Consider the following 144,179-nt stretch of genomic DNA (forward strand, 5'->3'; position numbering starts at 1 on the left):
TTGCAATTTTATGATTTCCCCCAGCACACCCTGGAACATATAGAGGGCAGAACAACAGCTGCTAATCACACCACTCCCTTGACTGGTGACACTGAGTTTAACATTTAGCACCTTCAGGTGGCTGGAGGAATGAAGGTGGGGTGCAATATATGGGACGGGGAGGAGTCTCACTTTCACCCCAAAACTTGAGTAAAACGCTGAACTTCTTCAGGCAACGAAACAACCTTGAACTGAGAAAGTGGAATGAAGCAGTCTTATGCTAAGGAAACTTCACACTTAAAAATAACACTGTGTCTGTCCTTAGTATTTGTACTTGAAAGACATTCCCTAAATTTTCCATTTGTAATGCTTAGTGACTAAGAATTTGCCAGTTTTGCCATTTCCCTGCACTTTCCTTAACTAGGAAAGAAACCACAAATTTCCAAGGGCAGTCAATAAGGTCATTCAGGAAAAATAGTCTGCACCTTGTCAGAATGGACACACCCTGGTGAAACATCTTTATTTTTAGTAAGTTTCAATAAAACCCTACACATTGAACAAAACAAAATGAAATATAGGCCTGGAGTCTCTAAATTACAACCGGTCCAGTCGTGACTCCTAGTTCATTAGTAGGTTTCCCTCAGAGAAGGAATGCACAAATAGTCGTCACATCTAGTCATAGGGGCTGCTTAGTCAGTGTAAATAGGGCTGTGCAGCTCTAAGATGCCTATCTTAGATCAGATTATTGGGTCCGATAATCTACATACAAAATATTTAGTCCCATCCTACTCTCCTCCTGGAAGTGACTTGGTTTCTTTCTAAAAATTCAGCTTGGGTAGACATGTTTCCCCTGCAAACACATGCAAATTTTCACATCTCTTAGAGAAGAATTCCAGAGAACTTTATGGCCAACACTGCCAGGAGGAAGAAAAGTTTTCTAAGCTTCTCCATTTTGGTGAGGGGCTAAGTAAAGATGGTGGACACTATGCCCTCCCCAGGGTCCCAGTGATAAGAAACTCTAAGAGATGGAAGGATCAGTGTGGAAGGAGGCATGAAGCACGGGTTAGGAGGGAAAGAAGCTAGGGTCTCTCCTATAGGATGATCCGAGGCGATTTGTCCCACGTGTTCTACCCGGTTTCTGTCATGGAAAGCCCAGACCATAGTATGAATTGTGGCCCCCTCGTCGGTTCTCAGTTTCAGCCTTCCTTCTGTCCCCAAATCCTGCGATGAATCATCATCATCAGTAGCATTTATTGAGCCCCTTCTGTGTGCAAAGCTCCAGGCTCTTGAGAACATAGAAGACAGGTACAAGGCCCACTGTTCCTGCTCATAACTGAGCAAGGAGTCACCTTTGAAGCAGTGTGGTCTAATGGAAAGAGCACAGGCCTGGAAATCAGAGGATCGGAGTTACAATCCCAGCTCTGCCACTTACCCAGCTCTGCTGGGTGGCCTCGGGCAAGTCATTTAACTTCTTGTTGACTCAGTTTCCTTATCTGAAAAATGGGGATTAAATACCTGTTCTCCCTCTTCCTTAGACTGTGGGCCCCAGTCTACCCCAGTGCTTAAGATAGTGCTTGGCACATAGTAAACACTTAACAAATGCCACCGTTTATTATTATTATTATTATTTGTGCTGTTGTTGTTACTAATGATGATGATGATGGCATTTATTAAGAATTTACTATGTGCAAAGCGCTGTTCCAAGCACTGGGGAGGTTACAAGGCGATCAGGTTGTCCCATGGGGGGCTCACAGTCTTAATCCCCATTTTACAGATGAGGTCACTGAGGCACAGAGAAGTTAAGTGACTTGTCCAAAGTCACACAGCTGACAGTTGGCAGAGCCAGGATTTGAATCCCTGATGTCTGACTCCAAAGCCCGGGCTCTTTCCACTGAGTCACGCTGCTTCTCACACTACCTGTGAGCCCCTGTTGCGTAGGGATGTTCTCTATATGTTGCCGATTTGAACTTCCCAAGTGCTTAGTACAGTGCTCTGCACACAGTAAGTGCTCAATAAATATGATTGAATGAATGAATTAATGCAGCTCCAAATAAGGAGGGCAAAGTCTTTTCAGAAGAGTAATGGTATTTATTAAGTGCCTACTATGTGGGAAATACTATGCTCAGCAAAGGAAGAGATATAATCAGATTGGACCCAATCCTGCCCTACAGTGGGGCCCTAAGAAGGAGATGGGAGAGGAGATTTTTTTCCCCACTTTACAGATGAAGAAACTGAGGCATGGAGAAGTTAAGTGACTTGCCCAAGATCATACAGCAGGCAAGTGGCGGAGCTGGGACTAGACTTCAGATCTCCTAGCTCACAGGCCTGTTCACTTTCTACTAGACCGCCCTGCCTCCCTAACTGAATGAGGAAGACAACGAAACATAAATTGCAACACGTACATTAAATTGCCAAACACAAGAGTAAAAGCAAAAGAGGATCATTAAACAATCTAAAAAGATACTGATCTGAGTACAAAAGTGGAGAGGTGTGACCTGATGTGAGCCCGTTGTTGGGTAGGGACCGTCTCTATATACTTCCCAAGTGCTTAGTACAGTGCTCTGCACACAGTAAGCACTCAATAAATACAATTGAATAAATGAATGACTCAGGAAGGTGAGGGGTTAGTCACAGATCTCTGTGGGAGTCTGTGTGTCATTCCTTTATGTTACAGTAGATTAGCCAAAGCACTACAAAGCCTCCAGGAAGCTGGAAGGAAGGTGTCTACCTACTCGACTGAACTCTCTTAAGTGCTTATTACAGTGCTCTGCACACAGTAAATGCTCAGTAAAGCCTACTGATCAATCGACTGAATGATCTCTTCCCTTCGCAGAACCTTCCACTGGATTCACAGGTCCGTTCCCCGCCCACCACCCCCACATCAAGCAAAAACTTACCATTCTCTTCAAGGCTCTCTGACAACTCACTCCAACCTACATATTCGCTCTCCTCACCCATTACTCCCCACCTCGCTCGCTCTCTTCCTTTCTCCAAAGCTCCTGTCTCTCCTGACTCTGCCACCTCCAACCCCTTAATCACTCTGCTGCCCAGATCAGTTTTCTTCAAAAACATTTTAGACCATGTTTCCTCACTCCTTGAGAAACTCCAGTGGTTGCCTATCCACCTCCTCATCGAACAAAAACTTCTCACCGTTGGCTTTAAAGCTTCCAATCACCTTGCCCTCTCCTACCTCACCTCGCTAATCTCCTATACAAACCAGCCAGCACACTTCGTTCATTCATTCATTCATTCATTCATTCAATCGTATTTATTGAGCGCTTACTGTGTGCAGAGCACTGTACTAAGTGCTTGGGAAGTACAAGTTGGTAACATACAGAGATGGGCCCTACTCAGTAGCAGGCTCACAGTCTAGAAGGGGGAGACAGACAACAAAACAACACATATTAACAAAATAAAATAAACAGAATAGTAAATATGTACAAGTAAAATAGAGTAATTAATCGGTATAAACATATATACAGGTGCTGTGGGGAGGGGAAGGAGGTAAGGTGGGGGGATTGGGAGGGGGAGGAGGAGGAGAGGAAGAAGAGAGCTCAGTCTGGGCAGGCCTCCTGGAGGAGGTGAGCTCTCAGTAGGGCTTTGAAGGGAGGAAGAGAGCTAGGTTGGCGGATGTGCGGAGGGAGGCCATTCCAGGCCAGGGGGAGGACCTGGGCAGGGGGGTCGACGGTGGGATGGGCGAGACCAAGGCACAGTGAGGAGGTGAGTGGCAGAGGAGTGGAGGGTGCGGGCTGGGCTGGAGAAGGAAAAAAGGAAGGTGAGGTAGTAGGGGGCGAGGTGATGGACAGCCTTGAAGCCGAGAGTGAGGAGTTTTTGCCTGATGCATAGATTGATTGGTAGCCACTGGAGATTTTTGAGGAGGGGAGTAACATGACCAGAGCATTTCTGCACAAAGATGATCCTCTAATGCCAACCTTGTCACTGTACTTCGAACTCATTTATCATCGCTGACCCCTTGCCCATATCCTACCTCTAGCCTGGAAAGCCCTCCTTTCCTCAAATTCGACAATCACTCTCCCCACCTTCTAAGCCTTATTGAAGGCACATCTCCTCCAAGAGGCCTTCCCTAAACCTTCCATTCCTCTTCTCTTACTCCCCTCTGGGTCACCCTGAATTTCTCCCTTTATTCATCCCCCCTCCCAGCCCCACAGCACTTACGCACGTATCTGCAATTTCTTTATATTAAAATCTGTTCCCCTCCCCTCCCCTGCAGACTGTAAGCTCATTTTGGGCAGCAAATATGTGTTCATTGTCTTACTGCACTCTCCCAAGTGCTTAGTACAGTGCTCTGCATGTTTTGTTTTGTTGTCTGTCTCCCCCTTCTAGATGGTGATCCCGTTGTTGAGTAGGGACCGTCCCTATATGTTGCCAAACTTGTACTTCCCAAGTACTTAATACAGTGCTCTACACACAGTAAGTGCTCAATGAATATGATTGAAGCAATGAATGAATGCACACAGTAGGTGCTTAATAAATGATTGAATGAATGAATGCCTACCCCAGTTTGGTATTCCCTCCCACCCCAAATCTAACAGACTGCAGACCTCTCCATAGAGCCATCCTGTAATTTTATCTCCCCCAACAAGCCTTCCCAGATTCATTCCCAGCCTCTCAAATCATATAAACCCACAAGCCGCTTCTGTCACGTGTCTACTCACTCACTCCATCTTCAGTATTTACATATATTTTTGTCTTTCCTTATGCCGTCGAGTCATCTCTGACCCAGAAAGACACAAGGACAAATCTCACTGAGAACGCCCCGACTCCATCTGCAATCATTCTGGGAGTGTATCCGTAGAGTTTTCTTGGTAAAAATGCGGAAGTAGTTCACCACTGCCTCCTTCCACCCGGTAAACTCGAGCCTCCTCCCTCGACTCCCGTCCATGCCGCTGCTGCCCAGCACAGGTGAATTTTGACTTGTAGCAGATTGTCTTCCACTCGCTTGCCACTGGTTAAGCTAGGAATGGAATGGGTAGGCCTCTGCCTGACTCTTCCTCCTGCAGTCGAGACACGTAAAGTATTGGAAACTCTTCAGGTGCAACCCTGAGAGGGGATTTACATATATATTTTATATATATAATAATAATAATGATGGCATTTATTAAGCTCTTACTATGTGCACAGCACTGTTCTAAGCACTGATATATAATATAGATTCAGTTGTACATTCAATTATTCACTTTGATTACTCTTTTTAAAAGATATGTATGATCTCCCCATTAAAGTGTAAATTCATTATAATAATAATGGTGGTTTGCTAGTGCTGCATTGATTAAATACTTGGATCAGATCATTAAAAAAAACACCCCTCACACATAAGAGAATCCCCAATTAAACTAAAATTCAAGTAAATTGAATTAAAATTTAGAGGTGCAGGATGAATTCCATTAAAGTGAGCCCCACATTTCAATGGACCTCATTTCTTCAGGGACCCAGTTAGTAACACGTCAGTCTTGTCTTATGCCATCAAGTTGTCTTCAACTCATAGCAATGCCATGGACACATCTCTCCCACAGTGCCCCACCTTCATCTGTAATCTTTCTGGTAGTGTATCCATAGAGTTTTCTTGGTAAAAATACAGAAGTGGTTTACCACTGCCTCCTTCCACACGCTAAACTCGAGTCTCTGCCCCCGATTCTCTCCCGTGCCGCTGCTGCCCAGCACGGGTGAGTTTTGACTTGTAGCAGATTGCCTTCCACTCGCTAGCCACTGCCCAAGCTAGGAATGGAGTGGCTAGGCCTCTGCTTGACTCTCCCTCCCATTGTCGAGACTGGTAGAGGACTGGAAACTCTCCAGGTGCCACCCTGAGAGGGGAACATGTAATTAAACATAATTTAGATTCTACTCTCGAAAGTTTAGTCATTCATTCATTCAATCGTATTTATTGAGCACTTACTGTGTGCAGAGCACCGTACTAAGTGCTTGGGAAGTACAAATTGGCAACATATAGAGACGGTCCCTACCCAACAACGGGCTCACAGTCTAGAAAGTTTATCGTACATTCATTCATTCAATCATATTTATTGAACGCTTACTGTGTGCAGAGCACTGTACTAAGCGGGAAGTACAGGTCAGCAACATCTAGAGACGTCCCTACCGAACAATGAGCTTGCAAAGCATCTGACTGTATGCATCAGTAACTCCTCCAGCTGCTTCTGCTTGGGAGATAAATGAATATATAAATAAATAAGTGGTATTTATTTACCACTTACTTTGTGCAGAACACTATACTAAGCACTTGGGGGAATCAGTACAAAAGAGATGGTAGACACAAGGACTTTATAGTCTAGAGGTGGGGACAGACATTAAAATACAGATTTAGGAAATAGGAGAGTACAAGATAGGTATATAAGGGCTCCGTGGGTCCTAGAGTAGGGTGACAATCAAGTGTTTTAATAATAATAATAATGGCATTTATTAAGCACTTACTATGTGCAAAGCACTGTTCTAAGTGCTGGGGAGGTTACAAGGTGATCAGGTTGTCCCACGTGGGGCTCACAGTCCATCCCCATTTTACAGAAGAGGGAACTGAGGCACAGAGAAGTGAAGTGACTTGCCCAAAGTCACACAGCTGACAATTGGCAGAGCTGGGATTTGAACCCATGACCTCTGACTCCAAAGTCCGGGCTCTTTCCACTGAGCCACGCTGCTTCTCGTTGGATCTCTGCTAATGGCTAGAGATCCAAGTGCATAGGTGATGCCAAAGTGGGGGTGAATAGGGGATACGAGGGCTTAATCAGGAAAGGCCTCTTGGAAGAGATACGATTTTAAGATAGCTTTGAAGGTGGAGAGAGTGGTAATCTGCCGGATATGAAATGGGAGGAAGTTCCAGGCCAGAGGAAAGATGCGGGCAAGGGGCCAACAGTGGGGTAGACCAACGCAGGATGCAGAGAGTAGGTACATTCTGGCATGAGAGAAGTATAGTGTGAGAACTGGGTTGTAGTAGATGAGTGAGGTAAGGTAGAAAGTACAGTGCTCTGCACACAGTAAGCGCTCAATAAATACGATTGATGAAAGGGAGAATTGATTGAGTGGAGAGCAGATTGATTGATCCATCCCCTGACACGGCACGGAAGAGCCTTTAGAGGAGCACTCAGACTGATGCTGTTCAGGTGGCACTCGATGTCGGCGCTGCTGCCGTGGCTCAGGAAGTTGGCCAACAGAGAGGGAGGGAAGGGACAAGAAAGGTGACACTTATCCTAGGAAACTGAGGAGACAGTGATCTCAGTTCCACTGCCAACCCCTTCCAGGCCAGGAACCACGGACCTGCAGAGACCTGCCATGATTCTGCTAGTTCTGAGGAAGCCAAATCTCTGACCCTTTCATTCACTCATTCGTTCATGCAATCCTATTTATTGAGCGCTTACTGAGTGCCAAGCAGTTGGGAGAGTACAATAACAGACACATTCCCTGCCCACCAGAGCTCACAGTCTAGAGGGGGAGAAAGACATTAATATACATACATAAATAAATTACAGATATATACATATGTGTATGGGACTGGGAGGGAGAATGAATGAAGGGAGCAACTCAGGGTGATGCAGAAAGGAGTGGGAGAAGAGGAAAGGAGAGAGAAGAGGAGAGGAGGGTTTAGTTAGGGAAGGCTTCTTGGAGGTGTGCCTTCAACAAGACTTTGAAGTGGAGGACAGCAATTATCTTTCTGATATGAGGAGGGAGGGTTTTCCAGGCCAAAGGTAGGACGTGGGCAAGAGGTCGGCGGCGAATTGGATAAGATCAAGGTACAGTGAGAAGGTTAGAATTAGAGGAACAAAGTACGTGGGCTGGGTTGTAGTAGCAGAATGGTGAGGTTGGAGGGGGCAAGGTGATTGAGTGCTTTAAAGCCAATTTCGAGGAGTTTTTGTTTAATATGGAGGCGGATGGGCAACCACTGGAGTTTCTTGAGGAGTGGGGAAACATGGTCTGAACATTTTTGAAGGAAAATGATCCAGGCAGCACAGTGGAGTACGGACTGGAGTGGGGAGAGACAGAAGGCTGGGAGGTCAGCAAGGAGGCTGATGCGGTAATCCAGACGGGATAGGTTGAAGTGATTGTATTAACATGGTAGCAGTTTGGATGGAGACGAAAGGGTGGATTTTAGTGATATTGTGAAGGTGGGACCGCCTTAGGCCAAGGGCATGGCCATTCTTAGAACTATCTACTCACAGTAAAATCAGTGATCCTGGGAGTCAGAGTATTCTGAGTTCTAATCCTCTTGTCTGCTGTGTGACCTTAGGCAAGTCACTTAATTCCTCTGTGCCTCAGTTACCTCATCTGTAAAACGGGGATTAAGACTGACAGCTCTGTGTGGGATGTGTAGTGTGTCTAACCTGATTAGCTTGATACATTACCCCATAAATGATCCCAGCGCTTTAAACACGCTTGACGCATAGTACGTGCTTAACAAACGCCATCATTACTACTGCTATTATTAGTGTTCAACACACAGTAAGCCCTCACTAAATACCATTGATTGGTTGATTACTACAGTACTGTAATTGATTTTCAAGCCCTATTCATTGCCTTTAGTGAATTCCCAACTCATCTTCCTTAAGAAAAGGAAAGACTAGAAGTCCAGAGTTTTCAGGCTGCCAAATAAGTGGTTTCAAGAGATTTAAGTTTTGAAGAATGAAGGACCGTAATCTGTTTTACAGTTCTCATTTTTTCTGACCAAACAATATTAGCGATAACAAGCTCAGTTTCTGCACGTTTGTGCAGAAAGACTATAGCCCTGGAATTATCCCTTCCTTCTCCTGCCTGCCCAATATTCTGTTCCAAAGACTTGAATCCTTTCCAAAGCTGCCTCTGAAGCCAAAGGGCAGGAAAAGCCTTCCTCCCCATGGCCAAGATGGGGGTAAAATACCTCTGTTTCTTCAGCGGTGTTCAAGATCAGAGTCTACTCACAGAAGGTTGCAGCGTGATGGTGATTCCTCAGGAAACACGCGTCTTCTGTTGTCCATACGATCTCAACCATTTAGCACACCACTTCAAATTCTGTAGGCCTTTAGTAAATGCCATTAAGTTGGGAGCTCCAAGAGTTAATTTCTCAGTTGGTTCTATCAAGCAAATCCAACTCTGCCCAACAAATTTCACTAGACTGCAAGCTCCTCGAGGGTAGGGATTGTGTCTACTACCTCTATTATACTCTTCCAAATGCTTAGAACACAGCTCGGTGCACAGTAAATGATCAATTAATCAATCAATAGTACTTATTGAGCTCATACTGTGTGCAGGGTGCTTGGAAGAACCTTAGCATTGGTAGACACGTTCCTAGGCACGATCCCTCCCTGCAACGAGCTTCCACGCCTCTCACCTCTCTCCCTCTTTTCTTCCTCCCCTTTCCACCTCCTTCCTCTACCTTTCATACAAAACAATGTTTTGGTTTTACAGACTTGTTGCCTGTTGCATTATTAACGTCATCACCTCTTCTCCAAGAGGTCTTCCCCCATTAGGCCCTCTTTTCCCCAGCTCACACTCCCTTCTGCACTCAGTTCTGTGACCTGTGAACACTGGACATCATCATCATCATCATCATCATCAATCGTATTTATTGAGCGCTTACTGTGTGCAGAGCACTGTACTAAGCGCTTGGGACATTCGTCCCACCCACAACTCCACAGCACTTACGTACATATCTTTAGATTACCTTTAAATGATGAGAAGCAGCGTGGCTCAGTGGAAAGAGCACGGGCTTTGGAGTCAGAGGTCATGAGTTCAAATCCCGGCTCTGCCAGTTGTCAGCTGTGTGACTTTGGGCAAGTCACTTAACTTCTCTATGCCTCAGTTACTTCATCTGGAAAATGGGGATGAAGACTGTGAGCCCCACATGGGACAACCTGATCACCTTGTAACCTCCCCAGCGCTTAGAACGGTGCTTTGCACATAGTAAGCGCTTAATAAATGCCATTATTATTATTATTCATTTAAATCATTAATTTATTCATATTGTCTTTCTCCCCCTCTAGATGGTAAGCTCGTAATGGGCAGAAAAACCATCTGCTAATTCTGTTGTACTGTACTCTCCCAAGCACTTAGTATGGTGCTCTGCATATAGTAAGCCCTCAATAAATGCCATTGATATATTGATTGTTGCCAGCATACCCAGTTTTCATATAATGCTAGGGTTGTATTCTGGCCAAACATCACTTGAAGGAAAACCTGTACTGTAGTACTCATCCATTCCAACGAAGCACATAAGGTTGTTTCTTTTCACACCACAACGTGCCACATCCAGTTTCGCCTCCCGGCAGAATTGAGCCAGTCGCTTTTGCTTCCTCCTGCTGGACAGCCAGTAAGATAGTGGCATTCATTCAATGGTATTTATTGAGCGCTCACTGTGTGCAGGGCACTGTGCTAAGTGCTTGGGAAGTACAAGTTGGCAACATATAGGCGGTCCCTACCCAACAACGGGCTCGCAGTCTAGAATGGGGAGACAGACAACAAAACAAAACATGTGGACAGGTGCCAAGTCGTCAAAACAAATAGAATTAAAACTAAATGCACATCGTTAACAAAATAAGTAGAATAGTAAATGTGTACAAGTAAAATAGAGTAATAAATCTGTACAAACATATATACATCATCATCATCATCATCATCATCAATCGCATTTATTGAGCGCTTACTATGTGCAGAGCACTGTACTAAGCGCTTGGGAAGTACAAATTGGCAACATATAGAGACAGTCCCTACCCAACAGTGGGCTCACAGTCTAAAAGGGGGAGACAGAGAACAAAACCAAACATACTAACAAAATAAAATAAATAGAATAGATATGTACAAGTAAAATAAATAAATAGAGTAATAAATATGTACAAACATATATACATATATACAGGTGCTGTGGGGAAGGGAAGGAGGTAAGATGGGGGGAAAGGAGAGGGGGACGAGGGGGAGAGGAAGGAAGGGGCTCAGTCTGGGAAGGCCTCCTGGAGGAGGTGAGCTCTCAGCAGGGCCTTGAAGGGAGGAAGAGAGCTAGCTTGGCGGGTGGGCAGAGGGAGGGCGTTCCAGGCCTGGGGGATGACGTGGGCCGGGGGTCGATGGCGGGACAGGCAAGAGCGAGGTACGGTGAGGAGATCGTGGATCCTCCAGCGGTGGAGGAGCGGAGGGTGCGGACTGGGCTGTAGAAGGAGAGAAGGGAGGTGAGGTAGGAGGGGGCAAGGTGATGGACGGCCTTGAAGCCCAGGGTGAGGAGTTTCTGCCTGATGCGCAGATTGATTGGTAGCCACTGGAGATTTTTGAGGAGGGGAGTGATATGCCCAGAGCGTTTCTGGACAAAGATAATCCGGGCAGCAGCATGAAGTATGGATTGAAGTGGAGAGAGACACGAGGATGGGAGATCAGAGAGAAGGCTGATGCAGTAGTCCAGACGGGATAGGATGAGAGCCTGAATGAGCAGGGTAGCAGTTGGGATGGAGAGGAAAGAGCGGATCTTGGCAATGTTGTGGAGCTGAAACCGGCAGGTTTTGGTCACAGCTTGGATGTGAGGGGTGAACGAGAGAGCGGAGTCGAGGATGACACCAAGGTTGCGGGCTTGTGAGACGGGAAGGATGGTAGTGCCGTCAACAGAGATGGGAAAGTCAGGGAGAGGGCAAGGTTTGGGAGGGAAGACAAGGAGCTCAGTCTTCGACATGTTGAGCTTTAGGTGGCGGGCGGACATCCAGATGGAGATGTCCTGAAGGCAGGAGGAGATGCGAGCCTGGAGGGAGGGGGAGAGAGCAGGGGCAGAGATGTAGATCTGGGTGTCATCAGCGTAGAGATGATAGGTGAAGCCGTGGGAGCGAATGAGGTCACCAAGGGAGTGAGTGTAGATTGAGAACAGAAGGGGACCAAGCACTGAACCTTGGGGAACCCCCACAGTAAGAGGATGGGAGGGGGAGGAGGGTGCTTTGGGGAGGGGGAGGAGAGGAAAAAGGGGGCCCAGTCTGGGAAGGCCTCTTGAAGGAGGTGAGCTCTAAGTAGGGCTTTGAAAGGAGGAAGAGAGCTAGCTTGGCGGATGTGCGGAGGGAGGGCATTCCAGGCCAGGGGGAGGACGTGGGCCGGCGGTCGATGGCGGGACAGGCGAGAACGAGGTACAGTGAGGAGGTTAGCAGTAGAGGAATGGAGGGTGCTGTCTGGGGCAGGAGAGTAGACCTCTGGGTCACCACGTAGAGGGCTCTATTGTGGCTTCTGTGGAATCGCTCTCACTGCGTAATTACCACCATCTAAAATTTAACAAGCTCACACCCCAACAGGTGCTGAACCCATTGTGGAAAAATAAACAAGCATCCTCAAGCACCGACGTTAGAGCGGTATCCTTCCTGTACTATCAGATGCCACCTTCACTCTTACCACGATTTTATTGTTTTGGAAGGTTCTTATTGTTGGTTTTGTTTTTTTAATGGTATTTGTTTAGCACTTACTCTGTACCAGGCACTGTGCAAAGCATTGGAGGAGAAAGAAGTTAATCAGGTTGGACACAATCCATATCCTACATGGGGTTTACAGTCTTAATCAATCAATCCTATTTATTGAGTGCTTCCTATGTGCACAGCACTGTACAAGCGCTTGGGAAGTACAAGATGGCAACATATAGAGACAGTCCCTACCCAACAGTGGGCTTACAGTCTAAAACCCCATTTTACAGATGAGGGAACTGAGGCACAGAGAGGTGATTTGCCCAAGGTCACACAGCAGACCTGTGGAGGAGCTGGGATTAATAATAATAATGATGGCATTTATTAAGCGCTACTATGTGCAAAGCACTGTTCTAAGCATTGGGAAGTTTACACACAGCAGACCTGTGGAGCAGCCAGGATTAATAATAATAATGATGGCATTTATTAAGCGCTTACTATGTGCAAAGCACTGTTCTAAGCGCTGGGTAGGTTACAAGGTGATCAGGTTGTCCCACGGGAGGCTCACAGTCTTAATCCTCATTTTACAGATGTGGGAACTGAGGCACAGAGAAGTGAAGTGACATGCTCAAAGTCACACAGCTGACAATTGGCTGAGTCGGAATTTGAACCCATGACCCCTGACTCCAAAGCCCGGGCTCATTCCACTGAGCCACGCTGCGGAAAGAGCCAGGGCTTTGGAGTCAGAGGTCATGGGTTCAAATTCCGGCTCCGCCAAATGTCAGCTGTGTGACAACTTCTCTGGGCCTCAGTTACTTCATCTGTTTGTACTTCCCAAGTGCTTAGTACAGTGCTCTGCACATAGTAAGCGCTCAATAAATATGATTGATTGATTGATTGATCTGTAAAATGGAGACAAAGATTGTGAGCCCCCGGTGGGACAACCTGATCACCTTGTTACCTCCCCAGCGCTTAGAACAGTGCTTTGCACATAGTAAGCGCTTAATAAATGTGATTATTATTATTATTATTATTCTCTAGGACCTAGGTCTTCTGACTCCCAGGGCCCTTCTCTTTCCATTATACTACACTACTCCTCTAAATTCCTTAAAATCGCCTTTCACAGGGGACTCTGTTGTAGATTAAAAAGCAGGACACTGAGTGAGCCAACCCCAAATAATAATGACGGTATTTGTTAAGCGCTTACTATATGCCAAGCACTGTTCTAAGCACTGGAGTTGATACATGGTAATCAGGTTGTCCCATGTGGGGCTCACTGTCTTAATCCCCATTTTCCAGATGAGGTAACTGAGGCCCAGAGAAGTGAAGTGACTTGCGCAAAGTCACACAGCTGACAAGTGGCGGAGCCACTTTTAGAACCCAAGACCTCTGACACCCAGGACCGGGCTCTTTCCACTGAGCTACGCTGCTTCACTGATGAAGATTCATTTTAGACTTCCTCTTCGCACAACAGTAATACTTAAGGTAAAATAGGGCTTTCTTCCCTATTTATAAAAAAACAGGGCTTACCAACTGTGTTATAGTGTAGTCTCCCAAGTGGTTAGCACAGTGCTCTGCACAGAGTAACTGCTCAATATAAACAACTGATTGATTGAAAGATCCATTACCTGTACTCACTGGCTGAGACACATTCAGATCCTGCTCAATATAAAATCAATCGTATTTATTGAGCGCTTACTATGTGCACAGCACTGTACTAAGCGCTTGGGAAGTACAAATTGGCAACATATAGAGACAGTCCCTACCCAACAGTGGGCTCACAACTCATTGATTGAAAGATCCATTACCTGTACTCACCGGCTGAGAGACATTCAGATCCTGCTCAATATAAACAATTCATTGATTGAAAGATCCATTACCTGTACTCACCAGCCGAGACACATTCAGATCACCAAATACAACACAGTAAGCGCCCAATAAATACGATTGAATGAAAGGAACTTGTCACGGGCTCCCCACTACCCCCAAGTTTATTTCCCCCTAATCAATTGAATTAGGCTAAAACACACCTGTGCTGGGCAGCAGCAGCACGGGAGAGTTTACTGTGTGGAAGAAACTACTTTCATTTAATCGTATTTATTGAGCGCTTACTGTGCGCAGAGCACTGTACTAAGCGCTTGGGAAGTACAAGTTGGCAACATATAGAGACGGTCCCTACCCAACAGTGGGCTCACCAACTACTTCCATAGTTTTACCAAGAAAACTCCACGGATACACTACGAGAACGATTGCAGATGGAGATAAGGGCGTTCAGGACCGTCTCTATATGTTGCCAACTTGTACTTCCCAAGGGCTTAGTACAGTGCTCTGCACACAGTAAGCGCTCAATAAATACGATTGAATGAATGAATGAATGAATGAATGGGAGAGATGTGTCCATGGAGTTGCTATGGGTTAGAGATGACAACAGCATAAAGCAAGATAAGACAAGTATCTGGATAAGCGGCTTTCCATGGCAATAAAGCAGCACGGCACAGTGGAAAGAGCACTGGCCTGGGACTCAGAGGACCTGGGTTCTAATTCCACCTTCACCACGGACCTGCTGGGTGACCTTGGACAAGTCACTTCACTTTTCTGTGCCTCAGTTAACTCATCTGTAGAGTCGGCATTGAGACTGCCAGTTCCGTGGGGGACCTGGACTGTGGCCAACCTGATTAGCATCTATTTATCCCAGTGCTTATTACAGTGTCTGGCACATGGTAAGCACTTACATACCATAAACAAAAGAAAAGCAGATTTTGAAAGATGGTAGGGGGGTGAGGCAAAGTGCCCATAAATCAAAGTGGAGAGGTGACTGAAGCACCGCTCAGATAACTCCCCTCTTTGGGTCGCACCCGGAGAGTTTCCAGTCCTCTACCAGTCTTGGCTATGGGAGGGAGAGTCAAGCAAAGGCCTACCCATTCCATTCCTAGCTTGGCCAGTGGCTAGTGAGTGGAAGGCAATCTGCTACAAGTCAAAACTCACCCGTACTGGGCAGCAGTAGCAGCATGGGAGAGAGTCGAGAGCGGAGACACATTTATTGTGCAGGGAGTTAATGGTAAACCAGTTCCTTATTTTTTTCCAAGAAAACACTATGGATACACTTCCCAAACGATTGCAGCTGGAGGTGGGGCATTCTGGGGGAGATGTGACCATGGCGTCGCTATGGGTCGGAGACGATTCAACAGCATAAGACAAGTTCAGATAACTTCAGAGAGCTTAATTTCATTTCTCCCTCCCCTTCCCTGTGACTTCCTCCTCCGCCCCGTCCTCTTCCCCTTTTCCCCAAGATTTGAGCTTTTCTTGGGAGAACTGACCAGGGGGAATCGGATGGGAGAACACATTCAATATGTAACAACAAAATCCGTGGGAATTTCAAAGGGGTTTCAACAGGCGTTCAATAAATACGATTGAATATACCCCCATGTTGATTTGGACCTAGTGTCTTTCTTCCTAAGGAATTAGGGCCTAGAGTACAAAGTATTTCATAAATTAAATCATAAAGACAAGTCTTTATTGGGAGATAGTTTGTATTAGATTTCCAGGCTGGCTTGAAAACATTCAAAGGTCACTGACTTGATCTAACCCATTTCAACTATTAAAAACCTCGCTGCCAAGTTGTTAGGCACCAACATCTCCATGAACTTTACCACTCTCTCTAAACTAGGAAAAACAATCAGGAAAAAACAGCAGGGAACATCATACACAGACACACAAACACACACATGTGGGCACAGTGCAAATCCCTAAGTTCACTTTAGACAGTGAGATTCTACCTCCATGGGCATGGGCTGCTGAAAAAGACAGCAGTTGGTAGGCAATCCAATCTGTTCTTTATAGTGTTAGGGGGTAAAGGTTGTCCCCTGTTTATGGCGCCTGTGCCATTTTTGATTCTACTTCTTGGTTTTGCCATTTCACCAGGGTTCCCTGTTCTAAGAGGCCTTCCCTCCCGGGCTCCACCCTCCTGAGGGCTAGACCATCAGGCCCTAACATAGGCTGCTGTTCTTTCTCAGAAGTCAAAGTACACTGCTTTGCTATCTGTCCTCCTTGCCCAAAGGCATCCCCCCCAGCCCACAACAGCAGTATTGATGCATTCCCCTGTTTTTGCTTAAGTGGGGTCAAAAGATCAAAGTCTCTGTGGGGGAACAGCACAGATTTGTGGGGGGGGATTTGGGGGGGGAGAGAAAGCAGGTGAGGAGGAGGAGGTCAGATGGAGTGATTTCAGAGTTGGTGAGGGTGGAGATTGTGTAGTGGCTAGAGATGAAATTGAGTGTGTCTCCAAGTTAGTGAGTGGGTGAGGTGGAGCAGGAGAGGTCGGTGGAGTTGAGCGATAGAAGACAGGTGGCAGAAGGGCCATCAGGGACATCTGTGTGGACATCGAAGTCCCCAAGGATCAATGTAGGCATGGAGACAGAGGAGTGTGAGAAAGGGATTAAATGGTCAAAGAAGTTAAGTGAGACCTAGGGGATGGTAGATGAGAGCTACTAGAATCCAGAGTGGGTGGAAGAGGCAGATTAAATGGGCTTCGAAGAAAGGGAAGGACAGGGGTAGGGGAGGTGAAATGGTGCGAAGGCGGCACTGGGGAACCTACTTTCCCAGTGAGTCTGGGGGAGTGGGAGAAGAGATCCCTTCTAGAGAGAGCAAGGGAGACCCGTGGATGGGGAGGGGTGGGTGGAAGAGGGGAGGACTGAGAAGGGCTGACTGGAGAAGGGGGATTGAAGGGTCACAGGTGGGCTCAGTGAAGCTGTAAATGAGGTAAAAGACAACAATATCTACTTAATCCAGCGATACCCTGAGGAGTTGGTTGAATTGTTCTTGGGTGTGAAGAATCCACTGGGACTGGGTTGGTGGGAATGCAGGGAGCAGTTGATAGGTGAAGATGTACAGATCTGGGCTTTTGTTACCTGGGGGTTAGGTAACCACACCCTGTTCTGAGTTTTCCCCTGAGGGGAAAGGGGGAAGATGAAGAAATGAGATGTCCACTTCTCTGCCGCAGCGGATGGGGAAGGAGATGTTTTGGAGTCCAGGCAGGTGCTAGGCAGTAGTTTCCGATGGCTGATGAACCGGTCCAGCTCAGGCCACTTGGTATCCTTGGGCAAGTCTCAGCAGACTGGTAGTAATGCTTAGAGAATAAACCAAGACTACATATTCTCCCAAGTGTTTAATAATAATAATGATGGTATTTGTTAAGCGCTTACTATGTGCCAAGCACCGTTCTAAGTGCTGGGGTAGATACAAGGTAATCAGGTTGTCCCACGTAGCGCTCAGTTTTAATCCCCATTGTAAAGATGAGGTAACTGAGGCACAGAGAAGTTGTGACTTTCCTAAAGTCACACAGCTGGTAAGTGGCAGAGCCAGGAATAGAATCCATGACCTCTGACTTCCAAGCCTGTGCTCTTTCCACTAAGCCACGCTGCTTCTCTGAGTATACAGTGTTCTGCATAGTAAGTGCTCAGTAAATACCACTGATTGATTACACATATGCACCTACTGAAAGCTCATTGTGGGTAGGGAATGTGCCTGTTTATTACTGTATTGTACTCTCCCAAGTGCTTAGTACAGTGCTCTGCACACAGTAAGTGCTCAATAAATGTGACTGAATGACTGTTGAGCACGAGAAGCAACGTGACCTAGTGGATAGAGCATGGGCCTGAGTCGGAAGGACCTGAGCTCTAACCCCGGGCCTTCCCCTTGTCTGCTGTGTGACCCTGAAGCAAGTCACTTCACTTCTCTGTGCCTCAGTTACCTCATTTGTAAACTAGGGATTAATACTGTGAGCCCCATGTGGAACATGGGCTGTGTCCAACCTGACTGCTGGTATCGAGCCCGATGCTTAGTACATTTAAGCACAGAGTAAGCGCTAACCATATACTGGAAAAAGAAAGAGGGAAGCCTGCCTTGGAGGAAAGAACCCAGCTAGAGTGACTGACATTCATTCATTCAATCGTATTGAGTGCTTACTGTGTGCAAAGCACTGTATTAAGCGCTTGGGAAGTACAAGTTGGCAACATATAGAGACGGTCCCTACTCATCAACAGGCTCACAGCCTAGAAGACACACCTCTCAGGGTCGCACCTGGAGAATTTCCAGTATTCTACCGGTCTCGACTATGGGAGGGAGAGTCAAGCAGAGGCATAACCATTCCATTCCTACCTTGGGCATTGGCTAGTGAGTAAAAGGCAATCTGCTACAGTCAAAACTCACCTGTGCTGGGCAGTAGCGGCATGGAAAAGGGTAGAAGGCGGAGACTCAGGTTAACTGCGTGGAAGGAGGCAGTGGTAAACCACTTCCGTATTTTTACCCCAAGAAAACTCTATGAATACACTACCAGAACAATTGCAGGTGGAGGTGGGACGTTCATTCATTCAGTCGTATTTACTGAGTGCTTACTGTGTGCACAGCACTGTACTAAGTGCTTGGAAAGTACAATTCGGAAACAATTCTGGCATTCTGGGAGAGATGTGCCCATGGTGTCGCTATGGGTCGAACACAACTCAACAGCATAAGACAACAACAACAACAAAAGAGTGACTTGCTGTGGGAGCACTGTGAGATATATCACTGCACCAGATCAGAGGCAATCAATCAGTTGTATTTATTGAGCACTTACTGTGTGTTTTGGGTAAACCTAAGGAATGCTCCTAGCCCCCCTTGGGCCTTTTCTCTTTTTCTCTCTCACACTTATAAAGAGACATCACCTTATCATCTTAAAATAATGACAAATATAAACACCCACCCATGCTTCTGGGTCTCATTTCAATAGTTTTATAGTACTTCCATAATAGAGTACTAAAACTATCCAAAGTTTTTGTGTACTACCCCAAGCACTTGGTAGAGTGCGAAGACCCATCTCCTTTAAGAGGCCTTCCCTGACTGAACCCTCATTTTTCTTCTCCCACTCCCTTCTGCGTCACCCTTGCACTTGGATTTGCTTACTTTATTCATCCCTCCCTCACCCCTATAGCATTTCTGTACATATCAGTACATGAATGTCTGTCTCCCTTCTAGACTGCAAGCTTGTTGTGGGCAAGGACTGTCTACCACGTCTGATAAACTGTACCCTCCAAAGCACTTTGTACAGTGCTCTGAACACAGTAAGCACTCGATAAATAATAATAATAATGGTGGTATTTATGCACCTACTATGTGCCCAGCACTTTTCCACGGAAACTGCGCTCTCAAAGGTCACCAATGACCTCCTGCTTGCCAAATCCAACGGCTCATACTCTGTCCTAATCCTCCTCGACCTCTCAGCTGCCTTTGACACTGTGGACCACCCCCTTCTCCTCCACACGTTATCTGACCTTGGCTTCACAGACTCCGTCCTCTCCTGGTTCTCCTCTTATCTCTCTGGTCGTTCTTTCTCAGTCTCTTTTGCAGGCTCCTCCTCCCCCTCCCATCCTCTTACGGTGGGGGTTCCCCAAGGTTCAGTGCTTGGTCCCCTTCTGTTCTCAATCTACACTCACTCCCTTGGTGACCTCATTCGCTCCCACGGCTTCAACTATCATCTCTACGCTGATGACACCCAGATCTACATCTCTGCCCCTGCTCTCTCCCCCTCCCTCCAGGCTCGCATCTCCTCCTGCCTTCAGGACATCTCCATCTGGATGTCCGCCCGCCACCTAAAGCTCAACATGTCGAAGACTGAGCTCCTTGTCTTCCCTCCCAAACCTTGTCCTCTCCCTGACTTTCCCATCTCTGTTGACGGCACTACCATCCTTCCCGTCTCACAAGCCCGCAACCTTGGTGTCATCCTCGACTCTGCTCTCTCATTCACCCCTCACATCCAAGCCGTCACCAAAACCTGCCGGTCTCAGCTCCGCAACATTGCCAAGATCCGCCCTTTCCTCTCCATCCAAACTGCTACCCTGCTCATTCAAGCTCTCATCCTATCCCGTCTGGACTACTGCACTAGCCTTCTCTCTGATCTCCCATCCTCGTGTCTCTCTCCACTTCAATCCATACTTCATGCTGCTGCCCGGATTATCTTTGTCCAGAAACGCTCTGGACATATTACTCCCCTCCTCAAAAACCTCCAATGGCTACCGATCAATCTGCGCATCAGGCAGAAACTCCTCACCCTGGGCTTCAAGGCTGTCCATCACCTCGCCCCCTCCTACCTCACCTCCCTTCTCTCCTTCTACTGCCCAGCCCGCACCCTCCGCTCCTCCACCACTAATCTCCTCACTGTACCTCGCTCTCGCCTGTCCCGCCATCGACCCCCGGCCCACGTCATCCCCCGGGCCTGGAATGCCCTCCCTCTGCCCATCCACCAAGCTAGCTCTCTTCCTCCCTTCAAGGCCCTGCTGAGAGCTCACCTCCTCCAGGAGGCCTTCCCAGACTGAGCCCCTTCTTTCCTCTCCCCCGCGTCCCCCTCTCCATCCCCCCGTCTTACCTCCTTCCCTTCCCCACAGCACCTGTATATATGTATATATGGTTGTACATATTTATTACTCTATTTATTTATTTATTTATTTATTTTACTTGTACATTTCTATCCTACTTATTTTATTTTGTTGGTATGTTTGGTTCTGTTCTCTGTCTCCCCCTTGTAGACTGTGAGCCCACTGTAGGGTAGGGACTGTCTCTATGTGATGCCAATTTGTACTTCCCAAGCGCTTAGTACAGTGCTCTGCACATAGTAAGCGCTCAATAAATACGATTGATTGATTGATTGATTTTCTAACCACTGGGACAGATACAAGGTTATCATGTTGGACGCAGTCCCTGCCCCACGTGGGGCTCACGTTCTTAATCCCCATTTTAGTGGTGAGGTAACAAGCACAGAGAAGTGAAGTGACTTGTCCAAGGTCACACAGCAGACAAGTGGTGGAGCTGGGATTAGAACCCAGCTCCTTCTGACTCTCGGGTCCGTGCTGTATCCAGTAGGCCATGATACGACTGATGGATTGGTTGATGGCCCGCCACAATTCTAACCTATTCCTCAACTCTCTGTGGGTCTGCCTGTCTCCCAACCACCAAACTCTCCTCTCCCTCAAGCACGGCAGCCTCCACGGAGAAGTCTGGGGAAGAAGGAAGCCTGAAGGGGAAAAGAGATCCTTAAATTGAAAGAAGATATTAGCGAGAGTTAGTTCTTTTTAAAACAGCTTATGTCCTAGAGAATGTAAGGTAATCCTTCAATATTTACCGAGCATGCACTATGCGCAGCGCACTGTACTAATCCCTATTTACAACAGATTAAGTAGACATGATCCCTGTCTTTGGGGAATTGACAAACTATAATACGTGTGGGGTCCTGGCCAAAAGTGATGGAGCCACCCCTAAGTCACCCCACAAACCACTACGGACACCCCAAGACTATCACGGAAAGCCCTCAGAAGATCTAGGCCGAGCTGGTCGAAGTGTCTGGCTTTGGGAACCAGATCTTCTAACACAGCCAAAGTAAGCCTATTTTTGCTAATTACATATAAACACCTTAATCCCATAATAAGGGAATCGTCTCTACAAAATGGAAGCTGAAAGTAAAAATCTTAATCCTAAAAAATAGGCGATGTGGGCTCATTTAACAGCGTGAAAGTTCTCTGAAACACTCAAGTTTCTTCAAGTTTGTGTGATCAACTGTAAAATGATTCTTCGTGCAATACTGTTCACGTGAACAATGTTAAACGAAGAATCGTTTTACAAACCGGACTATGTCATAAATATAACAAAAGCGGATTTTGTTACGCATTTAACGCCTAAGGTACTCATAAAACGGTGATTACGCATTTGTCCACAATAGTTTTATCAGAGTCTTAAAATGAAAAGAGTTTGTATATAGGAACAACATCTGTGACCCAACACAGCAAATCCCAAGTATAATGTGCATGGAAATGAGAATGAGCTACTATTAGGCAAACAATCCAATATAAATGCATCTCACTAGGGTCCACTTCAACTCTACATTAAACCAGAGAAAAAGTATACTTATGCTAATACAATGTCAGTAAGTACATTAGAGATTAAGTATTAGCATAATGTCTTTGTAAACAAAGGCTACTCTTAAAACAAACGAAGCTACTCCACAGGATTAAATCAAATAGATTCTCTCAGTTCTGCAGCTAATCTAAACCAATGCATTTTCTTATTATGAAATCTACAAGTTTGGATTGTTTCCTGTTAGAAAAAAAAAACCAAAAACAAAATAGCACCATATTTCTAAAAATCCTAAATTTCATGGAACTGCAGAAACTTTAAGATTTCTCTCAAATAACGTTCACTAAAGAAATATTTCATTACTAATCAACAGTCACCTCACCAGGCTCTCTTACTGCACCCTGAAGTCAATTATCACTTTCTGCCAAATATTCAATTTTTTAAAAATTCTCAATTTCTAAACTAAACATTTTTAAAGCCATTTAAAGCAAATAATTGAACAATGTTGATCTAAGATCAAACTATAGCTAACAAGTGTACATTTGGTTCAAGGTCTTTAAGAGAATAAATTGTAGCACCACTTACAAGCAACAATTACTTTCCACCTTACCAAGTCACTGAATCTTGGGAAAAATATATATTCCTCCAATTTAAACATGATTTGAAATTATTCAGTTGTCATTTCTGCAGGTGGCAGGGCAGATTAAATCAAACTGGATTGTTTTGATCTGCAATATGAACATCTCTCTAGAATATGATCATCTCTGTAGGAAAATTTCAAGGAATTTAAAAAATCAAATCCCAAAGGATTTCTTCACTTTCACCTAGCGGCCTGTCATTCCCATCTTAAGATCAGGCTGGCTTTCTTTGGCCTCTCTGTGTAACTGGAAGCAATTCTGTCTTTGGATAATCTTGGCATTATGGTCTTACTGGTAACAAAAGAAACGGACTCCAGAGCGAAAACCAATGTTTACCCCAGGTGTTTTGGTGCTGCTAGCAGGTAAAGGTAAATGAGAAACAGAAGTCTTTCCTTTGCCAAGAAAAAATTCCGATTCTTTAAAGCAAACTGCTCACCAAGAGCTAACTGTCCACCAGCCCTGCCAAAGTGGGCTCCTAATATGCCTCGGACCTAATCAGATTGTCCCTGGAGAAGATTTCATCTATAGGAGGGGAAAAAAGGTCCCATGGTGGAAAAAGTGAATTCAGAATGTAATGTTAGCTCATTTCCTTTACTTTGGACAATTCTTAAGAGATCACCTATTTTGGTGGGGCTCTTACAACACTCAAGGGGCCGCCCGGGAAGGAAATGTCTCCACTGAGAAGGACACACTGACAGCTCCATTTGGGGAAAAGAAAACTCCGTAATGACCAAGTGGAAGTGGGGACTGGATCCTCCCTGCAAAGGACTCAGGATTTCTGTTCTAACTGGCCTGTTGTCGGTCCCAGGGTAGCATGTAAAAAATGGGCCTCACCTTGGAGGACTTCAGTGGACAGAAGGCATTTTTAAAATGTATAAAAAGGCTATACAAATAAGATAAAGATAAAAGTGCTCCCCATACTGTTTTTGGATAAATGCTACTTCCCCAAGCTTCAGTACAACTGTCCTCTTGAAAAATCAGACAGCAGATAAATGCTTTCATTAGCATTCTGACATTTCTCTTTGAGACAGAGAAGCAAGATTGTGTTTAAGTAAACTGGGTAATTCCTGATCATCAAAATGTTTTCTGATTGAGAGGAATTAGTAACACTGCAGCGCAACTCTCTATTTAAAAGAACAAAAGAGGGCAGCAGAGCCACCAGCAGCCGTGTTTCCTAGTTTTCCTAGGACTGGTTTGAGAAGGACGAACAAAGCAACTCTTTGGAAACCAGGGCTGCTTAGCTGTTATTGGCACCTACAGGGTTTCAATTCTGTCCATGACCTCTGAAGGTTTGAGGTACATTCTGGAGGGGCTCACTTCCTTATCACAAACGCACAGCCTCGCAATGTCAGACTCTTGTATGTGTGTGACGCACACACGTGCGCACACAGACACACACTCACTCTACATGATTTTGGGAAAAAGGTAGAAATGCCTAGCTACTGTGAGAGCTTTTCTTTGAAATCAAGGCCAAAGCAAATAACCATCTGCGTCAAGCGGAGGGTCACGCATCCAGAGATTCCCCAGTCGGTCCACTGTGTCCTTGTGTTACTCAGAGTTCATCAGCCGCGTTGTTCTTCTTTGGCAACCTGCACTCCTCTTCAGGGTTGCAGTTTTGAAGGATGTCCTTATAGTGGTCTTTCAGATCCTTGTACAGGGACGTGGTCTCTTGAGAGTGGACAAAAGGCAACACCTTTTCATTCAACAACACCTGCACTTGATATTCCTCCTCCGGGGTCTCGGCGTGCTCGCAGTGATAGAGCACAAATATCAGGTTGGAGGCGTAGGGCACGATACGCCCGCTACGGAACTTGCGCTGCGCTTGCTGGTTGAAGTTGTAAGCTGTCAGGGGCTCCTTGTCTTTGAAATAACCCATGAGGGAAAGCACGGGTAGAAGGGTTTCTGCATGTCCAAACTGGAGAATGGCCGGTGAAGTAATGGGTTGAGCGCTAGAAAACAAAAATGGAAAAATGAACACAGAGACCCGTTAGCTTGACAGTGAATGTTAGCCTCGTCGTTTCTGAATTCAACTCCCCCAATCCCAGGCCCTCCACACCTGCCCACCCTCTCTCCTCTCCGGCCCCTGATGGCCCCATCTTCTTTCCACTTCACTTTCTGCCTGAAGCAAACACCGGCCAGCTAGACGCCTATTATTTGAGTGTTAGTTTGCCTCGAGTTCTTCAGAGGATAGCCGTTCTATCCACTCAAAGCCATTTTTCTCACAATAATCATCGACATTCAGCTTTATTATATTATGGAATTTATTACGTGCTTACTCTGTGCTAACCACTATTCTAAGGGGTGGGGTAGACACAAGTTATTTAGGTTGGACAGAGTCCCTGTCCCCCATGGGGCTCACAATTTAATTCTTCACCTGGGAAGATGTTTTCTTTCTTTTTTTTTCCTCCCTCCCCCGAAATCCCTCTACAGATCATCCGGCTCTTCCCTTCTCCTTTTCTTGCCTTAATTATACTTCTTGGGTCCCCTCCCTTCCTATCTGTCTTCAACATGCCTCATCCCCTTCTGATTCTTCCCTTCGATTCCCTTCTAGCCCTTCATTTCCTTCCCCATGCAGCATCGTTACTATTGCTGTAACTAACATTTACTAATTGATTACAGTGGTGGGGTGGGGAACAGAAAAATCAAATCAAGCTTGGTCCCCGGCCCTGGAACTCAGGCTCTTAGTTGCGGGAAGGAAAGACAAGCAACAGGAAGATGTCCTGCTTGCATGATGAGAATGAAGTGAAATCCAGCAATAAAAACCAACAGCAGCAAAATACCCCTGGGAAAGGCAGTCTTTGCTAGCTCACCCCGTGAGGCAATTTAGGCCTTGGTTCCAAACCGCTACAACCTTCCCAATGCTCAAAAATTTGGGCAACAGGGGCGGCTCTCCTGGTACTGTGCCCTGGCCAGTTGCAGCCCCCGTTCCCAACCCCGGGCTCTGGTCCACTGAGATCCGTGCTTCTCCACATCTGACACTGCTCTGAATTCCTTTGTCCTTTCTGTTTCTCTCTCATTGTTAGTTCCTTTCATTGCCTTTCACTCCGTTTGCCCATCCTAATAATAATAATAATGACAGTATTTGTTAAAGCACTTACTATGTGGCAAGCACTGCTCACTGTCTTAATCCCCATTTTACAGGAGGTAACAGGCACAGAGAGTTTGAGTGACTTGCCCAAGGTCACACAGCAGACAAGTGGCGGATCTGGGATTAGAACCCAGGTCCTTCTGACACCCATGTCTGTGCTCTATCCACTAGGCCATGCTGCTACTTCTCCTGCACTCAATCTCCCATTTGATCTTTTCTTTGTTTACTGCCCTGGGTTCACTCCCTTGTTTAATCCATTCTTTTCTTCATTTACTGCCCCCCTTCTCCAAGCTCCTCATACTCTTTCCCTGGCCGTTCCTCCCCCACCCCGTAAAAAACCAACTAACAGAAAAACTATCTTTCTCCGATCCTACCATCAGGAATTATTCGAGTAGACCAGTGATGGTTTTGTTCTTGCGATGCCATCCAGATGGATGAGCCCCTGTGACTTCCTGCTAGTTTCCCCTTTTGAAACTGTTAGGAGAACAGGGCCTGTGAAATTGGAAGCTTGATGCATTTTTGAAGTTAGCTCCAGGTCCATGAAAAACTATGATCATTTAAGAAACTAACAGAACATAGATTTCAGAGGGGGGAAAAAAAGAAGCATTCCTACAAAAAGATAAATGCTACAGAAGTTGCTTATCCCTGGGAGCATTCTGAGGTAAGGGGTTTGGTTCCGTCTCTATATGTTGCCAACTTGTACTTCCCAAGTGCTTAGTACAGAGCTCTGCACATAGTAAGTGCTCAATAAATACGATTGATTGATTGATTGGTTTGCCAGGAACCCAAGAATTCTCCAAGTGTGGCCTGGGAGGACGGTTCAGTGCTCCTTGAGGAAGAGCAGTGCTTCCTAGGTGCCTTGTGCAGACTCAGGGTTGGTTCACGAAGGAGGCTGATAGCTATGGCGGCACTTAAATTACCGGGGAGCCATCTCACCATTCATTAATTCATATTTACTGAGCGCTTACTGTGTGCAGAGCACTGTACTAAGCGATTGGACAGGACAATTCAGCAACACATAGAGACAATCCCTACCCAAACAACGGGCTCACCAGCCACTAGTCACAGAGCATCCCCACTTCAAGTAGCATCAGAGACAAATCTAGCTTCTGTGCAGGCTGGCAGCAGTTCAGGTGAGAAGAGCGCCAAGACGGAGGCAGAGAGAAGAGGGACGAGAGGAGGGGGAGAAGGGGAGGGGGGAGATTTTGAGGCCTGGAGGGAGAAGGAATTTCAAGTAAGAGGGTAAGAAGGTGGAGTAAGTCATCTCTAGGGGATCTTTTGCTCTGCCAGAGTGAATAGTTGCCCCCAAGAGCCACTGGCCTCCCTAATACCTAATACAACGGCAAGGCTTGGCATTGGCATTTTATTTACTCTTCCAGAGGCAAGTGAACGCACCCACCGTGGCCCCACACTCACCATATGACCAGATCCTAGGCACCAAGGCTCATAAAATGGACCTGAAAGGGAAAAGGTAGTAGGAACCTTCCTGTTAACAAAATAAAAATGGGAGTGTAGTGGGAGGAGGAGAGCTTTGGGGTGGTGGAGTGGAAACACAAGGCCAAAAAAAAAAAAAAGCACCCAGGACAGGAAATATCCCATAAAGTTTTGCTGCCGGTGCAAACATTTAACGTCTTGTCACATATTTGTTTTGTTAAAGGAGGCTAATCCAGGTGTCAATTTTTCTGTGGAGACAACTGAAATGCCATCAAATAGGTGTTAAATGCTTTATCAGCAGGATATTTACCTTGGCCTAAAAGTGGATCTTTGTTCCTCTTCCCCCCCCACCTCATGGTAACAGTGAAATATTATGCTTGTTTTGCTTTTAACAACTTGCAAATGTCCTGAACACAAGCAGCTGTTTGCTATTAAAAATCTGACAGTTTGTTTCACCACCTCATCCACTGCACGTACAGGCCTGTGATCTGGAAGGTTTGCGGTGAATTCAACATGGACCGCTCTTTCACATACACACAGACACACACACACAGCCTTCCCAACTGTAGGCCTACCCAAGGTGGGGGGAACGGGGCAAAGACTAGAAGAGAGGCAAGACTGCTTGAAAGAGACCCTGTGATATTCCTCTTTTCTCCTCTCCCATTCTGTCCCCCTGCATCCCTGTCCTTGTGATTTTGGTCAGGGAGGAGAGCTCTAGCATGGGTTCTAATCCTGGCTTTGCCACTTATCTGCCATGAAACTTTAGGCAAAGTCGCTCGCTTCATTTCTCTGGGCCTCAGTTCCCTCAACTGTACAATGGAGATTAATACTGTGAGCCCTATGGGGGTCAGGGACGGTGTCCAACCTGAGTTCATATCTACTCAAGCACTTAGTACAGCGTCTGGCGCATAGAAAGCGCTTTACAAATATCGTTATAAAAAAAGCGAGAAGGGAAAGGCTGGGGAGATGGAGGGATTGAGGAATAAGTGGGAGGGGCAGGAGGCTGGGTGGGAACTATGCTATCATCAGTCGTATTTATTGAGCGCTTACTGTGTGCAGAGCACCGTACTAAGCGCTTGGGAAGTACAAGTTGGCAACATATAGAGACGGTCCCTACCCAACAGTGGGCTCACAGTCCCTACACCTATTCTTGAGACTCAACACATGGGAGGAAGAAGGGCCACAAAGGTAAAGAGGAAGTGGTGGGAAGGGAGGGGAAGCAGACACTGAGTGTAGCACTACGGCTTTTAAAAAAATACAGGAGAGATGCAGGCAATCAATCAATCAATCAATCGTATTGACTGCCTACTGTGTACAGAGCACAGTACTAAGAGCTTGGGAAGTACAAGTTGTCAACATATAGAGACAGTCCCTACCCAACAGTGGGCTCACAGTCTGAAAGGGGGAGACAGAGAACAAAACCAAACATGCTAACAAAATAAAAAAAATAGATTAGATATGTACAAGTAAAATAAATAAATAAATAGAGTAATAAATATGTACAAACATATATACATATATACAGGCAGAGAGAAGAGAGGGGTGGAGAGGGGTTAGTTCAGCATGTGGGAGGGGATGACAACAGTAAATGGATTTACCTGCAGTGACTGCAGTCAGATTTAAGTTGTGACAACAATACCTCCTTGTTTAGTAGCCTTGACTACTATGGGCAGGAGAAGCAGCATGGCTTAGTGGACTGAGCACAGGCCTAAAAGTCAGAAGGTCATGGATTCTAATTCTGGCTCCACCACCTGTCTGCTGTGTGACTTTAGGCAAGTCACTTCACTTCTCTGTGCCTCAGTTACCTCAACTGTAAAATGGGGACTGAGACGGTGAGCCTCACATGGGGCAGGGACTGTGTCCAACCCAATTTGCTTGTATCCACCCCAGTGCTTACTACAGTGCCCGGCACACAGTAAGTGCTTAAAACAAATACCATAATTATTATTATGTGTCTGCTTATTATTAATAATAATAATAATGATGGCATTTGTTAAGCACTTACTATGTGCTGAGCACTGTTCTAAGCGCTGGGGTAGATACAGGGTAATCAGGTTGTCCCACGTGGGGCTCACAGTCAATCCCCATTTTACAGATGAGGTAACTGGGGTACAGAGAAGTCAAGTGACTTGCCCAAAATCATTCATTCATTCAATCATATTTATTGAGCACTTACTGTGTGCAGAGCACTGTATTAAGAGCTTGGGAAGTACAAGTTGGCAACATATAGAGATGGTCCCTACCCAACAGCGGGCTCACAGTCTAGAAGGGGGAGTCAGGCAACAAAACAAAACATATTAACAAAATAAAATAAAAAGAATATGTACAAGTAAAATAAATAGAGTAATAAATATGTACAAACATATATACATATATACAGGTGCTGTGGGGAGGGGAAGGAGGTAAGGCAGGAGGATGGGGAGGGGGAGGAGAGGGAGAGGAAGGAGGGGGCTCAGTTTGGGAAGGCCTCCTGGAGGAGGTGAGCTCTCAGTAGGGCTTTGAAGGGAGGAAGAGAGCTAGCCTGGTGGCAGAGTCGGAATTAGAACTCACAACCTCTGACTCCCAAACCCGGGCTCTTTCCACTAAGCCACACTGCTTCTCTCCCAAGCACTTAGTTCAGTTATTTGGACACGGTAAGTGCTCAATAAATATGACTGACAATGAATATCTCTGCTCATGCCACCTGCTAAGGGGGAGGATCATGCTAGCAATATTTTTTAAAATCGATCATTTATTGAGCACTTACAGTGTGCTGAGCACTGTACTAAATGCTTGGGAGATTACAATATAACAATATAACAGACACATTCCCTGCCCGTAGTGAGCTTACAATCTAGAGGGAAGAGAAATGAGTTCCCCAAGGTCATACAGCAATGACTAGCAGAGATGGGATCAGAACTGAGGTCTTCTGGCTCCCAAGCCCATGTTACTACAATGTGATGTCCTATGTATCTTTACAATTACTTTACATGAGGACAACTGATGAACACGTCTGTCCACTGTGAAAATCAAAACGTGCTGGGGCTGTAAGTCAAGAAGCAAACAATCCAGGGAACACAATGACTTATCTGAAATGGGTACTGGGGAACTGCTTTAATGGGGAAACTTTCAATTTTAGTCAAGAACAATCCATAAAATTAATTTGTCCTTTACTCTGGGTCCATCTTTCACAACATTTCAGTGATTTACAGCTTTCTCCCTGCCATCCAGACGTATGAACAAAATCTCTTTCAGGCAGCAACCCTACCAAGGGACGCTCAGTACCGAACAAACTCACAAAAGTCATGTGGGCTGTAGAGACTATCTACTAAAGGAAGCCGGCAACAAAGAAACACACCTCAAATGACTTGTAGTCCTTGGAAGGTTTCTTCAATGATGATGATTTGCTCTTTTAAAAGTTGAGAGAAGCAACTCTAAATGAATCAATGTTATTTATTGAGTGCTTACTGTGTGCAAAGCACTGTACTAAACGCTTGGGAGAGAATACAACACATATAAATATTTTATAGTGTGAATGTGTGTATGTGTATAGAGCCATATATGCCAAGGGAGTAGATGAGCTGCCCAAGATAGTGGGTGGAAAGCCAGATGAGAAGAGGATCTAGAACAAAACCTTGGAAGACACTCACATTAAGGGGATGAGAGCAAGCAAATGAAATGGAAGAGCAGTCAGAGCGGAAGGAGGGGAATCAGAAGAGCAAAACTGAGGCTTGGTAGTGTTTTGAATAGGAGGGAGAAATACAGGAGGATTGGGATTTGGCTACAAGGAGGTAATTAGTGATCTTGGAGAGAGTCATCTCAGGAGACTGAAGGGGTCAAAAACCAGACTGATCCATTGACTAAGATACGGGAGTTGGAGCCGGAGAGAAGAGAAGAGAAGAGAAGAGGAAAGAAGAGAAGAGAAGAGAAGAGAAGAGAAGAGAAGAGAAGAGAAGAGAAGAGAAGAGAAGAGAAGAGAAGAGAAGAGGAGAGGAGAGGAGAAGAGAAGAGAAGAGAAGAGAAGAGAAGAGGATGGGAGGGGAGGAGGAGAGAAGAGAAGAGAGGAGAGGGGAGAAGAGAAGAGAGGAGAGAAGAGAGGAGAGAAGAGAGGAGAGGGGAGGGGAAGGGAGGGGAGGAGAGGAGAGAAGAGAGGAGAGAAGAGAGAAGAGAAGGGAAGAGAAGACAGAAGAGAACAGAGAAGAGAAGACAGAGGAGAGGAGAGAAGAGGAGAGAGGAGATAGGAGAGAGAAGAGAAGAGAGAGCAAAAATATGAACTTTTGAGAACCTGAGAAAATTGAAAAATAATATGATTTATGGCAACTGTCTCTTTAGAAAAGTAGGAGTTCTATTTTCCTAAACCCAAACCAAAGAAGTTCATTCTCAGATGAAACGGGAACTTCCCAAGTGCTTAGTACAGTGCTCTGCAAACAGTAAGCGCTCAATAATTACGACTGAATGAATGAAAAACTAATTATGGCTCAATTCGAAACTACATACACTTAAACCCCAGATTCAAGTTGCACAATTAAATGATCTTATGCAATGTGTTTGAGAAGAAAAAACCTCTACAATCCCACAAAGATTAAATCATGTTGATACCCTTTTAAAAACCTACCAGGGCTTCTATTAGAAGTGAAAATGTCACCTGATGCAAAATTTGGACACCTGACCCCTGGGATGTTAAAAACCCCATGTTAATTAACATCAGACTTTATGCCATATCCAATGACGCCCTCCGGCTGGGGAGGAAAAGGGACTCGCTCTGTTGGACGAGGACGGCAAAGGTTTCAGGGAGGGTGGTCTGTCAGAAATATCCCCTCTTCATTTCCCAGTCAGTGAACTTGGGAGTGTGCCAACTCCTTATCAGTCCGACAAAAATCAAAGAGATGATGACCGAAGATATCTTGCCTCACTCAGACCACAAAGAGCTCCTTGGATTGGAGTTCCCACCTCAAACTAGTGCTGTTTACTAAGCAAATGTACATTCTGGAACGTAGGTCATCAGAGGGGTGGCAAAAAGGTGGCAGAGGTGATGGTCTCACAGACTAGGTATTGGGTGGAGCTTCGGGGCAGGAGTGGCGGTTTTTAAAGTACACACAACTGGGTTGCCTAGAAAGGAGGGAAAAGTCGAAGAAGGACAAAGAAAAAGTCCTGCTTCACCACAACAAGATGTCCAACAGGCTCACATTTTCTTCAGGTTTAAAAAATTATTGTAAGGTAACATCAACCATGAATATGCAAACCAACAGTAAAGCTACGATTCTGTACTATGGGGAAAAATGGTGTTTGCAAAGAAGGGTAGCCTAATCAACCAGGTTTAGGAGGTGGGGTAGAAAGTCAGGGGCACCAGAGGCAGGGAATTTTGACAAAAAAACAAAATACCCCACCACAACGACTGCAAGCTTCCTCAGCTCTTTTACTGCAGTCTGCTCCATCCATCCCTGGTATTATTCGCTTACAGTCAAACTATCAGACCAGTTTGGCACTTGCTCACTTGGGCTTCTGCCCTTTGGTTGGCTACACCAGGAACCCACAGGACTCCTGATGCCCTTTTGGGAAAAGGGAGGAGAAATGCCGATGAAGAGACTGGTGGTAAATGGCGCTGCCAACAGTTCCTCAAAACGTAGTTTTATATTCCCATCCGGTAACCCAGGTCTCAACTAGTTGGTTTTAAAAATGAGAACGTTCATTTTGGTTTTGAATATGGGCACAATTAATATTTGCTCCAATAATAATGATGAGGATAATAATACCAGTAGCAATAATAATCGTGGTATTTGTTAAGCGCTTCCCATTCACCGGGGACTGGGCTAAACGCTGGGTTAGAAACAGTACAATGAGATTGGACACAGTCCCTGACGCTCATGGTGTTCATGGTCTAATGAGGAGAGGAGAGGAAGGGAGAGAAGAGGATCCTGCTGAACAGGGTATTTTCAGTTTCTCACAAGAAGCAGCATGACCTAGTCAAAAAGGCACAGGATCGGGAGTGAGGAGACTTGGGTTCTAATCCCAGCTGTGCCATCTATCTGCAGTGATACAGCAGGATCATCCACAATTATCAACAGGCACTCCACTTACAATTTTAAGCTACAGATTTTGAAATCATGAGTCTTTGATAGGATAAATCATAAATCACAGTGGCTTAAGACTTTTCATTTAAACTTTTCTGGTTCAGCAAGAGGAAAATCGCTCAGTGCCTGCCAAAAATGGGTAATTGATTTCACTGCTGTATAACACATAAGGCAACAAACCCTGCAAAGGAAAAATCTCCTTGCTTGTAGAAGAGTTTCTGAATGATTCATGGATTTTAAAAAGAGATGGTGCTTTAATAAAATTGACCTGTATTGGATGCTTTGCCCTTAAATATGCTAATTTGCACAAACTTTCATCTACCTAGACCAAACTTAATTCCATATTTCTATTTATAGGTTTACTGAGTTTTGCTGATGATAAATTGTAAAAAGCATGTTCCAATGATGCCTATGGCCAATTAGATTTTTCATTCTCCACTCTGATTACAGTGTTCACAATTGAAAGGCTGGGTTTCAGAATGCTTTTTTTTTTTTACTAGCTAAAATTTCACCAACAGATTCAACACAATTAACACCAGAGGGTGGCTAACAATGCATAGTGTGATTTTTTTAATGACCCCAGAAATTTTATACATGGGAAATATTCTTCGGAATCAGAAAAGCTGAAAGACCATGCTCTTTCGGAAACACAGATTGAAGGACCAATCCCTGAGCCTCCTGAGTAATTTTTCTAAAAGGAGGGAAAAGAGAAATCATTCCCATGAATTTCTGAGATACCACCTAACGTCAACGCTAATTCTAATCATATGCTGACAAGAGTCAGAATAGAAGTACTAAGGGCATTTACACTTGGTCGTAACCGTTTTACTGGAGGAAACTCAGCAACAGTAAGAGCATCTCTGGGCTTCCTATAAAAGGGCACTACTCATCAACCTTATAGAACGAGGAAAATGTTAAGTTTCCCCTAAACAGAACCATTGCACTGTGGGCAAAAGGGAAGAAGCTGGAAAGCTACAATGGTTGAAGGCTGACTATGATGCCAAGTGCCATGGGAACTTGGAGAATACCAAAATCAAAATTGCTATGAAAAGTTGATTTTTCAAAATTCAAACCTTGCTCCTTATCTGGGAAAAGTGTCAGGTCCAGCTGCAGGGATGTAGCACTCATTAACTTCACCTACTAGAGAAGCAACGTGGCTCAGTGGAAAAAGCATGGGCTTCAGTCAGAGGTCATGGGTTCAAATCCCGACTCCACCGCTTGTCAGCTGTGTGACTTTGGGCAAGTCACTTCTCTGTGCCTCAGTTCCCTCATCGTTAAAGTGGGGATGAGGACTGTGAGCCCCACGTGGGACAACCTGATCACTCTGTAGCCTCCCCAGCACTTAGAACAGTGCTTTGCACAGAGTAAGCATTTAATAAATGCCATTATTATTATTATTACTAAACTTCCAAGAAGAATGGCAAGTTGGCTTTATTTTTGTACTTATGATTCAGTGTTTGTGAAAGCTCACTGACAACCAACACGGCACTGAGATTTGTGGTCCTCCATTGTATTTTCCCCAGATCCCCCTCCTCTCCATCCAGATGGCCATCACCCTGATACAGACCTGCGACATACAATGGCTTCGTTACTCTATCAGCCTACTCTCCCCGCTTCTCCTCTCTTCTATCTCCAGTCTACACTTCACTCTGCTTGTCCAGATCATTCCAAACACGTCTCTCCTGTCCTCAAAAACCTCCAGAAGTTAGTCATTCTCCTACAGATCAAAGAGGAACTTCTAACCACCAGCTTGAAGACATCACTCTCTCCTCCCTTACCTATCCTCCCCCACCAGCCCAGCTCAAGCTCTCCATTTCTCCCCAGCCCAGCTTCTCACTCTGTCTCGTTCCCAATCTCCTCACCTCTGACTATTGTTCACACCCTCCTTCCTACAGGGAACTCTTTCCCCCTTCAAACTGACCAGTGCTCAGCTCTGCCCATCTGAATCCCACCTCCTCCAGGGAATGGTACTCAATTAATTTTTCTTCTCTTCAGTTTACATCCTCCCAACTACAGCCTCTGCATTTTTTAACCACCTCTGCCCTTCTGAACTCACAACTACCTGTCGCCCTTTGGTACATACCGATGTATATACTCTGCGATTTAAACATTTCTTTCTTCTTTCTGTTATTATGTATCTGCCTCCCCAGTTGTATTTTAAGCTCCTTGTGGGCAGATTGTGATTCCTACATCAGGAATCATGCTGGAGAAGCAGCCTAGCCTAGTTAAAAGAGCACGGGCCAGAGAGTCAGAGGACCTGGGTTCCAATCCCCGTTTTGACTTGTATCTGCTGTGTGACCATGGGCAACTTACTTAACTTCTCTGGGCCTCAGTTACCTTAATCTGTAAAACTGGGATTCAGTCCTATTCCCTTTTATTTAGACTGTGAGCCCCACGTATGACAGGGACTATGTCCAACCTGATTAACCCATATATCTACCCTAACATGAAGTACGGTGCTTGGCACACAGTAACTGCTTAATGAATACCACAATAATTATTATTACATGCATTGTTCTCTCCCAAAGCATTTAATACAATGCTCTGCAAATAGTAAGTCCTCAGTAAATACTGATTGATTGAAAGAGAAATTCACGATTAAAATTAGAATAACTATTACTTTTTGTCTTCAGATTGTTTAAATTGGTGATAATTTATATAAAGCATCTGACCTATCTTCAAGAGGCCTTCCCCAGGCCCTCATTTCCCCTAATCCCTTTCCCTTCTGTGTTGCCTATGCAGTTGGATTTGTAGCCTTCCAGCGTTTGGTACACTCACCTCACTCTCAGTCCCATGGCACTCGTGTACATATCCACAACGTCTTTAAATGTCCATCTCCCGCTCTAGACTGTAAGGTCCTTGCGGGCAGGGAACATGTCTAACCAACTCTGTAATACTGTACTTTCCCAAATGCTTAGTACAGTACTCTGCACACAAGAAGCAGTCAATAAATATCATGATCTTTACATTTGTTTCAATCGCCATGTGGCCCAGGTTAAGCACTTCAATACCATTATTGCTAATTATTAAGGAGTAGAAGATAAGAAACTCTGGAAGATCTGGTGGTGTGGGTGGACTTTCATGGACTCTTCCCACCAATCTAGGACCTTTGCCCTCTCCTATCCACGTTACCTGCTGTCTTCCTGTGTCGCAGGGAGCAGGGAAGTAAATGGCAAATTGTCTTGTGGGAGGATCGGTCATCCAAGTCGCTTGTCTTTGTACCCTTACCACCCATGAGAGAGGGAGGCAGGCATAGGAGACAGTGGTGGAGTGGGCTTGAGTCAGTGGCATGGATCTCTGGTAATAATAATGAATAATTATGGTATTTGTTAAGCTCCTACTAAATGCAAGGCACTGCACTAAGTGCTGGGGTGGATACAAGCAATTTGGGCCGGACACTTTGTCTGTCCCACTTGGGGCTCACAGTCTCAATCCTCATTTTATAGATGAAGTACCTGAGGGACAGAGAAGTGAAGTGATTGCCCAAGGTCCCACAGTAGATAAGTTGCAGAGCTGCGATTACAACCCCGGTGCCTCTGATTCTCAGGCCCATGCTCTATCCACTAGGCAACACTGCTTCTCTCTCATAACAGCTTCCAGCTTTTCTCCCGGTTCACAGGAACACATGAAGCTCAAGCCCCTATCATGGAGAGGAGCAGGGAAGACTTCTGCTTCTCCAGGTGTGGGAGTGGTACTGAGATCGGCAGCAGGCTTGCACGGACCCAAATACCCAGTAAACTGGGAGGGCCCTTGAATGGGGCCAGGAGAACTAGGACAGGAAGGGAGGATGTTCTTGTCTACAGTTCCTTGTTTATTTTTCTCATTCATTGCAGTTCAGAGTTCAAGATTTCTAAAATGTTTATTTTTCAAGGTGGTTGAAAAATGAACCACTGACACATCTGATCAGATTTTGTAGTCATACACAAAAAGTGAACTTCTCAAAAACCTTTTTTTCTAATTACAAATAAATGAAAGTGTGGACAATTCAGACCGTCCACTAAAATGGGCAAAGAGGGCATCAAATTCAGAGTTAGTGCACACTACAAGTTTGCCTATAGCTAACCCTAGCACATTACCGTACTTACTGGCAATACTGCCTCACCTGCATGATTTCCCTACCCTGATATTTGGGGAGGGAATGAAAGGTTATTTTTTCTACCACACAATTGTAAACAGTACTGGGGTAAATAGACGAAAAGAATCAAAACCCATTAAAGCAGCAGAGACCAGCTTCGGCGGGGGGGAGGTGGAGATTTTCCTTTGAAAAAAGACTAGCTGGGGGAGGAAGTGGGGCTTGATTCATTGAGTGCCCTTGTGTGCAGCACAAAATAAAGCAGATACGATCCCATCCCTGTTTTAATAACTGAAGTAATATGCCAAAAAAAAAAGCCGTCCAATTATATGGGTAAATGCAATACCTGACCTGAGCTGTAATAGATGTAGAGTGCAATCTATTCTATTTAATTCTTCGGTTGTAATGCTGCCATCTTCTGCTACATGGCAAAATTACATAAACTACTTTAAAAGCGGAACATCGGTGACTTTAAAATATTTCCAGTAAGGAGTCACACTATCACACACAAATGGGTACGAACGTAAACATACGTATGCAGCGCAGGTTTAGATAGGGTTCGAGCAGCTTGGCCCCCTTCTACTTTCCCTCACTGACCTCCTTTTTCAGCCTTGCCCGCACACTTTGGTCCTCTGGCGGCAGCCGGCTCACTGTATCTCAATTTCATTCAATTGTATTTATTGAGCGCCTACTGTGTGCAGAGCACCGTATTAAACACTTGGAAAGTACAATTCGACAACAGATAGAGACAATCCCTACCCAACAACGGGCGCACAGTCTAGAAGGGGGAGACAGACAACAAAACAAGAAGACAGGCATCGATTTCATCCATCTCACCGCCAACCCCCTCCCCATGTCCTCCGGACCTTTGGGGCATTTGGTATTCCCACGAGCCTCAGTTCCACAGCACTTACGTACAGATCCATAATTTATTTATATTAATACCTGCCTTCGCCTCTAGACTGTAAGCTCGTTGTGGACGGGGAATGTGTCTACCAACTCTGTTGTACTGCGCTCTCCCAGGCACTTAGTACAGTGCTCTGCACACGGTAAGTGCTCAAATACCACTGGTTTTCCCTGAAAGTCAGTTTAATGGTATGTGTATCAATACAGACTTATACATTGTATCATCTCACCTTCAAAGCCTTATCAAAACCACCGCTTCCAAGAGGCCTTTACCGACTAAGCCTACATTTCCTCTATTCCCTCTCTCTCTGAATCTTTCTTGCACTTGGATTTAGGACCTTGGGTAGCAGCTTGGCCGAATGGATAGAACATAGGCCCGGGAGTCAGAAGGTCCTGGATTCTAATCCTAGCTCGGCCACTTATCTGCCGTGTGACCTTGGGTGAGTCATTTCATTTCTCTGTGCCTCAGTTACCTCATCTGTAAAATGGGGATTAAGTGGGACAGGGAGACGTGGGACAGAGACTGTGTCCAACCTGATTAGCTTGCATCTACCCCAGCAATTAGAACAGTGCTTGACGCATAGTAGGCGCTTAACAAATACCATCATTCATTCATTCATTCACCCCAACCTCTGTTCAAGGCACTTCTATACATATTTGTAATTTATTTTAATGCCTGTCTCCCCCTCCAAACTGTAACCTCTTTGTGGCAGAGAACACATCAATCTTGGTACACTGTACTCTCCCAAGTGCTTAGGACAGTGCGCTGCACACAGTAGGCATTAAATATGATAGATGGACTGATTGAGCCACCATAAATATTTCTGATAGCCTGAATTCCTTGGGCAAGTATTTACCTGAAAAAAATGAATCAATTAAATCAATGGGTACTGAAGCCCCCGGGGATGAGTGTAGGTGCAGAAAAGGAATGTGAGAAAGGGATCAAAATGGTTCATAAAGTTGGAGGAGAAGCCTGGGGTTGGTTGATGACCATGATTAGCAACTGGAGTGGGTGACAGAGGAGGATCATGTGGGCTTCAAAGGAAGGGGCAGAGGGATGGGACAGGTGGAAAGGTGTGAAAGTGGCTTTGGGAAGCAAGGAAGAGGCAAACTCCTCCCTCTTTCCTTGTGAGACTTCTGAGTGGAGGAAGATGAAGCCCCTTCAGAAGAGAGAGGCAGGAGAGAGCCAGGTTTCGGTGACAGTGAAGGAGGAACGGTGTGACTGAGTGGGGAACAGGGTCAGGATGAAGGGAAGATTTCCTAGGGATGCTTTGCTGGGACTGTGGGGTGGGGACGGAGCGAGGGGTGGGATGACAGTGGGCTGATACGGGCCAGCATGGGAGGAGGGTGATGAAGAGCGGTGCTGGGAAGGAAGGACAGGGATGGGGCAATTAGACGAAGGGAATTGAGGGGACGTGGATAGGTCAGCGTGACAGCATGATGGAAGAAAGAATTTCTGGAGATTAATGCAGATGAGAAGCAGTGTGGCTCAGTGGAAAGAGCCCAGGCTTTGGAGTCAAAGGTCATGGGTTCAAATCCCAGCTCCGCCAACTGTCAGCTATGTGACCTTGGGCAAGTCACTTCACTTCTCTGGGCCTCAGTTACCTCATCTGTAAAATGGGGATTAAGACTGTGAGCCCCCCCGTGGGACAACCTGCTCACCTTGCAACCTCCCCAGCGCTTAGAACAGTGCTTTGCACATAGTAAGCGCTTAATAAATGCCATTATTATTATTAGATTCTTCAGGTGGGAAAATCTCTACAGATATGACAGCTTTGGGTGTGACAACTCGGAGGCTTCATATTTTGCTGAGTGCTGCTTGTGGGTTGTCCTTACTATCCTCTAGACTGTAAGCCCACTGTGGACAGGGAATGTGTCTGTTTATTGTTATACTGTACTCTTCCAAGCGCTTAGTACAGTGCTTTGCAAACCCCCTTTTACTTTGGGGCCACCGTCAGAAACAAAGTACTGGGCTGGACGGACCACTGATTCAACTCGGTAAGCTTTATTCACGTGGCCCTATGTCTTTACTCAGAAGGAGAAAATTCTTCCGCAATATTTTCCCCCATTTTTAACTCCATGAGATAAAACCAATCCAAGGGTAATTTCCTCCAGGAAGTCATCTTAAGGTCCCTAAAAATTTCTAATGCCATTTCATTTGACCCTGCATTACACTAGTGTCTACCAACAATATTATAATCTCCCATGTACTGCTCCGTACACATTTAGCACTCCATAAATACCACTGACTGATTGACCAATTTGATACTTCCCTTGGGCTGCTGCCCTAAATCTCCGAGTAGCCACAACTGAGGTTGGGAAGGTAGGTCTGGGAGGAGTGAATCCAGCAAATTGGGGCTAGAATGTGGATTTGGGGAGAAACAGGGAAACCCAACATCACATAAGCCTGTGCTGGGGTAAAGAGGGTAGGATTCTCAGGGGGCCGGGGAAGGGTGGAGGGAAAAGCAGCATGATTCGTACCTCTCCCACAATGGCACTTCCAGGCTACTTTTGTTGATGTCGGAGCACTGGGGACAAAAGCTCCCCAAGAGGCCTCCCATTGGAATGGGCCCAACAAGCTATGGTTTCCATCCATATCTCGTTTTTAAAATGCAGAAAAGCAGTGGTTGTCTGTAGTGACTGAAAAAATTCTCCTTACCTGAAAAATTTGCATTATCCCAGCACTTCCCCTCTCGGGGCTGCACCTGAGGAGTTTCCAGTTCTCTCCCAGTCTCGATCCCGGGAGGGAGAGTCAAGCAGAGGCCTATCCATTCCATTCCCAACTTGGGCAGTGGCCAGCGAGTGGAAGGCAATCGCTACAAGCCAAAGCTCACCTACGTTGGGCAGCAGCAGCATAGGAGAGAGTCGAGGGCAAAGACACAAGTTTACCGCACGGAAGGAGGAAATGGTAAACCGCTTCTGTATTTTTACCAAAAAAACTCTATGGAGATGCTACCAGAAGGATTGCAGACAGGGTGGGGCACTCTGGGAGAGAGGTGCCCATGGTGCCATTACGGGCCGGAGACGACTCGATGGCTTAAGACAAGATATCCCAGCACTCAGTAAGGTGCCTGCTGCACAGTAAGCGCTTAACAAATACCATTAAAAAAAAAAAATTGATTTTCTGAAATCACTTCTTGAAGGTTAACAATGGAAACTATTCATTACAATAAAATTGCTGCCCAAATCTTGAGTAAGCACATTCATTCTTTCCATGCCTTGGCTAACTACACCAAAGTCCTGCCAAAAGAGAGGAGAGCCAAAAGTCGAGGTTTTCTCCTTCGAGGATTACCAGAAAGGAAATTTGCCAAAATCTGAACTGAAATCCACTAGAATTCCATGAATCATCAGTGCCCAAAAAGAGCTTGTTAGAATCTCCTCCGCAACTACATGCTAATTTTTCAGGTAAGGAGAATTTCTTCAACCACTGCTTTTCTGCATTTTAAAAACAAGATATAGATGGAAACCACAGCTTGCAAGATTATGTAGGACCTACCTGATCATGTCTCCTTTTTCACTTTGAGTGATCGTTTTTGTTTTTTATAGGGTATTTGTTGAGTGCTTACTATGTGTTCAAAGTGCTGGGGTAGATAACAGTTAATCAGACCAGATACAGGCCTGTTCTACATGGGGCTCATAGTCAAGTAGGACAGTCAGCTGTGTGACTTTGGGCAAGTCACTTCACTTCTCTGTGCCTCAGTTACCTCATCTGTAAAATGGGGATTAATACTGTGAGCCCCACGAGGGACAACCTGATCACCTTATAACCTCCCCAGCGCTTAGAACAGTACTTTGCACATAGTAAGCGCTGAATAAATACCATTATTATTATTATTATTGACTCTCTATTTTAGGGTTGAGGAAACTGAGGCCCAGAGAAGTGAAGCAACTTGTCCATGGTCACACAGCAGACACAACACAGCAGACAAGGAGCTGGGATTAGAACCCATGTCCTCTAACTCCCAGGCCGGTGCTTTATCCATTAGGTCACACTGCTTGTCAGTTGCCACTTGGGCTACGATTACAACAGGAATAGTAATAATTGTGGTATTTGTTAAGTGCTTACTATGTGCCACACACTGTACTAAGTGCTGGGGTGGGTACAAGCAAATTGGAATTATCAACATCCACCATATGACTCATTGAAGCAGCGTGGCTCAGTGGAAAGAGCCCAGGCTTGGGAGTCAGAGGTCATGGGTTCTAATCCAGCTCCGCCACTTGTCGGCTGTGTGACTTTGGGCATGTTGCTTCACTTCTCTGGGCCTCAGTTACTGCATCTGGAAAACGGGGATGAAGACTGTGAGCCCCATGGGGAACAACCTGATCACCCTGTATCCACTCCAGTGCTTAGAACGGTGCTTGGCACGTAGTAAGCGCTTTGTAAATGCCACCATTATTATCATTCATTCATTCATTAAGGGAAACAGCAAGGCACAGTGGAAAGAGCCCGGTCTTGGGAGTCAGAGGTCATGGGTTCTGATCCTGGCTCTGCCGCTTGCCAGCTGTGTGACTTTGGGCAAGTCACTTTACGTCTCTGGGCCTCAGTTACCTCATCTGGAAAATGGGGATTGACTGTGAGCCCCCCGTGGGACAACCTGATCACCTTGTAACTTCCCCAGAGCTTAGAACAGTGTTTTGCACATAGTAAGCGCTTAATAAACGCCATCATTATTATTATTATTGAGGCAGACCATCACACCAGTTCATCGATTCTATCCACAAAGAACTTTGCCTTCATATTCAAGGATTCTATATAGAAAAACCTCACTTGACGCCCTTTTCACTTCTCAACTACTGCATCAGGTTACTGCTCTGAGTTTCTCTGGGCCTTCGCCTTGCCTCCAACTGAGCCTCCCCCACTCAATTCTGATTTTTGGATGCCGGGCTGATTCCATGACATCAGGGCTGATGCTGCCTCCCCACACTTGCTCGGAAACCCAGCACTGCCAGAAAACTGCTGTTTGGGTCCTTCAAACTGCAGCAAACACTGTGCAACACTAGTAAACCAATCGAGTTCTCAGACCTTGCTATCAGTAATTCTCTCTTGTCCTTTAAGCTCCGGGCTTAAAAACTGTTCCAGAAGTCAGCCCCGGGTCTCTCAGCTGGAAAGAGGACTGGGCGTGACACCAACACTGAGCTTTAGATTGGCTTTGGGCTTAATGATCCATGGCAGCCTTTTATTGACTTCCTGCCCCCTGACAAAGAGGTTGGCTTTCGGGTACTCCCTGGACTTTATGGGAACTGTTCTGCTCTCTTTAAGCAATAGTATTGTTGGGTGGTTATTTAAATAGGCGCCTCAATAGTGACTCTTTTCAATCGCTCGGAGACCAGGTGCCTCAATTTAACACGCTGCCAATTTACAGGCAATCAAACACCATGTAGCCGTGGGTCAGTTGGCCAACAAAGACCATGCTAAAAAAACCTCAATCTCTGGTTTCAACTGCTCCATCAGCTTGATTCTCTCCTTCTGCTCTACTCTCTTTTTTAGGGTACTGGTTAAGCAATTATCATGTGTCAGGCACTGTACTGAGCACTGGGGTGGATGCAACCTAATTGGGTTGGACCCTGTCCCACACGGGGCTCACAACCTTATTCCCCATTTTACAGATGAGCCGAGGCACGGTGAAGTGACTTGCCCAAGGTCACACAGCAGAAACGTGGCAGAGGTGGGATTAGAACCCAGGTCCTTCTGATGCCTAGTGTTCTCTACACTAGGCTCCACTGCTTCCCTAGTTTATTATACTCATTCTCCCACACAAACTTTCTAATTGGACCTTGCTTGTATCTCTTATGACTCCTTCCCAGGCTCACCCCTTTCCCCGGTACATGAAACTCCCTCTCGCATCCAACTCTGACCGGCCAAGTTCCTCGGCTCCTTCGAAGCCCTCCAGAGCCATGTCCTCCAAGGGTCAAGCCCTATTAACCTCCGATGTTTCTGGTCGTGCCAACCAATGACCACTTTAACACTCAGGTGTTTATCTGGTATGTTTTATCCTGTGTTTTACACCTGTGTCTATTCCCTTACTCTCGCGTTTATTGGATATCTTGCAATCTTCATCATTACAGAGTACGATCCTTCTGCAGTCGGTTCCCGAGAGTCCGCGAGGGTGCTCAGGACCCAATACAGTTAATAAATGATGGTGCTGACAAAAACCCAGGAGAGTTGCAGGAGCTCCCAGATCCTTCCCTTAAAGCGCAGTCCAGGACTCATTCGCTTCCAGAGCTTCAACTACGATCTCTACATAAATGATTCCTCAATCTACCTCTCCGGGCCCATCTTCTCTCCTCCTCTGAAGTCTTGTGTCCTGCTACTCAGCCGACACCTCAAATTGAACAGGTCCAAAAGAGCAGACCTCATCTTTCCCCAGAAACCCTGTCCTCCCACTGACTTTCTCACCACTTTAGACAGCACGACCATTCTCCCTGTCTCACAAGCTCATAACCTTGGTGCTATCCTCAACCTAACTCAGTCAACCCAGTCAGTCTGTCCCCAAATCCCGCTATTTCTATCTTCCCCAAATCTCTAGAATTTGCCTCTTCCTTGCCAAACTGCTATCACGCTGATCCAAACACTGATATCCTGCCTCAACTGCTGCATCAGCCTCCTGACTGACCTCCCTGCCTCCTGTCTCTCCCCATTCTAAGTCATACTTCTCTCCAGTTCCCAGATCATTTTTTTATATAAAAAAATACATATTTCTGCTCACTTCTCCCCACTTCTCCAAAACCTCCAGTGTTTGCCAGGCCAACTCTGCACAGGCTTTAAAGCATTCAATCAGATCTCCCCTTCCAACCCAGCCTCACTAATTTCCTACTGTAACCTAGCCTGCTCGCTTCGCTCCTCTAACGCCAATCTTCTCGCTGTACCATCACCTCACCTGTCTTGACAACAAACCCTTACCCACGTCCTCCTTCTGGCCTGGGACTACCTCCTGCTTTGTAATGCTCAGACTACCTCTCACCTCACCTTCAAAGCCCTAATAAAAGCATATCTCCTCCAAGAGGCCTTCCCTGAATAATCTCTAGAGCAATTGTATTTACTGAGTGTTTACTGTGTGCAGAGTGCTATACTACATGCTTGGGAGCGTATAACAGATTGGCAGATACACTCCTCGACCACAAGGAGCTTACAGTCTCCAAGGGGAGACAGACATTAATACAATTGAATTAAATTACGGATATGTACATAAGTGCTATGAGGCCGAAGGAGGGGTGAAGTAAGGGTTCAAAGGTGATGCAGGTTTCCTAACTTGGCCCCGCTTAACCTATTGATCCATTTCTTTATCGGTTTGATAGTATCAAAATCAATGCAAGGGTGAGGCAGAAGGGGCTGGGAGAAAAGGAAATGGGGACTTAGTCAAGGAAGGCCTCTTGGAAGAGACACATTTTTAATAAGGCTTTGAGAGTGGGGAGAGTGAACGTCCATCAAACGTCCCTCATTTCCCCCTCCTATCTGCCCTCCCTTCTGTGTTGCCTATGCACTTGTGTCTGTACCTCTTAAGCACTCTGATACATACCCTACCCCCAGCCCCATAGCACTTTCGGACATATCATTATATTCTGCCATTTCCCCTACCTGTAATTTGTTTTATACTAGACTGTGACCTCTTGAGGGCAGGGACTCATACCTACCCAAATTATTGTATGGCACTCAAGACAACGCCCAGGCCCCCAGTAGGCGCTTGGCAAATATCATGGATTGACTGATTGTTTCTAAGACAGGCCCGAGGGACCACAGAGCCCTCAGGGTATAATGGAGGCCTCTCAGTTTTTAGGATCTCCCCTCCCAACTGTAATTCTTAGGGAATCCAAGTTCTGTTCCGTGACTCCAGGGATTCTCCAGATCTCTGAGCCTGACTGGCAGCTGAGGGGGCAGTGAATCTTGGGCTATGCTCACACCCTCCGCGATATAAACCCCCAAACCGATGCATTTCTCTAGTTCAGCGCCTGGAATGGTCCCAAAGGCTCCAGAACGACCCAAGGGTCAAGGTTCCAAGGTGAGTGGCATGATGAGATGCAAGAGGAAGATACAGCTCCAGAGGCACTTTGCTGCGGTCAGTGTCACCAGAAAACGGAGTGTAGGAATTAGCAGACCTCCTGAATACGCCTTCCATCAGGCTCCCCTGACTTCACCCACACATTTATATTTCAGATTGGCACTCCACGCAGGCCAGAATGAAGAGCAGAAGAGGAGAGCAGGGTGAGGGGAAGCCCTCACTCCCCATCCGTTCAACAACCTGGCCCTCGGAAAGAGAGCTGGCCGAGGAATTTCTGCAAACACCCAGTTCCCTTGGCACAACGGGGCTAGGGCAAGGGCTGATCTTCACCACTCCCACAAGGGAAGAGCACGAGGAGAAAGGGCGGAAAATGCCACAGCTGTCAAGGCCTGTCCAACACCGGAAACAATGGAAAATTCAAGACAGCCGTCGCTTGTTTGAATCTCTCCCCCGAGCCATAATCCTCTCCCTTCAATAGCCACCGTGCTAAACTGCTGCTACTGGAGACTGAGATCTGGGGCTCCGTGGTTAAGACGGCACGACCATAGTTCACTCTGCGGCTCATGGGGAGTAGCACGGACAGTACTAGGCATTTCCTGGGCCGTTTAAGGGGGCAAGAGGCGGCTTCACCAGTAGCCTAGAACATCCCAAACCCTTGGCTCTCTCTTTGGGACTGTACCTCCCCTTCCTCCTAACTCTCATCCTTCACTGTTATTTCTAATCTGCCTCCCTGAGGCTGAGCACCTTCCTCACTCTGCCATGGTCAAAGGTTTCTCTCCTCTAGGCATTCATGCCTGGACTCCTAATTTGGCCTTGCTTGCCCTATTGATCTACTTCTTTATTGGCTTGATAGTATCAAAGTGCTTGGTTGTAGCAAGTTGTTCCACGGCCCGGCCCCTTGGAAAATGTATGCAGGGTCAAAGTTGGAGCTGGTAGCGCTCCCTGTAACCGACAAATCTTTTCAGCTTGTTTTTACCTTTGCTTCTCAGCAATTGCCTGGTCCATGTTTTTGAAGATGTCTTTAAACAGGTTACAACTGGATCGGCTGTTGATAGCATAACCGTATCCTCTCTTCCAGTACTGCTTGAGATCATTTAGGTATTCCAGTACCTGAAATGAAATTTGTTTTTAAATCTCTTTAAGCGAAAATCTGCATAACCTGCTCCCCTCTGCGAGTATTATTCATTCATTCAATTGTATTTATTGAGCGTTTACTGTTTGCAGAGCACTGTACTAAGCGCTTGGGACAGTTCAACAATAAACAGACACATCATTCAATAGCTCCAACACGTGTCTGTGGATCTTGCCCTGTTGGGGATACCTGGGAAGCCTCAGGACTCAGGGTTCTTGAAATTCACAACAGTAATTATGGTACTTGTTAAGCGCTTACTATATGCCAAGCACTTTTCTATCTAAGCACTGGGGTAGATGCAAGTTCATCAGGTTTGGACATAGTCCCTGTCCCACTTGGAGCTCACACTCTTAATCGCCATTTTACAGATGAGGGAACTGAAGCACAGAGAAGGGAAGTGACTTGTCCGTAGTCACATCACAGGCAGGCGGCAGAGCCGGGATTAGAAACCAGGTCCTTCGGACCCTCAGGCCCAAGCTCCATCCGTTAAGCCGTGCTGCTTCATAATACACAATGCAGACTTCCCTGGAAGCTCAGACTTTACAGCCAGGCCTGATGCTGTTAGACTGTATGCTCCTTATCAATCATTCGTTATTTGCTGAGCGCTTACTGTGTGCAGAGCACTGTACTAAGTGCTTGGGAGAGTACAATGCAACAGAACCAGTAGACACGTTCCCCGTCCACAACCTGCTTACGGTCTGCGGTGGGGGGATCCCTGCTCCTTGTGGCCTGGAATCACATCTTTTTTTTTCTGATGGCATTTGTTAAGCGCTTATGTGCCAAGCACTGTTCTACGCACTGGGGGATACAAGGTAATCAGGTTGCCTCATATGGGGCTCACAGTCTTCACCCCCATTTTACAGATGAGGGAACTGAGGCACAGAGAAGTGAAGTGACTTGCCCAAAGTCACACAGCAGACAAGCGGCAGAGCTGGGATTAGAACCCATGACCTCTGACTCCCAAGCCCGTGCTCTTTCATTCATTCAATTGTATTTATTGAGCGCTTACTGTGCAGAGCACTGTACTTGGGAAGTACAAGTTGGCAACATATAGAGACGGTCCCTATCCAACAACGGGCTCACAGTCTAGAAGGGGGAGACAGACAACAAAACAAAACATGTAGACAGGTGTCAAAATTGTCAGAACAAATAGAATTATAGCTATATGTACATCATTTACAAAATAAATAGAATAGTAAATATGTACAAGTAAAATAAATAGAGCAATAAATCTGTGCAAATACATATACAAGTGCTGTGGTGGGGGGGAAGGAGGTAGGGCAGGAGGAGAATGGAGGGGAGGAGAGGAAAATGGGGGCTCTGTCTAGGAAGGCCTCCTGGAGGAGGTGAGCGCTCAGTAGGGCTTTGAAGGGAGGAAGAGAGCTAGCTTGGCGGATGGGCAGAGGGAGGGCATTCCAGGCCCGGGGGATGACGTGGGCCGGGGGTCGATGGCGGGACAGGCGAGAACGAGGCACGGTGAGGAGATTAGCGGCGGAGGAGAGGAGGGTGCGGGCTGGGCTGTAGAAGGAGAAAAGGGAGGTGAGGTAGGAGGGGGCAAGGTGATGGACAGCCTTGAAGCCGAGAGTGAGGAGTTTTTGTTTGATTCGTAAATTGACAGGCAGCCACTGGAGACTTCTGAGGAGGGGAGTGACATGCCCAGAGCGGCGCAAAGATGATCCAGGCAGCAGAGTGAAGTATAGATTGAAGCGGGGAGAGACAGGAGGATGGGAGATCAGAGAGGAGGCTGATGCAGTAATCCAGTATGCAGTAATCCAGTCGGGATAGGATGAGAGATTGAACCAGCAAGGTAGCCGTTTGGATGGAAAGGAAAGGGCTGATCTTGGCGATGTTGTGGAGGTGAGACCGGCAGGTTTTGGTGATGGATTGGATGTGAGGGGTGAACGAGAGAACGGAGTCGAGGATGACACCAACGTTGTGGGCTTGTGAGACTGAGCCACGCTGCTTCCCCGAAGTAGTGTCTTCCAATTCTACTGCACTGTACTTTCCCAAGCACCTAGCACGATGCTCTGCACGCAGTAAGTGCTGAGCAAATACCACTAAATGACAGAAGGTTAGACTCCTTAAGCCCTAGGCAGAATTCTTAGACACTGTGGGATCAGATCCAATTTCTGGGACCTGGCAGGCCAACTCTTCACACTGCATTTGGCTCCACTACTGGCCAGCCCTTCGTCACCCCAGTCCTTGCTGCTTCCTCTCCCTTTTTTCCCTTGCCTCTCAAAACGGGGAGGGATTCTGTGAGATTCTGCATCCTATTAAAAGGATCTGTACCAGTACCAGAAAGCTTTTTTAACTACGCTATATTTTCCTGAGCATATGTGTTCATTTAACCTGGACCTTATATGGAACATTTAAAACTAAGAATATTATGGGTATGTTTTTAAATAAGCTACACCAAACTAAAAGCCATTGAAGGGCCACAAAAGCAACACCTACCTTAGCATCATCTGTGTCAAAGACGTCACACCAGGGGGACTGAACACCTTTAATAGCCAGATCAAATGAACAGGTGAAAAACGCCACTTGAATCAAATCTGAAGGGGGGAAAGAAAACGAAAAATTTACTTGTTGACTAGTTTTGTTCTGATATACAATGGTTTTGTTCTGTTATACAATGGAATCGTCTACAGACGGCACAAGAACTATTCTCCACAGATCTCATAATAAGCAGAAACTTGGGCCGGTTAAATTACTGAAATAGATTTAGTTACACTGGCCAGTTAGTGTTAATGGGCTAAACTGCATGAGAGACATAGCCCATTGCAATAATGGCTAAAAAGTGACCTCAACTGAACTTGTTTAATCACTTAATCCTAACTCAATTTCTTCAATATGAAATGAAGGCAATATTAGCCCATCTCAGGAAAAAGTAATAAATGTAAAAATGATTGCACAACACCGGGCTGATGTGATTTACATTTGCATTTACTGCTTCCAATTAAGTCACAGTTTCTGGAAATTGGCACCAACAATTATTTAATGCAAAACCAAACAAATTGACTGCCTCAATCTTCTTCTCTACCTGACTATTGAAAGCTAGTAAGTACGTGTTAGACTGTTTGGGAACAATGGCTTGCACACTGCAGAAAGCATCCAAAGGTTTGGATTGATCATCACAGAACAGTCACTATTTCCAAGTGTGGCCCCTTTCCAGACTGGAATTCTTTCTAGTAGGGATCTAGATGCTAATCCTCGTTCCGCCACTCACCTCCTGTGTGAACCTGGGAAAATTCACCATTTCTCTGCGTTTCAGTTTTACCATCTATAAAATGGGGAGGAAATATCTGTTCTCCCTCACCAGTAGACTGTGATCCCCAAGAGCAACAGGGGCTGTGTCTGACCTGATTAACGTGTAGTATAAAGTGCTTGGCACACAGTAAGCGCTTAAATGCCACAATTATTGTTATCATTACTTAACTCCTATTCAAACTGAAATGCTGTCTTCTCTGCAAGGAAAGAACACTTTTTTTTTTTTAAATCTTCTGTTTCTAAGTCTGGAAGCTATTCATACAAAACACAACATAAGAAACTAATTATTTACCAAGTATTGCCAGTCCAAATTTATGCACTTCTACAGTGAGATATATGAAAATAAAAACTAAATTGGAATAACTTAACAGTGCACCCACATGTTCCCTATAGGTTTCACAGGAGACCAGGGTGAATCTGTTGTGAAGAGTGTATATTTACCTGAATCTCTGAATGCTAGTGTGAACATCATGTCTATTATCTGTTCAGCAGTAGTGAGACCTCATCACTCCTCTGACCAAACTGACCAGGGAAGTTCAAGCAAAACTCTGTTTAAGGCCTTCTGTCCAATCCTACCAACAGCTTTCATGATGGCCATTTTAAAGCAGTTTACAGTAGAAAAAGAAAAACTCAAGCTAAGAACAATTCTTGTTTCCGTTAACATTTTGCAGGCAGCCTGGGGCAACCCCCGATCCCCGGCTCTAGCCCAGATAAAAGAGGTGGCGTGGGTGGGCATGTAGAAGCTGAGAAGAGGAGAGGATTGACTGTACAAGAAGATTGCCATCATGTTCAGGGAGGAGTAATAATGATAATGATAATAATAATTATAATAATAATTGTGGTATTTGTTAGGTGCTTACTATGTGCCAGGGCCCTGTTCTGAGCTTCGGGATAGATACAAGATAATTGGGTTGGATACAGTCCCTTTCCTACGTACGTTCACAGTCTCAATCCCCATTCTACAGATGAGGTAACTGAGGCACAGGAAAGTTGAGTGACTTGCCCAAGGTCATACAGCAGACAAGCGGCGGATCTGGGATTAGAACCCAGGTGCTCTATCCAGTAGGCCCCACTGCTTCTTCATGGCAGGGAAGCCTCTGCCAGTCAGTCTATCCACATCACCAGCAGATCTGAGTATAGACAATATTACATTGCAGATATTTTGCATAAACAATAGATCCTCCAAATCCCATCCTTGAGGACCTGGGGAGTTAATTTGTATCTAAAATAGGTAAAGTTAGTTTCCCCGTGTTATTTGATAAATTAGGACCAACCACACTAGCATTTTTTACAAGTTGTCAGAAGTAATCCCTTCTTTTTCACCCAAAATGTCTACACCTAGCGGCTTTTGCCACCTTACTCTCCTTGGATACTCCACATTCTGCTCTTTCATCACAAAAAGCAAACTAGGCAAAACAAGTAGTGAATGCTTACGTTTCGGCAGAAGAGAACACACTTGTATTTTGCACTACCCTAACACAATGGTTAATCCGAGCACTGCCTGAACTAAGTTTCCTCACTCTCCATTTCCTTAATTATGATTGTAGCTTTTAAATGCTTACTTTGAGTGAGCCAAAAGCTGAGGTAGCTTTAAGATATTCTGATCAGACGCAGACCCTGACCCCCATGTGGCTCTCAGTCTAACAAGGCAGAAAAAAGGGCATTTTATCCCCTCGGTATAGGTGAACCAACTGAGAAAAATTAAATGACTTGCCTAAGACCACAGAGCAAACAGGCAGGATGAGAATCCAGGTCTCCTAACTCCCACTTCATTCATTCATTCAATCGTATTTATAGAGTGCTTACTGTGTGCAGAGCACTGTACTAAACGCTTGGAAAGTACAGTTCAGCAATAGAGACAATCCCTGCTCATAAAGGGCTTACAGTCTAGAAGCGGGGAGACAGACATCAAAACAAGTAATCAGGCATCAATAGCATCAGTAGACTACGTTATGCTTCTTCAAAACTTTGGGTGTCTCTACTGGGGTTGGGACCACAAACAGCCCTGCTCTTTTAATCAATCAACAACGGCTCACAGTCTAGAAGGGGGGAAAAATAATAATGATATTTGTTAAGCACTTACTGTGTGCCAAGCACTGTTCTAAGCACTGGTGTAGATACAGGGTAAGCAGGTTGTCCCACGTGGGGCTCACAGTCTTCATTCCCATTTTACAGATGAGGTAACTGAGGCCCAGAGAAGTTAAGTGACTTGTCCAAAGTCACAAAGCTGACAGGTGGCGGAGTCGTGATTAGAACCCACGACTTCTGACTCCCAAGCCCGGGCTCTTTCCACTAAGCCATGTTGCTTCTCCTCCCCTCCCCTTGCACAGCCCCCACTCCTCTTCCCCACCCCATCCCTGTCATCCTGTTCCAGCACCACCCCTCGTCCCCCTCCCCGCAAGCTGGCCACCCCCTCAACTCCCTCCCCACCCCTCGTGCTGTCCCCTCCCGGACTCCCCCCTCCACAGTTTCAGCCAAGTGTGATCTGTGGAGGCCCCGCTCCATCATGGGGGAGCTTCCCTTTATCCTTGACCTGCTTCTGTCTAGGTCGCTCCTCCTCCGACCCATCACTGAAACCTGACTCTCCCCAGACGACACAGTCTCCCCTGCTGCTCTCTCCATCTCCCACTTCACTGGGAAAGGAGGAGGTGTCGGCTGCCTTCTCACATCCCAGTTCCGCTTTCGCACTTTTCCACCTCCCCCATCCTTTTCTTTCCCTCCCTCAGCGCTTACAGCAGTGCTTTGCACATAGTAAGCGCTTAACAAATACCATTATTATTATTATTATTATTATTCTTTGAGGCCCATGTCATTCACCTCTACCACCCCCTCCAGATTCTAGTAGCTTTCATCAACCACCCCCTCAGGTCCCACCTCCAACTTCTTTAACCATTTGGATCCCTTTCTCACATTCCCTCTCTTTCTCCACACCCGCTTTCTCAGGGACTTCAATATCCACACGAATGTTCCTGATGACCCTTCCGCCGCCCGCCTTCTATCACAGCTTAACTCCACTGACCTCCTGCTCCACCTCACCCATTCACCAACTTGGAGACACACTCGATCTCATCTCTAGCCACTGCACAATCTCCACCCTCACCAACTCTGAAATCCCTCTATCTGACCACAACCTGCTCCCTCGCCTCCTCTCCCACAAACCTCCTCCCGGTAAATCTGAACTATTCCCCTACAGAGACCTCTGATCTTTTGATCCCGGCCAATTTTCTCAACTCACCACGCCCCACTTAGCCTCCATACCCAAACCACCCTCCCTTGATGACCAAACAGATGCTCTGAACATCACCCTCTCTACTGAACTCAACTCACTCTCTCCCCTAGCCCTTCGTCGATCTCGTACCACTAAGCCACGGCCCTGGATCACCTGCACAGTCCGCCTCCTTCGCTCTTTCTCACGCTTGAGCTGCAGAGCTCCGCTGGCAGAAATCTACATATCTGGCTGACTCTTCCCACTTCAAGTTTATCCTTGCATGCTTTGACTCTGCTCCCTCCTCTGCCTGGCAAAATTATTTTTCCACCCCTTGACACCCATGCCCATTGTCCTCACCAGTTGTTCCGGACATTAAACTCCCTCCTCAGGCCCCCCGTCTCCTCACCTCCCCCAGCCCTTGCCAAATGACCCGGCCGCCTACTTTATTAAGAAAATTGATACTATCAGGCGTGAGCTCCCTAAAATCACCCCGTCCCTCCTCAATCCCTCCCCTTTCCAATATGCTCCTCAACTCTCCCATCCTTCCCAGCAGTAGCTCCAGAGGAGATCTCCAGCCTCCTCACAAAAGCCACCGCCCCCTCCACCTGCGCATCTGACCCCATTCCTTCTCACCTTATCGAAACTCTCACCCCGTCCCTTCTTCTCTCCCTAAAGGCCACCTTCAACTGTTCGCTCTCCACTGGCTTCTTGCCCACTGCTTTCAAACATGTCCATATCTTCCCCATCTTAAAAAAAACCCTTCCTTGGCCCCATGGCTCCCTCCAGTTATCGCCTCATCTCCCTCCTACCATTCCTCTCCAAACTCCTTGAATGAGTTGTCTACACCTGCTGTCTCAAATTCCTCTACTCCCAATTTTCTCCTTGACCCTCTCCAACCTGGCTTCCATCCCCTTCAATTAACAGAAACTGCCCTCTCAGAGGTCACCAACGACCTCCTCCTTGTCAAATCCAACGACCTCTACTCCCTCCTAATCCTCCTCAACCTCTCAGCTGCCTTCGACACGGACCACCCCTTCTCCTGGAAATGTTATCCAACCTCGGCTTCACTGACTCCGTCCTCTCATCTCTCTGGACGTTCATTCTCAGACTCCTCTGCTTCCCACCCCAATTGTTGGGGGGAGTGGGGGTCCCTCAAGGTTCAGTTCTCAGTCCCCTTCTATTCTCCATCTACACCCACTCCCTTGGAGAACTCAATCGCTCCTATGGCTTCAACTACCATCTCTAAGCAGATGATATCCAAATCTACATCTCCAACCCTGATCGCTCTCCCTCTTCGCAATCTCACATTTCCTCTTGCCTTCAAGACATTTCTATTAGGATGTCCTCTCGTCACCTCAAACTTAACATGTCCAAAACAGAGCACCTTATCGTCCCACCCAAACCCTGTCCTCCCCCCAAGTTTCCCACAGCCGTAGACGGCACCACAATCCTTCCAGAACCTTGGCGTTATCCTAGACTCCTCTCTCATATTCAACCCACGTATTCAATCCGTCACTAAATTCTGTCGGTCCCACCTACACAACATCACTAAAATCCGCCGTTTCATCTCCATCCAAACTGCTACCATGTTAATACAATGACTGATCCTCTCCTGCCTGGATTACTGCATCAGCCTCCTTGCTGACCTCCAGCCTCCTGTCTCTCCCCACTCCAGTCCCATACTTCACTGTGCTGCCCAGATCGTTTCTCTACAAAAACGTTCAGGACACGTCACCGTGCTCCTGAAAATCTCCAGTGGTTGCCCATCCACCTCCACATCAAATGAAAACTCCTCACCGATGGCTGTAAACCTTGCCCCCTCCTATTTCAACTCACTACTCTCCCACAACCCAGCCCAACACTTCACTCCTCTAATGCCAATCTTCTCACCGTGCCTCGATCTCACCACCAATCCTTCGCTCACATCCTGCCTCTGGCCTGGAACTCCCTCCCACCTCAAGTCCGACAATTACTCCCCCCGGCCCCCTCTTCAAAGCCATATTGAGGACGCATCTCCTCCAAGGGGCCTTCCCAGACTAAGCCTCTCCTTTCCTCCCACTCCCTTCTGCAGCACCCTGACTTGCTCTCTTTGTTCTTCCCCTGCCCCAGCCCCACAGCACAGGTGTACATATCTGTAATTTATGTGTATCGACGTCTGTCTCCCCCTTTCTAGACTGTGAGCTTGTTTTGGGCAGGGAATGTGTCTGCTTATTGTTGTACGGTACTCTCCCAAGCGCTCAGTAGGATGCTCTGCACATGGTAAGTGCTCACTAATAAAATAATAACAAATAGGAAATCAACAAATAGGAATGAGTGAATGAATCTGCTCTCCCTATCACTTACTTTAGGCACCCCATGAGGGTCCCTTCTTAATGTCTTCTATCGCCCCCAGCTCCTTTCTCAAGTAAAATGATTAATCAATACTATTACAGTCTAATCAATACTACAAAGACTCTTGGCCGTAGAACAACTAAGTTGGTTAGTGTAACAAAGCAACTCTCAGGATTTTAAAAGGAACAATTCTGAATTCACACATCTTCCCTGATTTCCCAGGTAAAGCTGCTTGATTGGACTTTAAAGAGACAGGCGTCTAGGCATTACCTGCATTTAAATCATGCGCCGGCACCTGCAGACGAGCTGCGACCTTCTTCAAAACGTTTTGCATTTCTGGTCCATTTTTGAAGGCGTCTATTTGGTGAAGCGCCGTGGCATTCTCTTCCACTTCAGTTATAAACTTCTCGCAATGATCAAAAAACCTCATTAGCTTATCATTAATCTCGGGTGCCTCACACTCCACGTCTGCAAGAAAAGAAACACGGAAAACATAAATCCTTCAGTGGGTACATACCTCTTAGTTACTGAGTGGCTTCAAGGCTGTCCATCACATCGTCCCCTCCTACCTCACCTCCTGTCTCTCCTTTTCTAGCCCAGCCCGCACACTCAGCTTCTCTGCCGCTAACCGTCTCTATATGTTGCCGATTTGTATTTCCCAAGTGCTTAGCACAGTGCTCTGCACACAGTAAGCGCTCAATACGACAATTAAATTGACTCATCTGAATATGTGTAAGTATTCAGTGATGATGAGTGAAAAAAATAGTTCAGATTCAACTAATGTTTTCTGCTCTTGGTGTGACTCAGTTCATTAATTGAAACCTATGTACTGCAAGCAAATATCTGTAGAGCAAAAGAGGTTTTTGAAGTGGATTTTCAAGTAAAATAAGTGCTACTTAGTAACCCCGAGGTATACCAAAATTCCACAGAACAGTGAACCAAGCTTTTTGGAAAAACGAAAGCATCCATCCAAGTAGGCTAGTCAGCTGAATTAAAGAGCAGGGAGACATATAATCCATGGGAGGTGGGGAGATGGAGCTGACTGCCACTGTTCCAGACAGTACTATCTGAGTCAGCAACGGGAAAGTTACTGCAGACTTCTAATTTCAGGGTCAGAGTTCTATGAGATGAAGCTTGCCTCTTTGATTAATATAAAAGAAAAAAAAACAAATTTAAATATAACCTGAGTTACCTTCGGTTTGTAATTTGGGCAGCCATTTCTTCCAAAGAATAATACACACTACGTGAGATGGGGACTGTGTCCAATCCTATTTCCATGTATCCACCCCAGCGCTTAGTACAATGTCTGGCACATCGTCAGCATTTTTAACAAATACCACCACTACCATTATTATTACCAGAAGACCCTACGCAAGCAGTACTGATTGTTTTCAAACAATTTCCACCCTTTTCTAGCTAAAACTGTTTCATCGTGGTCATCACGTGCCACACTTAACAGGACAAGAGCAATCAATCTATTACTAACAAACTCAAATCAAGTAAAAGGAATGTAATACGGTGCCCAAGAAACTGCTCAACAATTAGATGAAGTTGGGGAACTGTTAATAAAGGGCGGGAAATAAGGCATTAACTCAGTGAAGCACAAGTTCCAAGATGTGAGGATTTCTGGCAGACTTCGGCGGCAAGCGGTGACAATCAGAAATAGGGGGAGTTTTTTTGGAGCGGAGATCTCTGTTCTTCCTTAGCTCCGTAAATGAATGGCAACAAGGACTCAATCAATCATATTTATTGAGGGCATTCTGTGCGCAGAGCACTGTTCTAAGCGCTTGGGAGTTCGATAGAACAGACACATTCCCTGTCCACAGTGAGCTTAAGGTCTAGAGAGGCAGCATGGCGTAGTGGATAGAGCACAGGCTTGAGAGCCAGGTCACGCGTTCTAACCCCACCTCTGCCACTTGTCCGCTGTATGACCTTGGTCAAGTCACTTTACTTCTCTGTGCCTCAGTTCCCTCATCTGTAAAATGGGGATGAAGACTGTGAGCCCCATGTGGGACAGAGACTGTGTCCAACTTGATATACCTGTGTGCACCCCAGTGCTTAGTATGGTGCCTGGAACACAGTAACCATTTAACAAATAATAATAATAGCATTTATTAAGCACTTACTATGTGCAAGGCACTGTTGTAAGCACTGGGGAGGTTACAAGGTGATCACGTTGTCCCACGGGGGGCTCACAGTCTTCATCCCCATTTTACAGATGGGAGAACTGAGGCAAAGAGATGACTGTGTGACTTGCCCTAAGTCACACAGCTGACAATTGGCGGAGCTGGGATTTGAACCCATGACCTCTGAATCCAAAGCCCGGGCTCTTTCCTCTGAGCCACACCGCTTCTCTGATACCGCAATTGTTATTATTACGGAGGGAGACAGACATTAACATAAAACAATAAATTACAAATATGTTCGTAAGTTCTGTGGGGATGGGGGGGGATGAATAAAGGGAGCGAAACTGGGCAAAGCAGAAAGGAGGAGAAAATGATGATGATGATGATGATAATAATGGCATTTATTAAGCACTTACTATGTGCAAAGCACTGTTCTAAGCACTGTTCTAAATGAAATGAGGGCTTGGCCAGGGAAGGCCTCTTGGAGGAGATGTGCCTTCAATAGGGATTTGAAGGTGGGGAGAGTAATAGAAAAAAATATATTTGTAAGCTAAGAAGAAAACAAAGAATTGAACACAGCTCCAGACTATGCAAATAATCAAGTAGGATGGCCTTCGTGTGTGGTGTTGACGGGACTGTGCCTAGTGTTTGGCACATAGTAAGAGCTAAACAAATACCACAATTACTATTATTATTTGGGCCTTTTCAATTATACACATGGATAAAATCTCACTGCCAGTAATGAACTACGGAGAACAAACAAGTAGAACCTGTCCTGCTTGAAACACATACAAAGTTATGAGTTCGTCTTCTGGTAAGGCACTGACTACCTCCCTTTAAAAAGTAAAAAATAAAAAAAAAACTAGGAAAGCACAACATTCTCCAGATATATTAAAAGGAAATTTTACTCATCTGGGGAATGTTGTACTTCGATGGTAGTAAATGTGGTAGACTGGTTCCCTGACCACAAGCTTCCAGTCTGCCATAAAGCAGCTTAACTAGAGAAGCAGCTTGGTTCAATGGAAAGAGCCCGAGCTTTGGAGTCTGAGGTCATGGGTTCAAATCCCGGCTCTGCCAACTGTCAGCTGTGGGACTTTGGGCAAGTCACTTCACTTCTCTGTGCCTCAGTTACCTCATCTGTAAAATGGGGATGAGGACTATGAGCCCCCCCATGGGACAACCTGATCACCTTGTAACCCCCCAGCGCTTAGAACAGTGCTTTGCCCATTGTAAACCCTTAATAAATGCCATCATTATTATTATTATAATGGACAGATACGATTGACTGAATTTGCTGCTTCTTCAAAAGGTGGAGTATCGAGACCAGGACCCAATTCGGCAGGTTCCTCCAGAAGGTCCAACACTTCAGATAAGGAAAGTGATTTGGATGCAAGATTGAAGGCACCTGGTGGCTCGGGTAGTTTACTCATTCATTCATTCAATCATATTTATTGAGCGCTTTCTGTGTTCAGAGCACTGTACTAAGCGCTTGGGAAGTACAAATCGGCAACAGAGACAGTCCCAACCCAACAACAGGCTCACAGTCTAGAAGGGGGAAACGGACAACAAAACAAAGCAAGTAGACAGGTGTCAATACCATTAGAGTAAATAGACTTATAGCTATATACTCATCAATAATAAAATAGAGTAATAAATATATACAAACAAGTGCCGTGGGGATACACAAGTGCTGTTTATAATTGGAGAATGTTGGCGAGGAGGAGGCAATTCTGTCTTCGCTGAAAAGGGTGTTTCTAGCAAAGCGACCTTCCAAATCCATAGCTGCTAATGGATTCTTCCTGGCCCAGGGACACTCTGAGTGTCATTTACCTTCTGCGCTTAGCATAAAGCTTCCCCCCCCCCCCCCCACCTTTCTTTGATGTAGTCCTTACTTTAAATGGCAAGATGAGACCACAAACAATGAAGTTCTGGAAAACAGTCAGCCTCCTGGCACTGAAGGGATGCTCACCTCAACAGAGTTACAGTGGGTGGGGGGCCCACAAGAAGAAGGAATGCCAGTAGGATACCCAAACAGCTGCTCTACGGGGACACGAAATTGGGAACCTGAAAGGCCGCAGGGATACACTTCGAGCACCCAGCGAGACGACGTCTCGGACGATGCTACGTCACAGCTAAGAAGTAGGAGTCGGCTGCCGAGGACAGACCAGAATGGTGGTCTGTTATTAAGAAAAGAACGGTTCTGTTTCGGCAAAAGCTTTGAAAGGGCTGAGATACAAGGATGCAAGTGGAGTGTTCTGCAAACAGTAAGCGCTCAATAAATACAATTGAATGAATGAAGAGAGCAAACAGTGCCAGGGCCTGCAAACACCAAACATAAAATCAGAACAAGGGGCAGCCTCTTTGTCTGCCTAGAGAGGCCGGGACTGAGAGTCCCACTCGGCCTTTCCAGTCACCCAATCACTCACTCACAGGTAAACTTCACCATCGGTGATGTCTTTTTCAAATGAGAAGGAAAACGATCCACCTAATGAAATGTGCTGGCTGAGGGACTATCCTTTAAGCAGTCTTCACAATGGCATTTGGAACAACAACAGGGAGACGCTTGCAACAGAAGTTACACACCCGATAACGTATACCACCACGCCCACGCAAACTAGGCAGAGTGCACACAAGGAATGCTTTGTTTTCTTTTTTTAAAAAAAAAAACAACATCAGCGGCAGCTTCTGAAGAGCTAGGTATCAACAGAGGACAGCAGAGGAACATCACACGCCAGGCCCAAGTGCCTCCTAACCGCTTCAGTTTAATAGCATCAAGAGCAGTTGGTCCAGGCGGGAAGAGCACGTGGGAGTCAGGAGATCTGGTTTCAAGTCCTGATGGGGCATTCCAGGAGCCGGGCAACTCGCCCAGCCGGAATCTCGAAATACGGCTGGCTCACGTGGACGGTCCAAACCGCAGCGGTTCCCGAGGCAACTGTGTCCCTGGTCACGGCACCGTGGCATAGCATCCCTACTATGCTGCGGTCGCTTTGGTCCCGCGCTTCAAAAACCCTCCTGTGCCCCCTCCATCCCGAGTGCCTGCCACCTACATGTTGCACTCTCAATCAATCAATCAATCGTATTTATTGAGCGCTTACTGTGCGCAGAGCACTGTACTAAGCACTTGGTAAGTACAAGTTAGCAACATATGGTGACAGTCCCTACCCAACAGTGGGCTCACAGTCTAAAAGGGGGAGACAGAGAACAAAACCAAACATACTACCAAAATAAAATCTCAGCCACCATTTGACGGAACGCTCCATCATCACCAAGTGCAGAGCCCCGGGAAGACAGAATAGATAAGGGGAGGGGGCTGAACTCTCAGGATTTGCCTCCCCTCTCCTTTGAGCTCCACTTTATCCATTGACAGAATGGAGACTAAGGGTGGCTGGGCGTTAGTGGCATCCCAAATGAACAGGTAACGGGATGTGAGCAACAAGTTTGGGAAAGACAGAACATGGAACTTGTTTCAGAGCAGCGGTTCTCAACACCCTTTCCCCCCCTTTACCCCTAACACGCCTACTGTTTCAACGCACGCCCTTTTCCCTCTTCTTTCACGCTTCTCTCCTCCTTAGTGGGGGAGATCACGCTTCCCCTAAGGCAAAAGTTGAAGGATTTTTGTCCCGTTGAAAAAAAACCGAGTTGGAATCTAACGTCTTCATTCCTGGAGAGGGTAAGGGGTGAGGAGAAACTGCGGTAAGCCCTCAGTAAGTGCCCCAAAACTGTTGGGCCCCAGGAGAAAAGCAGGAGGACAAGGCGAAGGGGATTTTGGTAACAGGCACCCGTTCGGGGTCGGGTCTCTATATGTTGCCAACTTGTACTTCCCAAGCGCTTAGTACAGTGCTCTGCACACAGTAAGCGCTCAATAAATACGATTGAATGAATGAATGAATGGCCTGGGAATTGGCCGTCGCCCCCTCGCTTTGGGGAATACCGTGGTGGTGGAGAGAAAGCAGGGGCCAGGAATTAGACAACTGTCCCACTGTCCTCTCCCAGGCGCTCAGTGCGGCGTTCTGCACACATTAAGTGCTCGATAAACGCGATCGATTGACTGGACGTCTGGGGACGGGGCTTGGAAGTCTGCTGCAAGGCTGAGGCTATGGCGGGCCGGAGCTCATGCAGCCAGGCTGGGGGGGGTGGGAAGCCTGGGGGGCCGCGGGGCCCGAGGACAGATACCTACGTAGATCACAGAAGCAGCATGGGCTGGGGTTACTATGTGCCAAGCACCGCTCTAAGCGCTGCGGGAGATACAAGGTCGACAGGGTGCCCCCCGTGGGGCTCACAGTCTTCATCCCCATTTGGCAGATGAGGAAACTGAGGCACAGAGAAGTGAAGTTATTTGCCCAAAGTCACACAGGCTGATAAGTCACAGAGCCGGGATGAGACCCCACGACCTCTGACTCCCAAGCCCGGGCTCTTTCCACTGAGCCCCGCTGCTTCTCTGTCCTCATCCGTCCGTTGTTGGGTAGGGACCGTCTCTACCTGTTGCTGACTTGCAGTTCCTAAGTGCTTAGTCCAGTGCTCTGCAAACAGTAATAATAATAATAATAATAATGATGGCATTAAGTGCTCACTATGTGCAAAGCACTGTTCTAAGCACTGGGGAGGTTACAAGGTGATCGGGTTGTCCCACGGGGGGCTCACAGTCTTCATCCCCATTTTACAGATGAGGTGAGGCCCAGAGAAGTGAAGTGACTTGCCCAAGGTCACACAGCTGATAAGCGGTGGAGGTGGAATTAGAACCCATGACCTCTGACTCCCAACCCGGGCTCTTTCCACTGAGCCATGCTGCTTCCCAGAATGAATGAATGATAATAACGATGGCATTTGTTAAGCGCTTACTATGTACAAAGCACTGTTCTAAGCACTGGGGAGGTTACAAGGTGATCAGGTTGTCCTACGGGGGGCTCACAGTCTTCATCCCCATTTTACAGATGAGGGAACTGAGGCCCAGAGAAGTGAAGTGACTTGCCCAAGGTCACATAGCAGACATAGAAGCAGCATGGCTCAGTGGAAAGAGTCCGGGCTTGGGAATCAGAGGTCATGGGTTCTAATCCCGACTCCGCCACTTGTCAGCTGGGTGACTTTGGGCAAGTCGCTTCACTTCTCTGGGCCTCAGTTATCTCATCTGTAAAATGGGGATGAAGACTGTGAGCCCCCCGTGGGACAACCTGATCACCTTATATCCCCCCCCCAGCGCTTAGAACAGTGCTTTGCACATAGTAAGCGCATAATAAGTCCCATCGTTATTATTCTCTGGGCCTCAGTCCCCTCATCTGTCAAATGGGGATGAAGACTGTGGGCCCCACGTGGGACAACCTGATCACCCTGTATCTCCCCCAGAGCTCAGAACGGTGCTTGGCACATAGTAAGCGCTTAATAAATGCCATCGTTATTATTCTCTGGGCCTCAGTTCCCTCCTCTGTCAAATGGGGATGAAGACTGGGAGCCCCACGTGGGACAACCTGATCACCTTATATCCCCCCAGCACTCAGAACAGTGCTTGGTACATAGGAAGCGCTTAACAGACACCATCATTTTGTTTTTATTCTCTGTGCCTCAGTTCCCTCCTCTGTCAAATGGGGATGAAGACTGTGAGCCCCATGAGGGACAACCTGATCACCTTGTATCCCCCTCCAGCGCTTAGAACAGTGCTCGGCACATAGTAAGCGCTTAACGGATACCATCATTTTGTTTTTATTCTCTGGGCCTCAGTTCCCTCCTCTGCCAAATGGGGATGAAGACTGGGAGCCCCACGTGGGACAACCTGATCACCTTGTATCCCCGCCCCCCAGTGCTTAGAACAGTGCTGAGCAAATGGTAAGTGCTTAAAAGATACCATCATTTTGTCTTTATTCTCTGGGCCTCAGTTCCCTCATCTGTCAAATGGGGATGAAGACTGTGAGCCCCACGTTGGACAACCTGATCACCTTATACCCTCCCGGTGCTGAGAACAGTGCTTGGCACATAGCAAGCGCTTAATAAATGCCATCATTATTATTGTCTGGGCCTCAGTTCCCTCCTCTGTCAAACGGGGATGAAGACTGTGAGCCCCACGTGGGACAACCTGATCACCTTATATCCCCCCGGTGCTGAGAACAGTGCTCGGCACATAGGGAGCACTTAATAAATGCCATCATTATTATTGTCTGGGCCTCAGTTCCCTCCTCTGTCAAACAGGGATGAGGACTGGGAGCCCCACGTGGGGCAACCTGATCACCTTGTATCCCCCTCCAGCGCTTAGAACAGTGCTCGGCACATAGTAAGCGCTTTACAGATACCATCATTTTGTATTTATTCTCTGGGCCTCAGTTCCCTCCTCTGCCAAATGGGGATGAAGACCGGGAGCCCCACGTGGGACAACCTGATCACCTTGTATCCGCCTCCAGCGCTTAGAACAGTGCTCAGCTCATAGCAAGCGCTTAATAAAAGCCGTCATTATTATTGTCTGGACCTCAGTTCCCTCCTCTGCCAAGTGGGGATGAAGAGTGGGAGCCCCATGTGGGACAACCTGATCACCTTGTATCCCCCCTCAGCGCTTAGAACAGTGCTCGGCACATAGTAAGCGCTTAACGGATACCATCACTTTGCTTTTATTCTCCGGGCCTCAGTTCCCTCCTCTGTCAAATGGGGATGGGCTGGGCCCATAGTAAGCGCTGAACAAACTTGTACTTCCCGAGCGCTTAGTCCAGTGCTCTGCACGCAGTAAGCGCTCAATAAGTACGACTGAATGAATGAAGAAACGGCATGTTGATGCTGCTGATTACCCGGTGTGGGCGGTGGGTGAATGAGTGAAGAAAGGTTAGGGTGCTGCTGCTGATTACCGGAGAAGCAGCGTGGCTCAGTGGAAAGAGCCCGGGCTCTGGAGTCAGGTCACGGGTTCAAATCCCAGCTCCGCCAATTGTCAGCTGTGTGACTTTAGGCAAGTCACTTCACTTCTCTGGGCCTCAGTTCCCTCATCTGTCAAATGGGGGTGAAGACTGTGAGCCCCCAGTGGGACAACCTGATCACCTTGTAACCTCTCCAGTGCTTAGAACAGTGCTTTGCACATAGTAAGCGCTTAATAAACTCATTCAGTCATTCAATCGTATGTATTGAGCATTTACTGTGTGCAGAGCACTGTACTAAGCGCTTGGGAAGTACAAGTTGGCAACAGTATTTATTTTATTTTGTTAATATGTTTTGTTTTGTTGTCTGTCTCCCCCTTCTAGACTGTGAGCCCACTGTTGGGTAGGGACCGTCTCTATCTGTTGCCGACTTGTACCTCCCAAGTGCTTAGTCCAGTGCTCTGCACACAGTAAGCACTCAATAAATACGATTGAATGAATGAATGAACATATAGAGACGGTCCCTACCCAATGGCAGGCTCACAGTCTAGAAGGGGGGTGGGGGTGGGGGACAGACAACAAAAGACATATTAACAAAATAAAATAGAGTAAATATGTACAAGTAAAATAGAGTAATAAATATGTACAAACATATATACATATACACAGGTGTGGTGGGGAGGGGAAGGAGGTAAGGCCGGGGGGGTGGGGAGAGGAAGGAGGGGGCTCAGTCTGGGAAGGCCTCCTGGAGGAGGTGAGCTCTCAGTAGGGCTTTGAAGGGACTTGAGTTAGTGTCCTCTAGACTCTAAAATACTCATCCGGTACAACCCAACAAGGATAGCCTTGTATTTCTTAAGTGCTTACTATATGTGCCAGGCACTGTAATAAGCGGTGGGGTGGATATCCTTGTATTTCTTAAGTGCTTACTATATGTGCCAGGCACTGTAATAAGCGGTGGGGTGGATATCCCTGTATATATATATATTTTTTTATTTTTTATTTTATTTTTTTTTTTTTAATGGCATTTATTAAGCGCTTACTATGTGCAAAGCACTGTTCTAAGCGCTGGGGAGGTTACAAGGTGATCAGGTTGTCCCATGGGGGGCTCACAGTCTTCATCCCCATTTTACAGATGAGGTAACTGAGGCACAGAGAAGTGAAGTGACTTGCCCAAAGTCACACAGCTGACAATTGGCGGAGCCGGGATTTGAACCCATGACCTCTGACTCCAAAGCCCGGGCTCTTTCCACTGAGCCACGCTGCTTCTCGAAGTGCGCTGCTTTTCTTAAGTGCTTACTATGTGCCAGGCACTGTAATAAGCGCCGGGGTGGATTCACTCATTCATTCGTTTACTGTGTGCAGAGCCCTGTACTAAGCACTTGAGAAGTCCAAATCGGCAACATCTCAACCCCCATTTCACAGGTGAGGTAAATGGGGCCCAGAGAAGTGAAGCGACGCACTATTATTATTATTATTCATTCATTCAATCGTATTTATTGGGCGCTTACTGTGTGCAGAGCACCGTACTAAACACTTGGGAGGTCCAAGTCGGCAACATCTCAACCCCCATTTGACAGGTGAGGTAACTGAGGCCCAGAGAAGTGAAGCGACTCACTATTACTCTTATTCATTCACTCAATCGTATTTATTGGGCGCTTACTGTGTGCACAGCACCTTACTAAGCGCTTGGGAGGTCCAAGTCGGCAACATCTCAACCCCCATTTGACAGGTGAGGTAACTGAGGCCCAAGAAGTGAAGCGACTCACTCCGTGCCTGTTTCCTCATCTGTAAAATGAGGATTAAGACTGTGAGCCCCCCGTGGGCCAACCCGATGGCCCTGTCACCTCCCCGGCGCTTAGAGCGGTGCTTTGCACATAGTAAGCGCTCAGGAAGGCAGTCGGTGATTAAAAAAGCAATCGATGGTGATTAGAGAAGCAGCGTGGCTCAGCGGAAAGAGCCTGGGCTTTGGAGTCAGAGGTCATGGGTTCGAATCTTACCTCCTTCCCTTCCCCACAGCACCTGTATATATGTTTGTACACATTTATTACTCTATTTATTTATTTATTTTACTTGTACATACCTATTCTATTTATTTTATTTTGTTGATATGTTTTGTTTTGTTGTCTGTCTCCCCCTTCTAGACTGTGAGCCCGTTGTTGGGTAGGGACCGTCTCTATATGTTGCCAACTTGTACTTCCCAAGCGCTTAGTACAGTGCTCTGCACACAGTAAGCGCTCAATAAATACGATTGATTGATAGATTGTCTCTATATGTTGCCAACTTATACTTCCCAAGCGCTTAGTCCAGTGCTCTGCACACAGTAAGCGCTCAAAAAATATGATTGATTGATAGATTGTCTCTATATGTTGCCAACTTATACTTCCCAAGTGCTTAGTCCAGTGCTCTGCACACGGTAAGCGCTCAATAAATACAATTGATTGATTGATTGATTGTCTCTCTATGTTGTCAACTTGTACTTACCAAGTGCTTAGTCCAGTGCTCTGCACACGGTAAGCGCTCAATAAATACAATTGATTGATTGATTGATTGTCTCTCTATGTTGCCAACTTGTACTTACCAAGTGCTTAGTCCAGTGCTCTGCACACAGTAAGTGCTCAATAAATACGATTGATTGATTGATTGACTGTCCCCCTATGTTGCCAACTTGTACTTCCCAAGCGCTTCGTCCAGTGCTCTGCACACAGTAAGCACTCAGTAAATACGATTGATTGACCGTCTCTCTATGTTGCCAACTTGTACTTCCCAAGCGCTTAGTCCAGTGCTCTGCACACAGTAAGCGCTCAATATGATTGATTGATTGACCGTCTCTCTATGTTGCCAACTTGTACTTCCCAAGCGCTTAGTCCAGTGCTCTGCACACAGTAAGCGCTCAATAAATACGATTGATTGATTGACTGTCTCTATATGTTGCCAACTTGCGCTTAGTCCAGTGCTCTGCACACAGTAAGTGCTCAACAAATACGATTGACTGATTGATTAAATCCTGACTCCACCACATGTCTGCTGTGTGACCTTGGACAAGTCACTTCACTTCTCTGAGCCTCAGTTCCCTCATCTGGAAAATGGGGATGAAGACTGTGAGCCCCCCGTGGGACCACTTGATCACCTTCCTCCCCCCAGCGCTTAGAACAGTGCTCTGCACATAGTAAGTGCTTAACAGATACCATCACTATTATTATTATTATTATTGGGCAAGCCACTTAATTTCTCCGAGCCTCAGTCCCCTCATCTGTAAAATGGGGATGGAGACTGTGAGCCCCACGTGGGACCACTTGATCACCTTGTATCCCCCCCAGCACTCAGAACAGTGCTCTGCATATAGTAAGCGCTTAACAGATACCATCATTATTATTATGATCATTATTATAATTGGGTAAGCCACTTAATTTCTCTGAGCCTCAGTCCCCTCATCTGCAAAATGGGGGTGAAGACTGTGGGCCCCACATGGGACCACCTGATCACCTTGTATCCCCCCCAGCACTCAGAACAGTGCTCTGCACATAGTAAGCGCTTAACAGATACCATCATCATCATCATCATCATCATTATTATTATTATTATTATAATTGGGCAAGCCACTTAATTTCTCTGAGCCTCAGTCCCCTCATCTGCAAAATGGGGGTGAAGACTGTGGGCCCCACGTGGGACCACTTGGTCACCTTGTATCCCCCCCCCAGCGCTCAGAACAGTGCTCTGCACATAGTAAGCACTTAAAAGACACCATTATTATTATTATTACTATAATTGGGTAAGTCACTTAATTTCTCTGAGCCTCAGTCCCCTCATCTGCAAAATGGGGATGAAGACTGTGGGCCCCACGTGGGACCATTTGATCACCTTGTATCCCCTCCCAGCGCTCAGAACAGTGCTCTGCACATAGTAAGCGCTTAACAGATACCATCATCATTATTATTATTATTATTATAATTGGGCAAGCCACTTAATTTCTCTGAGCCACAGTCCCCTCGTCTGCAAAATGGGGGTGAAGACTGTGAGCCCCACGTGGGACCACTTGATCACCTTGTATCCCCCCCAGCGCTCAGAACAGTGCTCTACACATAGTAAGCGCTTAAAAGACACTATCATTATTATTATTATAGTTGGGCAAGCCACTTAATTAGATACCATCATCATTATTACTATTATTATTATAATTGGGCAAGTCACTTAATTTCTCTGAGCCTCAGTCCCCTCATCTGCAAAATGGGGATGACAGCTTGTATTCCCCCCAGCGCTCGGAACAGTGCTCTGCACATAGTAAGCGCTTAACAGATATCATCATTATTATTATTATTATAATTGGGCAAGCCACTTAATTAGACACCATCATCATTATTACTATTATTATTATCACCTTGCATCCCCCCCAGCACTCAGAACAGTGCTCTACACATAGTAAGCGCTTAACAGATACCATTATTATTATTATTATTATTATTATAATTGGGCAAGGCACTTAATTTCTCTGAGCCTCAGTCCCCTCATCTGCAAAATGGGGGTGAAGACTGTGGGCCCGCTTGATCACCTTGTACCCCCGCCTAGCGCTCAGAACAGTGCTCCGCACATAGTAAGCGCTTAACAGATACCATCATCACTATTATTATTATTATAATTGGGCAAGCCACTTAATTTCTCTGAGCCTCAGTCCCCTCGCCTGTAAAATGGGGATGAAGACTGTGGGCCCCATGTGGGACCGCTTGATCACCTTGTATCCCTCCCAGCGCTCGGAACAGTGCTCTGCACATAGTAAGCGCTTAACAGACACCATCATCATTATTATTATTATAATTGGGCAAGCCACTTAATTAGATACCATCATCATCATTATCATTATAATTGGGCAAGCCACTTAATTTCTCTGAGCCTCAGTCCCCTCATCTGCAAAATGGGGATGAAGACTGTGGGACCACTTGATCAGCCTGTATCCCCCCCAGCGCTCAGAACAGTGCTCTTCACATAGTAAGCGCTTAACAGACACCATCATCATTATTATTATTATAATTGGGCAAGCCACTTAATTAGACACCATCATCATTATTACTATTATTATCACTTTGTTTCCCCCCCAGCGCTCAGAACAGTGCTCTGCACATAGTAAGCGCTTAACAGACACCATCATTATCATTATTATTATTATAATTGGGCAAGCCACTTAATTTCTCTGAGCCTCAGTCCCCTCATCTGCAGAATGGGGATGAAGACTGTGGGACCGCTTGATCACCTCGTATCCCCCCCAGCGCTCAGAACAGTGCTCTGCACATAGTAAGCGCTTAAAAGACACCATCATCATTATTATTATTATAATTGGGCAAGCCACTTAATTAGATGCCACCATCATCATTATCATTATAATTGGGCAAGCCACTTAATTTCTCTGAGCCTCAGTCCCCTCGTCTGCAAAATGGGGATGAAGACTGTGGGCCCGCTTGATCACCTTGTATCCCCCCCACTGCTCAGAACAGTGCTCTGCACATAGTAAGCGCTTAAAAGACACCATCATCATTATTATTATTATAATTGGGCAAGCCACTTAATTAGATGCCACCATCATCATTATCATTATAATTGGGCAAGCCACTTAATTTCTCTGAGCCTCAGTCCCCTCATCTGCAGAATGGGGGTGAAGATTGTGGGACCGCTTGATCACCTCGTATCCCCCCCAGCGCTCAGAACAGTGCTCTGCACACAGTAAGCGCTTAAAAGACACCATCATCATTATTATTATTATAATTGGGCAAGCCACTTAATTAGATGCCACCATCATCATTATCATTATAATTGGGCAAGCCACTTAATTTCTCTGAGCCTCAGTCCCCTCATCTGCAGAATGGGGGTGAAGATTGTGGGACCGCTTGATCACCTCGTATCCCCCCCAGCGCTCAGAACAGTGCTCTGCACATAGTAAGCGCTTAAAAGACACCATCATCATTATTATTATTATAATTGGGCAAGCCACTTAATTAGATGCCACCATCATCATTATCATTATAATTGGGCAAGCCACTTAATTTCTCTGAGCCTCAGTCCCCTCATCTGCAAAATGGGGGTGAAGACTGTGGGACCGCTTGATCACCTCGAATCCCCCCCAGCGCTCAGAACAGTGCTCTGCACATAGTAAGCACTTAAAAGACACCATCATCATTATTATTATTATAATTGGGCAAGCCACTTAATTAGACACCATCATCATTATTACTATTATTATCACTTTGTTTCCCCCCCAGCGCTCAGAACAGTGCTCTGCACATAGTAAGCGCTTAACAGACACCATCATCATTATTATTATTATAATTGGGCAAACCACTTAATTAGACACCATCATCATTATTACTATTATTATCACCTTGTTTCCCCCCCAGCGCTCAGAACAGTGCTCTGCACATAGTAAGCGCTTAACAGACACCATCATTATCATTATTATTATAATTGGGCAAGCCACTTAATTAGATGCCATCATCATCATTATTATTATAATTGGGCAAGGCACTTAATTTCTCTGAGCCTCAGTCCCCTCATCTGCAAAATGGGGGTGAAGACTGTGGGACCGCTTGATCACCTCGAATCCCCCCCAGCGCTCAGAACAGTGCTCTGCACATAGTAAGCACTTAAAAGACACCATCATCATTATTATTATTATAATTGGGCAAGCCACTTAATTAGACACCATCATCATTATTACTATTATTATCACTTTGTTTCCCCCCCAGCGCTCAGAACAGTGCTCTGCACATAGTAAGCGCTTAACAGACACCATCATTATCATTATTATTATTATAATTGGGCAAGCCACTTAATTTCTCTGAGCCTCAGTCCCCTCATCTGCAGAATGGGGATGAAGACTGTGGGACCGCTTGATCACCTCGTATCCCCCCCAGCGCTCAGAACAGTGCTCTGCACATAGTAAGCGCTTAAAAGACACCATCATCATTATTATTATTATAATTGGGCAAGCCACTTAATTAGATGCCACCATCATCATTATCATTATAATTGGGCAAGCCACTTAATTTCTCTGAGCCTCAGTCCCCTCATCTGCAGAATGGGGATGAAGACTGTGGGACCGCTTGATCACCTCGTATCCCCCCCAGCGCTCAGAACAGTGCTCTGCACATAGTAAGTGCTTAAAAGACACTATCATCATTATTATTATTATAATTGGGCAAGCCACTTAATTAGATGCCACCATCATCATTATCATTATAATTGGGCAAGCCACTTAATTTCTCTGAGCCTCAGTCCCCTCGTCTGCAAAATGGGGGTGAAGACTGTGGGCCCCACATGGGACCACTTGATCACCTTGTATCCCCCCCAGTGCTCGGAACAGTGCTCTGCACATAGTAAGTGCTTAAATGACACCATCCTTATTATTATTATTATAATTGGGCAAGCCACTTAATTAGATCCCATCATCATATTATTATTATTATTATAATTGGGCAAGCCACTTAATTTCTCTGAGCCTCAGTCCCCTCGTCTGCAAAATGGGGATGAAGACTGTGGGCCCGCTTGATCACCTCGTATCCCCCACCCCAGCGCTCAGAACAGTGCTCTGCACATAGTAAGCGCTTAACGGACACCATCATCATTATTATTATTATAATTGGGCAAACCACTTAATTAGACACCATCATCATTATTACTATTATTATCATCTTGTATCCCCCCAGCGCTCAGAACAGAGCTCTGCACATAGTAAGCGCTTAACAGATACCATTATTATTATTATTATTATTATAATTGGGCAAGGCACTTAATTTCTCTGAGCCTCAGTCCCCTCATCTGCAAAATGGGGGTGAAGACTGTGGGCCCGCTTGATCACCTTGTACCCCCGCCCAGCGCTCAGAACAGCGCTCCGCACATAGTAAGCGCTTAGCAGATACCATCATCATCATTATTATTATTATTATTATTGGGCAAGGCACTTAATTTCTCTGAGCCTCAGTCCCCTCATCTGCAAAATGGGGGTGAAGACTGTGGGCCCCACATGGGACCACTTGATCACCTTGTATCCCCCCCAGTGCTCGGAACTGTGCTCTGCACATAGTAAGCGCTTAAATGACACCATCCTTATTATTATTATTATAATTGGGCAAGCCACTTAATTAGATACCATCATCATCATCATTATTATTATTACAATTGGGCAAGCCACTTAATTTCTCTGAGCCTCAGTCCCCTCGTCTGCAAAATGGGGATGAAGACTGTGGGCCCCACGTGGCACCGCTCGATCACCTTGTATCATCCATCGTTATTATTATCATCATTATAATTGGGCAAGCCACTTAATTTCTCCGAGCCTCAGTCCCCTCATCTGCAAAATGGGGATGAAGACTGTGGGACCGCTTGATCACCTTGTATCCCCCCCCCCCCCAGCGCTCAGAACAGTGCTCTGCACATAGTAAGCGCTTAAAAGACACCATCATCATTATTTTTATTATAATTGGGCAAGCCACTTAATTAGATGCCATCATCATCATTATTATTATAATTGGGCAAGCCACTTAATTTCTCTGAGCCTCAGTCCCCTCGTCTGCAAAATGGGGATGAAGACTGTGGGCCCCACGTGGCACCGCTCGATCACCTTGTATCAACCATCGTTGTTATCATTATTATTATAATTATAATTGGGCAAGCCACTTAATTTCTGTGAGCCTCAGTCCCCTCATCTGCAAAATGGGGGTGAAGACTGTGGGCCCGCTTGATCACCTTGTACCCCCGCCCAGCGCTCAGAACAGTGCTCCGCACATAGGAAGCGCTTAAGAGATACCATTATCATCATTATAATAATAATAATTACTATTATTATTATTATTATTGTTATTATTATTATTATTGTAATTATTATTATTATTATTATTATTATTATTATTATCAGTGCGATTGTTACCGGGTGAGGGGTGAGGGGGGAGGAGGCGCCTGCGGAGGCCGCGGAGGAAGGCGTGCGCGCTGTGGGTGCAGCGCGGCTTGGAGCTGGTGCGCAGGCGCAGTTGGGGCAGGGTGCGTAAGTTGAGCAGGCCCGGGAAGCGGAGGGCCAGACGCTCCGACAGCTCCCGCATGTCCCGGCGGCCCGCCGCAGACAGGTCGCCGTCCACGGACGCGGAGGAGGAGGAGGAGGAGGGCGGCGCGGAGGAGGAGGGCGGAAAGGAGGTCCGCGCGCGGAGCAGGCCGCGCAGCCGCACCTGCTGCGCGGACGGATACCGCGTGCCGTGACGGATCACCGCCACCAGCTGCAGCGGGCTGCAGCCCCGCGCATGCGCAGAGCCGGGACCATCCGCCTGCGCGGCCGCCCCCCCCGCCGCCTCCTGGTAGCGGCTCTTGGTGCCGAAGTAGGGCGCCAGCGCCAGGGCCGCCAGGGGGCGCCGCCGCTCCGACGGGCAGCCCAGCGACAGCGCCGCCAGCAGGGCCGAGGCCGCCACCACCAGGCCCCAGGCCGGCCGACGACCGCCGCGGCCGCCGGACATCCCGCTTTCTGCCGAGCCCAGCCGAGTCCAGCCGAGCCGAGCCGAGCCGAGCCGGCAGGCCCCCTTCCAAAACACTTCCGCCCTCCGGACACGCACTTCCGGGGCCCGCCGGCGCCCCCTGCTGGACGAGCCCCTCCCTCCTCCTCCTCCTCCAGTCATTCTTTTATTTTCCTCCTCCTCCTCCAGTCATTCTTTTTCTTCTTCAATTTTTTTCCTCCTCCTCCTCCAATCATTCTTTTTTTCTTCAATTTTTTCCCATTTCCTTCTAATTTTTTTTTGTATTTTTTACTTCAAAAAGGTACTGGAGTACTTAAGTACTTCAGTACTTTAAAAACTGACGGGGGGGGGAGCCCACTGGCGCCCCCCACTGGACGAGCCCCCCCCCTCCTCCTCCAGTCAATCTTTTTTTTCTCCCCCTCCTCCAGTCATTCTTTTTCTTCTTCAAATTTTTTCCTCCTCCTCCAGTCAATCTTTTTTTTCTCCCCCTCCTCCAGTCATTCTTTTTCTTCTTCAATTTTTTTCCTCCTCCTCCAGTCATTCTTTTATTTTCTTCAATTTTTTTCCTCCTCCTCCAGTCATTCTTTTATTTTCTTCCATTTTTTTCCTCCTCCGCCTCCTCCAGTCATTCTTTTTCTTCTTCAATTTTTTTCCTCCTCCTCCTCCTCCTCCTCCAATCATTCTTTTTTTCTTCAATTTTTTCCCATTTCCTTCTAATTTTTTTGTATTTTTTACTTCAAAAAGGTACTGGAGTACTTAAGTACTTCAGTACTTTAAAAAATGACGGGGGGGGGGAGCCCACTGGCGCCCCCCACCGGACGAGCCCCCCCTCCTCCTCCTCTAGTCAGTCTTTTTTTTTCTCCCCCTCCTCCAGTCATTCTTTTTCTTCTTCAATTTTTTTCCTCCTCCTCCAGTCATTCTTTTATTTTCTTCAATTTTTTTCCTCCTCCTCCAGTCGTTCTTTTATTTTCTTCCATTTTTTTCTCCTCCGCCTCCTCCTCCTCCAGTCATTCTTTTTCTTCTTCAATTTTTTTCCTCCTCCTCCTCCAGTCATTCTTTTTCTTCTTCAATTTTTTTCCCATTTCCTTCTAATTTTTTTGTATTTTTTACTTCAAAAAGGTACTGGAGTACTTAAGTACTTCAGTACTTTAAAAAATGACTGGAGGGGGGGGGCCGCCGGCGCCCCCCACCAGACGAGCTCCTCCTCCTCCTTCTCCTTCTCCAGTCATTCTTTTTTTCTTCCATTTTTTTCCTCCTCCTCCTCCTCCTCCTCCAGTCATTCTTTTTTTCTTCCATTTTTTTCCTCCTCCTCCTCCTCCTCCAGTCATTCTTTTTCTTCTTCAATTTTTTTCCATTTCCTTCTAATTTTTTTTGTATTTTTTACTTCAAAAAGGTACTGGAGTACTTAAGTACTTCAGTACTTAAAAAAATGATGGGGGGGCCGCCGGCGCCCCCCACCGGACGAGCCCCTCCTCCTCTTCCTCCACCAGTCATTCTTTTTTTTCTTCAATTTTTTTTCTCCTCCTCCTCCACTCATTCTTTTTCTTCTTCAATTCTTTTCCATTTCCTTCTAATTTTTCTGTATTTTTTACTTCAAAAAGGTGCTGGAGTACTTAAGTACCTCAGTACTTTAAAAAATGACTGGAGGAGGAAGGGCGGCCCGCCGGCGCCCCCCCACCGGACGAGCCCCTCCTCCTCCTCCTCCAGTCATTTTTTTATTCAATTTTTTTCCATTTCTTTCTAATTTTTTTTACTTCAAAAAGGTACTGGAGTACTTAAGTATTTAGTACTTCAGTACTTAAAAAAATGACAGGAGGAGAGGGGCCCGCCGGCGCCCCCCACTGGACGAGCTCCTCCTCCTCCAGTCTTTCTTTTTTTTTCTTCAATTTTTTTCCATTTCTTTAATTTTTTTTAATTTTTTAATTAAAAAAGGTACTGGAGCACTTAAGCACTTAGTACTTCACTACTTAAAAGTACTTAAAAATGGCTGGAGGAGGAGGGGCCCGCCGGCGCCCCCCACCGGACGAGCCCCTCCTCCTCCTCCTCCTCCAGTCATTCTTTTTTTTCTTCAAATTTTTTTCCATTTCTTTCTAATTTTTTTTATTTTTACTTCAAAAAGGTACTGGAGTACTTACGTACTTAGTATTTCAGTACTTAAAATTACTTGAAAAAATGACTAGAGGAGGAGGGGCCCGGAGGCGCCCGCTGGGGGGTGCCTCCGGGCCCCTCCTCCTCCTCCAGTCATTCCTCTCTTTTTTTTAAAATTTCTTTTAATGTTTTTTATTTTTTACTTTAAAAAATGTACTTGTCCCGCTGGGGAGCGCCGCCGGGCCCCTCCTTCTCCAGTCATTCTCTCTCTTTTTCTTTTTTTTTCTTTTAATTTCTTTTTTTTAATTTTTTACTTTAAAAAACAGGACTTTAAAAAAAGTACTTAAAAAAATGTACTTGTCCCGCTGGGAGGCGCCGCCGGGCCCCTCCTCCTCCACCAGTCATTCTCTCTTTATTTTTTTAATTTCTTTTATAATTTTTATTTTTTACTTTAAAAAAAATACTTAAAAATGTACTTGTCCCGCTGGGGGGCGCTGCCGGGCCCCTCCTCCTCCAGTCATTCTCTCTTTTTTTTAATTTCTTTTAATTTTTTTTTTTTACTTTAAAAGAAAGTACTTAAAAAAATGTACTTGTCCCGCTGGGGAGCGCCGCCGGGCCCCTCCTCCTCCAGTCATTCTCTCTTTTCTTTTTTTTTTATTTCTTTTAATTTTTTTTAATTTTTTTAATTTTTTACTTTAAAAAAAAGTACTTAAAAATTGGACTTGTCCCGCTGGGGGGCGCCGCCGGGCCCCTCCTCCTCCAGTCATTCTCTCTCTTTTTAAAAAATTTATTTAATTTTTTTTATTTTTTTACTTTTGAAAAAAGGACTTTAAAAAAGTACTTAAGAAAATGGACTTGTCCCCCTCGGGGGGCGCCGCCGGGCCCCTCCTCTTCCAGTCATTCCTTTTTTGTTCAATTTTTTTTCCAAAAATCTTTTTTTAATTTATTTTAATTTTTGACTTAAAAAAGTACTGCAGTACTTAAAAGTACTTAAAATCGGCCGGGCCCCTCCTCCTCCTCCTCCAGTCGTTTTTTTTTTTTTCAAATTTTAAAAATTTGTTTTCATTTGTTTTATTTTTTTCATTTTTTGCTTAAAAAAGGTACTGGAGTACTGAAGTACTTCTTAGTACTTAAAAGTACTTAAAAAAATGACTAGAGGACGAGGTGGCCGGCGGCGCCCCCAGCGGCCGGGCCCCTCCTCCTCCGCTCATTCTTTTTTGTTCAATTTTTTTCCATTTTTATTTTATTTTAATTTTTTTAAATTTTTTACTTAAAAAAGGTATTGGAATACTAAAGTACTTAGTACTTAGGGGCCCGGCGGCGCCCCCCAGCGGCCAGGCCCCTCCTCCAACAGTCATTCTTTTTTTTTTCATTTTTTCATTTTTTTCATTTTTTAGCTTTTATTTTCATTTTTTAATTTTTTACTTAAAAAAGGTACAGGAGTACTTAAGTACTTAGTACTTCAGTACTTAAAAGTACTTAAAAAAATGACTGGAGAAGGCGGGGCCCGGCGGCGCCCGGCAGCGCCCGCTGGCCCCTCTTCCTCCAGTCATTTTTTTTCAATTTTATTTTCATTTTTTTTTTAATTTTTAAAAATTTTTAAAAATTTTTTACTTAAAAAAAGTACTGGAGTACTTAAGTACTTCAGTACTTAAAAGTACTTAAAAAATGACTAGAGGAGGAGGGGCCCAGCGGCGCCCGCTGAGGGTGCCGCCGGGCCCCTCCTCCTCCATTCATTCCTTTTTTTTTTCAATTTTTTTCCATTTTATTTATTTATTTATTTATTTTTCATTTTTATTTTTTTTTAATTCTATATAGCATTTATTAAGCACACACTATGTGCAAAGCACTGTTCTAAGTGCTGGGGAGGTTACAAGGTGATCAGGTTGTCCCACAGGGGGCTCACAGTCTTAATCCCCATTTTACAGAAGAGGGCACTGAGGCATAGTGAATAATAATAATAATAATATTCATTAAGTGCTTACTATGTGCAAAGCACTGTTCTAAGCACTGGGGAGGTTACAAGGTGATCAGGTTGTCCCCCGGGGGGCTCCCAGTCTTCATCTCCATTTGACAGATGAAGGAACTGAGGCACAGGGAAGTCAAGTGACTTGCCCAAAGTCACAGAGCTGACAATTGGTGGGGCGGGATTTGAACCCATGACCTCTGACTCCAAAGCCCGGGCTCTAAGCGCTTACTGTTTGCAAAGCACTGTCAATCGTATTTAATAATAATAATAATAATAATATTTATTGAGCGCTTCCTTTGTGCGGAGCACCGGACTAAGCGCTTGGGAAGTACAAGTAGGCAGCATATAATAATACTAATGATGGCATTTGTTACGCGCTTGCTATGTGCAAAGCATTCATTCATTCATTCAATCGTATTTATGGAGCGCTTACTGTGTGCGGAGCACTGGACTAAGCCCTTGGGAAGTACAAGGCGGCAACATGTAATAATAATAATGATGACATTTGTTAAGTGCTTACTATGTGCCAAGCATTCATTCATTCATTCATTCATTCATTCAATTGTATTTATGGAGCGCTTACTATGTGCAGAGCACTGGACTAAGCGCTTGGGAAGTACAAGTCGGGAACATATAATAATAACAATGATGGCAATTGTTAATCGCTTATTATGTGCAAAGCATTCATTCATTCAATAGTATTTATAGAGCCCTTATTGTGTGCGGAGCACTGGACTAAGCGCTTGGGAAGTACAAGTCGGCAACAGATAGAGACGGTCCCTACCCAACAATGGGCTCACCGTTTAGGAGGGGGATAATAATGGCATTTATTAAGCGCTTACTATGTGCCAAGCACTGTTCTAAGCGCTGGGGTAGATACAAGGTGATCGGGTTGTCCCACGTGGGGCTCACAGGCTTCATCCCCATTTTACAGATGAGGGAACTGAGGCCCAGGGAAGCGAAGTGACTTGTCCAAAGTCACACAGCTGACAATTGGCGGAGCCGGGATTTGAACCCATGACCTCTGACTCCAAAGCCCGGGCTCTTAGAAGCAGCATGGCTCAGTGGAAAGAGCCTCGGTTCTGGAGTCAGAGGTCACGGGTTCAAATCCCCGCTCCGCCAACTGTCAGCTGTGTGACTTTGGGCAAGTCACTTCACTTCTCTGGGCCTCGGTTACCTCATCTGTAAAATGGGGATTAAGACTGTGAGCCCCCAGTGGGACAACCTGATCACTTTGTAACCTCCCCAGCGCTTAGAACAGTCCTTTGCACATAGTAAGCGCTTAACAAATACCATCATTATTATTATTTCCACTGAGCCACGCTGCTTCTCTAGTGCTTACTGTGTGCGGAGCGCTGGACTAAGCGCTTGGGAAGTGCAAGTTGGCAACAGATAGAGACGGTCCCTACCCAACAATGGCCTCACCGTTTAGAAGGGGGATAATAATGGCATTTATTAAGCGCTTACTATGTGCAAATCACTTTTCTAAGCCCTGGGGAGGTTACAAGGTGATCAGGTTGTCCCACATGGGGCTCACAGTTTTAATCCCCATTTTACAGATGAGGGAACAGAGGCCCAGAGAAGTGAAGTGACTTGCCCAAAGTCACACAGCTGACAAGTGGCAGAGCGGGGATTAGAACCCAAGACCTCTGACTCCCAAGCCTGTGCTCGCTCTTTCAGTCATTCATTCATTCAGTTATATTTATTGAGCACTTACTGTGTGCAGAGCACTGTACTAAGCGCTTGGGAAGTCCAAGTTGGCAACGTATAGAGACGGTCCCTACCCAACAGCGGGCTCGCAGTCTAGAAGGGGGAGACAGACCACAAAACAAAACATGTGGACAGATGTCAAAATGGAATTAAATAGAATAGAATTCTATTAGAATTAAAGATAGAATTAAATAGTATTAAAGCTCTATTCACATCATTAACAAAATAAATAGAAGAGTAAATATGTGCAAGTAAAATAAATAGAATAATAAATCTGTACAAATATATGTACAAGTGCTGTGGGGAGGGGAAGGAGGTAAGGTGGGAGGGGATGGGGAGGAGGAGAGGAAAAATCACCCCCAGCAGCAAGCGTGGCTTAGTGGAGAGAGCCCGGGGCTTGGGAGTCAGAGGTCATGGGTTCTAATTCCGGCTCCACCACCTTTCAGCTGGCTGACTTTGGGCAAGTCACTTAATAATAATGATGGCATTTGTTAAGCGCTTACTATGTGCAAAGCACTGTTCTAAGCGCTGGGGGGATACAAGGTGATCACGTTGTCTCATGTGGGGCTCACATTCTTAATCCCCATTTTACAGATGAATCAATCCATCAATCAATAGTATTTATTGAGCGCTTACTGTGTGCAGAGCACTGTACTGAGCGCTTGGGAAGTACAAGTTGGCAACACGTAGAGACGGTCCCTACCCAAAAGTGGGCTCACAGTCTAGAAGTGGGCTCACGGTCTAGATGAAGCAACTGAGGCTCAGAGAAGCTAAGTGACTTGCCCAAGGACACACAGCAGACATGTGGGGGAGCTGGGATTAGAACCCATGACCTCTGACTCCCAAGCCCGGGCTCTTTCCACTGAGCCACGCTGCTTAACTTCTGTGGGCCTCAGTTCCCTCATCTGTAAAATGGGGATGAAGACTGTGAGCCCCCCGTGGGACAACCTGATCACCTTGTAACCTCCCCGGCGCTTAGAACAGTGCTTGGCACATGGCAAGTGCTTAATAAATGCCGCCATCATCTGGAAAATGGGGATGAAGAGTTTGAGCCCCACGTGGGATAACCTGATCACCTTGTATCCCCCCCACAGCGTTTAGAACAGTGCTTTGCACGTAGTAAGCACTTAACAAATGCCACCATTATTACAATTATTTATGGAGCGCTTACTGTGTGCACAGCACCGGACTAAGCACTTGGGAAGTACAAATCGGCAACATATAATAATAATAATGATGGCATTTGTTAAGCGCTTACTATATGCAAAGCATTCATTTATTCATTCAATCATATTCATAATAATAATGGCATTTATTAAGCGCTTACTATGTGCAAAGCACTGTTCTAAGCGCTGGGGCAGTTACAAGGTGATCAGGTTGTCCCACGGGGGGCTCACAGTCTTCATCCCCATTTTACAGATGAGGGAACTGAGGCAATAAATACGACTGAGTCACTGACTCTCTCTCCATATCCTGGTGGAACCTCAGAAACTTCGAATTCCAAGCATTTTTAGGAAGGGTGATGAGATTCTCCCCTCAAATGGCCATGCCCACGCTGCCCCATCTTCATTTTGGAAGATGCCGCCTTTAAATGTAGACTCCGCACGGCCTCCATGCATCCTCTCTCCCCTCTGGTCTGCTTCCAGTTGCCTCTTCCCTTACCTCTGCTCTTTTCAGGGTGAGTTTCTGAAAGCCTCTCACAGCCATCCTTCAGCACCCCCAGATCCACACTCACCCTCCTCTCTCAAAATTCCCAGGACAGCACCCGCCCTCCTACATCTCAGGCCCTTCTCCTGTGGCAAAGCCATTCCCAGCTCCATTGCCATCTCTCCCCATCGTCTGGAGGGCTGGCAGGACCATCGTTCTTACAGATCATAATTAAATAGGAATAGGGAGACACACGTGGAGGTGTGTGTGTTTGTGTACGTGTGTTTGTGTTGGGGTGTGGGTGTGGGCGTGTGATTTGGAAAGAGGGGAGAGGCCACTATCCTGGCTCCCACTGCCCCAGGTCTATCAGAGCCTTAAATGAGCACCCTCCATTCTCAGTTGATTATCTTTCTGTTGCACCGCTTTATGTATTACTCCCCACTTTAATAAAATGATTATGAATTACCTTAATCCGTCAGCACCGCCAATGACAACCCACGAATATCACAGAACCAGCACCAGCTCTGTAATTTTGTTAAAGCGTTTCTGCGTTTACCTTTTTTTTTTTTCCAAATTAACCTTAGAATTTGTTAAAATCTGAATCCAAAAGCTGATGGACGTCAACCCCAGGTATTAAAGGAGATTTTTCACTCTAGAAAATAATCATCGTCTCCAGTGCCGGTTTTGTGGGGCTTTTTTAGGCTGGCAGCCGTTAAGGATGACACTGGTGCTTATTCCACTCTGCGTAATGCTCAGAAAACCCTTGGCAGTTGAAATTATAATCAGTTAAACGTTCATAGGCAATTTCTTCCCTCAAAAACTGCTTCATGCTGAAGGCATCTTTCACGTGTACCCCATTGCTCTCTAATAATATGACTTGCCGGGCTGGATTACTGACCAGAGATTTAAAATGCCCATTCCACTTCAAAGGCAGTAGGTTGATGTTTTAATTTGCAGCTACTGACTGTGCTCTTAAAGAGCTTAGAGAAAATTAGTGGCCAGGGAAGGGCAAGGAAGAAACAAGTGAAGGAGTTTCTGTTTGTAGAAAAAGTCAACACCCAGTGGCGTTCTCCTTGAATCCTCCTTGTCTTTCAACCCTCATATTCGGTTGTTGCCAAATTCTGTTTGTTTTTTCCCCTACAACATTTCCAGAGTTCATTTTTTTTTTAGTTCTCCACTCAAACAGCTATCATGCTGGTGCGGGTACTGTATCTCCTGACTTGACTGCAATTCAGCCTCCTCGGTGATCGCCCTGTCTCCCATCTCTTCCCTCTCCAGTCCATCCTTCACTCTGCTTGCCTGGATCATTTTTCTAAAATGTCACAATCCATGTGCTTCTCCGTTCACCAGAAACCTGAAATGGTTGCCCGTTCCTATTCGCGTCAATCGGAAAGTCCTAACCATCAGTGGTGTGGCTGAATGGAAAGAGCCCGGGGTTGGGAGTCAGAGGTCGTGGGTTCTAATCCCAGCTCCGCCACTTATCAGCTGTGTGACCTGGGGCAAGTCACTTCACTTAGAACAGTGCTTTGCACATAGTAAGCGCTTAATAAATGCCATTATTATTATTATTATTATTATTCTCTTCTCTTTGTCTCAGTTCCCTCATCTGGAAAATGGGGGACAACTTGGTGCACATGGGACAACCTGATCACCTGGTATCTATCCCAGCGCTTAGAACAGTGCTTGGCACATAGTAAGCTCTTAACAAATACCATCATTATTATTGTTATTATTATTACTTAAGACACCCGATCAGCTTTCTCCTTCCTACCTATCCACTCTCTTCCCACCATACGACAGCTCACTCACACGCTTTATTTCCTCTCAGGCTTCTCTCCCACAGTTGATTTCTTTGTTCATTCATTCATTCATTCAATCAATCGTATTTATTGAGCATTTTCCGTGTGCAGAACACTGTACTAAGCTCTCGGGAAGTACAAGTTGGCAAGATATAGAGATGGTCCCTACCTAACAACTGGCTCACAGTCTAGATTCATTCCTTCTATCCTCCCTGGCACTCCCTCCTCTTTCATATCTGACAGACCACAGCCCTTCCCACCTTCAAAGTCCACCTCCTCCAGGAATCCTCCCACGAATTATTTCTCATCTCCCCACGTTATATCTTCCCAGCTAACACTTCAGCACTTCCATGCCACCTAAGCACTCAAGTGCCATTGCCCTCTCATAGCACTTACCTGCATCTCTTACATCCCCTATTATTGTACGCACTATAACCTGTACATATCCCCTTTTCCTTTTTTTTTTATAATGGCATTTATTAAGCGCTTGCTATGTGCAAAGCACTGTTCTAAGCGCTGGGGAGGTTACAAGGTGATCAGGTTGTCCCACGGAGGGCTCACAGTCCTCATCCCCATTTTCCAGATGAGGGAACTGAGGCACAGAGAAGTTAAGTGACTTGCCCAAAGTCACACAGCTGACAAGTGGCGGAGCCGGGATTTGAACCCATGACCTCTGACTCCAAAGCCCGGGCTCTTTTCCACTGAGCCATGCTGCTTTTCCTTCTTCCTCCTAGGTGTGATTTGTTTGAACGCCTGCCTTCCCTGCTAGATTGAAAGCTCCTTTGGGGGCAGGGATCATAACTAATCATTGAATCAATCGTATTTACTGAATGCTTTCTGTCTGTACAGCGCTGCTTAAAATAATGCTTTGCACACAGGAGGCACTCAATAAATACTCTTGATTGGGCAGAGTTAGCACAATTCTGTTTCTCGGCTGCCCAGTTGATTTACTGTTGACTACCAAGTATTTTAGTGTAGAGCAAAGGCACAGTGTGCTTATTTAGAGCAGGGCTAAAATGTAAGCTCCTCAAGGGCAGGAATCGTGTCTATGATCTCTAAAATATTCTCCCAAGTGCTCCACTCACAACCCTTAATAAATACCAGATTGATTTAGCACCCCATATTTCTCCCAAATAAACCTTCAACTGCCTCTCACTCTCGTTTCTCCCCCCTCATGCCTCCCCCTTGCCTGGAACTCCCTGCCTTTTCAAATCCACCAGGTCACACCTCTCACCATTTTTAAAGCCCTCCCCAATTCCCATCTCCTCCAGGAGGCATTCCTTGATTAACTTTTCTTCTCCCTGAGCTTCCCCTCTCATCAAGAGGTTGCCCATCCACCTCCACATCAAACAGAAACTCCTCTCCACAGACTTCAAAGCACTCAATCACCTTACCCGCCCCTACCTCACTTCGCTACTCTTCTACTATCATCATCATCATCAATCGTATTTATTGAGCGCTATGTGCAGAGCACTGTACTAAGCACCTGGGAAGTACAAATTGGCAACATATAAAGACAGTCCCTACCCAACAGTGGGCTCACAGTCTAAAAGGGGGAGACAGAGCACAAAACCAAACATACTAACAAAATAAAATAAATAACAAAAAAATAAAAATAAATACTACAACCCAGCCCGTGCCTCTGATGCCAACCTACTCACTGTACCTTGATCTCATCTATCTCGCCATCAACCTCCCGCCCATGTCCTGCATCCTGCATATTAATAATAATAATAATAATATTGTTGGTATTTGTTAAGTGCTTACTATATGCCAAGCACTGTTCTAAGTGCTGGGGAGGTTACAGGGTGATCGGGTTGTCCCACGTCGGGCTCACAGTCTTAATCCCCATTTTACAGATGAGGGAACTGAGGCCCAGAGAAGTTAAGTGGGCTCCATGGCTTAGCTGGTTAAAGCACCTGTCTAGTAAACAGGAGATCCTGGGTTCAAATCCCAGTGGGGCCTTGTTTTCCCGGATCTCCAGACCTTCTTTAATAATGATAATAATGGCATTTATTAAGCGCTTACTCTGTGCAAAGCACTGTTAAAACAGGACTTCATTCTTTTAGACTGTGAGCCCACTGTTGGGTAGGGACTGTCTCTATATGTTGCCAACTTGTACTTCCCAAGCGCTTAGTACGGTGTTCTGCACACAGTAAGCGCTCAATAAATACGATTGATTGATTGATTGATTGATTAAGTAACTTGCCCAAAGTCACACAGCTGACAAGTGGAGGAGCCGAGATTAGAACCCATGACCTCTGACTCCCAAGCCTGGGCTCTTTCCACTGGGCCACGCTGCTTCCCTAATAATAATAATAATAATAATAATAATAATGGCACTTATTCAGCACCTACTATGTGCACAGCACAGTTCTAAGCTCTGGGGAGGTTACAAGGTAATCAGGTTGTCCCACATGGAGTTCACTGTCTTAATCCCCATTTTACAGATGAGGTAACTGAGGCCCAGAGAAGTTAAGTGACTTGCCCAAAGGCACACAGCTGACAAGTGGCGGAGCCGGGATCCCACGACCTCTGACTCCCAAAACCGTGCTCTTTCCACTGAGTCACGCTGCTTCTGTAGATACCTCAGTGCCTTTCCACCCTCCCTGATACTCCTGGAAGCCAGACTTTACCACCCGCTGCGCCGCGTCTCTGTAATATGTTCTTTTAAAGAGTTTATCTCTCCAACAACCTATCTCCCAGCGCAGTTGGCACCGTATTATCTCCTCGTCACAGAAAAATACGAAGGAAATGGAGGTTGAATGACTTGCCCAGGATGATTCAGCAAAGGCCTGAAGAGGACATTTCTGGGTTCCTGACCTTCCAATCAATCAATCAATCTTATTTATTGAGCATCTACTGTGTGCAGAGCATTCTTACCGCCCGGGAGAGTTCAATATAACAGAGTTGGTAGACTCAGAGGCAGCATGACTTAGTGGTAAGAACGGGGGCTTGGGAGTCAGAGGTCATGGGTTCTAATCCCGGCTCCACCACTTATCCGCTGTGTGACTTTGGGCAAGCCACTTAATTTCTCTGTGCTTCGGTTACCTCATCTGTAAAATGGGGATGAAGACCGTGAGCCCCACGTGGGACAACCTGATTACCTTGTATCTACCCCAGCACTTAGAACAGTGGCTGCCACATAGTAAGCGCTTAACAAATACCATCATCATCATTATTATTATTAGACATGTTCCCTGCCCAGTCTAGAGGGAGAGACAGGCGTTAAAGTAAATTACAGATGCACACATAAGTGCTGTGAAGCTGAGGATGGGATTTTAGACTGTGAGCCCACTGTTGGGTAGGGACTGTCTCTATATGTTGCCAACTTGTACTTCCCAAGCGCTTAGTACAGTGCTGTGCACACAGTAAGCGCTCAATAAATATGATTGATGATGATAAATATCAAGTGCTTAAAGGGAGTAGAGGAAATGAGGGCTTAGTAGGGTAAGGCCTTTTGGAGGAGAAGTGATTTTATTAAGGCTTAGAAACCAGGCCATCCCATCCTGGGTTCTCCCTTTGGCCCAAACAACCTTCCGCCTTTACCTAGGATTTCCCTCTCCTGAAATGACTGCTGCAGTTTCTCTGGAGTTTTTCTTTATATAGCAACTCAAAAATCCCAAATTACCAGGCACTACAAAATCACTATTAGTGTTACGTTTGCTAGCTGTGGTGCTGTTTTTTCAGATTGAAATATATATATATAATTCAGACATGAATAATCAGATTTTTTAAATTGAAATTTCAAAAATTTGGAGGTTTATTTTAGTTCTCATATTTGCGGTCCATGTACAACAACATCAGAATAAGTGATTGGGCAGGGAACACGTCTGCTAATTCTGTTGTACTGTACTTTCCCAAGCGCTTAGTACAGTGCTCTGCACACAGTAAGCATGTCGTAAATGATTCATTCATTCAGTCAGTCAATCGTAAGTATTGAGCGCTTACTGTGTGCAGAGCACTGTACTAAATGCTTGGGAAGTACAAGTCGGCAACATATACAGACCTGTATATATGTATATATGTTTTATACATATTTATTACTCTATTTATTTATTTTACTTGTACATATCTGTTCTATTTTATTTTGTTAGTATGTTTGGTTTTGTTCTCTGTCTCCCCCTTTTAGACTGTGAGCCCACTGTTGGGTAGGGACTGTCTCTATATGTTGCCAATTTGTACTTCCCAAGCGCTTAGTACAGTGCTCTGCACATAGTAAGCGCTCAATAAATACGATTGATGATGATGATGATATAGAGACGGCCCCTACAAATATTAATAATAATAATTAATAATTGTGGTATTCGTTAAGCACTTACTGTGTGTCAAGCACTATACTAAGCTCTGGGGTGGATACAAGCAAATTGCGTTAGACACAGCTTCCGTCCCTCGTGGGGCTCACAGTCTTAATCCCCATTTTAAGGATGAGGTAACTGAGGCCCAGGGAAGTGAAGTGACTTGCTCAAGGTTAAACGGCACACAAGTGGTGGAGACGGGATTAGAACCCATGACCTCCCGACTCCCACGCCCGTGCTCTATCCACTATGCCATGCTGCTTGTATATGAATGATGGATTGATTTGTTATTACTACTCCTTTCCAGCGGTGGCTAATCAGCCGATCCATCAGTGGTATTTATTGAGCACTTATTGTATGCAGAGCAGTGTACTAAGTGCTTGGGAGAGTATAATGCAACAGAGTTGATAGACACGCTCCCTGCCCACTTGGAAATGGCTCAATCAGTGTTCAACAGTATGGCCACCTATGTTTATATATGCATATATATACGTTATATAGAATGCCAGCAGTCATAATCCAGGTTTCAACCATCCCATGAAGCAACCAGCTTGGAGATACAAACTGTTTAATGCCTTGCCTTAATGTACCATAAACAAATGACCATCTCTGATATTCAGGCCAAGCGCAACGAGGCAATATATTCCTCCCCTCATCTTCCCCACCTGGGCTGAGCTTAAGCAATCAATAATAAATAGACATTGGAGGAAGCCCTGCCTACAGATTGCGCCAGATATTCAAAGCATTGAAGAGATACACAAATAAGTTGTTGAGATGGGGAGGCAACTCGATTTAGAATGGATGACGGAGATGTTGATGTTGCATCTCATTCAGAGGAACTGTCCTCTCACGAGGACCCGTCAAATTTTGATAAGTCAATGCATGATGGCTAAACACCAAAAAAGATGAAGAGGAATCAATCAATCAGGCAACTCCATTTACAGAGCGCTTGCTGTGTGGCGTACACACTTGGGAGGGTACGCTATAACAGAGTTGGCGGACATGCCCCCTGCCCACGATGAGCTGTTATGCTTTCTCCACAACCAGCTGAAATCCAGGGATTATAATATCCTGCATCAATTTGCAAGAAAGCTCATGAATTTGCAAATATGGACTAGTGGAAAGAAGATGGGATTGAGTAGATTCTAATCCCAGTTCTCCCACTGGCTTCCTGGGAAAAGCGGTGAGTGTTGGGCAAATCACTTAAGCTATTGACGCGCTTGTTTCCTTATCGTTCAATCGTATTTATTGAACGCTTACTATATGCAGAGCACTGTACTAAGCGCTTGGGAAGTACAAAGTGCTTGGGAAGTCTCCCTACCTCTTCAACTGTGCATTCCACCTGAGATGGGGTCCATGTCTAATGTCTAAGGAAGCAGTGTGGCTCAGTGGAAAAAGCACAGGCTTTGGAGTCAGAGGTCACGGGTTCAAATCCCAGTTCCGCCAATTGTCAGCTGTGCGACTTTGGGCAAGTCACTTAACTTCTCTGGGCCTCAGTTACCTCGTCTGTAAAATGGGGATTAAGAATGTGAGCCCCCCCGTAGGACAACCTGATCACCTTGTAACCTCCCCAGCGCTTAGAACAGTGCTTTGCACATCGTACGTGCTTAAAAATGCCATCATATTATTATTATTATTATGTATTTCTCTTGTATCTGCTTCAGCACTAAGCATAGTGCTTGGCGCGTGGTAAGTGTTTAATAAGTACCATAATTAATGAGGAAGAAGACATTCTTGAAGAGAGAAGCTCAGTGGGGCAGAAGACCCTAAAGAGAGAGAAGTTCAGAGTTGCACGGCAGTATTCAGATGGAATTTGCCTGTTACAAACTCCTTTAATCAAAAAAAATTGGCTGTTGTTCAACTTGAACTGGGTAAGTTCCTCAATAATGTTGAAAAAACAGGAATGACCCCAATCAGTAGATCAGGCTTCTACTTCTGCAGCTTAAGACTCATAATTATATTACAGCTCCTCAGTGATTTAAAATTCTGATGTCATGCCTTGCATTATTTTAATTTAGATTAAGCAGTAGTGTGATGATGACTACAACTGCCATGCAGGATGTATAGTATGTGAAGCCATTTCATTCTACTATTCCAAACAAAAACTTAATACAGCCATTTACGATACCATTCCCCATTTTTAAATACCCTAGCCAGGTTGTATTACCGTTGTATGCCTGTATAGTTATGGAAACCTTGCTTAGTTTAGGGTATCACTCAATCATTCATTCAATTGTATTTATTGAGCGCTTACTGTGTGCAGAGCACTGTACTAAGCGCTTGGGAAGTACAAGTCGGCAACATATAGAGACGGTCCCTACCCAACAACGGGCTCACAGTCTAGAAGGGGGAGACAGACATCAAAACAAAACATGTAGACAGGTGTCAAAGTCGTCAGAACAAATAGTATCAAATTCAGGTGACAAGATTAAATTTCCCCGAATATAAATTGGAGTTTAAAGTTCTATCCTAGAGCATCTCCTTCTGTGTCTCCTCTGTACTTGGGTTCAATCAGTCAATCAATCATATGTACTGAATGCTTACTATGTGCAGAGCACTGTACTAAGCACTTGAGAGAGTACAATGTGATAGAGTTGGCGGACAAGTTCCCTGCCCACCGTGAGCTTCCAGTTTAGGTGGGAGACAGATTTTAGTGTAAATAAATAAATTATGGCTGCGTACGTAAGCTCGTGAGGCTGAAGAGAGTTGAATCAAAGGGTGCAGAAACAAATGCAAGGATGATGCAGAAGGGAGTGGAAGAAGAGGAAATGAGGGGTGTCAAGGAAGGCCTCTCGGTGGAGATGTGCCTTCGATAAGCTTTTGAAGGTGGGAAGTGTGATCGTCTATCAAATATGAAGGAGAAAGACATTCCACGCCCAGAGGCAGGATGTGGGCAAGAAGCGGGCGGCGGTGAGACAGATGCAATCAAAGTTCCTTGAGTAGGTTGGCATTAGAAGGGGGAAGTGATTAGGCTGGGTTGCAACAGGAAAGCAGTGAGGCAAGGAAGGAGGGGTTTATAATAATAATTATGGTATTTGTTAAGCACTTACTACGTGCCAGGCACTGTACTAAGCACTGGGGTGGATGCGAGCAAATGGGGTTGGACGCAGTCCCTGTCATCATCAATCGTATTTATTGAGCACTTACTATGTGCAGAGCACTGTACTAAGCGCTGAAGTCCCTGTCCCATGTAGGGCTCGCAGTTTCAATCCCCATAAAACAGCTGAGGTAACCGAGGTGCAGAGAAGTAAAGTGGCTTGGCCAGAGGGCACAAAGCAGCAGTTTATAAGCACTAAGCACTTAATAATAATAATAATAATAATGATAATGATGGCATTTATTAAGCGCTTACTATGTGCAAAGCACTGTTCTAAGCACTGGGGTGGATATGAGCAAATGGGGTTGGACGCAGTCCCTGTCCCATGTAGGGCTCGCAGTTTCAATCCCCATAAAACAGCTGAGGTAACCGAAGCGCAGAAAAGTAAAGTGGCTTGCCAGAGGGCACAAAACAGCAGTTTATAAGCGCTAAGCCCTTAATAATAATAATAATAATAATAACGATGGCATTTATTAAGCGCTTACTATGTGCAAAGCACTGTTCTAAGCACTGGGGAGGCTACAAGGTGATCAGGTTGTCCCACGGGGGGCTCACAGTCTTAATCCCTATTTTACAGATGAGGGAACTGAGGCACAGAGAAGTTAAGTGAGACTTGCCCAAAGTCACTCAGCTGACAGTTAATAATAATAATAATAATGATAATGGCATTTATTAAGTGCTTACTATGTGCAAAGCACTGTTCTAAGCGCTGGGGAGGTAACGAGATAATCAGGTTTTCCCATCGGGGGCTCACAGTCTTAATCCCCATTTCCACAGATGAGATAACTGGTTCACAGAGAAGTTAAATGACTTGCCCAAAGTCACACAGCCGACAATTGGCAGAGCCAGGATTTGAACCCATAACCTCTGACTCCAAAGCCCGTGCTCTTTCCATTGAGCCATGCTTTTCTACCCCACTCCAACCCCACAGCATTTAGGCACATTTCCTTACACTTTGTGGCTTTCCCTAAGCTGTAATTTGTTTCATTCCTGTCTCCCCCACTAGATGTAGGGACCATCTCCATATGTCGCCAACTTGTACTTCCCAGGCGCTTAGTACCGTGCTCTGCACACAGTAAGCACTCAATAAATATGATTGAATGAATGAATGAATGAATTGTAAATTCCTCGAGGGCAGGGATCCTATCTACCAACTTTATTGTATTACATTCTCCCAAGTGTTTAGTACGGTACTCTGCACACGGTAAGCACTCAATAAATACCATCAACTGATTGATTGAAAAAACAGGCATTGCGTCTAATTGGGCTCAGGGCTTTTAAACTTGGAGCCATCACATCTGGGATGTTATAACTGCATTATTGTCTCCACCTCCCCCTCTTGCATTGTATCCCCATACTGAGTCCCCTTTTTCCTCTCCTCCTCCCCATCCCCCTGCCCTACCTCCTTCCTCTCCCCACAGCACCTGTATATATATTTGTATTGATTACTCTATTTATTTTACCTGTACAGATTTATTACTCTATTGTACTTGTACATATTTGCTATTCTATTTATTTGGTTAATGATGTGCATATAGCTTTAATTCTATTTGTTCTGACTATTTTGACACCTGTCCACATGTTTTGTTTTGTTGTCTGTCTCTCCCTTCTAGACTGTGAGCCCGTTGTTGGGTAGAGACTGTCTCTATATATTGCCGACTTGTACTTCCCAAGCGCTTAGTACAGTGCTCTGCACACAGTAAGTGCTCAATAAATACGATTGAATGGATGAATGAATGAATGAATCCACACTGCTGCTACCCGGCTTATTGCCACACCTGTGCTACTGTCCCAACCCCTCTAACACAGCACCTCTAGACTCTAAGCTCCCTTTTTATGGTATTTGTTAAGCGCTCACCAGGTGCCAGACACTGTGCTATTCACTGGGGTAGATAAAAGCTGATTAAGTTGGATATAGTTCCTCCTCATATCAGACAGATAATTGCTCCCCCCGCACTTCAAAGCCTTACTGAAGGCCCATCTCCTCCAGGAAGCCTTCTCTGACTGAGCCCTCCTCTCCTCTTCTCCCACTCCCTTCGGCGCTGCTTATACTTGCTCCTTCATTCATCTCCTCTCCCTTCCCCACGGCACATATGTATATATCTATAGCCATACGTACATATGTATATACATATGCATTCATTCATTCATTCATTCATTCAATCGTTTTTATTGAGCACTTACTGTCTGCAGAGCACTGTAGTAAGCGCTTGGGAACTACAAGTTCGCAACATATAGAGACAGTCCCTACCCAACAATGGGCTCAGAGTCTAGCCACATATATACATGTACATATACATGTACATATACATATGTATACATACATATGTATATATGTATATATCTATATCTATAGATATATACATGTATGTGTATATATGTCTATATCTATATCTATCTATCTATATATCTATATATATACATAGATAGATAGATACCCACAAATCTGTCCAGCTCTCCCACAGAGACCTGTGAACTAGTGACTCTCTCCAGTTTTCTCGAGTCATCATGCTCCATTTAGGCTTCATATTCATTCGTTCATTAAATCTTATTCACTGAGCGCTTACTTTGTGCAGATCACTGTACTAAATGCTTGGGAGAGTACAATAAACAATAAACAAACTTACACTACTTTCTCTTGAAGCACAAATCAACGCTTTGTGGCTTTGTGGCTTTTCATTCATTCATTCATTCATTCATTCAATCATATTTATTGAGCACTTACTGTGTTCAGAGCACTGTACTAAGTGCTTGGGAAGTACAAGTTGGCAACATCTAGAGACGGTCCCTACTCAACAGTGGGCTCACAGTCTCACAGCGGGCTTTAAAGCAGTCCATCACCTCGCCCCCTCCAACCTCACTTCTCTCCTTTTACAACGCAGCCTGCACGCTTTGCTCCTCTAGTGCTAATCTTCTCACTGTGCCTCCGTCTCTCCTGTCACTCTGCGGACCCCTAACCCACATCCTGCCTCTGGCCTGGAGCGCCTTCCCTCATCAAATCCTCGAGACAATTACTCTCTCTGCTTCAAAGCCTTATCGAAGGCACATCTCCAAGCGGTCTTCTCAGACTGAGCCCTATTTTTCCTCATCTCCCACTCCCTTCTGCATCACCCTGACTTGCTTCCTTTGCTCTTCTCCCCACCCAGCCCCACAGCACTTATACAGCACTTGTACACATCTGTAATTTTATTTATTTGTATTGCTGTTTGTCTCCCCCCCTCTAGACTGTAAGCTCGTTGTGGGCAGGAAATGTCACCGCTTATTGTTGTACTGTACTTTCCCAAACACTTAGTACAGTGATCTGCATGCAGTGAGCACTCAATAAATTTGATTGAATGAATTATACTAATGAATGATTGATGCCCAAACCACCACCCTCTCTACTGAACTCAGCTTCCTTGTTCCCTGTCCCTCCGCTGATTTCTCACCACGATCTCCACCACAGTACACTTCCTCCGCTCCTGTTCGTGACTTGCATCATGTTGCTGGTGGAATCCAGGCAGCAGACTGCCCTTGCCCATATCAAATTCATCCTTCCCTGCTTCAGTTCTGCCCTTTCCTCCACTCCACAATACTTCTCCATCCTTACGAACTGCCATTACTTGTGCCGGCTGTTTCAGACATTTAATTCCCTCCTCTAGCCCCCAGTCTTCCTGCCCTTCTCTTGCCCCAGTCACCGGTCCACATAAAATGGAAACACTGAGGGATAATCTCCCTATAATCTCCCCTCCCCTCCCCATCTCTTCTCCACTCTTTTCATCTATTGTGAGCCCTTTGAGATCCAGGAACACTATCTTATTCTCTTTCATGTACCTTTGACATAGTACAGTGCAGTGGGAGCTTAATAAATACTACAGCAAGAACTCAAAGGGAGAAATATTTCTCAATGGGTCCCCAGTTATTTAATATGCACTTTTGTCCAAGAGAAGAATCAGCCTGTAGCAATTGCTCCTCTCCAGTCTCTCCTTCCTCTTTCCTGCTCTCCAACCCTCCCATCTTTCCCTGCAGTATCTCAAGAGATCTTCCAGTTCCTCTCAAAACCAATCCCTTCCACCTGCACTTCTGACCCCATCCCTTCACACCTTATCAAAGCACTTGCCACCTCTTTCTTTTCTTCCCTCCTTGACCACCACTTTCAACAGTTCATGTGCCAATGGATTCTTTTCCGTTGCTTTCAAACATGTACACGTCTCTTCTAGCCTTAGAAAAACCTCCCTTAATACCGCAGCTTCCCCCAATTACCACCCTATCGCCCTCCTACCATTCCTCTTCAAACTTCTTGAGTGAATTGTCTACACCCACTTTCTCTCCTTAATTCTCTTCTTGAACCCCTCCAATCTGGTTTCCACCCCCTTCACATCACAGAAACTGCCCTCTCCAAGGTCACCGACAATCATCTTCTTGCTAAATCCAATAACTTCCATTCCATCCTAATCCTCCTCAACCTCTCAGCTGCCTTTGATACTGTTGACTACCTTCTCTTGGAAACAGTTACTGAGAGTGTCCTCTTCTGGTTCCGCTCCTATCTCCCTGGCCACTCTTTCTCAGCCTCTAATTACTGGCTCCTCCACTGCTTCCCACCTGCTAACTCTGGGAGTCCCTCAGTTCTAGGCCTGCTTCTATTCTCTATCTACACCCACTCCCTCAGAGAACCCATTCTCTCCTGTGGCTTCAATTACAGTTTCTACATAGATGATTCCCAAATCTAACTCCCCAGGCCTGACCTCTCTCCTTCTTTGCAGTCTTAGATTTCCTCCTGCCTTCAGGACATCTCTCCGTGGATGTACCGCCAACACTTCAAACTTAACATATCCGAAACAGAACTCCTCATCTTTCCACTTGAAACCCTGTCCTCCCCATTTCTTTACCATCTCTGTAGACATCACCACTATCTTCTCTGTCTCTCAAGCCCATAACCATGCCATTATCCTTGATTCATCTCTCTTATTCAACCCAAATAACAATAATAATGATGGCATTTGTTAAGCACTTACTGTTCTAAGTGTTGGGGAGGATACCAGGTGATCAGGTTGTCCCACGGGGGGCTCACAGTCTTGATCCCCATTTTACAGATGAGGTAACTGAGGCACAGAGAAGTTAAGTGACTTGCCCAAAGTCACACAGCTGACAATTGGTGGAGCCGGTATTTGAACCCACGACCTCTGACTCCCAAGCCCGTGCTCTTTCCATTGAGTCATAATGCTTCTCATATTCCGTCTGCCATCAAATCCTATCCTTTCTATTTTCACATCACAAAAATCTTCCCTTTCCTCTCCATCCAAACTGCACTACCTTGATCCAAGCACTTATCTTATTCCACCTTGACTACTCCATCAGTCTCCTCACTGACCTCCCTGCCTCCTGTCTCTCCCCACTCCAGTCTTTATTTCACTCTGCTGCTTGGATTATTTTTCTTAAAAATTCAGTTCACGTCTCTTTTGTCTTCAAGAGCCGTCCATGGTTGTCCATCTGCCGCCGCGTAAAACAGAAAGTCCTTTCCAATGGCTTTAAAGCACCGAGTCAGTTCTCCCTGTCTTAGCTCACATCATCGATCTCCTATTACGACCCAGGCCACACACTTCATTCCTCCAATGCCAAGAGACTCACTGTACCTCCATCTCATCTGTGTCACCACCAACCTCTTGCCCACATCCTCCTCCTGGCCTGGAATTCCTTCCCCCTTTATAACCGACCAGCCACCAGTCTCCCCGTCTTCCAAGCCTTATTAAAATCACATCGCATCCAAGAGGGCTCATCTCCTCTACTCCCTCTCCCTTCTGCATCACCTATGCAGCTGGACCTATACATTTTAAACACTTGATATTCACCCCGCCCGCTCCTCCCCGGGGCTTATGTATATATCTGTAATTTACTTTAGTGTCTGTCTCCCCTTCTCAACTGTAAACTCGTTGTGGACAGGGAGTATGCTACCAACTAGGATGTATTGTATTTTCCCAAGTTCTTAGTTGAGTGCTCTGCACACAGTAAGCACTCAATAAATGCCATTGTTTGATTGATTGATTCATGTGGCATGGGTTAATGATTTGGGGATGAAGTAATCATTTTGAGTGACTCGGGGCTTCAATAAAGCATTCCTATGAGGGTTCCACGAGGGAGTCTGTCATCAACTTCATTGGACTGGCACAAAAATCATAAAGCCGATTGCCCTTCGGGTTATCTGGGGGATGTTCTTGGACTTGCCTGGGCTGTGTCAGCCCTCCACTGTAACAATAAAAGACTAACATAGAGAATCAATCAATCAATCAATTGTATTTATTGAGCGCTTACTATGTGCAGAGCACTGTACTAAGCGCTTGGGAAGTACAAATTGGCAACACATAGAGACAGTCCCTACCCAACAGTGGGCTCACAGTCTAAAAGAAGAGTCTAAGAGAAGCAGTGTGGCTCAGTGGAAAGAGCACGGGCTTTGGAGTCAGAGGTCATGTGTTCTAATCCCAGCTCCGCCTCATCAGCTGTGTGACTTTGGGCAAATAACTTCTCTGTGCCTCAGTTACCTCATCTGTAAAATGGGGATTAAAACTGTGAGCCCCCGTGGGACAACCTGATCACCTTGTATCCTCCCCAGCGCTTAGAACAGTGCTTTGTACATAGTAAATGCTTAACAAATACCCTTTACAAAGTTTATGTTTTTAAGGGGTTTTTGTTCTGAAAGAGACAAGGCATATAGAATCCTCATCTGTAAAATGAGGATTAAAACTGTGAGCCCCCCGGGACAACTTAATCACCTTGTAACCTCCCCAGCGCTTAGAACAGTGCTTTGCACATAGTAAGCGCTTAACAAATACCATTATTATTATTAGTATTATTATATAGAAACATTCACCTGTAGAGAGGCAAAATGCCTACTAAAAATTCCTAATCCAAATCGAATTCTCCCCTCTCTGGTCTCCTGTCCCTCCCTTAGATCTGTAAATATTGCTAGGTTTAGCGCAAGCAATTTCTCCATGAAAGATTCAAACAGAATGTATTGAAGTCCTGAGATTATAATAGTTCCCTGAGACTCCTTTCCTGGACAAATACAACTTATCAGAAAAAACTGCGTCGATTTCTCCTTCCCCCTCCAGACTTGGAGCTCCTGGTGGGCAGGGAACATGTCCCCCAACTCTGTTGTATTGTACCCTCCCAAGCAGCACTTAGAACAGTGCTCTGCACCCAGTAAACACGCAATAAATACCATCGATTGATTCATTCATTCCCTGGAAGCTACGTAGTGGGAACAATGTGTGGGGCAGATTTTAATCGTCTCAAGGTGCCTGGCTTTTGATTGATTAGCTATTTTATAAATCAATTGCATTCAGGAAGTGCTCATTTTGTGCAGGACATTGTACTAAGCACTTAGGAGAGTACAATATAGCAGAGTTGTTAGACATGAACCCCTGCTCATGAAGGGTTCTGAGATTACAATAGTGCCCAGAAACTGCATGGCCTAGTGGAAAGAGCACAGGCCATGTCACAGCACAGGTCCTCTTGCTTTCTATGTGACCTTGGGCAAATCACTTAGCTTCTCCGGGCCTCAGTTACCTCATCTGTAAGATGGGGATTAAATCCCTCTCCCTCCAATTTAGACTGTGAGCCCCCTGTGAGACAAAGACTGAGTCCAACTTAATGAACTTGTATCTATCACAGCATTTAGAACAGTGCTGGATACATAGTAAGAGCTTAACCAATGCCATTTTTTTTCAAGAGAGCTTACAGTCTAGAGCGGGCGACAGCCGTCTGGTTACTAAAGTTCTAAATAGGAAACGGGCAACTGGTTAATGAATCAAAATTTGGAAAAATACAAACCGAAACTGAGTATCCAAGTAGAAGAGAAGCATCCAAGTAAGAGAAGCAGCATGGCCTAGTGTCCAGATCGAGGGCTTGGGAGTTAGAAGGACCTGGGTTCTAATCTTAGCTCCGCCACTTACCTGCTGTGTGACCTTGGGCAAATCACTTAACTTCTCTGTGCCTCAGTTACCTCATCTGTAAATTGGGCATTAAGACTGTGAACCCCACATGAGACAGGGGCCGTGTCCAACCTGATATGCGCGTATCCACCCCAGCATTCATTCATTCATTCAATCGTATTTATTGAGCACTTACTATGTGCAAAGCACTGTTCTAAGCGCTGGGGAGGTTACAAGGTGATCACGTTGTCCCCCGGGGGGCTCACAGTCTTCATCCCCATTTTACAGATAAGGTCACTGAGGCTCAGAGAAGTGAAGTGACTTGCCCAAGGTCACACAGCAGACATGTGGCGGAGCCAGGATTCAAACCCATGACCTCTGACTCCAAAGCCCGGGCTCTTCCCACTGAGCCACACCGCTTCTCTTAGAACAGTGTCTGGAATATAGTAAGCACTTAACAAATACCACCGTTGTTATTATTCAATGGGAAAAGAGATCTAGGAGAGGCAAAATATAAAAAGTCAGACCCAAAGACTACAGAAGTTAAATGAATTCACTTCATGGTTTTCCACTGTTCCAAAGGCACAACTCTAAAGGAGTATCCAGAGGATGCTAGTGTAAGAGTGGAAATGGAGGATAGGAGAGAAAAGGGGAGGAGAAGCTACAGTGATGATGGTAGCAGCAGGAATAATAACCGGAGAGAACCTTGGAAACTTGGGGAAAGAGGGGCAGGAGGGACAGTAGGAGGAATGTCTGTAAGGATCCCAGCTTTGACAGTCTCTTACTGGCTCACCTGCTGATTGAAGGAGGGACTTGACTGTGGGGAACTGAGTTTCTCTCCATCCTCATTCCTTCTTCTCCCCAAAGATCCCCTAAATCAGTTAATACTTAAATTCCTCCCAGAAACTCAAAATCAGCCCATATGAATGGTAAATCACCTTAGGTTTAGTATCCTTCTCCTCCAGGGTGACAGGAAATCCTGGGCTGGTGAACTAGGCCCTTGAACACATGGAAATGTTATTCATCAGTCAGGAAAATTCCAATGGATAGGGAAGTGTCCAGACTTCCGATTATCTTATGCTGCATGGCCGAGGACTCTAAAGGGATTGGGGCCAGAGAGGATCGGAGAAGAAGGATGGAGTCGGAGAGGATTGGAGAGGAGGGGTGGGGACAGAGAGAGTGAGTGGACAGAAAAGTGAGATGGTTGAGTAAAGAAGCAGCGTGGCTCAATGGAAAGAGCAGGGGATGTAGAGTCAGACGTCATGGGTTCAAATCCGGCTCTGCCAACTGTCAGCTGTGTGACTTTGGGCACGTCACTTCACTTCTCTGGGCCTCAGTTCCTTCATCTGTCAAATGGCAATGAAGACTGTGAGCCCCCCGGGGGACAACCTGATCATCTTGTAACCTCCCCAGCGCTTAGAACAGTGCTGTGCACATAGTAAGCACTTAATAGTGAGCCCACTGTTGGGTAGGGACTGTCTCTATATGTTGCCAGCTTGTACTTCCCAAGCGCTTAGTACAGTGCTCTGCACACAGTAAGCGCTCAATAAATGCGATTGATTGATTGATTAATAAATGCCATTATAAAAGGTAGAAAAAGTGGAGGAGTGGGACTTAAAGAAAGGTCTGGAGAGGGGAAGAAGGGAGAAGGGAAAGGGGGAAAAAATGGTATATGTGAAGCTCTTACTATGTGCCAGGCATTGTACTAAACACTTGAGTAGTTACAAGCTAATCAGGTTGGACACAGTCCCTGTTCCTCATGGGGCACAGAGTCTTAATCCCCATTTTATAGATGAGGTAACTGAGGCACGGAGAACTGAACTGATTTGCCCAAGGCCACACAGGAGACAAGTGGCAGAGCAGGGATTAATATCCCCCTTCTAGACTCTGAGCCCACTGTTGGGTAGGGACTGTCTCTATATGTTGACAACTTGTACTTCCCAAGCGCTTAGTATAGTGCTCTGTGCACAGTAAGTGCTCAATAAATACTATTGATTGATTGATCGATTGATCCATGACCTTCTGACTCTCAGGTCCATCTACTGAACTCTCTGACCATCCAGGGATGCCACATGTTTTGGGTTCAACTTGAAAAAGAGTTGTGGTTGGTGTGGGGGGAGAGGGGACAGTGATGGTGGTGATCATCATCATCAATCATATTTATTGAGTGCTTACTGTGTGCAGAGCACTGCACTAAGCGCTTGGGAAGTACAAGTTGGCAACATATAGAGACAGTCCCTACCCAACAGTGGGCTCACAGTCTAGAAGGGGGAGACAGAGAACAAAACCAAACATGCTAACAAAATAAATAAATAGAATAGATATGTACAAGTAAAATAAATAAATAAATAAATAGAGTAATAAATATGTACAAACATATATACATATATACAGGTGCTGTGGGGAAGGGAAGGAGGTAAGATGGGGGGGATGGAGAGGGGGACGAGGGGGAGAGGAAGGAAGGGGCTCAGTCTGGGAAAGCCTCCTGGAGGAGGTGAGCTGGTGGTCATGATGGTGATGGTCTCTCTGCTACTTTTCTGCTGCGTGACATGGGTCAAGACACTTATCTTCTTGGGGCTTCAGTTTCCTCGTCTTTAAAATGGGGATTAAATACCTGTTTTCCCTCCCTCTTAGGGAGTGGGCCCCTCTGTGAGACAGGAACCATCTCTGACCTGATTATCTCGTATCTACCCCAGAGGTTAACACAGTGCTTAGTCCATGATAAACCCGTAGCAAATACTATACTTAGAAAAGAGAAAAGAGAAGCAGCGTGGCTCAGTGGAAAGAGCCCGGGCTTGGGAGACAGAGGTCATGGGTTCTAATCCCAACTCCGCCACTTGTCAGCTGTGTGACTTTGGGCAAGTCACTTCACTTCTCTGTGCCTCAGTTACCTCAGCTGTAAAATGGGGATGAAGACTGTGAGCCCCACGTGGGACAACCTGATCACCTTGTATACCCCCCAGTGCTTAAAACAGTGCTTTGTGCATTGTAAGCACTTAACAAATACTATCATCATTATTATTATTATTAAATTAAGGAGTCTGGTGATTGTTGTTTTCTTAATCCCAGAATTTTCTTTGATCAATCAATCATTTAATCAATCATATTTATTGAGCACAGGACACAGTACTAAGCACTAGGGAGAGTTCAGTATAATAGAGTTGGTGACATGTTCTCTATCCACAATGAGCTTTCGGTCTAGATGGGAAGACCCCCACTTTGTTATCCCTCCCCAACCCCATCCCATAGCACTTGTTTATATATCTGTAATTTTACTTATTTATATTGATGTCTGTTTACTTGTATTGATGTCTGTCTCCCCTCTTCTAGACTGTGAGCTCATGGTGGGCAGGGATTGTCTCTCTTTATTGTTGCATTGTACTTTCTCAAGTGTTTAGTACACTGTTCTGCAACAGTAAGTGCTCAATAAATGAGATTGAATGAATGAATAAATGAATAAGTTATGGATGTGTACGTAAGTGCTGTGGGGCTGAGGGACGGGTAAATGAAGGGACCAAATCCAAGTACAAGGGCAATACAGAAGGGAATGGGAAAAGAGGAAAGGAGGGCTTCACTGGGGAAGGTCTCTTGGAGGAGATGCGATTTTGATAAGACTTGGAAGATGGAGAGAGTGATCATCTGTTGGATATGAAGAGGGAGCGTGTCCCCCGCCAGAAGCAGGCTGTGGGCATGATATTGGTGGTAGGACAGATGAGACCGCTTAGAATAGTGCTTTGCACATAGTAAGCGCTTAATAAATGTCATTGTTAAAAAAAACCGAGTAGGTTGGCATTAGAGGAGCAAAGTGTGTAGGCTGGGTTGTAGTAGAAAATCAGGGAGGTGAGTTAGGAGGGGGCAAGGTGATTGAATGCTTTAAAGCTTAAGGTAAGGAGTTTCTGTTTAATGTGGAGATGGATGGGCAACCACTGGAGGTTCTTGAGGGGTGGGGAGACATGGACAGAATGGGTTTTTAGAAAAGTGATCCCAGGCAACAGAGTGAAGAATGGACTGGAATGGGGAGAGACAGAAGGTAGGGAGGTTAGCAAGAAGGCTAATAGTAATATAATAATAATAATGGCATTTGTCATGTGCTTACTATGTGTCAAGCACTGTTCTGTAGCTTAGTACTGTGCTCCACACACAGTAAGCACTCAATAAATAGGAGAAGCAGAGTGGCTAAGTGGAAAGAGCCCGGGCTTTGGAGTCAGTGGTCATGGGTTCAAATCCCGGCTCTGCCAACTGTCAGCTGTGTGACTTTGGGCAAGTCGCTTAACTTCTCTGTGCCTCAGTTCCCTCATCTGTAAAATGGAGATTAAGATGGTGAGCCCCCCGTGGGACAACGTGATCACCTTGTAACCTCCCCAGCGCTTAGAACAGTGCTTTGCACATAGTAAGCGCTTAACGAATACCATTAATATTATTATTATTAATAATAATAATAATAATAAATACAATTGAATGACTGAATGTTCTAAGTGCTGGGGGGGGATACAAAGTAATCGGGTTATCCCACATGGGGCTCACAGTCTTAATCCCCATTTTGCAGATGAGGTAACAGGTCCAGAGAAGTGAAACGACTTGCCCAAAGTCCCACAACTGAAAGGTGGCAGAGCCGGGATTAGAACCCATGACCTCTGACTCCCAAGCCCGGGCTTTTTCCACTGAGCCACGCTGCCTCTCTAATGCATTAGTCAAGGCTGGATAGGACAAGTGCTTAGATCAGCATAGTAGCAGTTTGGAGAGGAAAAGATTGATTTTGGTGATGTTGTGAAAGTAGATTTGGTGATAGATTGAGTATATGGGTTGAAGAAGAGAAATGAGTCAAGGATAATGCCAAGGTTATGGGCTTGTAAGACAGAGATGATAGTGGGGCCATCTATACTGATAGGAAAGTGCTGAGGAGTGGGGGGTTTGGGTGGGAAGAAGAGGAGTTCTTTTTTGGGCATATAACAATAGTAATAATAATAATGGCATTTACTGAGAACTTACTATATGCAAATCACTGTTCTAAGAGCTGGGGAGGTTACAAAGTGATCAGGTTGTCCCACGGGGGGCTCACAGTCTTCATCCCCATTTTACGGATGAGGTAACTGAGGCCCAGAGAAGTGAAGTGACTTGCCCTAAGTCACACAGCTGACAAGTGGGGAGCTGGGATTTGAACCCATCACCTCTGACTCCAAAGCCCGGGCTCTTTCCACTCAGCCACACTGCTCAAGTTTGAGGTGTCAGAGGGGCATCCAAGTGGAGATGATCTGAAGGCAGGAGGAAATACGAGACTGCAAAGAAGGAAAGCGATCGGGGCTGGAGATAGATTTGGGAATCATCCCCATAAAAATGGTCATTAAAGTCATGGGAATGAATGAGTTCTTCAAGGGAGTGGATGGAGATGGAGAATCAAAGGGAAGCCAGAACTGAACTTTGAGGGACACCCACAAATACAGGGTGAAAGGCAGAGGAGGAGCCCACAAAAGAGAGGCCAGAGAGGTAGGAGGGGGAGCAGGAGAGGACAGTGTGAATGAAGCCAAAATTTGATAAATGTTTCCAGGAGAAAGGGGTGGTCAACAATGTCAAAGGCAGCTGAGAGGCCGAGGAGGATCAGGTTGGAGTAGAGACCATGAGATTTGGCAAGGAGAAATTTGGTAACCTCTAAGAGGGCAGTTTCTGTGGAGTTAAGGGGGCAGAAGCCAGAGCTTAGAACAGTAGTTTACACATAGTAAGTGCTTAATAAATGTCATTATTATTAACAGGAGAGGAAGTGGAGATAGAAGGTATAGACAACTCGCTCAAAAAGTTTGAAGAGAAATAGTAGATGGAAGATGGGGCGATAACTGGAGAGAGGCATGGGGTCAAGAGAAGCTTTTTTTTTTAGAATAGGAGAGACATGAGCATGTTTCCAAGTAGTGGGAAGAAGCCATTGGAGAGTGAACAGTTGAAGATGGTGGTCAGGGAGGGAAGAAGGAAGAGGGAGAGTGTTTTGATAAGGTGCAGAGAGATGAGGTCAGGGACACAGGTGGAGGTGGTGGATTTTAATAATAATAATAATAATGTTGGTATTTGTTAAGCACTTACTATGTGCCAAGCAGTGTTCTAAGCACTGGTGGGGGGATACAAGGTGATCAGGTTGTCCCACATAGGCCTCACAGTCTTCACCCCCATGTTACAGATGAGGGAACTGAGGCCCAGAGAAGTTAAGTGACTTGTCCAAGGTCACACAGCTGACAAGTGACTGTGAGCCCACTCTCCTAGACTGTGAGCCCACTGTTGGATAGGGACCGTCTCTATATGTTGCCAACTTGTACTTCCCAAGTGCTTAGTACAGTGCTCTGCACACAGTAAGCTCTCAGTAAATACAATTGAATGAAAAGTGGCAGAGCTGGGATTAGAACCCATGACCTCTGGCTCCCCAGCTCATGCTCTTTCCACTGAGCTATGCTGCTTCTCTAATAATAATAATAATGATGGCATTTATTAAGCGCTTACTATGTGCAAAGCACTGTTCTAAGCGCTGGGGAGGTTACCAGGTGATCAGGTTGTCCCACAGGGGGCTCACATTCTTAATCCCCATTTTACAGATGAGGTAACTAAGGCCCAGAAAAGTTAAGTGACTTGCCCAAAGTCACACAGCTGACAATTAGCAGAGTCTGGATTTGAACCCATGACCTCTGACTCCAAAGCCCGTGCTCTTTCCACTGAGCCATGCTGCTTCTCTGAGAGGAAGCGGGAGATCTCATCTTGAGATACTGTGGGAAAGGTGGGAGAGTTGAAGAAGGGGCAGGATAAGTAGGAAACTGGAGAAGAGAAGGGGAGATTTTAAGGACATCATACCTAATGCTTTCAATTTTCTCAATAAAATACATGGCCAGGTCAATAGGGGCAAGATATGGGGAGGTAGGGGGACAGGGGGCTTGAGGAGGGAATTAAACACCCGAAACAACTGGCAAGGACAATGAGCATTGCAATCAGAGACAGCCATTTTTTCCTTTCTACTTTTTCACCTCTCCATCTCCTCCTCTTCCTCCCCATTGCCCAATTCCCGTCTCTAGGAAACTTGTATGAACATGCCGTTTTTACTGAGAGCCTGGGGAAAATAAACACTGGATGATCCTACCCAAAAACAAACTAAACTTCCCCGCTTTGGATTCACTTTCCTCTCTCATTAAAATCACCCAGGGTGGTTGACTGAGATGGAGCGAATATACCAACTCGTTTGGCCGATTCACATCCTCCTAGGACCAGGCCCTTTCTAAAATTCACCCTGTAGAAGTCGGAACTTTTCGGAGGTTTACCACCTGGTTGAGCCTTTCTCATTCAATTTAGGTACAGAAAAAAAATTCCTCAACTATTCGACTATTCCCCAACTATTCCCCAACTATTCCCCAACTATTCAACCCAAGGACGCTCCACCTCGGTGTTGGATTTAGCATCATTAATATTCTTAAAGCAGCCTTCAACCACATTGTTGACGATTAGAGGCAGGGCTATTCGAGAGGGAGAAATAGCATTAAATCTGAGGGGAAATGGTCCCCAAAACAGTGAAAGAATCTCGCAGAGCAGAATTGTACCCGCAGATGACTGTGAAAGTCAGTGATGCAGAGAGGAAACGGGGAGTGTTAAAAAGCAAGAGGTGGCTCTGCCGCATGCCTGCTGTGTGACTTTGGCCTAGTCACTTATTGTCTCTGTGCCTCAGTTTCCTCATCTGTAAAATGGGGATTAAATACCTGTTCTTCCTCCCTCTTAGACTGTGAGCCCCTTGTGGGATAGGGACTGTGTCCAACCTGATTGACTTGTATCTACCTCAGCATTTAGAACAGTGCTTCATTATCTTGTATCTATCCCTAGATACAACAAACGCCATCAAATAAATACATAATAAATACAATAAATACTCTCAATACATACGCTTGACTGATTCATTGTAAAGGGTAACTAGAAGGACTTGGTTTTCCCGTCTGCAGACAGGACATAATTCTTGAAGACTGTCAAAAGCCAATCTCTCCTCTCTCTGGCGTAAGAACCCTGTTCAATTCCACACTGACTTAACAGTATCACTCAAAGTTAATAATATTCAGCAGACTGATTCCCAGCCATCTCAATTGACTTCCCAATCATTTGTTTACCATTATCTTCAGTATTTTCCTTGTGGACAGACACTTTATTTCTCAGAATAAATTGCTGTTTCAAACTATAAAATTAACTTATTTGTAAAATAGCTCAGTTTTAATGAGCATTTTCTGGTTAGTGGACACTTTGAAAAACTAAATTAATCTGTAGGCACACCACCACTTTTTGAAATGGCTTCTCGGCTAACTAAAATACCAATTGCATCTCTTTCTAGTGGGAAATAACACATTTATTCCAACTAAAGGCACTGTGTGATTACATGGTTTATTAAGAGAATAGGAAAATTAATCATAGCCAATGCAAAAGCAGACATTCCATTAGGGAAGTCAAAAGAAGTGGAACATTTAGTCACGAACTTTATTGATAGCGAGTCTGCCGTGGGAAATCATAAGACAGGAACAAGATGAAAAACAGGAGAGGAGTTACCACAGCTTCTTTACCAGCTAACTGTAAAGTGTTCTTACAAGGTAGAAAGACTAGTCTTGAACATATTGTAGATAAAAATTGCAAGCTATTTTGAATAGTCGTTCACGGTCAATTTCAGTGTCCAGAGATTTTGGTTCAGCGGAAAAAGCATTGTGGCCTAGGGGATAGAGCACTGGCCTGAGAGTCAGAGGACCTTGGTTCTAATCCTGGCTCTGCCATTTGTCTGCTGTGTGACCTGGGGCAAGTCACTTAACTTCTCTGTGCCTCAGTTTCCTCATCGGTAAAGTAATAATAATTATTATCATCAATCGTATTTATTGAGCGCTTACTATGTGCAGAGCACTGTATTATGGTATTAGTTAAGCACTTACTATGTGACAAGCACTGTTCTAGTCTCTGGGGTAGATACAAGGTAATCAGGTTGTCCCACGTGGGGCTCACAGTCTTAATCCCCATTTTACAGATAAGGGAAATGAGGCACAGAGAAGTTAAGCGGTTTGCCCAAGGCCACACCGCTGACAAGCGGTGGAGCCGAGGTTAGAACCCACATCCTCTGAATCCCAGGCCTGTGATCTTTCTACTAAGCTACGCTGCTTCTTAGTACTAAGTGCTAGGGAGAGTACAATATAACAGACACTTTCCCTGCCCACAGTAAACTTCCAGTCTAGAGCGGTGACAGACATTAATATAAATAAACTACAGATATGTACATAAATGCTGTGGGGCTGGGAGGGGGGAATGAATAAAGGGAGCAAGTCAGGGCAATGCAGAAGTTGAAGAAATGGAAAGGAAGGCTTAATCAGGGAAGGCTTGTTGGAAGAGATGGGCCTTCAGTAATGCGTGGCAGAAGAGAAGAGTCATTGTCGGATATAAGGAGAGAGGGCATTTCAGGCCAGAGGCAGGGTGTGGGCGAGAGGTCGACAGTGAGATGGACGAGATCAAGGTACAGTGAGAAGCTTAGCATTAGAGGAGCGAAATGTGCGGGCTGGGTTGTAGTTGAAGAGTGGTGAGTAGGAAGGGGCAAAGTGATTGAGTGCTTTAAAGCCAATGATGAAGAGTTCCTGTTTGATGCATATCAAACCTGTATATATGTATATGTTTATACATACGTACAATATATTATATAATGCATTATATAATGTATTATATAATATATAATATTATATATTATATTATATTGTATTACATTGCATTATATTGTATCATACATTATATTACATTATATTATATTATATTATATTATATTATATTATATTATATTATATTATATTATATTATATTATGTTACATTACATTATATTATATTATATATTATACTATATATTATATTATTATATTGCATTATTTTTTGCATTGTATTGTATTGTATCATATTATATTATATATTATATCATATATCATATTATATATAATATAATATGATATAATATAATATGATATAATATAACATTATATTATATTATATATCATATCATATTATATTATATTATATTATATTATATTATATTATATTATATTTTGTATTGTATCATATTGCATCATGTTATATATTATATTGTATATTATATTATATTATGTATATTATATTATATTACATTATATTATATTATATTACATTTTATTATATTGTATTATTACATTACATTATATCATATCATAGTATATTATATTATATTATATTATATTATATTATATTATATTATGTGTATTATTATGAATAATATGATATATGATAATGCATTATGTATGATATATACATAGTATAATATATACATATGTTATACATATGTTATGCATATGTTATACATATGACATGCATATGTATATATGTTTATACATATATATGTATATGTTTCACCTGTATTATATATATATATATGTTTGTACATATTTATTACTCTATTTATTTATTTATTTATTTTGCTTGTACATATCTATTCTATTTATTTTATTTTGTTAGAATGTTTGGTTTTGTTCTCTGTCTCCCCCTTTTAGACTGTGAACCCACTGTTGGGTAGGGACTGTCTCTATATGTTGCCAACTTGTACTTCCCAAGCACTTAGTACAGTGCTCTGCACACAGTAAGCACTCAATAAATACGATCGATTGATTGATTGATGTGGAGGTGGATGGGGTAACTGCTGGAGGTTCTTGAGGAGTGGGGAAACATGACCTTAAAGTTTTTGTATAAAAACGAGCAGAGAGAAGTACGGACTGAAGTGGGGAGAGAGAGGAGGCAGGGAGGCTGATACAGTAGTTAAGGAGGGAGAGGATAAGTGATTGGATTAACATGGTAGCAGTTGGAATGGAGAGGAAAGGGAGAATTTTAGCAATGTTGTGAAGGTTGAGTGCTTACTGTATACCTGTTGTTCTGTACTCTCCCAAGCGCTTAGTACAGTGCTCTGCACACAGTAAGTGCTCAATAAATACAATCGAATAAATGAATGAATGAATATGCAATGCACTGTACTAAGTGCTTGGGAGAGTACAACTGAATTGGCAGTCAAGTTCTCTGCCCACAATAAGCTCACAGTCTAAATAATAATAATAATGATAATAATAATGGCATTTATTAAGCACTTACCATTTGCAAAGCACTGTTCTAAGCGCTGGGAGGTTACAAGATGATCAGGTTGTTCCCCGGGGGGCTCACTGTCTTCATCCCCATTTTACAGATGAGGTAACTGAGGCCCGGAGAAGTTTTATTTTGTTAATATGTTTTGTTTTGTTGTCTGTCTCCCCCTTCTAGACTGTGAGCCCACTGTTGGGTAGGGGCCGTCTCTATATGTTGCCAACTTGGACTTCCCAAGGGCTTAGTACAGTGCTCTGCACACAGTAAGCGCTCAATAAATACGATTGATTGATTGATTGATTAAGTGACTTGCCCAAAGTCACACAGCTGGCAATTGGCAGGGCCAGGATTTGAACCCATAACCTCTGACTCCAAAGCCCGTGCTTTTTCCACTGAGCCATGCTGAAGCTTACCGTCTATAGGGTACATTCCATTTGTGGATTTATTTATACCAATCTTCACCATCCATGTATATTCAGTTATACAGTCCCTCCAGACTTTAAACTCCTGGTGGGCGGAGGGAGGGGGGTGTCTATTAACTCTACTGTGTTGTACTCTCCCAAGCGTTTAGTTCAGTGCTCCGCACACAGTAAGCACTTAATAAATTCCATTGATTGATCGCATCATGATTTTTGGTTAGCTTTGGTATACGGTTTAACCTCGGAAGGTCTTTCAATAAATTGAAAACATAAATCCATTCCTGTAATGTTTTCCTCCATTAGAGAATATTGTGTTCAGGAGAATAGTCTGTGCCAATGTTCAAGAGTTTTAAATGTATTCAAACAAGAAAATTAAACTTCCCACGTTATAATTCGGAAGATATACTATACATTTTACAAATAGAATCTATCTAGGCACTTTGATTGATCAAAAGGGATTATAAATTTGGGTTAAGATTTAGTTCTTCCCATTTGGTTCATTGGAATCCAATCATTAAGGTGATATTAAAGACACGGGGTGCCCCAGTGGAATTTGGTGGTGGGGTTGGGGAGAAGGAGGGAGGTGTTTAAAAAACTAATTCCTGTGTTCTTATAGGCATCTGTAGGCAGCGAATTTTCCAAAAAATTCCCTCTCCAAACGTGATGAATAAGACAGAAAGATGTATTTTTATCAGGATGAAAATTTTACTGCAAGATTTCAGTTCTCACATGTTTCTTGAAACCATCATTTTTACTGTAACCTTTAAGTCGGTTCAATTTGCATTGTTTTGTTTAATTATACAACTACTTGTATGTATTCATTCTTTAAAAAAGAGTTATAAGAAACTCCTCCATGAAAAAGTGCCTTTGCCATGTTCTGGGTTTATTCTAAATAAAGATTTTATGATAATGCAGCACACCAATTAAAAATTCCCAAACCTTCTCTAGCAATCTTGAATCATAGAGTGCATAATGGGAGTTCCATTACTGCGTGTTTGGCAGGTCATGCTCAAAATTACATCTTTACACTGACTATGTATGAATGCATGCAAGAGGGCTTTGAGCATTGGCTCAATAATCGATAGAGGTTATTTCCTCATTTCATTCATTCAATCGTATTTATTGAGCACTTACTATGTGCTGAGCACTGTACTAAGTGCTTGATTTTGAAGTCCAAAGGCCCACTGTTATGAATGCTTTGTCTCTAATGACCTCCCAACCCCCTTCTAGACTGTGAGCCCATTGTTGGGTAGGGATCATCTCTAAATGTTGCCGACTTGTACTTCCCAAGTGCTTTGTACAGTGCTCTGCACGTAGTAAGTGCTCAATAAATACGATGGAATGAATGAATGAATGAACCCAGGTTTCTGCAGCTCAGACAGGAAACTAACAGCACCATCATCATCACCACCACCCTCCTCCTCCTCCTCCCCATCATCATCAACATTGTCATCATTATTATTATCATTATTCTATTTATCAAATGCTTACCAAGTTTCAAGCACTGCTTTCCAAAATAATTAGGTCAGGCACAGTCCCTGTTCCACATGGGGTTCCCAATCTACATAGGGGGGAGACAAGCATCAAAAAGCCATTTCACAGGTGAGGAAATGGAGGTACCCAAAAGGCAAATGACTTCTCCAAGTTCACAAAGTAGGCAAGTCAACTAGGGAAGCAATGTCAGAGTCAGAGGTCATGGGTTCTAATTCCGCCTCCACCACTTGTCTGCTGTATGACTTTGGGCAAGTCACTTCTCTGTGCCTCAGTTACCTGGGGATTAAGACTGTGAGCCCTACGTGGGACAACCTGATTACCTTGTATCTCCCCCAGTGCTTAGAAAAGTGCTTGGCACATAGCGCTTAACAAATACTAGTAGTAGTAGTAGTCATTGTCGTTGTCGTCGTCGTCGTTGTAGTAGTAGTAGTAGTAGAAATAGCAGAGTCCTGAGTGTCAGAGGACCTGGGTTCTAACTGGTTTCACCAAGTGCCTGCTGAATGACTTTGGGCAAGTCACTTAACTTCTCTATGCCTCTGTTCCTTCAGTTGCAAAATGGGGATTCAATCACCTGTTCACCCTCCTCCTTAGAATGTGAGCCCTATCTGGGACCTGATTATCTTATATCTAGCCCAGTGGTTAGTACAGTGCTTGGCACATAACAAGTGCTTAAATACTATTATTATTATTATTATTATTATTATTATTATTATTATTATTGTTTGACCGAGTTAGGATTAGAAGCCAGGTCTGCTAACTCAGAGGCCTATGCTCTTTCCATTAGACATGCAGCATATTTTCATTGTTTTGGGCCAGAATAAAATGACCAAATGTTCTGCTTTCTGCAGGACAGTCCAAAATTTCAGGATCTGTCCTACTATATATTTAAGGCTTTTGAGGACAGAGCTATGTCCCAAAAATATCTAGAGTAAAAGAGATTGGGTAGCAAAGAAAAAATCCCATCCATATGCTGTTTCCGGGGAGCTGGGTGAGCTGACTGACCCATTGCTGACATGATGCTCTTTGGAACGATTTTTTTTTAGTGGTATTTGTTAAGTGCTTACTAGGTACCAGGCGCTGTACTACGTGCTGGGGTAGATATAAGTTAATCAAGTTGGACACAGTGGTATTTGTTAAGTGCTTACTAGGTATCAGGCACTGTACTAAGCACTGGGGTAGATATAAGTTAATCAAGTTGGACACAGTGGGACATGGAGCTCACTGTCTTAATCCCCATTTTACAGATGAGGTAACTGAGGCACAGAAAAGTGAAGTAACTTAAGTGAGGTGAAAGATTCTGGTGATGATGGAGGCTCCCACTAGCAAGAGCGGATGAGACTCTGCCCTGAAACTCGAGGGCGAGAGGAATTGATTATAGAGCTAGTGATTTTGGGCAGTGCCAGTTGCAGTTTCTCTTCCCTTCCACCATGGTCCTGCAGAATCCAGAATACAGGCAGGGTGATAGAACATTGTAAACTACCTGGGTAACCTTGGCTCTACCTCTCAGGGTCACACCTGGAGAGTTTCCAGTCCTCTACCAGTCTCTCTATGGGAGGGAGAGTCAAGCAGAGGCTTATCCATTCCATTCCTAGCTTGGCCGATGGCTAGCAAGTGGAAGGCAATCTGCTACAAGTCAAAACTCACCTTTGCTGGGCAGCAGCGGCATAATAATAATAATAATAATAATAATAATAATAATAGTATTTGTTAAGTGCTTACTATGTGCAAAGCACTGTTCTAAGCACTGAGGAGACACAAGGTGATCAGGCTGTCCCACGTGGGGCTCATAGTCAATCTCCATTTTCCAGATGAGGGAACTGAGGCACAGAGAAGTTAAGTGACTCGCCCAAAGTCACACAGCTGACACTTGGTGGAGCCGGCATTTGAACCCATGACCTCTGACTCCAAAGCCCTGCTCCTTCCACTGAGCCAGGCTGCTTCTCTAAGCAGCACAGGAGTGAGTCGAGGGCGGAGACTCAGGTTTACTGCGTGGAAGGAGTCAATGATAAACCGCTTTTGTATTTTTACCAAGAAAACTCTATGGAAACACTACCAGAACAATTGCAGAAGGAGGTGGGGCGTTCTGGGAGAGGTGTGTCCGTGGAGTCGCTATGGGTCGGACACAACTCAACAGCATAAGACAACAACAACAACAGTCTTGGCTCACATTAGCCAGCTACAGACAGGAAAGGGACTAGAGCCCCAGAGAAGTGTTCTTTCCACTGGACCAAAGGTGGGTGAACTACCCTTTATACAGAATACAGGACTGGGAGTCAGAAGGACCTGGATTCTAATCCTGCTCTGCCACTTGTCCGCTGTGTGAACTTGGGCGAGTCCCTTAACTTCTCTGTGCCTCATTTACCTCATCTGTAAAATGGGGAATAAAGCTGTGAGCCCCATGTGAGACATGGACTGTGGCCTACCTAACTAGCTTATGTCTACCCCAGAGTTTAGTACAGTGTCTGGCACTTGGTACGTGTGTAACAAATGTCATAAAAAAATAACAGGGGATAGAGCTAGAGATGAAAATTTCCCTCCAGCTGGTCTCACTTTGCTCCTTGGAGAGAAACTATACATTTTGTGCAGAAGCTGCTTTTAGACTATGCTGTTTTTTCCCCCCATTGTTATTCATCTGGCACTAAAGAAACCTTAGGATAACTCAGGCACACAAATAAGCTACACACACACACACACACACACACACACACATTATTGTCTCAGTAAATGTTCACAATCACTCTTCATTTTATGTCAATTTTTCACCCCAAATATGTCCTTGAAGAGTCATAAATTCATTCATTCATTCATTCAATCGTATTTATCGAGCGCTTACTGTGTGCAGAGCACTGTACTAAGCGCTTGGGAAGTCCAAGTTGGCAACATATAGAGACGATCCCTACCCAACAACGGGCTCACAGTCTAGAAGGGGGAGATAAACGATTGATTGATTGACGTAGAGAGTTCTCAATAAATACCATAATTATTGTTATGCCGAGATGACCACATATCCTGATTTGAGAGGTTGTTCTAGTCTCCAAGGAATCCCTCCGAAAGTTCTGGGGAGGCCTAGAGGAAGGAGTATAGACCTGAGAGTCAAGAGACCTGGGTTCTAATCCCAGCTCTGCCTCTCATCTGCTGGGTGACCCTGGGCGAGTCACTTCACTTCCCTGTACCTCCATTTTCTTTCTGTAAAATTGGGATTCAATACTTTTCTCCCACCCCCCTTGGACTGTTTCTGACTTATCTTACATCTATCCAGTGCTTGAAACACTGTAAACACTTAACAACTACCACAATTACTATTAGGCCAGAAATTTCCCAGGCTTCAAGTAAATTTAGATGCTTATCGATTAATCAATGGTATTTTATTGAGAGCTTTCTGTGTTCAGAGTACTATACTAAGCACTTGGGAAAGTACCACACAATCCAAACAAGTGTTTCTATGTCCCTAGATATTTTGTTTTTGATCCGAAGCATACCTGAAATACTGTGTGGCGATTCTGGGATTCAGCTCCCAAGGAGGCTACAAATATCCGAGCCTCTGCTACCTGCTAAGCTTTGCCATGCTGTAATCCCACCAAAGGGATGTACTTCAAAAGGGAGCAGTCCAACTGTGGTTCCATTTTTATGGCCAGCCTAATAAAACATCCAGACAGAAGTGTGTAATACTACTAGGTCACCAACTTCCTAGAGAAATTAAAAAGTATCCTGCCTGAATACCCCTTCAGCATCACCTCCACCTCTATGGTTCTATGATACAAACTCCACAATCCAAAGAAAATTCCAGGAACATTTTGATAAACAGGAAATGTATATGATCATCAAAATGCCTCAGGACTTTAATGTGCTTATTAATGTGCAGGCTCATCAGTTCATTTCTTATTGATTACAACACTTTGGGAATACTGTGGTCCCTAAAGAAAGTCAGCTGAGTTGAATTTTCCTCAATGTTGTTAGTGTCATAACTCTGCCCCACTTCTCTCCTATATTGGGCAGGTCATATTCCACAGCTGTGTTAAGCTGCTATTCCAGTCTGATGTTGAATTACCCCAGAGACAAGAACCAAAACACCTTTCCAAATGCTTCTCTGCCTGGCTTAAAGCCTTGGCACTGGGAGGGAGATAGGAAATGAGGAAAGAAGGGAGGGGGCAATTGTGTGGTAGTGCTCACAGCTGCCCGGGTGACATTCTTCCCGGTGAAGGACTGAATCGAGTTGGCATTTTTAAATTTATGGTATGGGGCTGACATCCTATCTTACACAAGCTTGCTCTGTGCACACTTATTTCAAATGAGAATCAGAAAGGGATCGAAGGAGCTTCTCTTCCCATCTCCTGGGGTGGAGGCTGAGGAAGCATTCCGCTGGCCTTCCCTGGGAAGTGGAGAAAATGGGGATTGCTATGATTACATCATTGGAGCCAGATAGGATTGGTGCTCTCTTCACTTCAAGTAGCCTGGCCTGTTAGAAAGACCAAGAGCCTGGGTGTCGGAGGACATGACTATATTATCCTGGTTCTGTCGCTTACCTGCTGTGTGCTTATGGGCAAGTCACTTCACTTTGCTGTGCCTCTTTTTCCTCACCTGGAAAATGGGAGAAGACACCTGTTCTCCCTGTCCCTTAGACTGTAGGACCATGTTTGATTTTATAATGTTGGGTTTACCCTGATACTTGGCATGTAGACTGTAATAATAATAATAATAATAATGGCATTTGTTAAGCGCTTACTATGTGCAGAGTACTGTTCTAAGCGCTGGGGGGATACAAGGTGATCAAGTTGTCCCACTTGGGGCTCATAGTCTTAATCCCCATTTTACAGATGAGGGAACTGAGGCTCCGAGAAGTTAAGTGACTCGCCCAAGGTCACACAGCAGACATGTGGTGGAGCGGGGATTCGAACCCATGACCTCTGACTCCAAAGCCTCGGCTCTTTCCACTGAGCCATGCTGCTTCTCTGTAAGCTCCTTGTGGGCAGGGAACGTGCCTATCAACTCTAATATTGTACTCTCTTAAGTGCTTAGTTCAGTGTTCTGTGCACAGTAAGCATTTCATAAATGATTGATTGATGTAGAGTGCTCAGTGAATACCACAGTTATTGTGGTTATGCCTAAAGTAGTCCAATCAGGAAATTAGGATTCACTACAACTGCTAAGTATCCCAAATGTATTGTGACAGCAGAGGCACTGAGGTGTGACTATAGATCAGGGAATTTATGATGAGAATGGTGAGGGGTCTAATGGCCAAAAGGCTAGGCATTCTTCCAGTAATCAGGACAACAGAAGCAGCGGTTCCTTCGCGCTTTTCCCGTAGAGATTGTGATCCATCCCTAATCTATTCCAGTGTCTGTCTCCCTCCTGTAGACCGTAAGGTCCTTGTGACCAGGGATTGGGTCTACCAACTCTGTTGTATTGTACTTTTCCAAGTGCTTAGTACAGTGCTCTGCACACAGTCAGCACTCAATCAAAGCCATTGATTGATTGATTGAAACATCAGAGCTAGAGGAACAATGGCACATCAGAGCTTCATCATCCTGTCTCTTCAGTGCTTAGAACAGTGCTCAGTGCTTAGAACAGTGCTTTGCACATAGTAAGTGCTTAATAAATACCATTTTTATTATTATTCCAATTTCCCAGTAATAGGCGATCCTGTATGCTCAGTGGGGACTAACTAGTTTCAGCAGGCTGTTTGAAATTGGGAATGTGGGATAGATATCTCCTCACCACAGGCAGGCTTAATTGGGATTAGAACACAGGACTCCAGACTCCCAGAGCAGTGTTCTTTCCAGAGGGCTAACTGCATAGTTCATGGGCTATGGAGGATGAGAGATGAGGTAAAGGAACTTGATTTGGACAAATTGATTGTAACGGGCATTATGATGTGCTGGATATTGCTGAAATTAGCAATACGATTCTACGGCATCTGGGGCTATCTGGGGATAAGGCGCTTAGAGTCTACATGCCAAAAAGCAGTATGGCCTAGTGGAAAAAACATGGGCCTATGAGCCAGAGGACCTGGGTCCTAATTCTGACACTTCCACTTGGCTGCTGCTGACCTTTGGCAATCACTTAACTTTGCTGGGCCTCAAATTCCTCATCTGAAATATGGAGATTCAATACTTGGACTGTGAGCCCCATGAGGGTCATGGACTCTGTCTGACCTCATTAACTTGTATCTACCCCAACACTTAGAACTGTGCGGCACACAGAGTAGGCGCTTAACAAATACCATAACAAAAGCGAAGCCTCTGGTCAGGTGGACACTTAGGAAAGTGATTTGGAAAGAGGTCCAGAAGAATGTCTGGGCTTGAAATACTCTGATCATTGAGGAAGAAGGGCTTCGTCTGCTTGAAATCCAGCCTTAATTCTCCATTAATTCAGCCTTAATGCCAGATACAAGCCTTAATTCCCCATTTCCCTTTTGTAAACCTGGGAGAATATAGTTAAAACTGAACATTTAATAGTCATCTAGATCCTTACCCAGGATCTTTCTCTAGAGGAGTCTGTGGATGAAGCGAAGAGGATATGCTGGATTGTAACACCTTCGACACTGTGGACCACTCCTTCCTCCTCAAAGTACCTTTAAACCTTGGTTTTGCAGATAGACTACTCACCTCCTTCTCCTCCTACCTCTTTGACTGTTCCTTCTCTGTCTTAATGTCTGGCTTCTCCTCTCCCAGCTGTTCTGGATCCCTTCCCTTCTCCTAGCTACCCTATCTCTTTCAATACCACCATCTTCCCTGTCCCAGAAGCCCATAACTTGGAGTCACTTCAATTCCTCACTGACTTTCACTGTTGACATTCAATCAGTTATTTGATCTTGCTGGGTCTTCTTTCAAAACATCACCTAGATCTACCGCTTCTTCTCCCTGCCAACAGCCTCAAGCTCAGCATATCCAAAACTGAATTCCTCCTCTTCTCTCCCTAATTCTCCACTCCTCCTACCTTGTCCATCACTTTTCAACACCACCCTCCTCCCTGTCTCTTCGGCCTCCTCACAGGCCTCCCTCCTTCCTGCCTTATTAACTGCTTAGTTGGATTCAGGGCAATCCCAGAGTCTAAGCAGGTCAGAGGTCAGGGATGAGTGGTGAGGAGTTGGGAAACAGGAGGAGGGCAGAACTGCCCCACCTTTGGATATAATACTATTATTATCATTACTAATGGTAATAACAATTATTATTAATTGTAGTATTTAGTAAACACTTGCTATATGCCAAACACCTATTAAGTAAGCTCATCACTATACTGTAAGCTCACTGTGGGCAAGGAATGTGTCTATTGCCAAATTGTATTCTCCCAAGCGTTTAATACAGTGCTCTGTACACAGTAAGCGCTCAGCATGGAATAGTGGATAGATCACAGGCCTTGGAGTCAGAAGGTCACGAGTTCTAATGCTGGCTCCACCGCTTACCTGCTGTGTTACCTTGGGCAAGTCACTTTACTTCTCTGGGCCTCAGTTACCTCATCTGTAAAATAGGGATTGGGACTGTGAGCCCCCCGCGGGACAGGGAGTGTGTCCAACCTGATTTGCTTGCATCTACCCCAGCGCTTAGTACAGTGCCTTGCACGTAGTAAGTGCTTGACAAATACCATAATTATAATTGTTATTATTGTTATTAAATGCAATTGAATGAATTGAATGAATGGATACAAAAGACTCAGGTCGGACACAGTCGTTGTTCCACATGGGCTCATGGTCTAAGTAGGAGGGAGAACAGGTGTTGAATCCCCATTTTACAAATGAGGAAACCAAGGCATAGATAAGCCAACTGACTTGCCCAAAGTCAAACAGCAGGCAAGGGGCAGAACTGGTATTAGAACCCAGGTTCTGTTAACAGGCAATCAATCAAGTGGATTTGTGAGCCTACCAGTGGTCCTCACAGGGAGCTACCCCACAAACACACAATCTTGTCCCCTCAAGATCACCTCAAGGTGACTCGTGCTCAGCCATGATAAAAATAACTAAACATCACTCTCTTCTTCTTCGAGTGGAAATGTGGCGTGGATCTTGATGACCAATTCATCGCCTGATTCTATCTGAACAGATTTCAGAAAAACGGTCAAACTCCTACAGAGTTGGCCTGGTGTCAATACTGCGCATGTGGATAGATAACAAGATGGTGGAAGAAACACTACTCGGTCCTCATTAACAGTTTTGAATATGGAAATGTCCAAGAACTGAGTTTGAAAGGGAGAAAGGGAAGAGAGGTCGGGAGAGGGGCACTGGCCGTGATTGAATAGATCAGAATTAGAGGGGACTGAATGAAGATGAATCAAAGGATCCTTTAATTAGACAAAATATCAAATGGATGGCAGGAGGGCGAGGGAAGCGAAAATCAGCAAGACTATCGATTGCTCTTGGAGAGGACAAGGGCTGCACTTGCACAATTACTCTTGGTTGAGGAACTGACTACTTAAGGCTGATAGAAATTGATTACCTTTGTTCTTTCTACGGTAAAACTGTCAGGTTGAGAAACAAGTCGATTGGAGAGCAGATGGCTTCCTAGGAAACAGGGTGGTTGGGTTGTTTTCCCTCCTCCGGGGAGTTTTGCTGTCACCTACTGGTTGAATAGAGCCAATATTAGGTATGATGATGATGGCATTTGTTAAGCGCTTACTAATAATAATCCTCAAAAATCTCCAGTGGCTACCAATCAATCTGCGCATCAGGCAGAAACTCCTCACCCTGGGCTTCAAGGCTGTCCATCCCCTCGCCCCCTCCTACCTCACCTCCCTTCTCTCCTTCTCCAGCCCAGCCCGCACCCTCCGCTCCTCCGCCGCTAATCTCCTCACCGTACCTCGCTCTCGCCTGTCCCGCCATCGACCCCCGGCCCACGTCCTCCCCCGGGCCTGGAATGCCCTCCCTCTGCCCATCCGCCAAGCTAGCTCTCTTCCTCCCTTCAAGGCCCTGCTGAGAGCTCACCTCCTCCAGGAGGCCTTCCCAGACTGAGCCCCTTCCTTCCTCTCCCCCTCGTCCCCCTCTCCATCCCCATCTTACCTCCTTCCCTTCCCCACAGCACCTGTATATATGTATATATGTTTGTACATATTTATTACTCTATCTATTTATTTATTTATTTATTTTACTTGTACATATCTATTCTATTTATTTTATTTTGTTAGTACGTTTGGTTTTGTTCTCTGTCTCCCCCTTTTAGACTATGAGTCCACTGTTGGGTAGGGACTGTCTCTATATGTTGCCAATTTGTACTTCCCAAACGCTTAGTACAGTGCTCTGCACATAGTAAGCGCTCAATAAATACGATTGATTGATTGATAATAATAATAATCATGGCATTTTTAAGTGCTTACTATGTGCAAAGTACTGTTCTAAGTACTGGGATAGATACAAGGCAATCAAGTTGTCCCACGTGGGGCTCACAGACTTAATCCCCCTTTTCCAGATGAGGGAACTGAGGCCCAGAGAAGTGAAGTGACTTGCCCAAAGCCACCCAGCTGACAAGTGGCGGAGCCGGGATTTGAACCCATGACCTCTGACTCCAAAGCCCAAGCTCTTTCCACTGAGCCATGCTGCTTCTGCTGCTATGTGCAAAGCACTGTTCTAAGCGCTGGGGAGGATACAAGGTGATCAGATTGTCCCACGTGGGGCTCACAGTCTTCATCCCCATTTTACAGATGAGGTAACTGAGGCCCAGAGAAGTGAAGTGGCTTGCCCAAAGTCACAGAGCTGACAATTGGCAGAGCAGGGATTTGAACCCATGCCCTCTGACGCCCGAGCCCATGCTTTTTCCATTGAGCCACACCGCTTCTGCTAGAAGGCCCCTCCCTCCCTATCACCAGACCTCTGGCTAAGAAATAGTCCAGGCCACCTGGTGACTTTATGGTGGACAAAAAATACCACATGAATTACCTGTCCAGGAGGGCTGTCCTAGTAAAGAAAAGCCAAATAGATAGACTACCTATCTGAAACCTAGAAATTATTATGGCATTTGTTAATAATAATAATATTATTAATAATGTTGTCATTAATAAAGTATTAATATGATGTGATAGTAGTATAATATTAATAATAATATAATTATAGATAATAATGGCATTTGTTAAGGCGCTTACTATGTACAAAGCAATCAATCAATCAATCGTATTTATTGAGCACTTACTGTGTGCAGAGCACTGTACTAAGCGCTTGGGAAGTACAAGTAGACAATACACAGAGAAGCACCGTTCTAAGCCCTGGGGAGGATACAAGGTGATCAGGTTTATTTATTTTTTATTTGTACATATTTATTCTATTTATTTTGTTTTGTTAATATGTTTTGTTCTCTGTCTCCCCCTTCTAGACTGTGAGCCCACTGTTGGGTAGGGACCGTCTCTATATGTTGCCAACTTGTACTTCCCAAGCACTTAGTACAGTGCTCTGCACACAGCAAGCGCTCAATAAATACGATTGAATGAATGAATGAAAGTGGGGCTCACAGTCTTAATACCCATTATACGGATGAGGGAACTGAGGCACAGAGAAGTGAAGTGACTTGCCCAAAGTCACGCAGCTGACAAGTGGCGGAGCCAGGATTTGAACCCATGACCTCTGACTCCCAAGCCCACGCTTTTTCCACTGAATCACGCTGTTTCTCTAAAAATAAAAGCGCTTACTATGTGCCAAGCACTGTTCTAAGCACTGGGGTAGATACAAGGTAATCGGGTTGTTCCACGTGGGGCTCACAGGCTTCATTCCCATTTTACAGATGAGGTAACTGAGGCACAGGGAAGTGAAGCGACTTGCCCAAGGTCACACATCAAACAAGTGGCGGAGCCGGAATTAGAACCCACGACCTCTGACTCCCAAGCCTGGAATCTTTCCACTAAGCCACACCGTTAAGAGCTTACTATGTGCCAAATACTATTACTTGTGCTGGGATAGATAACAATAATAATAATAATAATAATAATAATAAGAAGAAGAAGAAGAAGAAGAAGAAGAAGAAGAAGAAGAACTGTGGTATTGGCTAAGCACTTACTATGTTCCAGGCACTGTGCTAAGCATCGGGGCAGATACAAGGTAATTGGGTTGGATGCAGTCCCTGTCCCACATAGGGCTCCCGGTCTTAATTCCCATTTTACAGATGAGGTAACTAAGGCACAGAGAAGTGACATGGCACAGAGAAGCAGCATGGCTCAACGGAAAGAGCCCGGGCTTTGGAGTCAGAGGTCATGGGTTCAAATCCCAGCTCTGCCAATTGTCAGCTGTGTGACTTTGGGAAGATCACTTAACTTCTCTGGACCTCATCTGTAAAATGGGGATGAAGACTGTGAGCCCCCCATGGGACAACCTGATCTCCTTGTGAGCACCCCGGCGCTTAGAACAGTGCTTTGCACATAGTAAGCGCTTAATAAATAAATGCCATCATTTACCCAAGATCACAGAGCAGACAAGGAGTAGAGCTGGAATTAGAACCCAGAGCCTCCTGACTCTCGGGCCTGTGTTCTAGCCACCAGGCCATGCTGTGATTCCAGTGGGGCACATGGGGCTCAAAGGCTAAAGTAACGCAGGGGACTGACAGAGCTGTATTAGACGCCTAAATCCAGATATCAGTGAGAACCAGGACCAGGCCCTTGGGCAAGCTGTTATCACTTCTACCATTTACGGCTGCTGTTCATTCTGAGGAACCAGAGTTTCCAGAGCAATCAGCAGTTCCTGGATGGCTCTTCTTCCTGGGTGGCAGTGAAGCGGTCTGTCCTCTAGACTGTAAACTCACTGTGGGCAGTCACTCTGTCAGTATTAAGCACTTACCGTATGCAGAGCACTGTTCTAAGCGCTTGGGAGGGTACAATATAGCAATATAACAGACACATTCCCTGCCCACAATGACCAAGGGAATGTGTCTACCAACTCTGCTACATTGTACTTTCCCAAGCATTTAATGCAGTGCACTGTACACAGTAAGTGCTCAATAAATACAATTGATTGATTGTTTGATTGACTGAGGAAAGAGCATGGGCCTGGGAGTAGAGGACCTGGGTTCTAATCCCAGATCCACCGCTAGTTTTGGGGGTGACCTTGGACAAGTCACTTCGCTTTTCTGTGCTTCAGTTCCCTCATCTGTAAAATGAGGGTTAAGACTGTGAGATCTTCGTGGGACAGGGGCTGCATCCGACCTTATTATCGTCTATCTACCCTAGCTTGTAGCGCAGTGATTGGCACATAGTAAGTGCTTAACAAATACCATTTAAAAAAGGAAAAAAAAAAAACCGAATGCTCCAAACCACCAGCTCCTGAGGGGGGGAGTTAGCAGACTTAAGAGTAGGAGCTCAAGCCATGCAATTTTTTTTATGGTATTTGTTAAGTGCTTACTATGTGCCAAGTACTGTACTAAGGGCTGGGGTAGATACAAGCTAATCGGGTTGGACATAGTCCCTGTCCCACATGGGGCTCACAGTCTCATCCCCATTTTACAGATGAGGTAACTGAGGCACAGAAAAGTTAAGTGACTTGCCTAAAGTCACACAGCAGAAAAGTGGTGGGACTGGGATATGGCGTAGTGTCCAATACAAATACAAGTCAGAAGGTCATGGGTTCTAATCCTGTCTCTATTACGTGTCTGCTGTGTGACCTGGGGCAAGTCACTTTACCTCTCTGGCCCTCAGTTCCCTCATCTGTAAAATGGGGTTGGAGATAGTGAGCCCCACATGGGACAAGGACTGTGTCCAACCCGATTTGCTTGTATCCACCCCAGCGCTTAGTACAGTACCTGACACATAGTAAGTACCTAAATACCACAATTATTATTATTAGAATGCAGATCTTTCAGTCTCCAGGCCCTCACCTCCTCCATGAGGCCTTCCCAGACTGAGCCCCCTCCTTCCTCTCCCCCTCCTCCCCCTCCCCAACCCCCTGCCTTACCTCCTTCCCCTCCCCACAGCACCTGTATATATGTATATGTGTTTGTATGTATTTATTACTCCATTTATTTATTTAATTTATTTGTACATATTTATTCTATTTATTTTATTTTGTTAATATGTTTTGTTTTGTTGTCTGTCTCCCCCTTCTAGACCGTGAACCCGCTGTTGGGTAGGGACCGTCTCTATATGTTGCCAACTTGTACGTCCCAAGCACTTAGTACAGTGCTCCACACACAGTAAGCGCTCAATAAGTACGATTGAATGAATGAATTAGGCCACGCTGCTTATGGATTCCATAAATTAGAAGGATCCCCTCTGTACTGCAAGCTCACTGTGGGCAGGGAACATGCTTACCAGTGTTCATTTTACTCTCCCACAAGCTTTGTAAAGGTCTCTGCACACAATAAGCATTTAATAAATGCCACTGACTGGTCTCCTAGGTCAGGGGATCCAATGCTTTCTACAGCAAGTCACAAGAACTACATTTAGGCAATTCATTTGACAAAGAATGATTCTGGCAGTTAGAAGACAAGGGCATGATAGCCTCAGGCCAGTCATGTTGGGGACAACACCAAGGATAATATCAGAGCAGGAGTATATGCAATGAAAAATCCCCAGCGAAGGTAATTTAGACCTCAGAATGGGAGCCCAATAGGCCAATGCAGCAAGAGAGGAATGCAAAATGAGGCAGCTCGTGAGAGTAAATTACCATTTGAGATTTTGGAAGTCCAAAGAACTAAAGGTAAAAAAAGGAAATGTTCTACTTTAAAAAACATTTTAGAGAGAAATCTTTGCATTTCAATTTTCAAGAAACAAGACATTGCTCAAATACTAAATATCAAAGATAGTGCTTTGTTTCATATCATTCTGCATTGTTTTATAACAAAACGTGACAGAATGATTTAAATGGCTGCAGTAACTGTCGATTACACTATTCAAAACTTTTTCCAAGTAATCTAACATTTGCTGAACCTTCCATCGGTAATCTTGTTTAGTCAACCAGCTTCTCAGGTAAAACGTTCCCAAGTGCTAAAATGATAGGGAGTTGAAAACTCCATTTAAGTGGAAAGAATCATGGCCAGTATTCTCAGCTCATTTCTGCTCAGTGGACACATAGGGCGAATTTAGGTTTCAAGTTCATTTCTGGACATACTGGTCTAGAAGAGAGGATTCATTTTTTCCCGTGCCTGTCCCTATTTGACACTGAGCCTGTTACAACTCAAGGGCAGCACTCGATTTCCGGGAGGGATAAGTTGATGTGTTGAGGCACAGGCATTGATTTCTTCACACCGGTTTGTATTGGTCCTGCGGACTCACATACCTGGGATCCATGCCAGGTGAACTGTCTAGTTCAGCAGAAAAAGAAATCTGATCCAGTCCCCGTGAAAGACAAGGGCCATGTTTAATTTCCAACTGGGCTTCTACTCCCATTGTACAATGCTCTGCACACAGTAAGTGTTTTCCAATAATAATAATAGTAATTGTGGTATTTGTTAAGCACTTACTATGCGCCAGGCACTGTTCTAAGCGCTGGGGTGAAATCAAGCGAATCGAGTTGGACACAGTCCCTGCCCCACATAATGATGATAATAATAGCATTTGTTAAGAGCTTATTATGGGCCAGGCACTGTACTAAGTGCTGGGGTAGATACAAGGTAATCTTGTGGGACACTATCCCTGACAGGAAGGATGGTGGTACTGTCTACACCATGGCAATTTTGCCAGGTTTGCAGTCAGATCACTCATTTGGCCTGTCGGTCCTTGTCACTGCTTCCTTGCTTCATCTTACGTGGACTTCCTGGTTGGGAGGGGACAGTCATTCATTCTTTCAGTTGTATTTTTTGAGCACTTACTACGTGCAGAGCACTGCTACTAAGCGCTTGGAAAGTACAATTCAGCATCAAATAGAGAGAGTCCCTACCCAACAACGGGCGATGAACAGGCCATGCAACTTGTTTGGGCAGCAGAGCCGGTGGGCAATGAGAGGGTAAAGGCCGGAGATGCTTTCTGTAGGTCAGGTCAATGCGGTGACGATAGGGTTACTGGAAATTTGAGGGGCTCCGAGGTGAGATGAGGTTACTGTGCCACTGCCACCTGTGATGCCTGTGATGACATCCCCCTCACTGCAAAGGTTTATTGCTGTGTACCCTGTAAATTAATGAAAAGTCATCTGTGAATGATTGGGGCACGAAGACAGTCCACCAGTTGGGTAAGTGTATGTCTTGTCCATGTGGTGGGCGGTGAAGTCTATTTGCCTGAGGTGGACACGACAGAAGTGAGGGAAGGTCTTAATCACACCTGAGGATGGTTCTCATGAAGGCAAAGCAGAGCCCTCAGAAGAGGAATTACTGGAGTCTCTCCGGGGCATCACTGTACCCTGGACATTGACATCACTCCAACTTTGGGCCACTGGCATCGCTGTACCCCTGGGCACTGGCACCAGGGTATTTGTGGTTGACAATAGTGACCCTGCAGCTTCAAATTCCCTCCCACTATCTTTAAAATGGATTCATTAGCCTCTTTGATTTCCTAGGGCCAGAGATACTATTTGGGAGCAATTTCTAGCAATTTTGACTTTGAAATTTTAACTTCATTGTAGGCATTTAGCAAATATTATTATCATCATCATTCTCGTTATCATTATTACTGTAATATATTTTTACAGTCGATCTCCCCCTCTAAACTGTAAGGTCCTTGTGGGTAGGGCTCGTGTCTCCCAACTTTATTGTATCAAACTTTCTCAAGCACTTAGTACAGTACTCAGCATACAGTAAGCACTATGTAAATACCATCATGGCTCAGAGGAAAAAGCAAGGGCTTTGGAGTCAGAGGTCATGGGTTCAAATCCCGGCTCCGCCAATTGTCAGCTGGGTGACTTTGGGCAAGTCACTTAACTTCTCTGTGCTTCAGTTACCTCATCTGTAAAATGGGGACTAAGACTGTGAGCCCCCCCCATGGGACAACCTGATCACCTTGTAACCCAGTGCTTAGAACAGTGCTTTGCACATAGGAAGTGCTTAATAAATGCCATCATTATTATTATTATTGATATTATTATTATTGCTATCACCATCACCATCATTAAGGTATGTACACTTCCCTCCCAAAAGCCAAAAACAGCAGAGGAAATGAGTACTCCAAAGAAGATTGAGGGAGCCGAGCCATGTTGGACACAAGTTGAAGAAAACGGATGAGCTGTGTGGCAGGGACAAATAAGCGGGGGACAGACCTGCCAGGAAGGGTGAAGGGCTAAAGTAGAAAACAGGAGAAAGCAATAAGCTCTGGAAAATCCTCGTCCTTCACTGCTTCACATTTCACTCCGTTACTTACCCCTGATGGAATTCATCAGTCTGGGGCCGGGAGCCAGGTTACGACAAGTTGCGTTCTTCGGCAAATTCACTTCATTTACCTCACAGCATTCCCCACCCTTAATATTTCTTGAAGTTCTTTCCCTGATGCTGTTTCACTGTTACTTTGACAAGTTACTTCTCAGACATTATACATCAGTAACCCTGAGACCATTGTAATATTGGCAACGTGCCTGGAATAATGCAATTTTGCAGCAGTGTTAGCGGGAGCGGGTCCCTCAGAGACTTGTGGGATGACATAAATCCCATCCAAGAGACAGGATAGGAGTCTTCCTTAGGTATTAGTACAGCTCTCTAATGAGTTGGCTCCCCTGGCCGATAGAAAAGGGGCCCCCAAGACATTCTTTGCTTTGTGGTGATCCAGATTGGACCACTAACTTCAATTTTCTATAGGGGTCAAAGAGGCAGAGGAGAAAATGAAAGGTATCGTGAGGATTTTAATACTGGGGTTGATTCTGAAAAATGTTAGGGCAGAGAAGCAGGTTCCTGGATGTGGAACGAGCCAAGGACAGCAAAAGTCATGGAGCGCTGGGGACATTTTCACTAGGGCAAGGAAAGAGTCTGTGGGTTGGGCCCAGGAGCAGCTCCAGCCCTGGAGACAGAAACAGGAACAATAACAAGTAACAAGATCAAGTTCCCTGCTCAGAACAAAGCAACAGAATTGCTGCCAAGAGAAGCATCATGGCCCAGTGGAAATAGCATGGGCCTGGGAATCAAAGGACCTGAGAATGTGCCTGCTTATTGTGATATTGGACTCTCCCAATAGTTTAGTACAATGCTTTGCACACGGTAAGCAGTCAATAAATAAGAATGGATGAATGAATGACTGAATAGTCCCAGCTCTGCCTGTTGCTTTTTGTGTGACTTTGGGCAAGTCACTTAACTTCTCTGTGCCGCAGTTCTCCTGTTCTCCCTCCTACTTAGACTGTGAGCCCCATGTGGGACATGGACTGTGTCCAGCCTAATTAACTTGTATATACCCCAGAGAGTAGACACATAGTAAGCGCGTAACAAATACCATTTTTTAAAAAGGGCTAAATCCAAAGAATTGATAGGCAGATGGGAGGTAGCCTCGCCCATGATTTAGCATCACATTTGGACTGTAGGAGTGAGGAAGAGTGAAACTACTGACAGAAGCATGGCCCACTGTTGGCTAAATCATTCAGTGGAATTTACTGAGTACTTATTTGGGCCGAGCATCGTACTAAGTGCCTGGGAGAGTGTCATACGATAGAGTAAGTAGGCATGATCCCTGACCACCAGGAGTTTACAGACCAGAAGGGGAGACAGATACTTATAAATAAATTAAAGATTAATATATGCATAAGTTCTGTGAGGATGAGGTGAAAATCAAAGTTCTTAAGGGGCACAGACCCAAGTGCAGAGGTGATGCAGAAGGGAGGGCAAATTGAGGAAGTGAGAGCTTAGTCAGAAAAGACCATCTGGTGAAGATATAATTTAAGTAGGACTTTGAAGATGGGGAGAATAGTAGTCTATCTGTTGAGTGCTTACTGTGTACCGAGCACTGTACTAAGCCTTTGGGAAAGTACGATACAGCAAAGGTGGTAGACATGATCCCTGCCCACAAGGAGCTTACTGTCTACAGGATAGGAAGGGTGAGGGAGTTCCAGGACAGGGAGAGGTTGCAGGAAAGGAAGTGACTGCAAGATGAGATCTAGGTACAATGAATAGGTGAATAAGTGGCATCAAAAGAGTGAAATGTCCAGGCTGGGTTGCAGTAGGAGATCAGTGGAGTGAGGTAGGTAGGACAGGGAGATATGAATAAGTGCTTTAAAGTTGATGGTAAGGAGGGTGTTTTTTTTGATGTGGAGATGGATGGGCAACCACTGGAGATTTTTGAGGAGGGGGGAAATGTGGACAGAGTGGTTGTTTAGAAAAATGATCCAGACAATAGAGTGAAGTATTGTCCAGAGAGGGAGAGACAGGAGGCAGGGAGGTCAGCAAGGAGTATGGTGAGGCAGTCAAGGTGGGAAATGGATCAGCCTGGTAACAGTTGGGATGGAGAGGAAGGAGCAGATTCTAGAGATGTCATGACAGTAGGACCGAATGGATTTGATTCATTCAATCGTATTTATTTGAGTGCTTACTGTGTGCAGAGCACTGGACTAAGCGCTTGGGAAGTACAAGTCGGCAACATATAGAGACGGTCCCTACCCAACAACGGGCTCACAGTCTAGAAGGGGGAGACAGACAACAAAACAAAGCATGTAGACAGGTGTCAAAATCATCAGAACAAATAGAATTATAGCTATATGCACACCATTAACAAAATAAATAGAATAGTAAATATGTACAAGTAAAATAAATAGAGTAATAAATCTGTACAAATATATATACAAGTGCTGTGGGGAGGGGAAGGACATAGGGCGGGTGGGGGATGGGGAGGAGGAGAGGAAAAGGAGGGCTCAGTCTGGGAAAGCCTCCTGGAGGAGGTGAGCTCTCGGTAGGGCTTTGAAGGGAGAAAGAGAGCTAGCTTGGCGGATGTGTGGAGGGAGGGCATTCCAGGCCAGGGGAAGGATGTGGGCCAGCGGTCGACTGCGGGACAGGCGAGAATGAGGTACAATGAGGAGGTTAGTGGCAAAGGAGCGGAGGGTGCGGGCTGGGTTATAGAAGGAGAGAAGGGAGGTGAGGTAGGAGGGGGTGAGGTAATGGAGAGCCTTGAAGCCGAGAGTGAGGAGTTTTTGCTTGATTCGTAGGTTGACAAGCAGCCACTGGAGGTTTTTGATGAGGGGAGTGACATGCCCAGAGCATTTCTGTACAAAGATAATCCGGGCAGCAGAGTGAAGTATAGACTGAAGCGGGGAGAGACAGGAGGATGGGAGATCAGAGAGGAGGCTGATGCAGTAATCCAGTCGGGAAAGGATGAGAGATTGAACCAGCAAGGTAGAGGTTTGGCTGGAAAGGAAAGGGTGGATCTTGGCGATGTTGTGGAGGTGAGACCGGCAGGTTTTGGTGACGGATTGATTGGATGTATGGGGTGAAGAAGAGAGCGGAGTCAAGGATGACACCAAAGTTGCGGGCTTGTGTGACGGGAAGGATGGTCGTGCCATCCACAGTGACGGGAAAGTCAGGGAGAGCAGGGTTTGGGAGGGAAGATAAGGAGTTCAGTCTTGGACATATTGAGTTTTAGATGATGGGCAGACATCCAGATGGAGATGTCCTGAAGGCAGGAGGAGATACAAGCTTGGAGGGAGAGAGAGAGAGCAGGGGCAGAGATGTAGATTTGGGTGTCATCAGCATAGAGATGATAGTTGAAGCCTTGGGAGTGAATGAGTTCACCAAGGGAGTGAGTGTAGATAGAGAACAGAAGGTGACCAAGAACTGACCCTTGAGGAACCCCTACAATAAGGGGATGGGAGGGGGAGGAGGAGCCCACAAAGGAGACTGAGAATGAACGGCCGGAGAGATAAGAGGAGAACCAGGAGAGGACAGAGTCTGTGAAGCCAAGGTTGGATAGCGTGTTGAGGAGAAGGGGGTGATCCACAGTGTTGAAGGCAGCTGAGAGGTCGAGGAGGATAGACTGAATATGTGGATTGAAAGAGAGAGAGAGAGAGTCTAGGATAATGCCAAGGTTATGGGCTTGTGAGACAGGAAGGATAGTGGTGTTGGCTACATTGAAAGGAAAGTCAAGGGAAAAACAGGGTATGGGCACAGGTGGAAAGGGTAGATTTTATAAGGAGGTGGGAGATCTCCTTCTGAGATACTTCTGGGAAGGATGTGAGAGTTGTGGGGGGAGGTTAGAAGGGGGGAACTGGAGAGGAGGGGGAGATTTTAGGAAGATCACATTAGATGGATTTTATTTTATCAGTAAAATATGAGGCCAAGTAATTAGGGGCAAAGAGATGGGGAGGGCAGGGCAGGGGGTTGGAGGCGCGATTTAGATGTCTGAAAGAGCTGTTACAGTCAATGGGCATGAGAATAAAATGGAAAAGTACTGTTGCTGGAAAGAGGAGAAGGCAGAGATAAAGCATGTCAAAATTGCCCAGGTGAGTGTAATAGGAACCTAGCTCTGCCACTTGCCTGTTTTGTGACTTAGGGCAAGTCACTTCACTTCTCTGTGCCTCAGTTACCTCATCTGTAAAATGGGGATTTAGACTGTGAGCCCCATTAGAGACAGGGATTATGTCCAGCCCGATTTTCTCATATCTACCCTCAGTGCTTAGTACAGTGCCTGGCACATAGAAAGCGCTTAACAAATAAAAATTATTATTACCTGGCTTCTAATGCCAGAACCACCACTTGTCTTTTATGTGGCTTGGGCAAGTCACTTAACTTCTCTGGGCTTCAGTTACCTTATTTGAAAAATGGGGATTAAGACTGTTAGTCCCGTGTGGGACAGGGATTGGGTCCAACTTGATTAACATGTTTTTACCCAGTGCTTAGTACAGTGTCTGGTACCTAGTGAGAAGCAGCTTGGCTCAGTGGAAAGAGCCTGGGCTTTGGAGTCAGAAGTCATGGGTTCAAATCCCGGCTCCGCCAATTGTTAGCTGTGTGACTTTGGGCAAGTCACTTAACTTCTCCGGGCCTCAGTTACCTCATCTGTAAAATGGGGATTAAGACTGTGAGCCCCCTGTGGGGCAACCTGATCACTTTGTAACCTCCCCAGCACTTAGAACAGTGCTTTGCACACAGTAAGTGCTTAATAAATGCCATTATAATTATAAGTGCTTAACAAATACCATGAAAGAAATTAGGAACACACAGTCTAAGGGAGTACTATCTAGAGGTGAGGTTCCTAAAGTGCTTTTTTTGCCCTGTTCTGTAGATCCTTTAGTATTTATTCTTGTCTGACTTTTTATGTTTTTTTTTCAGTTTTTTATTGTTTCACCTTTCCTCATTCATCTCTTGCCATCACTCCCTCACCTTATTCATCAATTGTAAGACCCGTAGGACCCAGGAACACTGTCTAATTCTCTTCCACGTACATTTGACCAAGGCATAGTACAGCATTTGTATACAATGCAAGATTAATAAAAACTATAGCAAGGACTCAGAGTGAGAAATATCTCTAAATGGATTCCAGTGTTTTATAAGCACTTCTGCCCAAGAAACGAGTCACTGTGTTACCAATTGCTGACTATTTTCTTACAGTTCATGAAACACCAAAGCTGAGTTCATTATTCTCCCTAGATTCTGTCCTGCAAAGAGTTAGGATAAATAACATTTTCAATCTCGAGCCATCTGGTTGTTTTTGCCAATAAAATGGCCCCAGACAGTGGGGCAGCAACAGCGTCGTCTATTTTCCTCACAGCACTGGCCGCAGTTAAGCAAGGGCATTCTGAAAACTGGGGTGGCATAAATCAGAAATATGGCCATGTTCTTGGATGAGAGCCCTGCCGAGCCTGGAAGCAAGCGGGGTTCTGGAGTTGGGTGGTTTGGGGGTGATGGTATTAGTTGTGGGGACTGTGGGGAAGCTTGTTGGTAATACCCTAAAGGGAAAGTCTCACTGTGGCTTCCCAAACTTCCCAAAGGGTTTAGAATTGGGAACAATAGTGCAAGGGGGTGTAATGAGAGTGTCCTTGTGCTGGAGGGGGGCTTCTTTGAGTACAGAGAGCAGCAACAATGGCATTCCTACAGAAGAAGGGGGAGGACTCCAAAGAGTCTTTCAAGGAGATCTCTGGGTGGAAATTTGGGGTGAAAATGAAACCAGAAAAAAGCAAATTTTTTTTTCCAAATCCTAATTAATCTGATACCTTTATAAAGTTTTTTTTATTGTCATTGTTTTATGGAGGGGTTCGGCATGACTTTTTTTTAAGGAACGAATAAGAGCCAGGCCAGATTGTAACATTAAATGGACACACCATCCAGGGCTACAAATAAATATTTATAATTCTATTGATATCGATGCTATTGATGCCTGTCTACTTGTTTTCATGTCTGTCTTCCTCCTTCTAAACTGTAAACCCGTCATGGGCAGGGATTGTCTCTCTCTTTATTGCTGAATTGTACTTTTCAAGCACTTGGCAGGGATTGTCTCACTTTATTGCTGAATTGTACTTTTCAAGCACTTAGTACAGTGTTCTGCACGGAGTAAATGCTCAATAAATACGATCGAATGGATGAATGAGGGTGAAGAGAGAGAGAGAAGAAAAGGGAAGGGAAGGGAAGGGAAGGGAAGGGAAGGGAAGGGAAGGGAAGGGAAGGGAAGGGAAGAGAAGGGAAGGGAAGGGAAAGGAAAGGGAAAGGAAAGGAAGGGAAGGGAAGGGAAAGGAAAGGGAAAGGAGAAGGGAGAAGGAAAGGGAAAGAACAAGTGGATTGGGGGGCATCCAGACACTGACTTAACCAGAGCCTCTCTTTTCCCCAAGGCTCTGGATCATCTCAGCCTACATAGGGCTGCCCTTGGTGTAAGTCCCTACCTTCCTCTGATCCTGTCCCTTAAAGCCCTGCTTGGACAGACCCCCATCTCTTTCTCCTCTCTTTCTCCCCTCTCCCAGCCCCCTGCTTCAAGCAAGGGACATGATGGCACCGAACTGGAAGTGTCTGGAGACTGGTTTCTGCCGGGCACGTTACCCAATCTGTGCCTTTTACCCGTAGCCTCGGGGCAACCTAGAAAAGGCATCCCATTTCAGAGGAAAGTTTGTACATGCTTAACTTTATTTGGTCTAACTAAGCTTGTGGTTTGGCATTAGGGAAGAAAGCACTCTTGTTATTAATCAGAATGGGAGCTCAATTTGAATTTCTACAAATAGAAAAAGATGCTGGTGAAATAATAATAATAATAATAATGACATTTTTAAAGCACTTACTATGTGTGAAGCACTGTTCTAAGCACTGGGAGGGATACAAAGTGATCAGGTTGTCCCACGTGGGGCTCACAGTTTTAATCCTCATTTTACAGATGAAGTTACTGAGGCCCAGAGAAGTTAAGTGACTTGCCCAAAGTCACAAAGCTGACAAGTGGTTGAGCTGGGATTAGAACCAATGACCTCTGACTTCCAAGCCTGTGCTCTTTCCACTGAGCCACGCTTTTCAAGTGCTTAGTACAGGAAAGAAGGTTGGGGTGCTTAGTACAGGAAAGAAGGTTGGGGAAGGAAGGAGAATAAAAAGGGGTGGGGGAGAGGGGATGGTGGACAGAGGTTAAGGCTGGGGGAGAGAGGGAAGGAAGGAAGGAAGGAAGGAAGGAAGGAAGGAAGGAAGGAAGGAAGGAAGGAAGGAAGGAGGGAAGGAAGGAAGGAGGGAAGGAAGGAGGGAAGGAGGGAGGGAAGGAGGGAGGGAAGGAGGGAGGGAGGGAGGGAAGGAGGGAGGGAAGGAGGGAAGGAAGGAAGGAAGGAAGGAAGGAAGGAAGGAGGGAAGGAAGGAAGGAGGGAAGGAGGGAGGGAAGGAGGGAGGGAAGGAGGGAGGGAGGGAGGGAAGGAGGGAGGGAAGGAGGGAAGGAAGGAAGGAAGGAAGGAAGGAAGGAAGGAGGGAAGGAAGGAGGGAAGGAAGGAGGGAAGGAAGGAGGGAAGGAAGGAGGGAAGGAAGGAGGGAAGGAAGGAGGGAAGGAGGGAGGGAAGGAGGGAGGGAAGGAGGGAGGGAAGGAGGGAGGGAAGGAGGGAGGGAAGGAAGGAAGGAAGGAAGGAAGGAAGGAAGGAAGGAAGGAAGGAAGGAAGGAAGGAAGGAAAGAGGGAAGGAAAGAGGGAAGGAAGGAAAGAGGGAAGGAAGGAGGGAGGGAAGGAGGGAGGGAAGGAGGGAGGGAAGGAGGGAAGGAAGGAAGGAAGGAAGGAAGGAAGGAAGGCAGGAAGGCAGGAAGGAAGGAAGATTTCTGCATATGATGAAAGAGGAGAACAATCAAGACTGGGGAGGGACTAGCAGGAAGAAGACAGCAACAGGGAAAGGATAAGGGTAGAGAGTGATAGAATGAATAAAAGAGGAGAAGGAGAAGAAGGGGAGGGGAGAAGGACATAAAAACAGGAAAGAAGGAAATGGGGCTGCAACATGCCCTCAAGATCAGCGGTGCCCTCATCTGTAAAATAATAATTATTATTATGGTATTTGTTAAGCACTTGCTATGTGCTAAGCACTTTTCTAAGCGCTGGGTACAGGGTAATCAGGTTGCCCTGTCGTGGGGCTCACACTTTTAATCCACATTTTACAGATGAGGTAACCGAGGCACAGAGAAATTAAGGGTCTTGCCCAAAGTCACAGAGCAGACAAGCAGTGGAGGTGGGATTAGAACCCACATCCTCTAAGTCCCAAGCCCATGCTCTTTCCACTAAGCCATGCTGCCTCTCTAAAATGGGGATTAAGACTGGAAGCCTCAAGTGGGACATGGACTGTTTAGTAAGCGCCTAACAAATACCATTTAAAAAAATCTCATCTTGTGAAGCAGCTGGCTTAGTGGAAAGAGCGTGGGCTTTGGAGTCAGAGGTCATGGGTTCAAATCCTGGCTCCACCAATTGTCAGCTGTGTGACTTTGGGCAAGTCACTTAACTTCTCTAGGCCTCAGTTACTTCATCTGTAAAATGGGGATGAAGACTGTAAGCCCCACGTGGGACATCCTAATCACCTTGTATCCTCCCCAGGGCTTAGAACAGTGCTTTGCACATAGTAAGAGCTTAATAAATGCTGTTATTATCATTATTATTATTATTATTCACCTCCCAAAATCTGCTGCTGTAACACCTCCACTGCCTAATGCAGCCCCCCACACCCAGCTCAAATATGCCTGAAAATTTCTGAGTTCAATTGAATTGGACAGAGAATTGTAGACCATAGTTTATTTATTCATGAGAATAATTCAATTTCTTTTGAATAAGTGAAAGGCAAGACTTTACTGCACATGCATGCAGTAAGCACTCAATAAATACCACTCAATGAATGAATGAACTTGCATATGTGTATGATTTCCTGTAAGAAACTGGATTGTTTGTGGGGAGGGAGGACAGGAACGGCAGGGGAGTTAAGGTAAGAAATGACCACAGTTTAGAAATTTGGCTGGGAATCTGTGTTTTCTGGACTCTCTGAAAGTTCATTCATTCATTCATTCATTCAAACGTATTTACTGAGCGCTTACTGTGTGCAGAGCACTGTACTGAGCACTTGGGAAGTACAAGTTGGTGACATATAGAGACGGTCCCTACGCAACAACAGGCTCACAGACTAGAAGTTCATCCATCCAATACCAATACATTCTCTTTTTAAAATTATGTCAAAACAAACTCAATTACTGTGATTAATTCTTTAAGCTTGTATTAAATTCTGCTCCAGAGTGGCAGTCACAATGCCATCTTCCTTCTGAATAAAATGAATCGCCAGTGTGATTGCCTGGAATTTCTAGAGGGGATGAGGAGAGGTGCTATTACAGTGGAAAATGTAACTGAAAACAAAACAGAGTGGAAAATGAAAAAAAATCCTTTTGGCTGGGGATTCATTCATTCATTCAATCATATTTACTGAGAGCTTACTGTGTGCAGAGCACGGTACTAAGCACTTGGAAAGTAATAATAATAATAATGGCATTTATTAAGCACTTACTATATGCAAAGCACTGCTCTAAGCGCTGGAGCACTGTACAACAAATAAGGAGACACAATCCCTGCCCACAGCAAGCTCACAGTCTAGACAGGGGAGACAGACATCGATACAAGTAAACAGACAACAATATAAATAAATAAAATTACAGTTATACACATAAATTCTGCGGGGTGGGGAGAGAGGGGAAGAGCAAAGGGTGACACAGAAGGGAGGGGGAGATGAGGAAGAGTGGGGCTTAGTCTGGGAAGGCCTCTTATAGGAGATGTGCCTTCAGAAAGGCTTTGAAGGGGTGGGGGGAGAGTAATTGTCTGGAGGATTTGAGGAGGGAGGGCATTCCAGACCAGAGGCAAGATGTGGGCCAGGGGTTGGCAGCGAGACAGGTGAGTTTGAGACACAGTGAGAAGGACTGGAGTGTGCGGGATGAGATGTAGAAAGAGAAAAGGGAGGTGAGGTAGGAGGGGGCAAGGTGATGGACTGCTTTAAAGCCAATGGTGAGGATTTTTGTTCGATGCAGAAGTGGATAGTCAACCATTGGATATTTTTAAGAAGGGGGTGACATGCCCTGAACACTTCTGTAGAAAGATAATCCAGGCAGCCGAGTGAAGTATGGACTCGAGTGGGGAGAGGCAGGAGGTTGGGAGGTCAGAAAGGAGGCTGATGCAGTAACCTAGGAGGGATAGGATGAGTGATTGTACTAACGTGGTAGAGGTTTGGATGGAGAAAAAAGGGATTTTAGCAATGGCTAGTGGATTTTAGGGACTGCATCTTCCAACTCTGTAGCATTGTACTTTCCCAAGCACTTAGTGCAGTGCTCGGCACAAGGTAAGCATTCAGTGAATAGCATTGATTGAGTGAATGAGTGATTACAAACCTGTAATTACGTATATTAATGTCTGTCTCCCCCTCTAGACTGTAAGCTCTTTTCAGGCAGAAAAGGTGTCTGTTTTTTGTTACATTGTATTCTTCCAAGCTCTTAGTACAGCCCACCCATCTTACCTCCTTCCCTTCCCCACAACACCTGGATATATGTATATATATTTGTATATATTTGTTACTCTATTTATTTATTTATTTATTTATTTTACTTTTACATATCTATTCTATTTATTTTATTTTGTTAGTATGTTTGGTTTTGTTCTCTGTCTTCCCCTTTTAGACTGTGAGCCTACTGTTGGGTAGGGACTGCCTCTATATGTTGCCAACTTGTACTTCCCAAGCGCTTAGTACAGTGCTCTGCACACAGTAAGCGCTCAATAAATATGATTGATGATGATGATACAGCGCTCTGCACACAGAAAGCGCTCAATAAATACAAATGAATGAATGAAAGAAATCTGGAGAGGTGGCTTTCTCTTGTGAGCCCGTTGTGGGCAGGGATTGTCTCTCTTTGTTTCTGAATTGTACTTTCCATGCGCTTAGTACAGTAGGCCTTTCATCCCGTGTCAGGCCCCTTCTCTGAAATCCCTAACCAATATCTTGGTTTCCTCTCACTTTCAACTAATTGTGTCTAGGTGTTCAAAGCATCTCGCCCTACAAAATTTTCTACAGTTTTTTCACACTTGCTTATGTGAGAACAACTATGCGTGAAATGTCGGACAGATCCACGGGGAATGTCATCACCAGCAAATTAAATCGTGTGTTTTTTAACCTCTTAAATATTTTTGTACATGTTTTAGAGCATAACTTCTTTTAAGCTTGGACCGGTTTCTTTTAGCGCAGAAGCCTAAGGGACTGTGCTACCTGTGGCCGTCCTAAATTAATACCTGAACACCCCATCCTTAATCTTGGACTCTAACCTTGCCAATCAATCAATCAATCAATCGTATTTATTGAGCGCTTACTATGTGCAGAGCACTGTACTAAGCGCTTGGGAAGTATAAATTGGCAACACATAGAGGCAGTCCCTACCCAACAGTGGGCTCACAGTCTAAAAGGGGGAGACAGAGAACAGAACCAAACATACCAACAAAATAAAATAAATAGGATAGAAATGTACAAGTAAAATAAATAAATAAATAAATAAATAGAGTAATAAATATGTACAACCATATATACATAGAGAGCTGCTGCCACCGCTGCTACTGCTGATCGGGCTCAGCCATCAACCACAAACACCTCCTTCCCTGGGTCCGACCAAAGGTCCATTTGACAAGCTTGGAGCTACAGTGTAATAACTCCCACCCTTAATATCCTAAAGTCTTCCCAACTTCCCACCAGAGAGAGTTTCCGAGGGGATTTTTCTGGGAACTGGTGACATCTTTCAGGGCATCATTAAGGGGAGGGTGAAGAGGTATCCCAGAAGCTAACCTAGTTTGGGAAAAGGCCTGCTTCCGGGTTATCGAATCCTGCTTCTAAGCTTGATGGCTTTTCTGATTCCTTCACTCCAAAATTCACGTAGTCTTCCTCATCTCTTCTAGACTGTGAGCCCGTTGTTGGGTAGGGACCGTCTCTATATGTTGCCAACTTGTACTTCCCAAGCGCTTAGTACAGTGCTCTGCACACAGTAAGCGCTCAATAAATACGATTGAATGAATGAATGAATGCTCTGCACACAGTAGGCACTCAATAAATATGACTGAATGAAATGCAGGGGAAGAGTTGTATTTTGTGCCGGGCCCAGCAGGGAGTTCCATGCTAACAGAGTGTGCGTTATATGCTAAGGCGTTGCCTTTCAACGGTTGATTAAGCGTGGTTTAGTGACAACAGCCCAAATCTGGGAGTCAGAGGACGTGAGTTCTAATCCCGGTTCCGCCACTTGTCTGCTGTGCGACTCTGGGCAAGCTACTTCACTTCTCTGTGCCTCAGTTACCTCATCTGAAAATGGGGATGAAGACGGTGAGCCCCACGTGGGACAACCTGATTACCTTGTAACTACCCCATTGCTTAGAACAGTGTCTGGCACATAGTAAGCGCTTAACAAGAACCATAATCATTATTTATTGAGCACTAAGAGCTTGGAAGAATACAAAACAAAAGAAACGGGAGACAAGTTCCCTGCAAACAATGAGTTTATATAGAGGATGTTATATAACAGTAAAAATAACAATGACAATATAATATTAATAATATTCATTCAGTCAGTCATACTTATTAAGCACTTTCTTTGTACACAGCACTGTACTAAACACTTGGGAAAGTACAATGCAACAATAAATAGTGACAATCCCTGCCCACAGTGACATCAATACAACTAAACAGACATCAATACAAATAAATAAAATTACAGAAGTGCGGCTCAATGGAAAGAGCTCGGGCTTGGGAGTCAGAGGTCATGGGTTCTAATCCCTCCTCCGTCACTTGTCAGCTGTGTGCCTTTGGGCAAGTCACTTAACTTCTCTGTGCCTCAGTTACCTCATCTGTAAAATGGGGATTAAGACCGTGAGCCCCAAGTGGGACAACCTGAATACCTTGTATCTCTCCCAGTGCTTAGAACAGTGCTTGGCACATGGTAAGAGCTTAACAAATTTGTTAATTTGTACTTCCCAAGCGCTTCGTACAGTGCTCTGCACACAGTAAGCACTCAATAAATACGATTGATGATGATGATGATGAACAAATGCTATTATTATTATTATTTTAAGTGTTGTGGGGCTGTAAGCGGGGAGGGGGGAGGAGCAAAGGGAGCACATCAGGGCTATGCAGAAGGGAGCGGGAGATGAGTAAAGTGGGGCTTAGTCTGGGAAGGTCTCCCTTGGAGGAGATGTGCCTTCAATAAGTCTTTGAAGTGGGGAGAGTAATTGTCTGTCTGATTTGAGGAGGGAGGGTATTCCAGGCCAGAGGTTCCCAAGCGCTTACTACAGTGCTCTGCACACAGTAAGCGCTCAATAAATACCATTGAATGAATGAATGAATGAATGAATGACGGGAGAAACAGGAGAGATAGAGGCACAGTGAGATCATTCAAAGTATCTGTTCAAAAAGAAGATCCACTTTGCAGCTGTTGATGGCAGTGGACGTTTTAGGAGCGGCTTGGTGGCAAAAAGTCAATCAATCTAAAACATTTATTGATTGCTTGCTGTGTGCAGAGCACTATGCTAAGCACTGGGAGAGAGTCGGTAGACACAATCCCTGTTCTCAAGGAGCTTACAAAGTACCCGGATGGTGGCGGCTACTTTATTTATTTATTTTACTTGTACATATCTATTCTATTTATTTTATTTTGTTAGTATGTTTGGTTTTGTTCTCTGTCTCCCCCTTTTAGACTGTGAGCCCACTGTTGGGTAGGGGCTGTCTTTATATGTTGCCAATTTGTACTTCCCAAGCGCTTAGTACAGTGCTCTGCACATAGTAAGCGCTCAATAAATACGATTGATGATGATGATGATGGCGGTGCAGATTCTGGGTTTCAGGTACCGCAACTTGCCTACAAGTGCATTGCATATAGTAAGCGCTTAATAAATGCCATCATTAAGTGACACCGTTCTATTCCTCAATTTGCAAGGTTGTGTCAACTGAGAGCTGTAGCTTCGATCTGAGCAGCATGGCCATAGTGGATCGAGCCGGGGCCTGGAAGCCAGAAGGTCATGGGTTCGAATCCCAGCTCCGCCACTTGTCTGCTGTGTGGCCCTGGGCAAGTCACTTCACTTCTCGGTGCCTCCATTACCTCATCTGTAAAATGGGGATTAAAACTGTGAGCCCCAGGTGGCAGGGACCATGTCCAGCCCGATTGACTTGTATCCACCCCAGCGCTTAGTACAGTGCCTGGCACATAATAAGCACTTAACAAATATCATAATTATTACTTGTTAATATTATCTAAGGGCTGCGAGTCAGTCCCCTGGTGAGCAGTATTTTCCCCCGCCTGGGCAGAGGTTAACCCCTCCAGGGTTTGCTGGAAGCGGTCTCTGTTTATGAGGGGTCTCTCACAGTGGCATTCATTCATTCAATTGTATTTATTGAGTGCTTACTGTGTGCAGAGCACTGTACTAAGCGCTTGGGAAGTACAAGGCGGCAACATATAGAGACGGTCCCTACCCAACAACGGGCTCACAGTCTAGAAGGGGAAGACATTGGCATTCACAGCCAGTCTCTCTGGTTGTTGGTCTTTCTGATTCCCCAAAGGTGATCTTTTCCTCCCACCTATCAATCAGTCAGTCGATCAAGGAATCATATATATTGAGCACTTACTATGTGCAGAGCACTGTACTAAGCACTTGGGAGCACTTTTTGGCAAACGATCAGCAACAGCCTTAGGGCAAGAAGCAGCGTGGCTCAGTGGAAAGAGCAGGGGCTTGGGAGTCGGAGGTCATGGGTTCTAATCCCCGCTCCGCCACTTGTAAGATGTGTGACTTCGGGCAACTCACTTAATTTCTCGGTGCCCCAGTTCCCTCATTTATAAAATGGGAATTATTAAGACTGTGAGACCCACTTGGGACAACCTGATCACCTTGTATCCTCCCCAGTGCTTAGAACAGTGCTTTGCACATAATAAGCACTTAACAAATGCCATCATAATTACTATTATTTACAAGCACTTAGTACAGTGCTCTGCACACAGTGAGCACTCAATAAGTACGATTGAATGAACAGCCCTGTTTGGCCACCTCAAAGTAATCTCTAGGATTTGATTTGGTTATCCAGAGAAGCAGCATGGCTTTGTGGCAAGAGCAAGGGCTTGGGAGCCAGAGGTCATGGGTTCTAATCCCGGCTCCACCACTTATCAGCTGTGTAACTTTGGGCAACTCACTTAACTTCTCTGTGCCTCAGTTCCCTCATCTGGAAAATGGGAATGAAGAATGTGAGCCCCACCTGATTACCTTGTATCTCCCCCAGCGCTCAGAACAGTGTTTGGCACATAGTAAGCACTTAACAAGAGGTCATGGGTTCAAATCCCGGCTCCGCCAATTGTCAGCTGGGTGACTTTGGGCAAGTCACTTCACTTCTCTGAGCCTCAGTTACCTCATCTGGAAAATGGGGATTAAGACTGTGCACCCCCTGGGGGACAACCTGATCACCTTGTAACCTCCCCAGCTTTTAGAACAGTGCCTTGCACATAGTAAGCGCTTAATAAATGCCATCATCATTATTATTATTATTCTCTGGGCCTCAGTTACCTCATCTGTAAAATGGGGATTAAGACTGTGCGCCCCTTGGGGGACAACCTGATCACCTTGTAACCTCCCCAGCGCTTAGAGCAGTGCTTTGCACATAGTAAGCGCTTAATAAATGCCATTATTAT

General features: G+C 45.2%; 1 protein-coding gene and 5 non-coding genes across 6 annotated transcripts; 4 read left to right on the forward strand and 2 right to left on the reverse strand.

The window, feature by feature from the left end:
* Positions 1-5,673: 5,673 nt before the first annotated feature.
* LOC119926071 lies at positions 5,674-5,811 on the reverse strand. The gene has a single exon (XR_005449984.1). It is a non-coding gene; the product is annotated as a small nucleolar RNA SNORA7 (small nucleolar RNA).
* A 9,355-nt stretch (positions 5,812-15,166) lies between these two features.
* On the forward strand, positions 15,167-15,304 carry LOC119926117. The gene has a single exon (XR_005450025.1). It is a non-coding gene; the product is annotated as a small nucleolar RNA SNORA7 (small nucleolar RNA).
* A 3,082-nt stretch (positions 15,305-18,386) lies between these two features.
* LOC119926340 lies at positions 18,387-18,524 on the forward strand. The gene has a single exon (XR_005450226.1). It is a non-coding gene; the product is annotated as a small nucleolar RNA SNORA7 (small nucleolar RNA).
* Positions 18,525-22,057: 3,533 nt separating this feature from the next.
* MINPP1 (multiple inositol-polyphosphate phosphatase 1) lies at positions 22,058-74,760 on the reverse strand. Its single transcript, XM_038743371.1, has 5 exons — positions 74,187-74,760; positions 56,599-56,796; positions 49,977-50,074; positions 47,367-47,500; positions 22,058-24,792 (listed from the first exon to the last, which is right to left on the reverse strand). The coding sequence occupies exons 1-5, from the start codon at positions 74,758-74,760 to the stop codon at positions 24,396-24,398; spliced, it is 1,401 nt and encodes a 466-aa protein (XP_038599299.1). The 3' UTR covers positions 22,058-24,395.
* An 11,101-nt stretch (positions 74,761-85,861) lies between these two features.
* TRNAT-AGU lies at positions 85,862-85,935 on the forward strand. The gene has a single exon. It is a non-coding gene; the product is annotated as a tRNA-Thr (tRNA).
* Positions 85,936-113,801: 27,866 nt separating this feature from the next.
* Positions 113,802-113,938, forward strand: LOC119926347. Its single transcript, XR_005450232.1, has one exon. It is a non-coding gene; the product is annotated as a small nucleolar RNA SNORA7 (small nucleolar RNA).
* Positions 113,939-144,179: the final 30,241 nt, after the last annotated feature.

This window comes from Tachyglossus aculeatus, chromosome 3 (genome assembly GCF_015852505.1).
Source record: "Tachyglossus aculeatus isolate mTacAcu1 chromosome 3, mTacAcu1.pri, whole genome shotgun sequence".
In the NCBI taxonomy this organism is placed as follows: Eukaryota; Metazoa; Chordata; class Mammalia; order Monotremata; family Tachyglossidae; genus Tachyglossus; species Tachyglossus aculeatus.

Excerpts from the sequence above, each read along its gene's own strand:
- MINPP1 (XM_038743371.1), bottom strand. The coding sequence starts at position 74,760 with ATGTCCGGCGGCCGCGGCGGTCGTCGGCCGGCCTGGGGCCTGGTGGTG. Across the intron at positions 56,797-74,186 it reads CCCCCCTCACCCCTCACCCG|ACGTGGAGTGTGAGGCACCC; the intron begins GTAACAATCGCA and ends CTTTTCTTGCAG. Across the intron at positions 50,075-56,598 it reads GGCGCATGATTTAAATGCAG|ATTTGATTCAAGTGGCGTTT; the intron begins GTAATGCCTAGA and ends TCCCCCCTTCAG.